This window comes from Zootoca vivipara, chromosome 3 (assembly GCF_965207765.1).
Source record: "Zootoca vivipara chromosome 3, rZooViv2.hap1.1, whole genome shotgun sequence".
NCBI classification, from domain to species: domain Eukaryota; kingdom Metazoa; phylum Chordata; class Lepidosauria; order Squamata; family Lacertidae; genus Zootoca; species Zootoca vivipara.
This window is the reverse complement of record NC_142586.1, coordinates 81988060-82130942: the sequence shown is the minus strand read 5'-3', so window position 1 is coordinate 82130942 and position 142883 is coordinate 81988060. Positions and strand designations below refer to the sequence as shown.

Below are 142883 nucleotides of genomic sequence, written 5' to 3'. Positions count from 1 at the left end.
GGACCTATTGATACAGGTGCAATGGCAAGGGTTTTTGTTTTCATACATTCCTTGAATAATTTGGGGCCAGATGGTGTGGAAGTGCCCCCCCACTGTTCTGGACAGATTACATTTGGATCCAGACAGTAAAGCAAACTTTTGGATAAATCTTTCAGTTTAGTGTTATTGAAGCAGATAATGATGCTTGGTATCTTGTGATGGTGGCCCAGCCTCTCCCTAGAATGGGAATTTGGCTGTCCATGCTGGCTGTTGTGAGGAATTTTTGGGGAAAGTGGCTTGGTTAAAATAGCCCCAGGGAATTGTGTGCAGTCTCTCAGAGAAAAGCAGCAATGGTTAAAGTTCAGGCCGGATTGCCTTGTTGGAAAGTCCCTGCTCCTGAGAGTTCTTATCTGCTACATACTTGTTAGGAAGCAAGAAAGATAAACTTCAAGCCACACAAAGTCAAAATGTAAAAGATCTGCAAGGATAAACTGACCGTGTGTATGTGTGTGTGTGCCTGTAACAATAGATCCTTGGAAACAAGAGCGAGTGAAACATTTGTAATCTGGCACCAAACAGGACACAGTTTGTGGAAGCAAGTTTGAATGGAGTCTTTTGCTGATTTCCAGTTTGAGATCACTCAGGCACAGGAACCATCTAGCAGAGTGTTTTGACTGATGTTTGATTGAGAAGATTCTATTGCAGTTGACTTTAGGTCCTGTCTGATTCCAAACCATCACTGTAAATTCTCTTGCTAATTTTTGCTGTCTCTTTATTGATAACACTCTCAAAACCTCTGAGCAGCATTTTCTGTACAAGTAATACTGAAATGAAATGCTGCATTTGTAGATTATTTAACCTTTCTTTAGTTCTCTCTGCTTCAAATTAGGTTCTTTTCTCTTCCAGTTCTCTCTGTACCACGTGATGGTGAGCGGAGGTTACTATCATTAGGTGTGGGTTTTTTTTTTAGGGGGGGTGGTAGGCTGTGTGCCTGGGTCCCCTTCTACAGACCAACTCAGCTAGCCCTTTGGAATTTGTTCTAAAAAGAATTGTAGAACCAAAACCAGAAGCTAGCTGAGTTGGTCTGTCCCAGCAAAAACAGTCTTGTGGAAACTTAAAGAATAGTTAGTATGGCATAAACTTTCACAGAGTACAGACCACTTCATCAGATGCATCTGAAGTGCACTGTTGTCCATGAAAGGTTATGCTATATTTCTTTGATTAGCCTTTTAAAGTGCTACAATACTTTTAGGGTTTTTTAGACTCAAAAATTGACTTTTAAAATGATACTCTCTTGCTCAGTGCACACATCTCACTTTTGTCTTTGGTAAGCCAGGTTTTGAAAGGTTTTTGTACTGTTCCAAAACCCTGCCAAACCTGTTTGGCCCAGAGGTAGGGGTGGGGCATCATGTACTGTATGGCATGGAAAGAGGCCTCTCTTCAATTCAGATTCCCCTATCAAAAACTATTGCCTGGCTTCAGCCTCTCAATCCCCCCCCCCACAACACTTCCTCTCCTTTTTACATTGATTTTAGCCATAAGAAAAATAAAATACAGGAACACTCAGATATTTAACACTATATTCCTAATTGTAATTAAGGTGCTTCATATCATCCTGCTTTAAGAATAAACAGTTTGGGGACTTCAGTTATTGCAGTGTTAAATCTAGGTGCCTACTTTGTTTCCACAAAAAGCAGCTGGTTAAGGTTGTAATTTGGAGTTTACTAAATCTGAGGGACTAGATAATTCAGATCCAACTGTCTTGCAAAGTCTGAATATGGAGGCCAGTTGCAAATTGTGCGGGGAAAGCTGAACTGTGGGTTGTTGTTTTTTGTGGGGTTTTTTTTTAATGCTTTGCTTTTGGGCAATTTGTTTTAGCCAGGCGAGTCAGGGAAGTTTATGTAAAACTTAAGAAACTCATTCTCCCCCACCTTTGTTTCATACTATCAAGTGACACTATGGGCATGTGTGGGCAGGTGGCCCATTTAAAAGGCTTTTGTGGTCTTATAATTACAAAGCTGATTTAAGTAAGGTCTTGGGCAATTATTGCCTTGCTTAGGAAGCCACAAGGAAGGTGCAACCTGTCAGAGGATCAGCCCAGAGAGTGAGATGTTTGAGGTCTATGCATACTCTGGTCAGCCACTTTTGCTAACATTAATGAAAAACAGTGTTACAAGACGTGGAAGAGCCTACAATAGAGGAGGTACATCTATGGAAATTTGGAGTGATATCCAGCTAAGTCATACTTGAAATGAACCCATGGAAATAAATGGAAATTGCATGCCCACAGATCTTACTGCATCTATTCTGGGTGTGACTAATATTAGGTATCTCCCTTTGTCCCATAGCATGCTACCCCTTTTCTACACAACTTCCCTGTTCTGTTGCTGTATTTCCAGAGAACCTCCCAGTACAATTTACCGGTGTACAGTGGTGCCTCGCTTAACGACTGCCCTGCTTAACGAAATTTCCGCTTAACGAAAGGTTTTTTCTAGTGGAGGTTGCCTCGGTAGACGAATTCGTTTTATGAAAAATTCGTCTAGCGAATCACGGTTTCCCATAGGAATGCATTGAAATTCAATTAATGCGTTCCTATGAGCAAAAAAAAATTTCAAAAAAAAATTCAATGCATTCCTATGGGATTCGCTAGACGAATTTTTCGTTATAAGAAAAGACCCATGGAACAAATAGAAATAAACTGGTACCAATGTAAACTTAACTTTGCATATGAATTAAAGAATTGTGAGGTGGCTTGTAGAACAGTTCTAACATCTTTTACTTAGAAACTATTTAGCTGCAACCTTTTTTACTTCCCCTGATTGTGTCTGAATTGCAGCCTTATAAAGCCAAAGTAACTGAATGCAAAGAGAAATCCACAGAAGGACCCAGCCTCTCTCTTCCCACAGTGTCTGCAGCCCTCTATGGACGACAGCAGCTGTGCACAGCCTCCTTCAACTCTCCCCTCCCCTTGTTGCTGAGGCAACTGTGGGTGGCCACATCTCCGGCAGGGCAGGGAAATTCCCCATGCCCATGTGATCTTGGGCTTCCCCTGGGGCCTTGCCTGTGCCTTAGCCACATACGGCAGACCGTCCGTTCTGTCTGCTTAAGCGTCCATTTGCCAGATGGAAGCCTCTTAAAATGGTGATTCCCCATGCCCATGTGATCTTGGGCTTCCCCTGGGGCCTTGCCTGTGCCTTAGCCACATACGGCAGACCGTCCGTTCTGTCTGCTTAAGCGTCCATTTGCCAGATGGAAGCCTCTTAAAATGGTGCTTGGGCAGTTTCCTCTAGGCAGCCCCAGCCACGGCTGCTGTGATGGCTTTTGGGTACCTTGGACGGGTGCCTGATTCCTTTCCTCCCCCCCCCTCCTCATTTCCTGATTTCTCTATGACCTTGTCACTACCACCTCCCATATCCCTTCTCTCTGCCTCTATGGAAATCCCCTTTGTTAAACGCTCTGGAAACGAGAAGGGCTGCACAACAATACAGTAAAAGCGATTCTCTAATTGCAGATTTGTTTTAAAGCGCATGGTAACTTTGAATAGGTTGGCTAGCTTACTGGAAATAAATACATTGTTAAGCTGAGCAGTTCCATGCTTATGCAAAAGCAGTGTCTTGTGACCCCTTTTAAAGATTAACAAACTTTATTACGGCATAAGCTAGACCGGGGAACCTGTGGCCCTCCAAATGTTGGACTGCAGCTTCCATCATCCCTGACCATTGGCAATGCTTGTTTCATAGAATCATAGAATTGTAGAGTTGGAAGGGACCCTGAGGATCATCTAGTCCAACCCCCTGCAATGCAGAAATGTGCATTTGTCCCATACAGGGATCAAATTTACATCTTTGGCATTATCAGCACCAGGCTCTAACTGACTGAGCTATCTACCTCCATCACCTGAACACCTGGACTTCAGCCCCAGCATCTGGAGGGGTTGCAGTTTCTCACCCCAGCATAAGCTTTTCTGGACTACAGTCCATCAGATGTTGTCTTGAGTTTCCACACACAAGGTTGAGGAGGAGGCATTCTGAAGAAGTAAAGTCCATGAAAGCTTGTGCAATAATAACGTTGTTAGTGTTTAGTGCCATTTGATGCTTTGCTGTGTTTGCTGCTGGAGACTATCCCTCTGGAGCACATTTATATATCTTTTTAAAAAACTGGTAGACTCTGATGCATTGTATTTGTTCTGGAATTATTTCTGAATGTGGGCAGGGCAATGCATGAGTACCCACTTTTTAAAAAGAGAAATCACTTGATATTTTTTTTTAAAAAAACTTTCATTTGGTGCCCGGAAGTGAGTGTTCCAGTTTTTGAACAATTTTCAGAAGCTGAATGTCCGGCGTGGCTTCCACAGCTTCCGATTGGCTGCATGCAGGACGCTCCTGCAGCCAATCAGAAGCCACACCCTGGTTTTTGAATGGTTCCGGGAGTCAAACACATTCTGTTCGAGAACACCTTTGCATGTGAAGCTTTAGTAGCTTCCAAGGATCTCTTGTTACATGCATGTGCTCTCTCTCTCTCTCTCGGTCAGTTTATCCTTGCAGATCTTTTACATTTTGACTTTGTGTGGCTTGAAGTTTATCTTTCTTGCTTCCTACAAGTATGTAGCAGATAAGAACTCTCAGGAGCAGGGACTTTCCAACAAGGCGATCCGGCCTGAACTTTAACCATTGCTGCTTTTCTCCGAGAGGCTGTACACAATTCTTTGGGGCTATTTTAACCAAGCCACTTTCCCCAAGAATTCCTCACAACAGCCTGCCCAGTCTGCCAGGTGATTCATGAACTTAGGTTCTGGTAGGAACATTCAACAGGCGGAGTTGCCTAAGAGCTGCTGCCGCGGAGAAATTATTTTGAGAATTTCCGTCAGACTCTTCTTTGGACTTGAGAGGAGTTGATGAGGCCTAGTGTGAAACTTCTGCCATGAATGCAGCCTGTCTGTGGTATAGCCATCTGAGCCGTGATCTCTGCACTGTAGGTAGAACTAGCTATATGGAAGCTTCTGAAAAAATGTGCTTTTAATGGAGTGGGTCTCTGCATGAGTCTGTTCTCACAGTCCTTGGATTGCTGACTTCAGTCATGGCCTGCCTCTCATTGGGCCATTTGTGTTAATGGTATGCTATTGTTGTCACAGATTAGCTTTTTCCACAAAATCACAGTTGCCACTTTTTGAGAAGTTAATCAGCATTCTAAAAACCACAGCTGTCATGTGCTTAGAGGGTTGTTAGAATTGACCCTTACTTCAAGAACATGGGTGCAGCTTGACTCTTGATTGATGCTCATCTGTTTCATATAACTACGGTAGTAGAAGAATTCAGTTGAGCCATCTCCATTTCCAGTCCTTGTTGCGCTGGGATTAGATGCCATGCAAAGGCTGTTGTGAGAGTTTGGCACATATCCCTAGTCAGGGCAGTCTCGAGCAGGTCGGGCGCCCTGGCGCTGAGGGGCGGAGATCGCTCCGGCGCCCCCGCCCTTGCAGGGTGCAGCATGGCTTCCGCGCGGCACCCCACCTACCAGCCCTGGCGTCCCGCGCCACCGGGACTCTACCTAGAGCCGGCCCTGTCCCTAGTACGGTACCTCTCATTGTATGTGACCTTGTTGCTGCTCTCTTTCCCTGGTTCAAGGGCAAAGTTGATTGTCTTCCTGGGTCCAGCTTTGTCTTGGATTCTAGAGTTGGTTCCTGGTAGGCTTGTATTTATCTTGTCAACGACTGACAATTTGAATTAAACTGGTGGGACCTTTGATGGGAATCCACAATGAGTTCTGCAGCCACCATGCTTCGATAGGCACATGTTTTGTCTTGAAATGACGGTGTTCACCAGGAAAATACGTGGTTGACAAATTGCAAGAAGTTGCTGTGGAAAAACTGTACATCGCCCTGTGAAAAGTTGTAAGCATGTAAAGTGGTTCAGGAAGAGTCATCACTTCTGTATATACATGGGAGGTCTAACTGACTCAGTTGTCCAGTAAACTCATGTGTGTGTTTTCTGTTCTAAGTGTGAAGAGCAAGCAAGTAACTTCCCAAATGTTTTACATGCTTAAAGGAGAGTGTGTTGTTCGTGATTCTAGGTTGGTATGACTTGGGCCCTGCACCACAAACTCATATCTCTTTTCTCTCTTTCAGGTTGCTACACCTGGCAGTCATTCACTGTGTACCTGCAATAGCACTCTGCTTCATTGCCCAATTGCCAGTGGAGGTTTTAGAGATCCAGAATGACTTATTCCAGGTTTGTGATATACTGTGGGGAATGGTCAGTATTTTTACCATTCTAGCTAGAGGAAAGAAAACAATTGGGAATCTGGGTCATTCTGTCTTGCTTGTGGCAATTTGTCTCTGGCTATAATATTTCCCCCCCTGTACTTACTCCTTGCCTCATTTTTCTAGATCTGGTGGACAGGCATATGCAGATTTGTTATAATAATAATAATAATAATAATAATAATAATAATAATAATAATAATATCCCGCCCTTCCCAGACCAGAAACTGGGCTCAGGGTGGCTAAGAACAAATATAAAACATTGATTAAAAATGACTTAAAAACAGCTTGAAAACAACATAAAGTACAACATAAATGTAGCTTTGCCAGGGCTAACTGGCCAAGTTAGTCCTGCTATGGCCAGCAAGGAGACCAGGGAAGTATTTAGATGTGGGGACCCAGAAAGGTTTCTTCATAGAAAAGGGAAAAAGGAATGGAGGATCAGGCTAAATTGAAGGCCAGGCGGAATAACTCTTACAGGTCCTGCAGAAGGAGAGCAAGTCCTGCAGGGCCCTAGTCTCATGGGACAGAGCATTCCATCAGGTCGGTGCCATCACTGAAAAGGCCCTGGCCCTGGTTATGATTCTTTTTCATAGACTCAGACTTATAGAGTTGGAAGGGACCCTGATGATCATCTAGTCCAACCCCCTGCAATGCAGGAATGTGCAGCTGTCCCATGTGGGGATTGAACCTGCAACCTTGGCATTATCGGCACCATGCTCTAACCAGCTAAGCTATTGTGACTGTCTTGGAAGTTTTCCTTGAGAATTTGTGACAGTTGCTTCTCAATGATAGATTTTTGTTATAACCTACCTTGGAAGGGTATGCACATTAAAAGTTGTTACAGAAATCCATTAAATGAGTAATACTAATTCTAGTTACTCTTCTTGTAAGTGGCCTCAGTCCAACTTGAGTTGCATGCAGCAACTTGTGTCCTGAGTAGGAATACATCCCTTCATCTGGATGAGTCATTTGACCCCATTAGTTATTGGGGGTAAATGATCTTTGGGGTGTGGACTTAGATGTAAATCTGCATTGCCAGAGTGCACAGAAGTCTGCTTCCCCAGTTGAATAAGAGCACTTTTTCTGAGGAAAAGAACATGTGAGTTTTAAAGTTAATTTAGCATCTACCTCTCATTTTTACCAAAGGCTGTGTGTTCTATCTGAGATTTTTATATAGAAATCTAAAGAACCAGAGAAATCCAAATTCTGTCCCATGAATGTTAACAATTCTATGAAGCTTACCCTTGAAGGATCACTAGGTGTTGCATATGGGTCCCCCCCCCAAATGAAGGCTGAGATTTCAGCTGAGATATTAAATTACCCATACATTCCTAAATCCTGTGTGTGTGTGTGTTTTGTGATGCAGTTGCAACATACAGCCAGTCTCGGTTTTGCCCTGCCTCTTGCACCTTTCTACTCTAGCCCCATTAAGCCTGTGTCACTCTCTTGCAATAACCTTCTCCGTTTCCCATGTACAGACCCCGCTTCACCTCTCCGTGTACCTGGAGCAGTCCAGAGTGGTGCAAGCACTAGTCCTGAGAGGAGTGAACACAGCGCTGCAAGACCGCAATGGGAACACACCACTGCATTTGGCCTGTGAGCAGCAGAGTCTGGAGTGTGTGCGGCTGCTGCTGCTGCAGGGGATAATCTCCAACAAGACCTTGGAGGCTAGAAAAAGCCGCCAAGATTTGCACCTCCAGAACTGGCAAGGTGAGGTAGTAAAGATTGATCAGGGTGGTGTGTGTGTCTGGTGACACACTGGGGCCGGTGTTTGGCTGCTTGCCTCATAGCAACTTCCTGGGGTGTCTTCTTCTCCAGGCTTGACTTGCCTACACATCAGCACCTTGAAAGGGAACCTGCATTTGATGGCATTGTTGGTGAAGAGTGGAGCTGACATCAATGTTCAGGTATGGCCACACATGCTCTGTAATTTTGTGATCAGGCCGAGCAAGAAGATCTGGCAATTAGATACAGAAAGCGAAAAAGTTTGTCCATTGTGGCAGGGGAGATTAATACTGAAAATGTGTAGGAAGTGCCTAGCGAAGTATCAAAAGGTGGGCAACAGGAGCTAACAAGCTGCAGCTTTGCAAAAACACAGGCTTGCAGAACTGCTTGATCTACATCACTTGTTACAAGTTGCAAAGTACATCTGTTATAGGGACATAATTTGGATTTATTCAGAGCAGATTTTTAACAGTCCTCCCAGTGAATAACCATTGGACAGTGTTGCAGCTGCAGAAACAGGACATAGATTAGGGGAAGTGCTAAGTTCCATACCTTTGTGATTCCCCACACAAGATCATCTGAATTTGTGCAGGTTCCTGGAATCCCACAAATGTTTAAAATCCCAGAAAGATTTTAAACTCCATGTTATGTTTTGAGCCTGTTCCTGTGTTCATTTGTGAGGTTTAGGAACAGTGTGTCTTCATGCTGCGGGGCCCAGTTTCCAATCCTGGCTACAGGATAGCTAATTTGGTTAGAGAGTAGTGCTGATAATGCCAAGGTTGCAGGTTTGATCCACGTATGGGACAGCTGCATATTCCTCCATTGCAGGGAGTTAGACTAGATGATCCTCAGCATCCCTTTCAACTCTACACTTCTATGAGTCTATGAAATGTTCTAGTGTAGGACAGGGTTGGCTGACCTGTGACCTTACAGATGTCCCTCTAGTTCCCATCATCCCAGACTATTGACCATGCTGGCTGAGGCTGATAGGAGTTGAGTCCAACAATATCTGGAGGACCACAAGTTTGCTGTCCCTGGTTTAGAGGGTGTTCCATCGCTTTAAGATTCTGTTTCAGAGGCTCACTGAAGTGACTGATCTGACACCCTGCTTTCATGGTCCCAGGATGGCACAAGCGGAAAGACACCCCTGCACATGGCAGTGGAGAACCATGACGAGATGGCTGTGAAGCACCTCCTTGAAATGGGGGCCCAGGTGGATGCCCAGATGTACAACGGTTGTACCCCTCTGCACCTAGCAGTAGGCAGGAAGGACGCTGCGATTGCTGCCATCCTCTGCCAATCGGGGGCAGACACCTTGCTGCGGAATATGGAGGATGAGACGGCCCAGGACCTGGCTGATGAAAACGATGATGTGAGAACCTTTCTGAGTCTGGCTGTTCTAGATCAGGGGCTTGTAGGAATAAGCTGAACAAGTCCCATCAAGCTCTTGAAGCAAGGCCACCAGTGCAGGCTGTATGGCATAGTTCTCAAGCTTTGACCCACCAGTAGAAGGTGCTTTATGAACAGGGTTTGGAGTTTCGCAACTGGCCATTGTCAGGTGCACCTCTCCTTCCATACCTGTGATTTGACTATTTCCAATTCAGATTAGTCTGGCATAATCTTCTTCTTAAGGCCATATAGCAAGGAGGAGCTGCTAAACTGGCAACCCTACCTCCCATGTCTCCAGTCCCATTGCACTGCTGAAGCTTCTTCAAAGGAAGGAGCTGCAGCAGCTGCATTGCAGTGGAGCCATTTTGGCAACTCCTTTCCTCAGGTAGGGAGGGATGTAAGCCAACACAGAACTACATGTAGGTCAGGATGAGGCAACAACTCTTTTCCTCATCTATTGGTGGTGCATTATTATTACTAACATTTGTATACCACCCTATACAGTACATGTAGATCTCAGGCTGGTTCATAGCATAAAATCACAATATAAAGAAAGAAAATACATAATAAAAACAAAAGCTTAAAAGAGAGGGATTCAATTATTTATTACTATTTATTAAATTTCTATACCACCTTCATCCAAGGATCACAGGGCAGTTTACAATATAAAACACAAAAATGCATAGCGTAGTAATAAAAATAATACCCCTCTCCCCAGTTTCAAAGGGCATAGATTGTTTAATTGACCGAAGGCCTGGAAGAAGAGGAATGTTTTTCCCTGGCGCCAAAGATACATGACAAAGGTTGGTTCATGTGGGGAGAGGCGGTCCTTGAAGTATTGCGGTTACCACTCAACCATGAATCTCATTGGGTGGCGTAAGACATTCCTTATCTTAGCCTAACATGTGTCACAGGATGACACTGAGGATAAAATGGGATAACCCTTATGCTCCACCCCAAGCTCCTTCAAGGAAGGACATGATACAAATGCATTACGCTGGGACTCCTCATAGCTAGGAATAAGATTCCTATTTTTCTTGTATAATGCTAATGTTACTGTTTCCTCTCCTTTTGCCTTGGCAGATTCTTACATTCTTGCCTTTTGATGACCTGAAGATCTCTGGCAAACCTGTTGTGTGCTCCAGTTGAGCATTGCAAAATGTGAATGAATACTTCATCATTGGGAGACGTATCCCGCTGTTGCAGGTTGATAGGAGCAGAGCTGGTCACCTGTAAATCATTCCCTTTCTTGCATAATTGGAGCCTTTTGTGCTTCTTCAGACACTTACAATAGTGCCCAGGACTTTGGGAGCTGGTGCAAGAGGGAAAAAAATCGTTCTTTGTGTATTTAATTTGATGGCGTCATGGAGCTGCCACCTACCTGAATGACAACAGTCCAATAGACAGATTCTATGTTTGCTTTGCCTGCTGTGTTGAAAATTGGACACCAGAAGTTCTAGGAGGATACTTATTTTTTCCAAGACTGCACAGTCAACAGAGTTGGTGTGTCAGCCCTCATTTTTCCTTCTTCCTCCTGCCTCCGCCATTCACCTCAAGTCTGTGATGGAACTATAATAGAGGTTTTTCTCTTTTCAGTCCGCCAGAGTCACTTCTGTTTTTAAAATGCTTCCTTCCTGCACACCAGCTAATTTCTGATCTAGCTACTACTGCTTAGGCCTTCTGCTTTTCCTTCAGTGGCCAGTTGAGGATTTACTCAGGCTTCTAATTCTGCAACATCCAGGACTGCAAATTGTTCCATTCTCTCCCTTTAGCCCACCTGTTGCCTCCCATGGAGGATAACCCTTGCAAGCAGAGTGGATAGACAACTCTTTAGTTCCTCCCTACTGCTTCTGTGATGTGCCAGAAGGAACTTGAAGGCTGATCTTATGGGGTCAAAATGAGTTTTTCTCTCATGCCTCAAGATAACTGGTGTTCTTGAGGCCAGACTCGAAGCAAAGGAGCCTTATTCTGTTTCAGTTCTCTTTCAGATTTACTAGCTAATACTGCTGTATAGGCAAGTGTCATATCTCTAAACTGCCATCCTAAAAATACCACACTTCCCTCACTGTCAACTTGAAATTCTGCCTGTGGAGCAAGGGAGAACAAGGAAATTCCAAGGTCTACCCCACTTCATAAAGTGTTTTGGAATCCCATATTGTATATTGCTTTTGTTCATCTTGAACATAAGCTTTATAACAGTTGCCAGGAACTGTTTTTTGTTGTCCCTGCTGGAAGAAGCTGCACATGGCTACATTTCCTGCATGCTGATTCTTAGCATTTGAACAGTACTCCTGCTTAGGAACAGATCTGTCCGTTTTAGCCAGTGGGTGGGCAGATTGTCTTTCTTCTCTCTGCATTCCAAGTGGTGAGTTTGGTGATCCTAAGCAGCCTGTCATGAGGAAATTGGTTTGGAAATCATGACCTGCGGAGTGAGAGGACTCAGGATTGTGGGGTATGTGTAACATGCGGTGGTATTTGCTCTGTTGATGATTGTTGCGTTCCACCCAGAGGTTATGCACTCTGTTTCTCACCAGCTGCGGCAAGTGTAGAGAAGCATTTGGGTCATCAAATGGCAGGTATAGGAGTTGCTTACATGCAAACTTTACTCTGAACTGGGGAAATTCCCAGTCCCCTCCCTCCCACTATTTGCTGCCTGGGAGCGGCTGTTTGTAACGTGGCAAGTCCTGGATGGCGCAATCAGCTGGGATGTTTTAAGGAGAGGTTTTCTTCTTCCCTGTTTTTTTAGAAGACCAACCTAGAAGCAGCAGCAACTTTTATGCGATATTTTCCAGGAAAGTCCTCCTTGATTTTTATATCTGGCTTGTTTGCTTGAGACTTTAGCTCTTCTTCCTCCTGGACTCCCCCATTGTGTTTTTATTAACTTTTTTTTTGTCTAAACAACACAATAAAGTTTTTAAAACTGGATTAATCTGCTGCTGTTGCAAGTTGCATGGTGTTCCTCTGCCTTCATACAAATAATGCGTTGCTTCATAGTAATACATTTCTCCAGTTAAAATCACTGTTCATTACATCTGGAATGGGAGAGTTTTTCAGCTGGATTAGCAAAGAGGGGTGCAGCAGCAGTTCATCCAGAGTGCATGGAGAGTCACAACATGAGAACTGCAGCAGGGTGCTAGACTGTCAAAGGGGAAGTGTGCAAGAAGAGCGAATGCTTAAAAAAAATCATGTTTCAAATGTGAAGACACTCAAAATGTGCTGTTACCTTGCGGCTTCTCTTAGCAGCTCCTCCTTGTGGCGCTTTTAAAGCCATGCTGCAAGTTGATACGTACCATGTTCTTAGTCCTGTGAGCAAACAGTGGAGAAGCAAAATTATGTCTCTGCTAATTTTCTGCACTATCCTCATGGCCACCTTGGTTTTTCTTTTTTTGGGAAACCAGGCTGGTGTATCCACTCTTGCAACATCAGATCAATGTTCCTTCTGACAAAGCCAGTTTTATTTGGATTCTTTAGAGGAAGTCTGAATTTGCAGACTGTACTAACAGCTGTGTAGGACAAGGGTAGTCTGTCTTTTTGCAACAGGATATTTCCATAGGGGATGGCCAGCACTAGTTTTTGAATAGCCAGCTCCAAGGAACAGGAACTCCAAATCCCTTGCTGATATACTAGGAATTAGGCAACTCCCCTTTATTGATCAAAAGCCAAGAGCACCACTATATTTTTGTGTATGGAAACATGTCCATTATACTCCTTGGTGTTTTAGAAAAATAGGCAGCATTTGTCAGAATCTGGAACAAATGGTAATCCACAGTTTACAATGGCATGACAGAGCAGCCCAATCAAAGCATAGCATTGACAGCCTTAACCCCAAAATTCTCTGTCAAGTTCTATTGCTTGTTGTTATTGGGGTAGAGGGGGAAAGTAAAATTCCCAAAATAAGTGGAGGTTATGCAGTTCACCTCCAAAGTTGGTGAATGGCATTTTAAAAATGCCAGTATTACCTCTGGTAGATCTTCAGTTTTACACCAGCTACTTCGAAATATAACAAAGGAAAATGCATCTGTAAACCTATGTGGGAGAAACACCACATTTCACACAAGAGAGCACATTGTGAATTTTAAAATGGTCAAGGTATTGTGGCAGAAATGTCCACAACTGTGGGAGCAAATTTTCCCTTGATGCATGATGCAGCAGGGGAAAAAAAGAAAAGCTATTCAAGACTGCATCAACAGAAGTATAGTGTCCAGATACCACTCTAGTCTGCCTTGGTCAGACCATATCAGGAACACTGTGTCCAATTCTGGGTGTCACGGTTTAAGGAGGACATTGACAAGGTGGAACGTGTGCAGAGGATGACGACCAATATTATCAAGGGTCTGGAAATTAAGCCTTAAGAGGAACGGTCGAAGGAGCTGGGTATGTTTAGCCTAGAAAAGAGGAGAGTGCCATCTACAACAGCCACCGTCAAATATCTGAAGGGCTGTCATGTGGAAAATGGAAAAAGCTTGTTTTCTCCTGCTCCAGAGAGTAGGAGTAGGACTCGAACCAATGGATTCAAGTTACAAGAAAGGAGATTCCGATTAAACCATCAGGAAGAACTTTCTGGCAGTAAGAGCTGTTCAACTCCCTTGGGAGGTTGTGGACTCTCCTTCTTTGGAGGTTTTAAAGCAGAGGTTGGATGGTCATCTGTCTTGGATGCTTTAGTTGAGATTCCTGCATTGTAGGGGGTTGGACTCGATTACACTTGGGGTCCCTTCCAACTCTACTATTCTATGATTCTATGAACTGTCGTGCTAGTAAAAATCATCCCAGATTTGCTTGTGACTCCCAAGAGTGCACCCATTTCTTTCAGATATAACGTCCCACACATTTTCACAGGTCTACACATCTGAATTATGGTGCTGGAGGAGACTCTTGAGAGTCCCATGGACTGCTAGAAGATCAAACCTATCCATTCTTAAGGAAATCAGCCCTGAGTGCTCCCTGGAAGGACAGATCGTGAAGCTGAGGCTCCAATACTTTGGCCACCTCATGAGAAGAGAAGAATCCTTGGAAAAGACCCTGATGTTGGGAAAGATGGAGGGCACTAGGAGAAGGGGACGACAGAGGACAAGATGGTTGGACAGTGTTCTCGAAGCTACGAACATGAGTTTGACCAAACTGCGGGAGGCAGTGCAAGACAGGAGTGCCTGGCGTGCTATGGTCCATGGGGTCACGAAGAGTCGGACACGACTAAACGACTAAACAACAACAACAACACACATCTGCTGCAGGAAGATACACATGTCACGCTTAGGCAGTGAGAGCAGCCAATCTGCCTGTTTTTCTGCCCCAGCTAGATAACCAAAAAGCAGCGGATGAAGATATCCTTTCACCCACAGCAGCAAATTGCTTGGGAAAGCACCAGTCAGCTGCTGAAGCAGAGAAAGGCTAAGATCACATGGGCTGTCTTCTGGCTTTAGGCCCAATGCAATAGTTTCTGCATCTGGTTATTACAGAATCGAAGCGAGAGGAAGCTTATATTGATAGTTGTGTATTCAAGAATTTGATTTGGTGTTTGTTTTTTTAAGTAAAGTTTTCCTGCCTTTCCTGAGATGCTTTAGTGGAACTTTAAGCCATTTGCGCCCTGCTGGCGATTGGCAGCTGTTAGCATGCAAGAGGAATATGTTGAAAGCGGATCACAAAGAGGAAGACACAGCTTCCAACATTAAATAGGAAAATTAGAGCTGTCTTTCTATATTGTATTTCCAATAGCAGTTAGCTTGATGCATCCTTGGAAGTCTACAAGCAGGCCTGCTTCTGCTTTCAGAAGTTGCTGTCTGACCCCAAAGGCTTAATGTAGCTATATTATGGCTATCCTTTCCTTCATGTACCTAAATCAGGGGTCCCCAGACTATGGCCCGCGGGCCAGATGCGGCCCAATTGGCCTCCCAATCCGGCCCGCGACGACCCCCGCCGCCCGCTCTTGCGGCGCACTGCGCGGCGGCGCCATTCCAGATCTGAAAAAAATCACCAAAAATCGTTTCTGAGCATGCGTATGGGCCTCTCCCGACCCAGAAGAGGTCATTTCCGGTGCACTTCCGGGTCGGGGAGGCCCATACGCATGCGCACAAACAATTTTTGGTGATTTTTTTCAGCCTGGAAGCGCGCCACCGCGCCAGTAAATGGGTGTGCGCATGCGCACTGGCGCACACTTCCCCACCCTCCGGCCCACTGCGCGCGCACTCCCCCGCCCTCCGGCCCGCCGCACGATCGGCGCGGCGGGCACCGGCCCAAAGGCGGGTAAGTCTGGGGACCCCTGACCTAAATGAATCATAGAGTTGGAAGGAACCCCATGGATCACCTAGTCCATAACCTTGCAATGCAGGAATATGCACCCATACAGGGATCAGCCCATGACCTTGGTGTTATCAGCATCACGCTCTAACCAGCTGAGCTAATAGGTATCCTAGTTTGATGTAACCCAGGTGAAATAAAAAAGTTAAGGTCTTATATAGTAAATGTTCATAAATGTATCAAGCAAACACGTACAGGAAGACAGTCCTGAAACCATTTTGACTCTCCCAAACTGACCAAATGTTTCTCTGAAAGGAGGGAGAAAAAAATAATAAAAACCTCCTCATTGTCTCTGTGCTCACAGATCCTGCCTTAAGGGCACATTTAAGGTGTGGATGGGGTGGACCTGTGACTTGTATTCCGGAATTGAGTACTTATACAGTAATAACTGCTCACTGGAAGGACAGATCCTGAAGCTGAGGCTCCAATACTTTGGCCACCTCATGAGAAGAGAAGACTCCCTGGAAAAGACCTTGATGTTGGGAAAGATGGAGGGCACTAGGAGAAGGGGACGACAGAGGACGAGATGGTTGGACAGTGTTCTCGAAGCTACGAACATGAGTTTGACCAAACTGTGGGAGGCAGGGGAAGACAGGAGTGCCTGGCGTGCTATGGTCCATGGGGTCACGAAGAGTCGGACATGACTAAACAACAACAACAACAACAGTAATAACAAAAGAGTGGCCAGGCCCCAGATAATGCAAGCAGGTAACCTGCCAGACAGGAGATAAACTCAGGATTCTGTTTTAGGCCGCCCCCTGTGATGTAGGTATCCTGTGATATATGTATGATGTATGGAGTCTTGAGCTCCAGGGCAGGGAGTTTAAATGTCTATAGGTATAAGAGCAGGCACACCTCCTTCTTTCTCCTGCCTGTGAGGGGGCATCCTGTTGCAACAGTTCAAAAAGATCAGGCTTACTAGCTGCTTTGCTTCTCAATATTTTCTGGTTGGCCTCTGTTATTCTCCCCTACCAATGGAAAACCTACAAAGGACTCTACAAGGGCTCTTGTGTACCCCATAAGGGAATAAGGGCAGATTTTGTTTATTGCACAGGGTATGTATGCAATGTGCTACTGCAAAAAGCTTCCCTCAATAGCCCAGCACGCATGCTATTGTAATTAGATACCACAAATCATACATCACCCCCCTCAAGATATTTTAAATACTTTTGGTATTTGGAAACTCTTGCTCTAAGCTTACCCTAAGGCAGACAGTTTTGTTACCTAGAATGGGTATATGGGGCAAATATGTATTGTATCTGTTTTTCCACATAGCTGGCAGGGAAGGTGACAGGTGAACTCTGAGAAGCAAATTGTTTCCTTCACTTCTGGGTTTGTGCCAGTGGGTAACTTGTTCTCTAGATGTAGTTCAACTCTCCAGGCAGCCCCAGGCAGCATAGCAAAATGTGCAGTCTCAGAAGGTCACAAGTTACCCACAACTGTCACCCCAAGTCTTCTTGTTGGACCTTGATACTGGTAAATGTAGCAGCTGAGAGTATGAAGGCATCTGAGTTTTCTCTGGTTGAAAAACGAGGAAAAAAGTAACTATTTGAAAAACATAGAAGTGTTATTTTTAAAAAATGGGGAAATAAGAGTGGAGGAATGCCATGCTTCATTGACTGTTAATCTAGAGATGAAGCACGCAGACTGCCTGAAGAACAGTGCTTCCGGCCATATACAGAGAGCAAATCCTCTCAAACCTGTGGCTTGGAGCATAGCTGCCAAGTTTTCCTTTTTCTCACGAGGAAGCCTATTCAGCATAAGGGAATTTCCCTTAAAAAATGGGATAACTTGGCAACTATGGCTTGGAGACGTGACTGAAAAGGATGGCTTCCACGTTCACTTGCCTTTTGCACAGGGCATTGTCCTGTCCGAAAGGGTATTTGCTAATGAAAAGAGAATAATTTCTGAAATTGAAGTTCTTCCTTTCACCTTACGTGGCTCCTCAGGGTGGAGGGGAAGCCCTTTGCACCTTTTTGCGAACTTCACGATCACTCTTCCAAGAAACGTTGCCCTCCAGATTCTAGGCCGGAGGCCTAGCTCTCAAACGGATTTAACAGTCCTTTTCGCCTGTCGCCGGCTTCCTTCCCTTAGCTTAGTCAAACATGGGCGGGAACTTGTATGCTTCTTCGGAAAGGAATCCATTGCCGCGCGGAGACGGGGCCTCCAGACCGGCAGGCGGCGCTGTGGGAGCCCCGGAGTCCCTGCTCGGCTGGGGCGAGCGGCCGGTTCCTGGCCCTGTGGCGCCGGGAGGGAGGCGCGGCCGGGCTCCGAGCAGCGAAGTGGCGGGGGAGCGGAGCGCACCGGCCCGGCCGGCATCATGGGTCGCAGGTGGGCGAACTCCGGGGCGCGGGGCGGGCGGAAGGGCTTCCGGGACGGCGGGCGGTTCTCTGCGCCGGGGATGAGGCGGCCGTCCCCTCCCGCGCTGGCGGGCCCGCGACGAGCGGGGGGAAGGCGGGAGGCGCCTACCGGCATCTTCGGGGGCTCCGGGCTGGGGCGGGGAGGATGCTGTGGGTCAGGCGGGAGAGAGATATCGAGGAGCGGGAAGACGAACCCCTCGCTAGGCTTGGGTGCCTCTAGAGGAAACGGGAATCAAAGATGGGGCTGGCTCTCGGGAAGAGCTCGGTTTCCCTTTCCAAGCTCTCGGGAAGGCGGATTTGTCTCGCTTGCCTCGTCCGGGTTCAGCCGGAGACTGAGGAGTCGGATAGAAATGAAATCTGGGGGGAGGGGGGCATCCAAGGAGACTCGATATACGATCTATTCCTGGGTTCGAAGCAGCTGTGGGAGGTTATAAATGCCTGGTATGTTTCCAGGTGGAAGTCTTTATCCCTTTACTAGGGGAGTTAGTCCCATTTATATCAGTGGGTTTTTTTAAACTTCTCAGTAGCAAAGTACCTTTTTTCCTGGACGGGCCTCAGGACAACCCTGCGAGGTAGGCCAGTGCTAGTGGCATCCCCCCCCCCCCGCTGATCAACTTGACTCTGAAATTATGATTTATCCAAGCCACCTAGTTGGTTTCATGTTGACATTGAATTGGTATCAAGGTTGCCTTAGTAGCCTAGTAGATTACATAGAGGCATTGGGCTTCAATTCTATACCTACTTAATTGGGTGTCTTTTAAAACTAAGGTTCCAGTCCAACCCTGCTTACTAGGAAATTCGATGCTTCATATCAGGCAAGGTTAGGATGCAGTAAGTGAAAATCATTGTGCAGACGATTTCATAGGTAAAATCTGAATGGATTAATCTGAAGTAACTCACTAGCTCTATATTTTAATGGCGTGTATGCAATTTTAATGTGAGTCAATAATTTCTTAATGCTTTTTTTTTAACCCTGCTATAATCACAGTAAATGGTAATGATCCTTTCCTCCTCCCTTTGCTTTCTTCATTCACACTTAACAGGTAGAATGGGAATTCTAACCTGCAGTGGCAGTTTTGTGTAAGGAATTTATGGTGGGAGTTGTTTGAGGATTATGACGCTAGAGGAGGCATCCCCAAACTGCGGCCCTCCAGATGTTTTGACCTACAACTCCCATGATTCCTAGCTAACAGGACCAGTGGTCAGGGATGATGGGAATTGTAGTCCAAAACATCTGGAGGGCCGAAGTTTGGGGATGCCTGTGCTAGAGTAATAGGATGTGATCATTTATGTGGGAATAGTAGTCAGTATAGTTAAGAATCCAGTTTTAAAGTGTAAGGGAAGTATTTTGCTCCGTTTGTATCAGTTTGAGTGTGCAAATGTTAAGTGCATCTGAAATAACTATAAAATTCAAAGCTTGAAGGTGACAATGTAAATTCTATATTTCATTAGTACTTATGACACATCTATGAAGTTATCCACTGCAGGGATGGGGAACCCATGGCCTTCAAGGTGGTGCTGGGCTATAACTCCCATCATCCATGACCATTGCCTGGAAGCTGGAGTCCAGTGATATCTAGGGGGCCACAGTTTCTCCAGTCAGTTCGTAAAGGGATTTGACAGACAAAATCTGTTGTCTCATCAATTGAAAAAGGAACCTACTTCAGCCACTGCCATGCTTGTTCACAAATCAAACTCTTTGTACCTTTGTTTAAGAGAGCAAGTTCAATGACTACGGAGCTGAGCCAGTGTAAACGAGGATGGAGCACAAAGAACAGTCTCGTATTGTGGATTTATGAGGATTTATATACTGAGACCCTTCACAGGCACCATAATAGGTATTGGCGGGCACACTGGCACCTGTGGGCACAGCGTTGCTGATTGATATTAAAGCTCAATATCAGCATCTTGAATTGGAAACTGAGATTAATAGTTTCCTTAATTTGCTGGCTGTGGGGTTCTTGCTGCAGTTTGTAAACACATGGAGCTTCCAGGTGGTTGGCTGTACAAATATGCAATAAAAAATTAAAAATATTCAGAATTGAAGTTGGAAAAAAATCTGCCAAAGCTTAGCTAAACAAAAATATAATTACCTTTTTTCCTTTAAAAAAATGTGGAGCTGTGCAGGCGTCTTTTAGGATAAATTACTTCAAGTGAATTTTCTTCCTAAGAACAATCTTGCTCCTAACCCCAAATAATTTCACTTCACAATTTTATGGAATATGGAGCAGAGCTACACCTAAAAATCTTGAGTAAAAAAGGCTTGTGGAAGACACAAGCTACATAGGACTTATTCAGTTATCACATGCAGTTTGAATTGTGCCCAGAACCTGATAATCAGTTTTGCAGGATGCAGCTGGTGTATGCTCTCAATCTTTTACTCCAATTAGATCACAGACTTTTGCATTTTGTACAAGCTGACATTTCCAAACAGTCTTAAAAGGCAGCCTCATTTGTAGTTTATTTGTAGTAGTCAAACTTCAGAGTTAAAAAAAATACACGAATGATGGTTGCTAGGGCCTTATTTTCCAGGAAGGGATACAGTTCACATACAGTATTGGTTATGATTAATGAAAAAAAGTCTCTGGCCAAAGCTTAGAGCAGCCATGTGCAAAAGAGAGAACAGCTGTTGTACTTTTAATAGTAGTGGAGTAGGGAATCTCAGCAGGAATAGCGTGACACCTGAAATTTCCTCTTCTTCACACTAGTAATGTTGCAGGAGTCCTGTCCTCTTTTTGAGCTGGACCACAAATGTGCACCTATCAGCAAAGCCAGGTCCAGGAATACTCCCAAGCTGAATATCTGTTCTTTGAGGGACGTTGAGACACCATCCAAAAACACCCCCCCCCCATTTGCTATAATCACCATGTCTGGAATCACCTTGTAATGGGTGAATCTATGCCAAAATAGCCTCGTCTAAGCACAGGTGTAAACACTAAGACCATTGCTATGAGATTAGATAGAAATGAAAGATAGCCCTGAGTGTTGTCAATTTAGAGATGACACTACACTCCAAATCTGCAGGTAATCCCAATGTTTCATTCGATATTAAATAGATTCCCACAAAAAAACTTAAAGTTGCAAATGAAAATCTCCCCATCGCCATTCTCTAATATTGTCAGATTGAAAGAGAAAGCCACCAAAGAGCAATAACAATTTGTATTTCTTCCACTCTGCTTAACTGGTCCAACAATACTTCATGGCCAGTAGTTTAAAACGCCCTGAAACTAGAGTGCCTTTTGTTGTTGTTTTTGTAAATTTCATTTTAGTGGGTAAATCAATAACAGTTTGATATGTTAAAGAAGTTTAGTTAGTTTTAGGCAAGCCTAGAAATCCAGTCTTCACTGTAATTCTGACATCCCTTCAGTTCCCAGAATTCTAAGCTGACAACTGCCCAAACAACCTCTCCCCTTTTGATCTTTTTGCACTAGGATCCTTACTCTGACTGATCTACGTAGCAAGTAGCCCTGTGAGTTTCTCTGAGGCTTGCAAATAGTGCCTTCTGAGCTCTGGATTTCTTGGGATCCAGTAGGAATATTTAGAATATGTTTAAACAATGAAAAGTGTCTATTATCTAAATCAGTCACTATTTGAGGGCATTTTACATTATAATATATGAAATAAGAATAATAAACTATTTTGAGGCATTTATATGTGGTTAAATTCCAGTTCATGGTTCATAAGCGAGCTTCAGTGTCTTGTGGTGACACTGCCCAGAAGTGTGCTTTTCTGCAAATTTAATGCTTGCTTGACAGGAAAGTGTGCCTTGTTTGATCTCCTAGTTAACACCGAAGACTAGCTGATCAGCAGCCTCTGCTATTTTTGGTTCTGTGTTCTGGGAAGCCCTTAGGCTAGAGATGCCAGTCATAGGAAGAGCTTCGTTTTTCATAACATTTTCTTGTAGCTATGGCTGAGATTTGCCTTTAGCTTTCCTTTGGTTTTCAAATTGTTTTTATTATTTGCTGGTTAAGAGAGCTAACAAATATCAGCTTGCAATTTTCTAACTGTTAGATCAGCAGTAGCAAGTAGTGATTGCCTCCTGGTAACTAGGATTGACTGATAAGTGTCAGAAATGTGATTCAGCATCATGTACTAGGCTCCTGGATGCTTTACTGCTGGCCCTTGAACGCAGAAGTGAGAGCAAGAATGGGATGCTGCACTGTATTTTTGTGTTGTCTGTATGCACGTCACTGTACCACCTGCAGAGACCAAATACTTAGAACTGGGAGCCCTCAAGCGAGACATAAGCTGTGGGTGGGAGCTGGTCCCTAAAGTTTCCTCTGCAGGGGAAAAAAACCATGCACAGTAAATGTCCCTCACCCTGGAATCTTCAGCTCCTGGGTCCAAGGCAAGCATTGCCAGTTATTATAAGGGAAGTGAATGCCTGCCTCCTCAAGCTTGATTTGAAAGCTGATTAATAGTGTAATGCAATATGTGCAATATTCCCCTGGTTCCACGCTTGCACTCACTAAAGCAAATTTCAACCCATGCACTTTATTTACTGTATTGGTCTGAATATAAGCTGCATCCGCAAATAAGCCACACCTTTAAAATTCAAGGCTTATTTGCGGATGCAGCCCGCCTCCCGGCACTACCGCTCTGAATGGGGGGGGGCGGGGGCTCGGTTCCAAGCACGCTGCGCGCCTGCCTCCCGGCATAGCTGTCAACTTTCGGATTTGAATATAAGGGATCAGCAGCAGCCTCACCTGTCCTGGGGACAGTCTACGGTATATCTAACAATCCAAGATACCCAACAATCCAGGATAGCAGCAGGAAACGGCACTGAAATAAGGTAATTTCCAGCAAAACAAGGGGAAGGCTGACAGCTGTGGCTTGGGAATAAGGGAGTTTCCCGCAAAAAAAGAGGGTTGACAGCTATGCCTCCCGGCACTACCATTTCCCAGCACGTCCTCCTCAAGCCACCACTGCCCGGTCCCCCATTCAGGGCAGTAGTGCTGGGAGGTGGGCGCACAGCACTCGGTTCCGAATACAGGACGCACTTTAACTTTTCAGTGTCAGAATTTGGAAGAAAAAAAAGTTTGGCTTATATCCGAGCCAATACGGTAAACATGTGGAACAAAAGAACATTTGGAGCTGCCCTATACCAAGTCGGATCATTCTCCTATCTAGCTCAGTATTGACTGCACTGACTGGCAGTGGCTCTCCAGAGTTTCAGATTGCGTACTTCTCCTGTCCTACCTGGAGATGCAGAGCAGCAGGTGCTCTGAGCTATGGCCTTTCCTCTAAATAGGGCATAAGTGTGCCCTTTTGCCACTCCCTAACCACCCTAATTGTGAGACAGTATGTCATAGAAGCCTAATATATGCAAATACTTGCCAAGTAATTCTGACTATGGATCCAAAGAAGGGAGGAATCTCTTAAGGCCCACAGAACTGTAGCTACAGGAGAAATGCAATTGAAGGGTGAAAGGCATTTGCTACCGTGATCTTTTTGTGCTCCACTTTCTTGTGACTTTCTTGTCACTAGCATCGAGAACGGAGGTCTATGGGGATTTGTACTCCTGCTTCAGAACCATCTTGCCTGAGGAACTGAAATGGAATGGTCTGCCAAAGAGGGCTTTGTATCAGACCGCTCTTGCCCTAGTAGAGAGCCGCCTATTCGTGGGGGTGGGGTGTGTGTCAAAAGCATGTCTGTCCAATGTGAAAGGGAACAGTAGAGGTATATATGAGCTCCGACTTCCTGGTTTCTTTGTGGGTTTGAAGCTATGAAAGCTTCTTTCATTCCTAGCACTGGTGCTGGTTTTGCTTGTCTGGCAGAAGTGAGAGCTTACCTGTAACACTAGTTGCCTTGTCTGAAGCTGGGAGGGAGAAACACAGGCTGAAAGTGCCTCACAGGCAGTGCCGGATTTATGTATAAGCTAAACAAGCTATAGCTTAGGGCCCCACTCTCTTGGCCCCCCAAAAAATTAAAGGGAAAAAACCTGGATGTACATTTCCAAAATATAAGATAAAGAACAAATAAAATAAAACCTACATACAATTAGAGCTTAATAATTATTTCACTATTAATATACAGTGGTACCTCTGGTTGCGGACACGATCTGTTCCGGAGTGCCATTTGCACCCCGAAAAGTCTGCAACCAGAGCAGCGCTTCTGCGCATGCGTGAAATGCAAGAGAGCGCTTCTGCGCATGCGCAGACTGCGCAGAATGTTTCTGCCCATGCGCGCGCGCCGAAACGTGGAAGTAAACACTTCCGGGGGTGCCGCGTTCGCAAGCTGAAAATACGCAACCTGAAGCGGATGCAATCTGAGGTATGACTGTACTTCTTCATAATCGTATTTCAGTTCAACAATTACTTATAAATACATAGATGCAATTACAATAAAATACATATTTTGTTATGTGCAAATGGCTTTAGATACCTATTAGGCCCATAAATTACCATATAGCATATATTCAACACAAAAAGCAGCAACAATTTGTTGTTGACAAAGGACAGCTGGACATATAAAGGGCCCCATTACCTTCAGTAGCTTAGGGCCTCATCAAACCTAAATCTGGCCCTGCTCACGGGCCAGGGAGCTGTGAACCCAAAGCAGGAGAGAGAACTGTTGCTTGGCTGGTTTATTCCCTTTTTTCTGGGAGCCGGTAATACCAGCACCCCTGCTCTGTCCAAAGCAGTTGAATTAAGCCAGGCTGAACTCGATTTAAACCAATTTCGCTCTAGTGGCTAATCACACATGGGGGTGCCCATGCAGTTGGGGATATCAGGAGCAATGATATATTTAGGGATTATGACTTACTTTGGAGTGAAATAGGCAAATCAAACATAAGCAGTCCTCTTGCCTCCTTGCTGAAAAGTCTACGGCCTGAGAGTCCTGACCACACAAGGGAATAGTATTTTTAAAAGCTAGTACTGTGTCATAAATTCTCCATAAAATTATTTAAAATGCCTGCTGATATTCTTCTTCTTCAGTGATCAGGTGTGTGAAGTTCAATAAAGAAGGGTATTGTCTGAGTTCAGCTGGGCGGGAGGGGAATCCACAGAATGCATGGCTCCTGGTGATGTGTCTGAGACATGAGGGATCACTAACAAAGACTCCCCTGAAGACCTCTGGGATGGGCGTCAAATGGTCCTTAAGTTAACTGGGACAAAAGTCCAGAATGTGCCCTAGTAGCATGTGGGCAGCTAGTGCAACCATTAAGCACTGGGGTGATGTGCTGGTAATATGACCCCACCGACCATCTAACTGCAACATTTTGTGCCAGCTGGAGCCTTCAGACAGGGGATATTGCAATAATTGAATCTTGTGGTTACCAATGAATGAATCATCATAGCCAGGCTGTCCTTGTCCAAAAATGGCTGTTGGTTTTTTCATTTATCTGGAAACCACCAGAGTATAATATATTGATGGCTTGGGGGGGAAAAGATATTTGAAATTCCTAGGTGCCTGGACTACAGTTTTATGCAACGAGGTGTGGAAATTTTTCTAACAATTATTTCTGTAATTTGGGTAGTGCTTGCCACAGCATGAACAAACCATGCAAGAGGACAATGCTTTGAAAGTGACCTCAGAGGGCTGTTTGAGAGCCTCTTTGAACTTACTCAAAACCGGTTTTCTGTGGTTTCATATCTTGCAAAAGATCTTGTGCTGGCACATGCCTGTCCAAGGCAGTTGGTGGGTAGAAAGAGAGAGGATGGGGAAACAGTTAACAGAATTATTCAAACTGGGCTCCTCAGCTGTTGTTGGACTATGACTCCCATCATCCCTAGCTAGCAGGACCAGTGGTCAGAGATGATGGGGGTTATAGTCCAACAACAGCTGAGGACCTCACTTTGAGAAACACTGAGTTAACGGTTGTCAGCAAGAGGGTATTAATTCTGCCTTGGAAGCTTTATTAGATTTGAGTAACGGCTCAACTTTTCATTAGGCTGGAATCCTATGGAAAGAAGCTCTGCACAACATATTATGAATAAGCATATTCTGAATAAGCATGCATAGGATCTATGATAGTTGCGATTCCATGGTGTCCAGAAAAACATGGCACAAGTGAAGAATTTACTATTCTGCCTTCAGCTGGAGATGGAAGGACTAGCCTTCAGGCAGTATGCTCCTCATACGGTGAAGGGAATAGGGATGTGTGTGCTAGCTGCATCACATCACAGTGCTGGTCCCTGTCACCCTTCACAAGTTGGAGCGCAAACATCTGTAGCAGGGAACCTGCTGCCTTTATGCAAGTTTCACGGCTCCTCGCTGCAGACATTTTGCCCTCCGAGAAATGTTGAGCTGTGGGGGTGGTGACTCAGCAGAGCTATTGTGTTTGACCCCACTCTCCCTCACAGGATTCTAACCATGTGAGGTAAATTAACATGCAGGGCTTTTGCCTTTCGCAGTTGCAGGGGGACAACTTAGAAATGTGTCAGCAGTGGCTTTTAGGCTTAGGAATCATGGTGGCAGTGCGGGGGGAGACTGCATAAGAACAGAAGAAGAGCCTGCTGGATCAGGCCAATGGCCCATCTAGTCCAGTTTCCTGTTCTCACAGTGGCCAGCCAGATGCCTGTGGGAAACCAGCAAGCAGGATTCGAGCAGAAGAGCACTCTCCCCTCCCGAGGATTCCAGCAACTAGTTCTGAGGAGCATTACTGCCTGCCTGCATGGAGGCAGAGCAGAGCCATCATGGCTTGCAACCACCGATAACCTTCATGCATTCTGATGGTTAAAGGGTGCTCTGCATAGCATAGCTTCTTGTTTCCAACAGATATTCTCCCTTGATCTCGCCACCTATTCTTCTGAGTTTCTCTGCCCACCTCTAGCTCGCCATCTTGTTTCTGAAAATAACGCTTGCTCCAAATGTGCATAACTTGAGTTTCACAGATTCAGGGTTGCTGGCTAAAATGCCAGTTGAGACCCTGTGGGTTTCTTTGCTGCTAATGGGATGAAAAGGCGCTTGACAGCACGGTCATTAATCTGCCTACTCTTTTGGAGTGTTACCTCTTTGTGGCGCAACTGCACAGTGGCTATTCCAGGGAGACATTGGCTCCTTCTCTCACATGTCTATGGTGAATTTCTGCACAACTACACAGCTGCTCATCGGCTCTCGCCCTGAAGTCTGAAAATATGTGTGATTCCTCTGTAATAGATTTTAGTGGGCAGCCCAGTTGTCTGCTTCCCATGCTGCGTAAGAATATAATTTTTAATGGGCTTTTTTCTGTGACATATCTGGGAGTTATGTGTTGCCATATTCCAAGGAAACTCCTACCCCATAGAATGTCTGGATGGTAAGTACCAATGGAGCCCTCAGCCGCTACTCTTGTTTGCTTTGTAGGAAGGTCACTCTGACTTTGTTGCTCAGGGGACACCAGAATCCACCTGTTCCAAGATCTGAGTTTGTGCATGTTAATGTGCACAGCTTGTCTGAGATACCAAAAGGAGGGTGTTTCTCTGTTTGCCTGTGTCTATTGCATCCCATCCCTACTGCTTTATTTCATTTCTTTTATCTCTCTCCCTGACTCCAAGGAAGGGTGTTTGAAAAGGCCAAAGGTCTGACAAATGGGAGATCTCACAGGCCTCTGTCCTTGGTGTTGTGCCAGATTAAGTGAAAGGCAATAGTTCCTCAGACAGGCATAGGGATTGCATGTGCAAGAATTTCTTCACTCAGCCTTGAAGCTGCAAGCATGTCTGCAGCATTTGCTGTGAGAATCCTGCACAAGACAGATGTAGCTGCTTTGTTTCTGGGGTTCTTGGTTTCGCCTGTTGCTAGAGGAAGGAGGTGGAGGGGGGGGGAATCTTAAATGCTTCCCATGTGTGAGGAGAGAGTTGCCTCTGTAAACTTTTCACCGGATCCAGGGGTTCCCTTTGGCTTACGGCCTGCTCTTTTTCTTGGCAGGTTCTGCCTGGCTCTTGCGCTGGCTGCTTTCCCCATAGTGACTGCAAATGAAGAGGTACCTGCTGTTCACCAGGACTCCTGGGGAGACTTCTGGCTGTTTCGCTTTTTGGTCAATGCTGCAGGCTATGCAAGTATTGTGGTGCCAGGCTTCTTGCTTATACAATACTTCAAGAAGAAAAATTACCTTGAAACAGGTAAGTAGTAGGAATGTGCACACAGAGAGGTTTCCTGATGTTGCTGCTGAAATAGCTCATTCTGAGCCCATCGTATCTTCTTCAGCCCCTCAGCTGTGCTATCCTGGATTTGAAACTCCCCCAGAGTGCATTCATTGTCGACTTTTAGTGTGCAATCAGTATGTTCATCCAGTATTAGAAACTTTGATATATAAGCTAGGTGTCAAATGGCTCCTTAAAGTAGGGTTGCAGTCGCCAAAACGGAATGCCTAGTTGCCATTTTGGGGCCAGATGGCTCAAAAGTTGTATTTACAGGTGAAACTCAGAAAATTAGAATATCGTCGAAAAGTGCATTTATTTCAGTAATGCAACTTAAAAGGTGAAACCAATATATGAGATAGATGCATGACATGCAAAGCAAGATATGTCAAGCCTTTATTTGTTGTAATTGTAATTATTTGTTGTTAGGCGGGTCAATTATAAATGGAATGGAATTAATGAAATGTAACAGCAATGTTTATTTTTATATTATTGTAACTATTTGTTTGATTACTGTGGAATTTCGAAAAGAAAGCATTTGTAAAAATTAAAATTAAAATAAAAAACAAGAAGTTGCATTACTGAAATAAATGCACTTTTCGACGATATTCTAATTTTCCGAGTTTCACCTGTATTTATAAATTTATTTAGTTTTTCAAATTTAGAAATTTACAAACAATTGTCAAACAACCCAAATAAAAAGAGAATTCCATAGATTCCCCTGGACTTCCCTCTTCCCCTTTGTGGGTCCTTTCTCCTGCATCTTCTCTATTAATCCAAATCTATTAAATCTCCATTGGAACTATAATTCAACGTTAAACTACACGTATTATTCCAATCCTACTAATAATTTTGTTTACAATGATTTTTAAGGTAAATTATATCTTTTCCCCTTATTAAAGTTTTGGTCTTCCTGGTCCTTCTGGTTATTTTTGCCATTTCAGCATAGTCCTTCAACTTAAACTAACATTCTTCTCTGGTCTAGTAACACCCGAGCAGCAGTGGTCGCGTACATTAATAGTCTTTTCTGATCCATTGGTATTTCGGTGCCTAGAATTCCTAGAAGAAAAGCTTTGTGTGTTTTTTAAATAAAAGGTTATTTTAAAGATTTTTTTTTCAGTTCATTATATATAATCTCCCAGAATTCTTTTACTACTTTACAAGTCCACCACATACGATAAAAGGTGCCTTCTTTTTATTTACATTTCAATGCAACTTTCTGGTTCCTGAAATTCATTCCGATTGTGCAGATAAAATATAATGGCTAGAATTCTACGGGGTATGTTGCTAGCGTGTGAAAACAGTCACGATACAAGGATCCCCAGGCAGGCACCTCCAGATGGTGGAAACGTCAGGTGCCATCCTGGTGCCCGGGCATCTTCACTTGGTCGCAAGTGGCCGATAGCCGGGTGCAAAATGTGCCTGATGCCTGGTGAATTTCAAACGCTGCGTCTACTCCATCAGTGTTACCATGCTAGCAACCGCAGAATCTGTAGCCATTACCTGTTGAGGAAATTGGGAGATTTGCAAGGAATAGCCATGGCAATGTGGGTATAAGATCTGCATCACTATCCCTCTGATTTTCTGCAGCTCAGTAAGTCTGTCTTCTCTTAGCTGGGACAAGCACTGTGAGCAGAGTAGAGTAGGAGTGGCCTAGAGAAGAAGCAAGTAAATCTGTTTGGAAGTGATCAAGAAACCACATATGGTGGCACTGTTGGAGGCCGTATGTCTCCGAAAACCAGTTTCTGGGAATCGCAAGTGAAAAGAATGCTGTTGCTCTCAAGTCCTGCTCGCAGCCTTTCCACAGGCACCTGGTTGGCCACTGTGAGAACAAGATGCGGGACTATGGCGGGCCTTTGGCCTAATCAAGCAGGGTTCTTCGTAGCTCTTCTGTGGTGGTGATTGTGGGGACAACATTGGCAGTTAGTTGTAATGTGTGTGGCTTCCCTCCCTCCCCCATGCCCCCAACTGGTGTGATTCAGTGTTGTGGCTAATGTGCTTTTGCTCCTTTCCCTCTTAGGTCGCGGTATTTGCTTTCCAGTTATCAAATCATGTGTCTTTGGCAACGAGGCCAAATCTGTACACCAGGACGATACCTTGCTAGCAGCTCGGAATGAGACTGTCGAGTCCTCCACGGCCCGGCAGTTCTTTAAGCTGCTGTTTTGTGCAACTGGCCTACAGGTAAAGAACTGAGAGCTAGTACTCCACTCTGATTTGGCTTGTCTGGGGTGGTGATTGGGAGCTTCTCGTTTAGAGGTAGCATTACACCGAGAGCATGATTGGATCAAATGTTAGTTCACAGCTGAGCAAAGTTTTCAACTAGGGTTCAAATACCCCACCCATTGCACTGGCTTTATGTGTACTGGGACATATGCAGCCTTCCTGACCTATAACTTCCATTAAGCAATGCTACAATCTCAGTTCTCGTGAGACCTGCCGGTGGTCATTAAATTGGAACCTGGGCTCATTTGGGAGGAAGGGTGTGATATAAATTTAATAAAATAATAAATATAACCTAGATGATGCTTTCAGAATTGCATGGTTTGTACCCTTCATGCAATAATCAGGTCAGAATATCACCCAGCTATTTTTGAACTGGAGTCAGACCACTGGGTTCAGTTAGGGGATTTCTGTTATTTTAGAAAGATAAAAACTTCTGCTCTGTTGGTATCACATGAATTAGAATTTTGTTTGTCTTATCTCTCTCATTCTGCGGAAGATAGATAAGAGGCATTTTGTAGTTAATTTGGCTTTTCAAGCAACTTTAAGTCCAAAATAACGATGAGCTGCAGGCCCTAGAGTGACATAGTTTAGCAAGTGCAGAACTTTATTTGGCATCCTTGGGTTATGCCCGTAGGTACCTATAAAGGAAATACATAGGAAATGCTGCATGTCCTTGAATGACATTGAAAGAGAGATAGAAGGAAATTTTCTAAATGCACTGAACTAATGTAGATTTAGTTATGTACCAAGCCTGCTGAATGACCATAGGCAAGTCATGTAATCTCTTTGATTCAGATCATTCCAAATTTACAGGACATAAGTAATGATACTTTTTGTATTACTGAGGTGAGGGTCTTGGGATTACTGTTTCTGCATTTACAAGGAACTGAGAAAACAAAGAAGGAAAATGGTTGATTCTGTAGGCCTGATGGTACATTATTCTGCCTATTTTGATTCTGCAGGCCTGGTGGTACACTAAAAGCTGCTGTAGTGTCTGCAGAAGCAGGTGCTCTGTGGCAGCTGCTGTCCAGCTATGTACTTTTTCAGTGCCTGAAATATGTAATCCTGTATGGCATCATGGTCATTTCATAAAACATAAACCACATGGTGTTCAGATTGTTGGGGCTGATAGGAAATGCCAAGGCAAACATTGCATCTTGTGGCACAGCTAGCATTTTATTGCTGTAATTTTTGTAGGTGGTGTCTTAACATAGCCGGCATAGAAAATAGTCTCTGTGGGAAGAAGTGCAATACCGATCTGGTTAGATCCTGCTTGGGAGTGGAAAAAGAATCTCAATCAGACCCGGTGCTTAGCTTCCTGTTGTGTAGGTTGACAGTATAGGAAAAGTGGATGTCTTTATGAGCTGCTTGGGTCAGTGGCATTCAAAGAGTGTCATGCTTCCTGCTTGCCGGATTCTCCAAGATGCTATTTTACTGTTTGTTGTGGCAGTTGCCTTCTTCATCTCCACCCCCTTCCTTTGCAGATCTCCTATCTGACATGGGGTGTCCTTCAGGAGAGGGTGATGACCCGAACGTATGGTGCAACTGAGTCCGACCCTGGTGAGAAGTTCAAGGATTCTCAGTTCCTGGTCTTCATGAACCGGATCCTAGCGTGCACCGTGGCTGGCCTCTACTGCGCCCTGATCAAGCAGCCCCGTCATGGCGCTCCCATGTACAAGTATTCCTTCGCCTCCCTCTCCAACATCCTCAGCAGCTGGTGCCAGTACGAGGCCCTCAAGTACATCAGCTTCCCCACGCAGGTGCTGGCCAAAGCCTCCAAGGTGATTCCGGTCATGCTGATGGGCAAGCTGGTGTCCCGCAAGAGCTACGAGTACTGGGAGTACCTGACAGCAGCCCTTATCTCGGTCGGAGTCAGTATGTTCCTGCTCTCGAGCTCCCACGACAAGCACCTCTCCACGGTCACCACCTTCTCCGGCGTGGTCCTCCTGGCAGGCTACATTGTCTTTGACAGCTTCACGTCCAACTGGCAGGATGCACTCTTCACCTACAAGATGTCCTCGGTGCAGATGATGTTTGGCGTCAACGTCTTCTCGTGCCTCTTCACGGTGGGCTCGCTGCTGGAGCAGGGCGCCTTGCTGGAGTCGGTGCGCTTCATGGCCCGCCACTCGGAGTTTGCCGCCCACGCTGTGCTATTGTCAGTCTGCTCGGCCTTCGGGCAGCTCTTCATCTTCTACACCATCAACCAGTTTGGAGCCGCTGTCTTCACCATCATCATGACTTTGCGGCAAGCCTTTGCCATCCTCCTGTCGTGTCTCATCTATGGCCACGCCGTCACGGTGGTGGGCGGGCTGGGAGTGGCGGTGGTCTTCACGGCGCTCTTTCTCCGCGTCTACGCCCGCAGCCGCATGAAGAAGCGGGCAAAGAAAGTGCCCGTTGAGGGCACTGTGCAGAAGGTTTAGGGGCCACCAGGCAAGTGACATGCCCTGAGCTCCTCCCCGCCCCCAAGCACTTGCTGAATCTCTCTTGTCTCATGAACCCAGCAAAGAGCTGGTCGATTTGGGAAACATCGATTCCCATCCTCTACACCTCCCACCGCAGCTGATTCTTAAACACTGCTGGGATTGGCCTGGAGGAAGCGAGGGGCAGCTTCCTCCTGCTGTCTTAACGTCTGAGCATTTCAAGTCTGCCGAGGCTTTCTGCTGAAGGAGACAAGGGGCTCTTGAGACCTTTTTCCAAGGAAAGGGTACAGGTGTCCCTAATGCCTGCCCTTACAGCTTGTGGGGGAGAGAAGGCTAATTTATGATCAAGTCAAATTGGAGCTTGTTTTTGTTTTTGTTTTGCTATGGTTCGCCTTCTGCTCACCACCCTGGAGCTGCGTATGAGGGAATAGCAAGGCCAAGACTTTTACAATTTCCATTAAAAGAAAAAGAAACGAGACCCACACCCTCAAAACTTCATGGTTGGAATGGAAAGCTGGCAGCTCCAGCAGCTTCTACAGAAAACCAGTCCTGACTGTGGAAGGTTTTGAACTTACCCTGCTGGGCAACGGCCTCTCTTAAATCACAGCCCCTTTGCTTTCTGGCTCAGTATACCCACCTGTACTTTTGCCCCACTGTCGGACCTTTCAGACAGTGCCCCTTTTGCCAGTGTCATTTGGGTTTTTGCTTTTTGCTTAGTTTTTCTTTGACCATCCCCTCCTCACACTCCCATGAACTACAGTCCCAGAACCCCTCGAGGCCACTCTTGGGGTGCTTTCTTTGGGTTTACTGTTGCTGCAAACTTAGAAAAGCACAAATATTGCCTTTTTGAAACACCACCCTTCGGAACAAAGTTTCTTTGCTGCTCTAGGCAAGGTGGTGAGGGAGAGGGTATCCTCATAGTAAAAGAATGTGCACCCCAGTCCTTTTCTCTCTCCCCCCCATACTCCCCAGTGATTTTTGCAAAGGTTGGTGGGAAATACGTGGTTGAAGCTGAGAGCCAGCCATACGGAAGCAGCCTGAGTCTGGGCTCGTGTGCTGCTTCCAGCAGGGCTGAGCTCTGGGCTCTGACCCTCTTGGGCCTTGCAGTGTCTTTTGTGCCATGTTCCCATTTTATTACATGGCATGTAGGCCATTCTGGAAGCTGCAAGGTGTGGTGGGGCACTGAACTACACTGTATTTTCTAGCTCGCTGTGCCATTTTCATTTTTGAGCCAGGAGATAGCAATTCTGAGATGTACGGTGCAGGATAGTTTGGTGCCCAGAGGCTGGATCTTTTCACCCTTTTCTCCACATGCAGCTGCTCTCAAAACTGGATGTGGGACTGGAGTTGTTGGCTCTGCCCCAAAAGTCTCGAGTTTTACCCATTAACCCTTTTGTTGCCAAGCTGACATTGGGCAGGGGAAACATTTTTTGGTACTCAACACACAACTGTTTTATTTTATTAAATTTAAACTATGCTGCAAATAAGTGGCCAGGACATGTTTTATAGCCTTTAAAGTGTGTCCAGGAGGGATAATCTAAAGGAGGAGTTGCTCCCTTGTGGGCCACCCCCCCTCCAGGTGCTGTTGGGATGAAAAAAAAACTAGTCTCTCAAATCTCATCCAGTTGATTTATCCAGTATGGTTTAATCACATTAGCAAGTGGGTCGCTTTACATCTGATGTGCCAAATATGGATCTAAGTGGCAAAAATGGGAGTTCTATTACATTAAGCAGAAAGAAGTTGCTGCATCTCTTGACTTTGAACCAGATGAACTTGATACTTTACCTTGTAGATGGGGAGCAATTTTGGAGGCTTGAGATCAATTATTTGTGCAAAGCTAGTTATCTTTCCTTCTACATCTCTGCTGCCACAAAGGTCGTATCTCACAGGTAGAAATACTGTCAAAGGTTGATTCCCGTGTCAGCTTAGTTTTAGTACTCTTTGCATGAGGATAGAGGTTTCCAGCAGGAAAAAACCACGTTATTTTAAAGAGAGCCAAAACGAGGTAGCTGAAGTGCCATTCAATCTCTGCAATGATGACTGGTGTTCGTTGAGGCTCAAGGCTAAGAGATCAACAGTAGGTGCAGCCAGAACCAATGACGGGCAGAGCCAGAGTCTGACTGGTTATAAGCTGCATTTGCCTTAATGGACCAGCCAGATTGAGTCTCTGGTAACAGGTAGGCAAGTATGTGAAAAGATTGATATAAATACAGGTAAGGGGGAGAGATGTCTTGTGACTGAAAAAGCCCCATTTGTTAATTTCCTCAAATGAGCACGTACAACAAGTAAATTGAAGGGCAAAGGTGCCAATGAGACACCAAAATCCTCATCTTTGGCTACAAAGTATGATGTGTAAATTCACAATTCAAAATGTTCCAGGTTTTCAGATTTAATTTTAGGAGTGGCATGGTATGAGGAAGTGATGATGGGCAAGAAGGGATGTGGATAGAAGTAGTAAGTAGGTATTCACACAGAAGTTCAGCTTTAGTAGCTCTTGTGCACCATGAGGCCTAGATTCTTGATTTCAAAGCAAAATTTAACTCCCCAAAAGACTTAAACATTTCTGCCACTATGGCAGTGGACTGCATAGGATTAAAAAAGGATTAAAAGGCTGCGTAGGACACAAAATGTTCCAGGTCAAAGGTTACACTTGACAGCCACGCTCCACATTAAGAGAAAATTCCAGTGGGTAGGAAATTCAGTGTATGGTGTCTTAGCCTTGTTCTGCCAATGTTGTTGCAGTCTAAAAATATCCCCACCCTTGGCTGATCAACCTGTGAAATCACTGTTATAAACTTGCACAAATGAGGACTGAAAAGAGTATTGTTAATTGTACCGGTAGAAAGGGAAGGTATAAGCAATTCAACCCATTTAAGTCCTATCTGAACTGCCTAAACTCTTGTTGGTTTCTGGTCACAGGGTTCAGTGTAACTTTCCACATTGTAGTTTGTCCTGGACATCACAGGTAGGTGCCTGTAATAAAGCATAAAATCTTGACAGCAAGAAGCACAAGGTACTTCCTTAATTAGCTGTCAGGAAGGCAAATTTGAGTAATTCTGTGCCTGTTTACTTACCCTGTTTCTCCTATTTTAAGACGTAGTCATAAAATAAGCCATAGCAGGATTTTTAAGCATTCAAGGAATATAAGCCATACCCTGAAAATAAGACATAGTGGTAGGCGCAGCAGCAATGCCGGCCGCAGCAGGAGGAGGAGGAGGAAAAAAAATAAGACATCCCCTGAAAATAAGCCATAGTGGGTTTTTTTGAGGAAAAATAAATATAAGACAGTGTCTTATTTTCGGAGAAACACTGTACCGGTACAAGTCCCTTTGTTCAATGAAGCTTATTAGCAGGGGTGGGGAACACACTATCCCATGGGCCAAATTGGGCAGTTAGGTGGGGGTTGTATGATGTTACAATGAAGGCAGGTGATGGCAAAACCTTGACAATAAGCTGGTTTTGAAGGGCTCTTTGAAGCAACTCTGCCCATGGATCGGTTGATCATTGTACAGGGTTTGGTCGGGGGAGGAAGATAGGTTCAGCAATCTTCTCTAGCCCACAAGGAATTGTACGTTAGAATAACAGCTTTATATACGGTAGATGGCTGCTACATCCCTGCTCTTGCAGCAGATGATGCCTTGTGTAATCTACCCTTTATAGCAGGACTGAGACAGAGAGCCATGGGCAACTTTCCAGAGACTATCTGCCAGTTAGTGGGCAGGGCTGGAGGCAAAAGTGGGCAAAGCAATTTAACTTTTGTACCCTTTGCTATATTCCAGCTATGCCAAAGTACATTTCTTAGAATCATAGAGTTGGAAGGGACCCTGAGGATCATCTAGTCCAACCCCTTGCAATGCATGCAGGAATCTGCAACTGTGATAGGTTTCTACAACCCCCACTTACATCCAGGCAAGCAAGATTCACAGTTCAGGAACACATTCTGGCTAGCATTCAAAGGGCCTGGAGCAAAGCCAGTGAAGGGAATGTTCTCTGGACTCTCCCTCCATGAGACTGAACCATCAGCACCCCCTGCTGGAAGCAGGCTTGGCAGCAGGATTGTATTGTATGCATATGTAACTATGCATGCCTGCAGGGTGTGCCTTGCCCACAATCCCAAAGCAGTTGACAAATCCTGCTGCAGAGCAGATGCCAGTAAAGAGACGCATGTAAGAAACTTGACTACTTAAGAGAGTCTCTGAACATGTCAAAATAGTCTTACCACCTTCAGGAGACGAAACTAAGCAGGTGGATTTTTCTACAAAAGAATTGACTTGAAAATAAGTCATCTTGTTCCACAATGACAATGGGGAGCAGGGATGGGTAAGTGTGTTTCCAAAAGCAACTATGACACCATTTCACTCAATGCACCCAAAGATGCTTCCCATAACAACCTACAGTTGGGATTCCCAAACATGGTGCCAATAAAACACATGCACTCACCAAGGCCAAGAGAGACCTAGAACCCATGAGAACCTGAACCCATTTAAACATTGAATGGCTGGAGGTTTGTTCTTGCTCAGAGCCGTTCCTCCACACTCTGTTATCTCAATATGCCCTCTAACCAGCATGAATGTGGCAATGGAAGAAGCAATGTGGGTTCCAGGGTGGGGGCTTGGGGGGCACCATGAGGAACATTATTACTCTGGCACCTATGTTTTTTAAAGGTATGCCCACAAGGAATCGCCTAAAAACAACCGATCACATTTGAGGTCTACAGTGATATTCCATGACATGTTTCTGCCATAGCTGCCAAGTTATCCCTTTTTTACAGGGATTTTCCCTTATGCTGAATAGGCTTCCTCACGAGAAAAGGGAAAACTTGGCAGCTATGGTTTCTGCCCAGTGTAAAAACCAATGCCATGCAGCTTTAATTCATTTATAATTTGCAGAAGAATCTTTGTAAAGATCATAAGGATTTGTTTTGAGAATCCAATGTTTGCACTGACAACTACTGGATCTAGGACTTTTAGATGTCAAGATTGTAGTTTGATATTGGCTTAGGGGAATACTCCATGTAAATATGCAAATGCAAGAGGAGCCACTTTGAGTCTGCCTGTGGCAGCCATTTTGAGGCTGGAGTGCCCCCAACACTTTATCAGAATTCCACATGTACACACAAGCTCAAGAAGGTTGGGGTGTTCTGGCACATGACACCTGAAGTAGGAACCAGTTTCCACTCTTGACTTGGAGGGGGGTATGGCTCTCCGCACCAGTTTGTGACAAGGTCCACGTGCTTCACAAGAAAAGAAATCCATCACAATACCACTTCATTGTAAACCACATTCTTTGTTATTTTAATTCCAGTAAAACAAAACCAAATACAAACAGCCAACAAGAGTACAAGTCCCTGCTCTCTGAGGACAAAGGGCAGCAGTGAGGAAGGGAGGCAAGGAGTCAACTCACTGCTCTATTAGTGGGGAGGACATTCACTGTGTTCACCTCAGCTATGGTAGGATGGATGCTTGGTGGCCCAGCAGAAAAAGGATAAAACCCGCATGGGGGGAGGGAAAACCTAAAACCAGTGGGCCGGTCCCTTTCCCCTAAAGCAGCATTTTTTCTAAACAAGCAGAAAGACAGATCAAATAGGTGTGGAGACCCCTTGTCACACTGGCTACCAATTATACAGGAAGGTAGTGAGAGACTGCTTACGAAGGCATGCCAGAGCACTGCCGGAGCCAGTCTTCCTGAGCAAGGCGATGGTGCAGGGAATGGATGGGGGCAAGACAGAGGGGGAGGTCAGCGCCCTCTTTTTAATCCACCTCCTCCATGCGTGAGGCATCCTCATCTCCTTCCAGAGGGGGAATATCTTCAGAGACAGCGGCACTAGGCTCTTCAGCAGCAACCTCATCTTCATCAATCCCTGAAATAGTTAAGTGTGCAATAGAAAATCATTTTTAGGCCGTTCTAGGCTAGAAAGGGTCTCTTTAAGAGCCAGACTTGCATTCCTTTCTCATTTGTAGGATGAGACTTGCATTCCTTTCTCATTTGTAGGCAATCATCCTGCCCCCTGTGGCACATTGGTTGTACTCAGTTTGGAGCCCTCCAAAAGCATGAGGCCTGAAGTGAGGAGCCTCCATAAAGAGAGAAGGGTCCTCACTTTAGGCCTTTGTCCTCAAGCATGTGGAGGGTTTAGAGTCATGACCTGCTGCTTCTCCCTGCAGGTTTGCTTACATACAAGTAGTTTCAGTGCCCAAACGGGGCTTTAATAAAGCCACATATGTAGCAGTAACAAAGCAAAGACTTGTCAGCCTTTCAATGGAAGCTCCTTAGGTATATATATCTACAATTTTTAGAAAAAGTGGGCAGACTTAAAGAACATTGCCAATATCCACTGTAATCTCAGTAATGCTTACAACAGCCTGGAAAGGTGCGACAAAGTTATGTAGATGCTGGGGGGCAGGTACTGAGAGAACAGACACTTCCATCAGTAGCAAAGTCATGGAAAAGGTCCAATCTTAGCTTGGGCTCTCAAACCTTCACATCCACCACCCTGTTACAGGCTGGAATCCTTTCTTGGTACTCCCAAAATTAATTGACATTTAGGTTCCAAGTCTGCTTTCCACACCAGCTGCAGGCAATTTCACATCCTTCAGCTCACCAGGCCCCACTTATAAAAACACTCCCCACTGCTATACCTCTCCTGCCCTTTGCACAACAATGTCACAATTCTATGTGACTAACCCACATTCACGTTCCCACCACCACTGCCACGACGTTTCCCCTGAGGCTAGAGAAGAATGAGTGTGCATTTGTGGGTAGAGTAACCAAGTAAATTGGACCTTCCTGAGGCCTAAAAACCCAAGTTTTTTTGACAAGCCCAGGATTGAATGCATCAGGGTCACAAAAAGGCTATAAACTTCTTAATTGGCCACATCCCATCCCCTCAATGGCAGAAGAAATAGGCTTTGCTGCTCCCCATCTCCCAGCAACTCACCGAGCCCTAGCTTGATCATCCTATAGATACGGTTGGAGTGAGTCTGTGGATCCTCCAAGGAGAAGCCAGAGGAAAGCAGTGCTGTCTCAAAGAGCAGCACCACGAGGTCCTTGACGGCTTTGTCGTTCTTGTCTGCCTCCGCCTTCTGACGCAGTGTCTCTACAATGGGGTGGTCAGGATTGATCTCCAGGTGCTTCTTGGCCATCATGTAGCCCATGGTGGAGTTGTCTCGCAAGGCCTGGGCCTTCATGATACGTTCCATGTTGGCTGTCCAGCCATAGGTGCTGGTGACAATACAGCAGGGAGAGGAGACCAGCCTGTTTGAGACCGTCACCTAGATAAAACACCAGATGCCAAATCATAAGCCTTCATCAAAAAACGTTTATTAACCCACCCATCTGGCTGAGTTTCCCCAGCCACTCTGGGTGGCTTACAGCACATCTAAAAATATAATAAAAACGTTAAAAACCTCCTGATACAGGGCTCCCTTCAGATGTCTTCTAAAAGTTGTGTAATTCTCCTTGACATCTGAAGGGAGGGCACCACTACCAAGAAGGCCCTCTGCCTTCTTGGCACATGTGTGTGGTCAGGCAGATAAAGGGACATAGCACACTCACCTTTTCAACTTTCTTCTCCAGGATTTCCTTCATGAGTTTGCAAAGGTTCTCAAACTTGGCTTTGCTCTCCTCCATCTTCTTCTTCTCGTCCTCATCCTCTGGCAGCTCCAGCCCTTCTTTTGTGACGGACACCAAGGTCTTGCCATCAAATTCCTTCAACTGCTGGACACTATACTCATCAATGGGCTCTGTCATGTACACCACTTCAAAACCACGTTTCCTCACTCGCTCCACAAAGGCAGAGTTAGCCACCTGTTCCTTGCTTTCACCTGCAGCACAAGAGATTAAAGGCACTAACATCAGGCTGCACATCATGGGCTCCAACAAAGATCCATTTTTTAAAAAGAGTAATGCTGCTCTCATAACAAGCATGTTTCAGCTAGTCTTGCATTTTGCTAAGCCTTATGGATGGGGCCCCCAAACCTGGCAAGACTAGGAAGGTATCAAAACAGGAGATTTTTGCACCCAACCGTCAAACAGAGGGCACCAAGTTTATCTTCTAATAGAGACCAATATTCCAGCACAGAGCAAATCAAGCTAGATTTGGGTCTACACTTGCAGAATCTAAGCTTCAATTCCTATTATAAATGTGCCTCCCTTTTACGAAATTTAATCAGCACACATGGGGATTGTGCAATTTAGAACCTTGAAAGGTATGTTTTCCCATTTTTTATCATGCACTGAGAAATTAGACTGGAACTCTTAAAATTTTGAAATGGGGGGGCAAATATGTGTAAAATAATTCACATTTAATTAAAAGTTGGAGGTTTTTGGCTCGTGTCTCTGGAGTCATGAAGATTAGACTTGGGTTTTCAATCACTCTTCAATTAAAGAGCCACCACCCCAAGAAGATCCAAGGAAGGTAATCTATTAAGGAGAATTGACTAGAGGCACAAATAGCTCATAAATTGATGCCAGAGCAGCCAAGGCAACTTCAGTGGAAATAAAATTCCCAGGTTCCTGCTAAAAGGAATCATCATTCCACTGTGAGGAGACAAGGTTTGATCAGCTTTGTCCTGACAGCAGGTATTCTTTACCTGTGATGTAATAGATGCTTTTCTGGTTGTCCTTCATACGGGACACATATTCGGAGAGGGAATTCATCTCGTCGCCAGAGTGGGAAGTGTGGTACCGCAACAGTTCTGACAGGCGTTTCCTGTTGGTAGAGTCCTCATGGATCCCCAGCTATGGGCAAAAGATGTTTTAGATGCATTTATGGATTCCAAATTGTGTGGGCAAAAAATGTCACTTGATCTGATTGACAGATGGGCAGCCCAACCCAGGTTGGTGGGGGAGAGAAGAACTGGACTCATTTATTAAATAAATAGGTACCCAACTGGCCAGGCTAATAAACGGACATGCAGGGCAACAGGTGTTCAGGTTAGAGTTAAGCTTTCTGATAATCTAAAATTACTGCTTCGCTTCACTCTCCTCTTTTCTGAGCAGATGCTTATGGCCTAAAGATTTCCCAGCCTTTTCACAATCATGAGGACTAGAACTGGTTTTTTTAAGTACACTTCCCATAATTAAAAACTAAACTAAACAGGGTAGAAGAAGTCAGGAGCAAGAAATTCTACTGCAACAGATTGTTTTGCTGCCAAGTTACTGTGCTCAATCCAGCCTGAGACAGTGGGTTGGTCAGCTCTCACCTTGAGATTTTTGGAGAAGGCCTCGTAGAACTTCTTGTAGTTTTCTTTGTCCTCCGCCAGCTCTGCAAAAAGCTCCAGGCATTTCTTGACAATGTTCTTGCGAATCACTTTGAGAATCTTGCTTTGTTGCAGCATCTCACGGGAGATGTTCAGGGGCAGGTCCTCGGAGTCCACTACACCCCGGATGAAGTCTGAAAAGGAAGAAATAAAATCAGAGACTAAACGAGCCATGACAAATGATAGGTAATCTGAGTAAGGGAGTACCACTTCTTCGTTCTATGTGAGTGATCCAGGAAGAAGGGACAGGAAAGTGTGTACACATACCATGCATGGCAATTCATTCTTCCCCCAAAGTGCCCTTTGCAGAACTCAGCAGAAGGGCTTTGCTCATCTTCAGAGTCTCTATCCTGCAGATTTTCATATGGTTTGGTTTTCCATAGAATTGCTGTATGGTTTGATTCTCTTTCTTGGACCACTGTTGTGCAGTATTATTATTTTTAAAGGAGGGGATGAACGGGTGGGTGGCAGGAGGTTAGGCCAGGTAGTATTTCATCCCAACCTATGAAAGCATTTTATAAGCGAAACAGTGCCCAATCGGAAATGCCTCAGGTGTTTGGGAAGAACAGCGCAAAGAGAACTTGCACAAAGGGAGCTAACCTATGTTTTGATCCCCTTGCACTACCCCCCCCCCAGCCACAGTTAGAATCATAAAATCATAGAGTTGGAAGAGACCACAAGGGCCATCCAGTCCAACCCCCTGCCAAGCAGGAAACACCATCAAAGCATTCTTGACATATGGCTGTCAAGCCTCTGCTTAAAGACCTCCAAAGAAGGAGAGGGATGAACGGGTGGGTGTTAATCAAATAGCAGAGGAAGATAAATGAGTACACTAAGCCAGGCTGGCTTGGGGGGGGGGAGATACAGCTTCGTTAGAGATCACTCCAATTCCCATCAGCTCCACCCAACATGACCAATGGTTGAGGATGATGGGAATTGTAGTCCACCAGCATCTAGAGCACAACTTCTCCACCCCTCCTAGCATAGCATAGCTAGCAAGAGGGCAAAAGGTCTTTGCTGGAGATCCTGGGGAACTGCCAATACCACAGTTAGATATGTGGCTAGATGACTCCCAGGCCTAACCCTGCACCATGTAGCTCACAACCTTACATGATCAGCGATGCTACCTTGTTTTGGGAGTTTGAAAAACCAAAATGAAATGATACTTCAATACTGGCATTGCAGAGATGGGTCAAACAAGGGCGATAAAAACAGCCCAATATTCTAAGTAAGGTAAGGCAGGAGCAGAGAGAGGGAGCTTACTCAGGTACTCTGGGATGAGTTCATCACAGCTGTCCATAATGAAGACGCGCCTCACATAGAGCTTGATGTTGTTCTTTTTCTTCTTGTTCTCAAAGAGGTCAAATGGGGCCCGGCGTGGGATGAAGAGAAGCGCCCGGAATTCCAACTGCCCCTCCACAGAGAAGTGCTGTGAAGTTTGGGAACATCAAATGAGCTAGTGAGCAGCCCTTTGGGGAAAGCACACACTGGCAGCAAAAGTACCATAGGAAGACTTCTGTGTGGACTGGACTTGTTAGATATTCCTGGCAAAACTTGCTAGGCAAGAGGAAGCTCCACCGTGCTAGAATTTATTGCTCCCCAATAGAGTTCAACAGGTGCCACTTATTCCATTAGTGCTATATGGACAAGAGAAGCTGCACCTGTTCATTTGCAACCCAGAACACAGCTGGAAATGGACAAAAACTTGCCCCAGCATGGAATCTGGCAGCCATACAGCAAGTTCCATTTATTTCATTCAAGAGACCCCTCTCCCCTCTAGCCTGAGGGTGTCTGTTTGTTTGTTTTTCAAACTTTTCAATGATACTTCAGTTAATATTTTAAAACATACTGCTATACTTCTACCCACTGGGCAGCTATGAATGGGTGCAGACAACTCCAATGAAACCTAGTGACACACGCTGTTAGAAAATATATCGCAGTGGAGAACTGCAAGCTGCTTCCTCCATGAAGCGGTCTCTTCTATCCCCTTCACATAATAATGCATTCATTCTTCAGTTAAGGTTGCCATACTTCAAAAATATGGACATAAAAGGTTACTTGGCAGTGGCAAAGTTGATGAGCTTTTCTTTAAATGGAAAAACAACACTGCCAGCATGGGCTGCTATACATCTGGATTTTTCCAGACATTTTGCCAATTTCTGCCTGGGCACTGCTGCCAACCACAGTATTCCGGATATGTCCAGGAAATTCCAGATGTATGGAAACCCTACTTAAGTGCTCAGCTTCTTAGTTAGCAGACGCTGCTGCCCTGTATTGCCATCTCGTCTGCTACTTTCTCTGGGCCTTTGCTCAATACAGAGAACCAAGTACTGTAGATATCAGGAGAGAGATATCTACCACTCTCACCTTAACAGCCAGGTGGTCTTCCCAATCATTAGTCAAGCTCTTGTAGAACTCGCCATACTCCTCCTGAGTGATGTCATCAGGGTTTCGGGTCCAGATGGGCTTGGTCTTGTTCAGTTCCTCCTGGTCAATGTACTTTTCCTTGATCTTCTTGGTCTTCTTCTTGCTCTTGCCACCTTCCTCCTCTTCATCTGAGCCCACATCTTCAATCTTGGGCTTCTCCTCCTCATCCTTGGGGGCTGCCTCTTCATCCTCCTTCTCCACTTTTTCCTCCTCCGCCTCATCGTCGCTGATTTCCTTCTCACGCTCCTTCTCCAGCTGCAAGAAGATAAGCTTGTTACTGTACTGCAGGTATCAAGAGGGTTAAAGTTAAAAAGGTCAAACCTGGGCATGGGCCATATTCAGAGAAGGGGGATTATTGTACCATGTATGAAGTTTGTGTGCATGCACACAGAGAGGCACCCTTTGTCTTGCCAACTTCACACCTATACTTCCACAAGGTAGAGTATGGCCGTTCTGCTTCTCACGCAAGTCAAGGGAGCAGAGTTTCAAAACACCACTACCATCTAGAATGTGGCCACTGCTTTCTCAGGCCTGTGACCAGGCCACAACCCAAGATGTGGCAGAACTTTTTAAAAAGCCCACTACAGGATGGAGGTGCTCTACGCTGTAACACATGACAATGCTTCCCAAGTGAAGCCACATTTGAAATTGCAATAGGCACTTACTTTAGCACCCTCAACACTTTAAAGCATGCAAGACTTCACCCATCAGCTGGTGTGTCGGGACCCAATATTGGGTCATGGCCTGTTTTAAGGTGGCTCATTAACAGCAGCACTACCGCAATACAAATATATAACAAAAATTAAGAAACGGATTCCCAAATCCATTTTTGTGTTTAAGGTGGGTCCTGGTCTGAAACGAAATTCAATAAATAACATCAGCAGCAGTCTAAGCCACAGGCCAGTACAATGCTCCTATAAAATCCGTTTCAAAAGCTGCAGGACTGCTCTACAAGTACAGGCAGTATATGAATAGTCCAGCTCTCCCTCCTTCACATACCATGCCTGGGCTCTCCTTCATGGAGAGACTTTAGCACTCCAACAGCAGCACAATGTGGAACAGTTTCCACCATAGACCTAAAGGGGGCTGTGGAAATGAAACTCCTTTGACCCCCCTGGAGCAGCTCCTCTCGTATACCTACATAGAGGGTGATAGGGTAGCCGATGAACTGAGAGTGCTTCTTCACCACTTCCTTGATGCGACGTTCCTCCAGGTATTCAGTCTGATCATCCTTCAGGTGCAAGATCACTTTGGTACCACGGCCAATGGGTTCACCTAAAACAAAGAACAAGAGGAACTAAGCCTGGGTTGCAGAGCTGCAGTCTTAAAACATCTGGGGAGCACTAGGTTGGTGAAGGCTGGTGGGAGACTCTAGGCGGCCATGTCAGCTCTGTGGTTCCTTAGAAAGTGTTTCTGGTCAGAGCCAATATTTCCAGGTGGAAGACTGGCCATTATCAGGGGAGGTGGTCCTTGTTTTGGAGAGGTTGATATTTTTATCTTCTAAGAGCAAGTCGTAGGTCTTATAATTGGCAAGAACTTTTTTTTAAGTGTACATATGCAGCCTAAGATTGTTCAGAGGAAACCTATGAGGCTACTAGAAAGAAGATAAGAGCCTGCTGGATCAAGCCAATGGCCTATCTAGTCCAGCATCCGGTTCACAGAGTGGCTAACTAGATGCCTGTGTCAAATTCACGAACAGGAGTGCTCTCCCTCAGCCACTGAGAGCCTTAGACTCCACAAACTTGCCCAATCCTCTTTTAAAGCCATCCACGTTGGTGGCTATCACTGCTTTGGTGGGAGCAAATTCCAAAGTTTATCTTTGTGCTATGTGAATGGATGCCTTTTTTCCTGTCCCCAGACCTCCAACATTCAGTTTCATTAGATGCCCAGGAGTTCTAGTGTTATGAGGGAGAAAAACATTTCTCTATCCACTTTCTCCATACCATGCTTAATTTTTCAAACTTCTATCATATCACCTCTTACTTGCCTTTTCTCTAAACTAAAAAGTCCCAAATGCCGCAACTTTCCCTCAGTGTTTCAGAGGCATTCCAGATGTTTATAACGACACTTGTGATATTGGCAGTTTCATTTTCAATTCATTTCCCAATGATCCTAGTATGGAATTTGTGTTTTTTACAGCTGTCGCACACTGGGTCAACATCTTGATTGACAACTAGCGTTGCCATTTCCTCCCTGTAAACTCGAGCTATGCATCTAATGACAATATGCAAGGACACCTATTTATAGCTGCCTCAGAAATATGAAAAGCATGAGGTGACACAGATAATGCATTTATTTTGTATCTCTTGCATCAACAGATAATTATGGTTTCTTTTTTTATTTCCTTATGGGAATGCTTTTGAGAATTCTGTGGTGGAGAAGAGATGCTATTAATACATTCTGAATAATAAAATATTATTTAAAAGTGAAAAATGTCACTTCACGCTCAATCTGCCCCACGGAACCAGAAAAACAGAGATCCCAAATGCACTGTAAATGATGTGGGAAGCCCCATCAACACAGCAGAGGGATTCTGGGACCAGCACACAATGTGCTGATGCACCATGATGTCCCAATCTCCGTGCTCTTTTGGAAGTGACCGAAAGGTCTCCTGGGTAACAAGTATTTTTTTGCAGTTACTTCTCAATCTCACCAGCAGAGGACAGAAAAGAAGAGAAGAGAAAGGATTACTATGGTTCCTACTTTTGGGTAATGTATGAGACTGCCACATTCCCCCTTCTACTTCTAATTCAAGACAGCATTTGAGAACCCCTTGATCACTTGCTATTGGGGGCATCTGCCATCACATACCATGGTCAGTTTTGACAGTGAAGGAGCCGCCTGCAGATGACTCCCAGGCGTACTGTTCATCATCGTTGTGCTTGGTGATAACCACAACCTTCTCAGCCACAAGGTAAGCAGAGTAAAAGCCCACACCAAACTGTCCAATCATGGAGATGTCTGCACCAGCCTGTAGATGGAAGAAGATAGACTAGATGCCTGGAAAGGAAAGCTAACTTATACATATGTGTACACAGTTTCTAAATGACCAGAAAGTCATGTTCTAGACATGAAGAACTGGCAGGAAATAAGGCAACATCCAGGTTAGATACACCTTTATAATGAATTAATTTTATTTTTTTAAAAAATAGGAATGGTGCAAAACAATGAAGCAGCTTATGAGCGAGGTGCTGGATTTGTGAAAAAATGAAAATTCATAGGCAAAGGATTAAACATCCTGAAAGCTTCAGTTTTGATTATATTAAAAGCAGGCTTCTACCTCTTAAATCAGGGAGAGGGACCTGTGACCCTAATTTACTGGAAACCAATTCTCATCAGCCCCAGAGAACATGGCCAATGGCCAGGGATTGTAGGAATTTAAATCAGGTGGCATCAGGAGGAGCACAGGTTCCCTACCATAAGACCAGAAGAGAGCACGAGATAATAATTTCCACATATCAAGAAGATTAGATACCCTGTACAGTTCTCTGTTCCTCTCCAGCAGAATGTTGTTTAAAAAGCACCAAATTGCTTACTTTGCATATAATTATTTTAATTTCAAATATAGATGTTAAGTAAGAGATTCAGGTTTTCCTGCTAAAGAATCCCAGTTTCTTTGAATGTGAAATTCAAGCATGCCTCTATATGCCAGATCCCTTGTCTCTCTGCTTATTTAAGTCAACTAAAGTTATTGTTCTCCATCCTCTCCAAAAATCTTATCCACCAGCCACCCACCTGCAGGGCTTCCATGAAGGCTTTGGTGCCAGACTTCGCAATGGTGCCCAGATTGTTGATAAGGTCTGCCTTTGTCATGCCAATACCAGTGTCCACCAAGGTGAGGGTGCGATCATGGGGATTGGGAATGATATCTATCTTCAGCTCTTTGCCACTTTCCAGCTTTGAGGGATCTGTCAGACTCTCATAGCGGATCTTGTCCAGTGCCTATGAGACAAGAAAAAATAAGTTAAGGATGGGATGATCTAATAGACAATCTCAATTTCAGAATCTGCTTCACTTCCACAGAACTGCATGTAAGCAAACAAAATGTTTCATGATGCTATCAGTTTTCAGATTTTACAGATCTACAAACCGTTGTGACCCTAAGTAGCTGTTTGAAATTTGTTATATAAAAATGCAAATCCCAGTCACTTTATATTCCACATATCCAATGATGATGGCAATCAGTTGTCCTGTGATGTTTAAGTCCCACCCCCCAACTTTCACTTTGTCTGCTGTTAAATTACATGTAATTTACAAAGCTTGGGGATCAGATTTGTCATTACTGAAATGAATAAGGAAGAGAAACTTCTGAAGACCAAAGCTAATAGAAATCCATTTAATTCTTAACAACTTCTCAAAATAGGGCAGAGAAAATGTTAGCATTTTACTTGTACCACCAATTCCATTTTTATGTTGTTATAAGACTTTAAAAACAATGGAGTATTTTTTTTCTGTAAAAAATAAATAGTACATTCCTTGCTGTTTTTTTAAAAAAACAATTCCTAGAACTACAGGGTAACCACTGGACCTCAGGAATAAATCTTATACGAAGAACTTCATTCTGCTCAAATATGACTTTATCATGACACAGAAGTTAACACTCTCATAGAGCAAACTTGCAACAGTGATTTCTTATTTCTACTTCTTTAAACCTACCGGTATTAGGCTACTGGAACATATTGGACCCCCTCCCCCCCCCTTTTTTTTACCACGGGTATTTCACTTAGGCATCTTTTTGTTTGTTTTGGATTCTCATCTGTTTGCATTAAAGAGTCCAATATATCAGACTATTTTGAAATGTGATGCCAACACTTGCCCACCCCCTTGAACTGGAGCCATGCTGAAATCTATTCCAATCATTGTTTCCAGGTAGGACTTTAAATAAAGGGGTCCACTAGAGCCAGCGATCACGTCAAAACAAAACTCTGCCAGAGGCTTAAGAAGGAACAAAGCCTGTTCAGAAAGGGATGAGTAAAATCTCAGAGCAGTATGAAGGACAGGTGAACCAGTTCCCCCAGCACTTGTTAGCACATGCCTACTGTAACGCTGCTTCTGTGGGTGAGAAGAAGAAATTGAGTCAATGTGATCCATCCATGTCAGAACGCTGCTTCTGCATAAGGTTCTGCTTAAACAAAATCCCAGAAGCAAACCTGGCACAGGGTTGTTGCTCTCGTGGAAGGAAGAGTATGAAGACCTCCCCCCCCCCTCTTATTCATAAACTACCAGTAAGGAAGGCAGGAGCGGCTCAACTGGTGAGGCACACCAACAGCAAGAGCCTCCCAGTGGTTGCCGTTGATGGGAAAGGAGAGGGGCTAGGCAGTGGTGAGGTTGGGGCTACACAGCAGAACCAATCCAGCACTCCTGCCATTGCACCCAGCCTTGCCCTTCCCAGGAAGTGGCAATCAACATTGCTGCTGGGCAAGCTACTCCTGAAGGGAGAATAGGAGGGAGATTTATAAAATTATTCATGATGCTAAAATATAGGTAACAGGAAATTGTGTGTGAGCTCTCTCTCTCTCTCTCATATATAACACTAGACCCAACAAAATTTGGGCAGCAGATTTAGGACCAAGTAAGTATTTCAGCACACAATGCAGAATTATAGAATTTGTCGTCATAAGGTGTGGCAATCGCCACTGGCTTAGGGGATTTAAAAGGGGAATATAACCAGCCATTATAACCACAAACAGCTGCTCTGTAGCAACCGGCAAACAATGGCGACATGTCTTCATGCCCTTCTTTTGGGCATCTTGAGAGCATCTGGCAATCCACTGACAAAAACAAATGCCAGACAAAATGCATCTTTGGTTTGTTCCAGCAGGGTTTTAAAGGTAGGAACCTGTCCACCTTCCTACCACTCTCAATAAATTGCATGCTATAATGCAGGCTTCTCCAACTTGTGGTCCTCCAATGTTATTAGACCACAGCTCCCATCCTCTCTGACCACTAGCCACACTGCTTGGGGCTGATGGGTGCTGGAGTCCAACAACATCTAAAGGGCAACAGGTTGGGAAGGCTGTCCCAATCTGAACTTCTAAGGTAACCAGTCCATGCTTTACCTAGTAAAATATGGGAAGTGGGTGCTCACTTCTAGTCAATACCAGCAGTTGGCTTGATCAAATCTGTTTGTCCCTAGTGCTAAGCCTTTTTTCAGTATTGCCAAGATGAGGGGAAATCATTTACCAGTAATCTGATTTGAAGAAGAAGAAAAAATCCCAACTTTATCTTTCTAAAAAGACAGGACAATTAAATCTGAATAAAATTATGTGAAAACTCAAATACACTGAGGGAAAGGCTCTATTTCTTCATAAAGAACCACTGTAAAAATAAATTTTTCAAGATCAATCATTACCAAATGGCACAAAATGTTATGTAGTTGTTACTATCGGTTTGGGACTGTGCAATAGATTCCATAATATACTGATGTTAGATTTGATACTGGGGGCTAGGCTCTAGCAAGTGATGAAATGCACAAGGATCTAGACTCTGGCGCCAGGAAATGCCATTCTGTGGATCACTGGGAGACCTATACCATTGTGCCCAGGGCTTGCCTTTGATGCAAAGTTTTAAAGACACCCATGGCAAGCCCCACTGGCAGAGAAACAACCAGGAACACATTACAAGGCACTCAATTATTCCTCTGAGTCTTTCTATGCCCCACACCTTATGCAGTGTTACGGCAGGTGGGCCTTGCAAAGCAAAGTAGGACCCCAGCAGGCTTCATTTTGTCCACAGATAATTATGAATATGAAAAAAAGAAAGTAAATGTTCTAATAGCTTGCTGTTTTGGGGACCAGGACAGAACAGGCAAGTTCTGCAACTAGAAGAAATGGCTGACAAAGTAGTGTAGCCTCCTAGACAGTATAAATGCTCTATTTAATTAATGTTTATGGATTGTTCAACTAATGAGTGTGTACCCCTGTTTGGGAAATATATGAAGTTCCAATGGGAAGCTCCATTTAAATTAATTATTTAAATTCTAGATTTAAGTATTATTCCTTCTTCCGCACAGCTCTTCTCTTTTCTCCCAACTCTAGGTCAACATACTCACATCAGAGGCGTTGGAAATGATCTCCCGCATAAAGATTTCCTTGTTGGAGTAAAAGGTGTTGATTATCAGGGACATAAGCTGGGCAATCTCTGCCTGGAAGGCAAAGGTTTCCACCTCCTCTTCGCCATGCTGGGTTTGGATTTCTTCAGGCATCTGGAATACAAACCAAGATGTCAGTATCATTGTCATACCTCAGACAGGGTTCATCATACAGGGATACTAACATTTACCACAGCTTCACCAGTTGCTAATTTGTTTTCAGGTATAATTTATGGAGCTCACGCTGCTGTTAAAAGCCCCAAACGCGACCCCAACTAACTGAAAGACCACCTCCTTGCCCTACAGATCCTCTTAGGTCCTCAGATAAGCAGAGGCTCTGGCACCCTCAGAAGTTCAAGTGGGGCAGCCCTTAAATTGTGGCATTCCCTCTCTACAGTGGTGCATCTGACACTATAGCTTTTGTCTTATGCTGAAAACACATCTCTTTATCCTAGCCCTTACGGTAAATATATTCTAGGACCCACTCTAGTTGTGATTGTAATTTGTTTTTTAAACTCTTTTTAGTGTTGTATTTTACACTGATGTGATCCACCCTGGAACCTTTGTGTTCAGTGAGGTTAGTATAAATTAACTCAGTAATTCTTGCAACCACCTTGAAAGGCATATCCCCATATTGTTGTCCTCCTACAAACACTGGGCAGTGATACCGTGTTTCTCATATTATAAGACACGTCTTATATTTATTTTTTCCTCAAAAAACACACACTATGGCTTATTTTCAAGGGATGTCTTATTTTTTTTCCTCCTCCTCCTGCCGCGGCCGGCATTGCTGCTGCGCCTATCACTATGTCTTATTTTCAGGGTATGGCTTATATTCCTTGAATGCTTAAAAATCCTGCTATGGCTTATTTTATGACTACGTCTTAAAATATGAGAAACAGGGTAGTGACCTCCTGAAAGCTAGCTAGTCAAGTTTGCAAGGGGAAAGATGTGAAGCAGAGACACTGTGTGTAGCTCAACTACACATGATAGTCTACAGCAAGAATGAGAAGCTGTGGTCCTCCAGTTTCTGTTGGACTGCAACTTCTATCATCCTTGATCAGTGGCTATGCTGGCAGGAGTAGGAGTCCTAATAGCATCTGGAGGCTGATAGGTTCCCCATCCCTGTTAGCCTGACACTGCATGATTTGAGTCCTGAACTTCAGCTCGCTAGAGTCAAAGAAAGATTCACTGAACATTCCCAGGGACCCCGCTATCTTTCTTCCTCGGCTCCTGCGAAGAAAAAGGACTTATCTCCTGCCAAGATTAGTGCAAGGCTGAACTAGATCAAGGCCACCAGCCGGCATCTTCTTGCATCACATGTTTTGCAGCAGAGCAGAGGGCCAGTAGACTTAGGTTCCCCGACGTTTTCATTCACTGGCCCGCCATTTGTAAAAACCCAATTAATAAGATTTAAACCTCTAAGTTGAAACAATGGGAATTCCTAGACCTAAGTCCCCTCCCGTCCAATTTCTGCTGTTTTCTTAGCTGCATCTGGGATAAAAGCCGGCTGCCCCGGGAAGCCGAGGCTAAACAGATTCCCTTCCGGCACAAGGCGATGTCCGAGAGCAGGCGAGCCATTGTTGAACCGGCCACTTAAGCCGTTAGAAGATGAGCGCCATTAGGGCGGCGGTGGCGGTAGCGGTAGCAGCAGCAACCACCATCATCCACCATGATCGGTGAGCGGGTGGTTTTGCTTCTCTTTCACACCTTCTCCCCCGCGAGGAACTACGCTCAGCCACGGCCGGTAAGAAGAAAAGCCGAGCGCGGGGAAGAGAAACCGCAAGGCCTCGAGGGAGGGAGGGAGGGAGGCAGGGGCTGCGGGAGGCGCCAGGGCTCCGGGCCCTGAGAATGACGCACTCGGGCATCGGGCCTGGCTAGGCCCACGAGCGCGCGCGCTTCTCCCCGGCCGGGTGGAGCTGGGTCCCCTCCCCCATCCGCACGCGTGTCTACGCGGCGGGTCCTGTCAGCGGCGCCTCTGAGGAAACCCTTCGGGGGGTCTAGGGCCCGGCCTAGCCGAGGAAGAGGCGGCGGCGGGCACATGGCCCCCCGGAGGAAGCAGGTGCGGCGCCGCTCCTCTGCCCTTCTACCCGCAGCATCCCTCGGGACACCGCCGTCGCCTCACGCGGCGCCCTTCTTTTGGGAATGGGGTGGGTGGGGGAAAATCAGCCCCCACTCCCCCGCTTACTTTGATCGACGGCGGGAGATAAGCCTGGAGCACGGCCTGGTCTTGACGACAGAGATCGCGGCACAGCCAGAAGAGGAGCGCGGACCGCCTCTTGCAGGCCTATATAGCGGCTGAGTTCGGAGCCTCGCGTCCCTTTGCTCCCTCCGCCTTAAAAGGGCCCGGTGCTCGGATCGCTCCAACAGCCTCGTCCTCCCTCCCCTTCGCACTTCGACAGCTCTTCCTTCTCGCTTGGCCCTTCTGAAGCTCGGGGAATCCCAGGTCCCCTCCAGTGCCGCTTCCTCTTCTTCCTATGCCGTTTCGGAAGGAATGGCTAGCAATAACGAACGACGTGCAGATTATAACTGCTGTGTGTTACCGTAAAGACGTCGATTAAGCTGTGTGAACGCTCGCCGGTTAACCCATCAAATGTGCATTCATCTGTATGGGAAATGTAGAGTTCAGAATCAAGTATTGTATACTGTAAAGTTACAGATATTTCGTTTTGTGATGATGGATGTGTGTACCCTCAGTCAACATTTTCAGAAGAGGAATTGCTTATGTGAGGAGGAAGAAGAACCTTTCTTTTAAGATAGCCCAGTTACCGTTTGTTTTTTTAAAATACTTTTATTTTCATTGGAATCCTGGAATATTAGAGTTGGAAGTTACCTTGGAGGTAGATCTATGCAGGTAGATCTCTATGCAGGATCTTCGATGCTGGATGCAAATACTGTATTTGGATGCCTTTAAAAATGGCAACCCAGTCTCCAGCAAAGGAGAGCCCAATGCCTCTCAAGGCAGCCTTTTTGCAGGTCAAATAGCTCTCACCCCAATATTTAACTGGAAATTGCTTCCCTGCAATTCCCACCCATAGGTCCTACTCCTGCCTTCTGTGGCAACCCTTTAGATATTGGGCTGCTATTATTCCTCCCCTTAATCTCTTCTCTAGGCCAAATATTGTACACCCAGCAATCTTATTGCCTCAAAAGCTTTTACAGCAAATGATTCCATCTTGGCTTTTTGGCTAAAATAAAAGGTAATGTGTGTAACTGGTTAATCTAACAGCACATGGGTAGGCAAACTAAGGCCTGGGGGCCGAAAGCGGCCCAATCGCCTTCTCAATCTGGCCCGTGGATGGTCTGGGAATCAGTGTGTTTTTACATGAGTAGAATGTGTCCTTTTATTTAAAATGCATCTCTGTTAGTCCAGCCACCCACAAGGTCTTAGGGACAGTGGACTGCTGAAAAGGTTTGCCGACCCCTGATCTAACAGATCAATCCATTGAAAGTTGCAGTTCTTCCAGATTTAGAACCTTGTTAACCTTAATTCAAAAAGCTAACTCTTGCAGCACAAACAGTAGTTGCTCTGGGACCGTTTATTGTGGGATCAGCTTCTACAGACTACCGAAAAGGTGGAGAATCTGTAACCTTTCAAACTGTTGTTGGACTCCAACTCCCAGTAGCACCAGTCACCATGACTAATGGCCAGTGGTGATGGGAGTTGTAGTTCAACATCTGGTTCCACATCCTTGGAAAATGGGTTTCAGTTGGGCAATGTGACAAAGTGAATTCCATTCAGTCTATGAAATCTTTGTGGTTTTAAGGTGCCACAAGAGTCTGGCGGGCCTAGTGGTTTTGAGTCCCCAACCAGAATGCATAGGTTTTTAGAAACTGTATTTACTTTATTGTAACCTGCCCCAAAGGCTGGGTAAACAACACAAAATTAGTATTTCATTAAATTGGTATTGGCTTTCCAGCATGTTGTGACCAACAGGCTTCAGGATAAAAGACCCTACATTCAGAGAGTTGCAGAAGAGCTTTTATTTCAGTGCCAGTTCAAAATCAGATGCATGTAAATATGTTACAATTACAGTGCAGACACAAAACCCAATTTAAGCATCAACTTAATAGGGCCAAAACTAGGCTTTTTCACCCGGTTAAAGACCTAATTGGCACACCCAGGGTGCACAATTGCATCCAGACATACAGAGGCTGGGAGCCTCAATGGCGCCTATCTGGAGGCTTAAAGGTAAAGGTAAAGGGACCCCTGACCATTAGGTCCAGTCGTGACCGACTCTGGTGTTGCACACTCATCTCGCATTATTGGCCGAGGGAGCCGGCGTATAGCTTCCAGGTCATGTGGCCAGCATGACAAAGCCGCTTCTGGCAAACCAGAGCAGCACATGGAAACGCCTATTTATCTACTTGCATTTTGACGTGCTTTCGAACTGCTAGGTTGGCAGGAGCTGGGACCAAGCAACGGGAGCTCACCCCGTCACAGGGATTCGAACCGCCGACCTTCTGATCAGCAAGCCCTAGGCTCAGTGGTTTAACCACAGCGCCACCTGGGTTAACCCAGGGCAAAAAATCTGGCTAGCCCCCTCCCCCCAGCTAAGGCCCTGCGTAGAAATGTTTCACCTATTACTTTCCATTTGGATCAGGGAAAAGAAATCCCGCCTCAAGATCCACTAGGTTCAACTGGCCTTTCAAATACTTTTCAGGGCTTGATGACCTGAATGCTGGAGGACACAAACTAAAACATTACCAGGATTACTGCTTTAAATGACCCAAGTATCATTGGTTTAGCTGGAAGACTAGAAATCTGCTGGAAAACTTTTAAAAACTAGTCATGTGAAATGACCCTATTAAATAGAAATGCACTTAGGTATACAAAACTATTCATGTGTCTACAATTTCTCTCTGCATGTTGTGGGGATTTGGCCTTGAAAAGCAGCTAATAAATAAATGGAATGCAGGAATGAAAAGAGATATATGTGCTCGATTGTGAGTTGCGCTCCTCTCCCCACACATGGGAGGAGGAACGTCCTTGCCTTACTACAGCTTCGTCTCTCAGGCTGGAGCTGAGATTGTGGGACCCACAAGATCTTTCCCTCTTAAGTGAAAGAGAAAGCTGTGGGAGGAAACGCAGAGGCTCTGGGGCCGATTCAGTTCTCCCGCTTCCCCCAGATCTTTTAATAGCCAGATTACTACAAATTTCCTGTAACCAAAGGAGACCCCTTGCGCTCGAAAGCCGAAGGTAGGGCAATGGGGCCCCGCACTCTTTTCGCTCCAAAGGCCTGACTCCGCTTCCCGCCCCCGCCTTGTGTCTGTGGACAAAGCACTCTGTACATGCCCAGAGGCGCTCTCTTGTCTATTGCTGTGTGCGTTCCTGTCCTTAACCCAGGCACCTGAGTGCTTCCTACGGGTCGGTTTGCTTATAAACCCCCGCGGAGAGCAAGGGCCAAATGGGCTCTATAGACAATCGCTGCTCCCGAACGGAATCACTGCTCCCGGGTGCAGATTTGCTTTCCGAGAACCCGCCCGGTGTACGCATGCGCAGTCGCGCTCCCTCGAGGTGCGAGGCGGAGCCGCGGCCGCCGGCTTTGATTGGATTGCGACGGCGAGGCTGTGCGGGGACTATTTTTCTTGAGGTATTCTGCATGGGTAGCGTAGGGAGACGGTTGGCTGTGCTGCGACCACCTTCCAGTAGTTTCTTCGCGAAGCTCCTCGCTCCCTCCCTCCCTGTTCGGCTTGTGGCTTTCTTTTACCTCGCGCCCGCTTTCCCGCCTTGCGGGAATGCTTCTGACGCAGCGGCGGGCTCATTGCGTGGCCACCAGGGGGAGCCTGAACTCAGGCCTCTGCCGCACAAGCAGTGCATTTAAACCACCCAGACCCCCAAGAATGCTGGGAACTGTGACTTAGCTCTACACAGAACTACAATTCCCAGCACCCTTAAACTACATTTCCCGGGATTCTTTTTTTGCTGTGATGTGCTTTAAATGCCTAGTGTGCTGACCCGTAAGATCTAGCAACCAGAGCACCATGCAAATGCCAATAAATATTTCTGAAATCTAGGATTATTATTTTTTTGTGAGGACCAGAATTGAACCCAGCCAGCATTCCCCCCCCCACAAAATTTTCTTGATTTCAACAAGTGTGGTGTGGGGGGGAGGGGCGCTTTTTGGCCATCTACTGAAAATCATCCAGAATATTTCCAATAAATCCTGGTCTGCTTTCTGCCTACCTCTGTATAGGACAGATAGTAATCGTTTTTATTTTGTTTGTGTAACTGGTGCTACAAAAGCAGGAGGGACTGCCTGCCAGGTGCCCAGCAAGCCATGACAGGGTTCAAAATCCTGGTGGCCCCAAAGTTCACTGTGGGTGACCTCTCAGCCTAGCCTGCTTCACAGGCCTGTTTGTGAGGAGGATAAAATGGGGTAACTTCATCCATGTTGCTCATAGCTGCCAAGTTTTCCCTTTTCTCGCGAGGAAGCCTATTCAGCATAAGGGAAAATCCCTTTAAAAAAGGGGTAACTTGGCAGCTATGATGTTGCTATCATGTGCCCACCACACTGGAATCCATGGAGGAAGAGGCCAGGGATATAAATATGAGAGGCAAAATAGCTACAAGGGAAAACTGTCACACTGTTGCTGCCCCCTAAGCTTTATATGGCTTAGTAGGAATTTGAACTGGCATCTCCTGCCCACTAACAATGGCCCCATCTGCACTTTACATTTAAAGTAGCATTGTACCACTTTAAATTCATGGCTCCCCCCCCAACGAATCCTGGGAAATGTAGCGCATTAAGGATGCTGAGAGTTCTTAGAAGGCGCCTAGTCCCATCAGAAAGCTACCATTCCCAGAGTTCCCTGGGAGGAGGGATTGAGTGTTAAACTGGTCTGCTCCAAAAGGATCTCTCTCTTCACACTGAGTGAATGGCTATTCACGTGAAAAATGCAATTCAGTGTAAGAAAGCGTAAAGTTGGGGCAAAAAATCCTAACTTTACCTAGATGCTTATTATGGGATTGGAAGAGACAGCGACTGCCCAGGATAAAGATCTTTGGGGCATAGTTGAGAGCTCCATGAAAATGCTGAACTGGTGAATTTCATGCTAGGATCTCTAAGAAAGGGAACGACAATAAAACTGTGAATATCATAACGCCAAAATACAAACATCTATAGTTCAGTCAAACTTTGAATACTGTGTCACTACATTTCAACAAGGGTATCGTAGAGCTGTCTTAAAATGGGACTCAAATGTTTGCTCGGATATAAAATTTCAGGGAAATATATTTTGAGAATGAGTACAGTACTGTATTTGTTGTTTAGTCGTTTAGTCGTGTCCGACTCTTCGTGACCCCATGGACCATAGCACGCCAGGCACTCCTGTCTTGCACTGCCTCCCGCAGTTTGGTCAAACTCATGTCCGTAGCTTCGAGAATCAACTTCTGCCTTGCAGTATAGAAGTATGGCCAACAGGTGGTGTTCTAGTTCTACCATTGCCTTCAGAAGCCAAAGCCAATGACAAGCAATGTTTGGAAAACTTTACCTCTTGTAGTTGACATTTGTCTACTTATACAGTACTTAACACTTCTCCCCCTCTTCCCTTGAATGTTGTACCACCTACACACACGCAGACACACACAGACACACACAAACCAGTGAAGTTTCCAGATACAAAAATTGCAGTAACTAATGGAAAATTTGTGAAAGCATTGTTTTCTGGAGTGGAGCTGAGCAGGAAAGACATTCTGCCTTGCACTTCTCTTCACCTGCCGCGCTTTGTAGTGGGAAATGGGTGGAGGGAGTTTCAAGATGCAAACTGCCTGCAGAACATCATAGCTGCCAAGTTTTCCCTTTACTCGCGAGGAAGCCTATTCAGCATAAGGGAATTTCCCTTAAAAAAAGGGAGAACTTGGCAGCTATGCAGAACATTTAACATAACTCAGTCCTTCTAGTTTGTTCAGTGCTAACACGCCATCAACCTTTTAACATGTCTGGTCATTTCTTCTAGTGGTGTTTGGCTGTGCTCTCATCCAAGTGCTTGTTGCAATCTCATCCAAGTGCGCTACCCCCAATTTCCCTCTTTATAATTAACAATTACTTTTAAGGCTGCAGTCTTATACACACTTACAACGGGACTTCTCTGCAGGCATATATGGAATGTACTGTTCATTGCGAACCTTTACCTCCCATACACTCCACTCCACACCTTTCACAAGACAAGGTTCCAGGCATTTTTATTATTATAAAAAAGCAGTCCTATTTTAATTCACCTCCTAATTTAATAATACAAATCTTTTCCACACACTAGAGGACTACGAGCTTCTCCCCCCCCCCCAAAAAAATAAAAAATATATACCACAAGCATTGCCTTTTAAAAAACAGAGTACAAACAAAACAACTACAATCCTGAGCTTTATAAATCCAAGGAGGGCAGGAGACAAGCTGAGAATAGATTGCAAGTGCCTTGGGCCTTTGCTCTAAACAACCAGGGCAGGGGAGGGTATGGGATGAGGTCTGCCGTCCACTATAGCATTTCCTGAATTCCATGCATTAAAATGCACTCCTTCGGTGCTGCCACCTGGTGACCATGTGAGTAGAAAGTTGTCAAAGACATGGAGGCAGTTTTAAAACCGGGCATGTTCTGTTTGTATACAAAATGGCAAATGCACACATATATTTACAAAGGCAAAGTAATAGGGAGTAATTCGAGGTTCCAGGACTATGGCTCTCCAAAGCAATACACTCCATCATTGGCTTGCTCAGTCATATATATATTATATATATATATATTCACACACTTCTGCCAGTTATGGGTCAGGAGTAGCCAAGGTCCTCCTCCTTGGTCTTGGCACTTTTACCATACTCTAGACAGAAACCATCTATGCCTTGGGGAAATGTGGCTTGGGAGTGCCAGAAGTCCACCTCAAGAGAAGGGTTGCCTTCCAGAGGCAGGACATGACACCTGATTGACAGAACTCTGGGTATAACCTGTAATTATTGCCAAAATCATTTGGATTTCCCCCATCAGATAGCAAAGCAGATGCCAGAGAAGCTTGGACACTTAGGAGCAAGTCCTTCCAACCAAAGCAGGGGGTGGGAGACTGAAGTGGCAGTGAGGTGCAGGGGAAGAATCCCTTTTACAGAGCAGCGGAGACTTCAATGGTGTTCAAAAAAAATAGAAGTAGGGCAGACAGTCTTAAGCCAGTCCCCGCATAAGGAAACACGGTAAATGGTCCTGGGTTTGGGAGGCAGGACAGACAAATATCCCGATGTCAACCGGACCGCGGAGGGTTGGCATAATCCTTGGAAGTGGAGGTCATTCACAGCTGGCAGTAGAAAAGATGGGAAGGCTGGGCGTATTGCACAGAAGAGGAGCCAGGCCGCTAGCACAGCCCCACTGCAGGCCAAGAAGTGCTTGAGTCAGCTAAGGCAGTGAATTCCCGGGCAGCAGGCAAAACATCTTCCCTGGCACTGTGGCCTCTCTGAGCTGATCCTCTGCCCGCAAAGCACTCAGAGTGTGTCTGTTAGATGGCTAGTCGGATTGGGAAGGAAAGGACAGCCCCCAAGGCCAGGCCCAACGAGAGGAAGAATGCCATGATGGTCCCAGCGGTCTCTGCTTCATGGGACAGGACTTTCCTAGTGGGAGAAGTAAGGAGAAAACCTGGTCAGTTCAGGGCCGACACCCTGTTACCCCAGCCACCAACTGCTTGCACACAGTTCATAGGTGAGCCCACAGCCTTTCAGTGAGCCCAACAAAGGGATTCAGGCAGCCCTATGTGCCCAGCTTTGCCTGGAGATGCCAGGGGCATGTAGCTGGGCTTCCTTATATTCTTTCCTTGGCCTCTCCCATTTAAGAGTGTAAGCACCTTGGGGCAGAGGCCTGCCTTTAAGGTTTCGTTTGTTTCCATCACTCTGTAGGCACCAGGGTTCCAAGTGCATGGGCAGCACTGTGCAGAAAACCCAGGCAATAAGTTGCTAATCCCAAACCAGAAATGCAGAGGTGGCCCAACATTATGCTGCTAAGGGAGCTCAAGGGAGGCAAGCACAAACTGCATGCAGCTCCCACCTTGGCATATCTGGTTGATGGACTGAAGCTGGGGACTCAAGCACTAGAAAGGAGCTGGCAATTATTATAGATGGTTGAGATTAACTAGAATCGTAGAATTGTAAAGTTGGAAGGGACCACGAGGGCCATCTAGTCCAACCCCCCGCAATGCAGGAATCTCAACACAGGGTTCCCCATCCAATTTTAAACCGGACCGGACCCTGCTAAGCTTTGCAAATGTGCTAGCAGTTTTATTGCTGCACCACTACCTCAGGGGTGAAGAATCTTAGGTCCAGGGGTCAAATGTGGCCCTTCAGTCCTCTCTATCTGGCCCTAGGGCCTCACACCAGGCCACACCCATCCCCAGCCATGCCACATTACTGTTCCTCTCCCACACCCTCATCAACTTTTTTTTTTGCATGACTGTAATGTGTCCTTGAACTCTGATAAAGCCTCTTGCTTGCCTGGATGGGGTTGTGTTTGACTGGCTAAATGACATGTGGCAGTGCCATGTGTAAAACAGCACCATCTAGTGGAAGACGGGAGGTATTGATTTTCATTTATGGTGGAGACTGAAAGCTTATTTCAGGGTGTGCTTATTTTAGGGTTGCCCAAAACAAAACAAAAGCATTTTGTACATATTTTGGCTATTTATTGAGATCATTAAATTATAATAAAATATCGTATTATTGTTATTTTTATGTAGGCTATGATTGAAGCACCCAAACAATAGCTCGTAAAGCCCAACAATCAGCTGGTGGTGCTTTGCAAGCTGTGCCTTTGCCTGCACGTTTTGATTTCCAACCCTGCAGGCAAAAGTACAGGTCACCTGGCAACAGTGACATCAGGTGTCTGGCAGGTGGGTGGATCAGCACTTTGCGCAGGGCTCTTCAGTGCCTACAAACGCACCCCCCCTTCAGCTCAGTAGGGTGGGTGGGTGGGTGTGGCCAGGGGCGTCACAATGTGGGGGGACATGGGGGTGGTACGCCCTAGGTTCCACTCTGGGGGGGTGCCACTTGGCGCCCCCACCCCCGCAACTCCCAAGTTGAGCCTCCAGCTTCCTGGCGTGGACTTTTTACTGGGAGGCTGGAGGCTCGGTTTGGGAGTCGCGGGGGTGGGGGTGCCAAGTGGCACCTCCCCGCCGCACTGCGCAGATTGGAGTCGCCGGGGGCGGCGGCGGCGATACCCCGCTACATAACACGCATGTGCGGGGTATCGCAGCCCCCCCGCGCCTCCAAAGCTGCGTGCCTCCAGCTACAAACTCTGGGTAGAAAGCCCACCGGGTAGAAAGCCTGGAGTTTTGTAGCTGGAGGTGTTGGGGCGGGGCGGCGGCGGCGATACCCTGCCACGTAATACGCATGCATTGTTACGTAGCGACACATGCGTCGTTACGTAGCGGCGACGCCCCGCCCAGAGTGCATGGCAATTTGCCGCCCCGGGTGTTGCGGCGCCTCGCTACGCCCCTGGGTGTGGCTTGGCTGCAATGGTCTCACAGACCAAACGAGAAGGCATGGAAGACCTAATTAGCCCCACATGACAGAAATTCCCCACCACTGATCTAGTGTTTTGCAGAGAGTGGAAAATGGGGGTGTACACAGGTTGACCGAAACATGGAGCAACCAAGGCAGATACAAATAGAATCCTTGTCTATCTACAATGCCCTAGATTTTGAAGTGGTTTCAGATGGAGGTAATGCTGTGCTCCGCCATGTGGTTGGAAGCAGTCTCCTGCTGCGAAAAATTCCCTGAACCCAAGGAAATTGCTGTGGACCAATGTGGTAGACAGTTTTCAACCAGTGAGCCGTGGCACCCTGCGGTGCTTTGAATGAAGGCAACACAGGCCTCTGTCCCTCTTTTGATCTCACATCTTGCCTCCCATAGGCTTGCACAGCTCTTTGTTGCAGCAGCCCTGGCTACAAGCTCCAGAGGCGGAAGGAGGAAGCAAGCAAGCAAGCAAGCAAGCAAGCAAGCAAGCAAGCAAACAAACAAACAAACAAACAAACAAACAAACAAACAGGTAAGGAAGCCCAGCCAGCCAGTCCACCAGCCCTTGCTGTTGGGAATGTACAGACTGGCCAAGCAGGCAGTGTACTGGCTTTTCTTGGGCTTGCTGTGTGCAAGACCTGCCTGGGAGCTGAGTGCCTAATGCTGAAGGGGGGAGCCTTTCTGCCATGCAGGCCCAGCAGTGCCTGCTGCTGTCTGCCAAGGCGAGAAAGGTGCTGGCCTCATATTCACCTTTGGCCAGTCTCCGTCAGGTTGTTAAGGCTGGGGGCATCCTCTTCCCAGGCCCTTGAGGCACCTCTCTTTGGGGCAGGGGGTGCAGCTCAGAGACCAGAAGACTCCCAAGGAGAGAAGGCTGAGGGAACCCTCCACAAGGGAGGGTGTTCAAAAAGGGGTGAGGGGTTGCCAGCTCTGCAGCCAAGGGGTGACACAACTGGGCTCCTGAGCCCCACAGGGGTGCCGCAGAAAGAATGTAGTTGGTCAAGGGAGCCGTGGACTCGAAAAGGTTGAAAACCTCTGTGGTAGACGACTACTTGTCATCAAGTGCAATTTGGGCTGCAATAATAGCCCCTTGGGCAAACCCCATGCCAGTTCCCATAGAGCAGGAGAAGCAGAGTCTGGCAAGAGTTCAAGTCTGGCCCTTTTGCTCAGGCCTGCCTTCCTCTCAGGTGATTACTCACTTGGGTCCAAAGCACATGCAGAGGCTGGCCAGGTAGCCATTGGAGATGGAGAAGAAGAACATGAAGACGATGTACCAGGCATCATGGGCAAAGAGGACAGGCAGGTGACTGCGTGGGTACACATTACACAGCATGAAGAGGGGGATGAAGACCACACGGGAAACCACCATGATGGGCAGCAGGCGGCTGTCCTTCCCAGGCTGTATAAAATGGGGGAGAAGAAAATTAGTTCATTCAATCATCACGGCGAGAGACAAAGGAATGCAGTCTGTATCCCGTTAATGGCATTGCTTCAACTATCTCCACCCCTCTCCCTTCCTAGCAACAGCACTTCCCCTTACGGTGGCTGGCAGGGGCTAATTGTCTCCGAGTCCTTTGCTCTTGCACTCTCAATGAATGCCAAGTTCTGGGAGAAGCGGGGTCAGAAATACTCTCCAGTGATAACGTGTCTCCTGGCTGCTCTGTCTCGGTCTCTTCCTTCTCGTCTCCCAACACCTCCCAACTCTTCTGTTCGCCTGTCTCTGAGCTGTGACCTTCCTCAAACCAGTGCTGTAATTCAATACTGCCTTCCTCTTCTCTGGAAGCGTAAGGAAGAGAAAGGGGGGTGGGAATTTCCACCATTCCTCATCAAGCTCATCCCCTTCAGTCCAGTCCCTGACAGTAGTAAGCTGCTGGTATTTCCTCCCAATGCAAGTAGCTTCAGAGGAGCAATTTTGGTCAGGATTGCAACTGGGTTGTAAGGGCTAAACTCCCCTTCCTTTCTATTGAAATCCTGGTATTTATCAGACGCATCTGCAGATAGATAGGTATATTTCAGAGTATGCATGTTACATTTAACATCAAGCACATTTTATGTCTCATCTTGTTTGGCCCCATGCTATAGAACCTCCCTGCTTAATCTCCCTGCTCGTTGGAAGACATATTGTTCTCTGGGTTAACTGAGAATATACAACAGCTCGGCCTTCAGTACAAACTGCAGCTCTGTGCTCTTAATTCTGCAATTGTTAAGTGGGGAGGTGGGCTCCCAATATTATTCTGTATTTAAAACAGCACTTGTTTTATTCATATAGCCATGATTTAGTTGACCAAAGCAACTGACAAAACTATTTCTTATTTTGAACATCTTTATCCTAGTTTGTACCTGTACTGGATTTGATTCTGTTTTTACATATAAAAGTGTCCTTGTTATAATTGTTGGTTTTTTTAATACATGAAATTGTGCAATTGTTTTTATTGCAAACATCAATAAGGAGATATTTTGTGGAAGATTATTACGTATAATAAATGGAGTTAAGAAAAACAAGAAGATCCTAAGGGAAAGAGAACAAAGTCGTGCCTGAGCCAAAAGCAACCACCAGAAAAACAACAACCCATACATACAAAATGAGTCCCTGCCCCATGGAGCCTTCAGTCTATTTGTTTCCACGAGGGTACAGATTTGCTCAGCTTCTTCTCATGTATGTTCAGTCTAGTCTACCAACATACCCTTGTGGGTTCTGTTTCGTGAACTGCTGTTATCTTCCCACTGAAATTACACACAGCACAGAGAACAGTCTGTTCCTCGCACGCATCCTTAGTCACAGTCTGTTGGCCAAATCACGGGGAGAAGCGACTCCACAGAGGTCACAAAGGACATCTGGAAGTTGAGGGTTTTCCCACTTTCCCCTCTCATTGGGCACTTCCTCCCACCAAAGTGGGAGAACTTGTGCAGAGCTCCACAGGCACACTCCTCTGTGCCCAAGCAAAGGGAGAGCAAAGGCAAATGATCGAAAGAGCCACTGGGCGCTTCTGCCCTAGATCACTTGGGTCGCTGGCAATGGCAAAGTGCTGCACTATAATTCCACAGATGCAATACGCATCTTGGCAAAGAAAGCAGTTGGAAAAGCCACTGACACAAACATTAACGCACTATGGAACAGCTCACCCTTCCCTCAGCTTTGGCAAGGGGACCTGGCAAAATCTTGATAAGTGCCTGCGTGCTGCTCACATTAGTCTCCAATACTTTCTAGATCCTTGTCCCATGCACAAAAGTTGGCTAGTTCAAAAGCCTCCCAAGAGAACGTCCTTAGTATTGGCTGACAACAGCAAATCCACAATCTAAACTTGAGATGTTTTGCAGCCTAGCTCTCTTAACTGAGCCTTTGGGGAAAGGCGATAGCTCAGCTGCAAAGCAAGACAACTGTGTGCTTAAACTTCTAGTACCAGGGCTGTGTAAAACCCCTGCCCAAAGCCTGTCAGAGTAGCTCACACTCAGCTAGATGGTCTGATTCAATATAAGGCGGCTTCCAATGACAACATGAGGCCTGTAATTTGCTGTCAACCCTCCCATTTTTTGCGGGAAACCCCCTTATTTCAATCCGTTTCCCGCTGGCAGCCCAGATTGTAAAATATCCCGTAAATCTCCCGGATTTTAAAGGAAGCAGCTCCTCTCTCTCCCTACCGGCCAGGGAGGCTCCACTCAGCGCTCCCCCCCCCCCGCGAGCGAGCAGCCAGCCACCACCTGGTAAAATGCCTCGCTCGGTGGCTGGCTGCTCGCTCACTTGCCAAGTGCTGCCGGAAATCGCCTCTGCGCATGTCCGGGCATGCGCAGAAGTGATTTTCGGTGCCCAGACATGCAGACACGGGCAGCCTGGCATGTCTGGACATGCACAGAGGCGATTTCCGGTGCCCCGGACATGGGCAGTGCTGGCATGCGCAGAGGCGATTTCTGGCAGCACTCTGCAAGTGATCCCTTATTTTTAAATCCTAAAGTTGACAGCTATGCATAGCTATAAGCATTGACTCCTGATTTAAATAGGTCAGGTGATCCTTTAATTCCCTTCTTCTTGTTATACAGATAAGAGTTCAGGACAGTACTTTCATCCAGGTTCTCCATAGCTCAGGACTGCTAGAGGATCTTCAAACTGCCGCCTTTTGCCATCATTTCTCTCTCCCTTCCCCTGCATAATCCCCACATTAAATGAATACAGCTAGCTGTAAGGCTGCATAATCCCCAAGAAAGCTTCACACACAGAGAGCTACTGGCAGTCACCCAAAACATTGTTGAACTGTTACACACATTTCTATATATATATATATATATATATATATAGAGAGAGAGAGAGAGAGAGAGAGAGAGAGAGAGAGAGAGAGTGTCCTTATGAACTATTTCCATTATTTTTCCATGTACAATACTAATAAGAGCCAGAAAATGCTGCCTATGTTGACAAAATGGCTTAGCGTGCACAACTGCTAAGGGGTCTTTTGGTATACGCTGTCCCCATCTAAAGGGTTTACCATAGTGGCTTGATTCAGTACAGCTTTCCTTATGACCTCAACAGAATGTACCAACTTTTCCAAAAAAGAAAAAGAAAAAGAATCACTCACAAGGGCAAACTTATATACCATAGCAGAGGTCAAATTCTTAGTCCTGATTTTCTGGAGAACTTTTCACCAAATGGGTCACGGCATTATAAAGACCAGAACTAGACTTCCTGGGGGTTTAACTAGTCTCCGTTTGCCAAATTAGCACTGGTCCCTTATTAAAACACGAGAAGCTGGATGGGCCTATATCCAGGCACTTCAATAACAGTGGGGCAAGCAGCCCACCATCTACCTCGGTGTTGACCATGCTGTGGCGAACGAACACAACTATTATTTCTGCCCAAAGAGGAGGCAGCAGGAAAATGGATCTGCCAGAGGAAACGAGGGGCCTGGATGGATCATGAGGCTCAAACCACCTGTGGCATCAGACTTTCCACGCTGCTGTTTTGCAAGCATTTTTTGTACATCTTTCTCTTTGCATGGGCTACTGTTCAGAGACCTGGCGAGCGGGAGAGCCGTCAACAGAAAGAGAGAAGCAAAAGGTGAAGCTGGGCTTGGACTTCCCACAGAGGTGTATTGACTCAGACCAGGATGGGGTCTCTTACTTGTGCGCACCGATATATTTATCTGAACTGCAGTGGCTTAGGCCAAAGTGGTGAGCTGTAGTGCAGGTGCTCATCTTGCAGAGGGGCCCAAGAGGAAACCTGTTTCTCACAACCCTCGAGAAGAAGGTGGTTGATCTTTGGGTTCTCTGTACCCTCCACCCACAGATCTTGGGCTGGGCTGCCAGAGCCCTTTCTCTGTTGAATGGCCCCCATCACGCCACCTCTGTGCTGTACCAGACAGCCTGCTCATTGAGAGGCTGCAAGCGTGGGCTTGTTTACTAGAGTCTGCAATTGGTGAGATTTTTCTCTCCAAGCCGCATACATGGGGGCGGGGGACACAGAGGTGTGCCTCTTTCATGTGCCAAGCAAAACCATGAGCTGTCTTTGACTCTTCCCTTCCCACCTCTGCATTTCTTATTCTTTCCATGGTTGCTCATGTCTCTGGTTAGCTCATGTCTCTGGTCAACTTTGCCTCCCACTTTTCCTCCTGTTTTTGAAGTCTCCACCTTTACACCCCTTTCCCCTTCTTTCACTATTCCCAGACACTTTATTCCTCTCCACAGCGACTGTGGCCTTCTGTGGTACATTAAAAATTACACAACACACACTGACTCGCCCCTCTGTCACTGCCTGGCATCTCCTGCTCTACGACAGTCAGGCAGCTCTGCTCAACTTGCCTCTCCTTAACTGTAAAACATACCGGTAAGAACTACAGGGCCAGAGTGAGACATAGCTGAACAATAAAGCTGGTTGTAATGATGGAGAGCGGCAAAACTGTGAATCCATCTGCCCTCATTCGGAGGCAAAAAACTGGAAGAAATAATACCCGCATATCTCAGATGGAAAGACAGGACGTTTCTAAAAAGCCAACGGAGCCTGACCCAGAAAATGAAATATAAAGGTAGGGGGGAATGGCCGTTTTTGTGTCTCTGTATCCAGCTTGGGTCCAGTATATGGACATCTTTTTCTAGCCCCATGCTTCAGGGGTCTGTAGAATTCAGGCTCTCTCAGATCTAATTTGCTTTTTCACTAGAACCCCACAAACTGGAGCCAAGTGCAAAAGACGCAGTTAAAATTAGAGAACGGGGTGCCTCAAAGCACACTTTAGGAATTTAGTTTTTCAGTTCCGGAACTGAACTGAGCACACAGTCCTTTCACCTAAAAGCCCATTCCTGGTTCGCTCATTTCGGCAGCTTAAATATACTTGCAAAAGTTAGGGTTGTTGTTTGCCATTGTTCAACAATTGCAAGCCGGAAATCTCTGGCCATCCAATCGCCCCCAAAATCAACAAGTATAGATCCCAATCAAGTTTCTACCCATCTCAGCTCGACTTCACATGAACATGCCTTTTCTTGATAAAAACATAAGAAGAGCCAGCTGGATCAGGCCAATGGCCCACCTAGTCCAGCAACCTGTTCTCTCAGTGGCCAACCAGATCCCTGTGGGGAACTCGCAAGCAGGATTCAAGCACAAGAGCTCCCTCCCCTCCTGTGGTTTCTAGCAACTGGTATTCATTACTGGCTGTTGTGCCAACTTGTTTAATGAGCTTTAGGAAGGGTAGGCTGTGTCTGGTTAAGCCAGTACCAATGGCCTTTCTTGTGGATACTCACCCACATGCAGACAGCTGTAAGGCTCCGACCTGCCCAGTCGAAGGCATTAAACATCAGGAAACAACAGACTGCTGTAAAGTAATCAGCTGAGGAGAGAGAGAAGTGGAGAGGAGGAATCAGTTCCAGGACCTCAGTCCCCTGCTATAGTCAAACAGAGCAATAGCTAGGCCCAGGGGCTAGGCCCAGGGAAATGGTGCAGAATGCTTGAGGTGCATGTATGCCACACACTTCCGCCTGCTTTGAACATGGAACATGCTGCTTGCTGAAAGGAACCCTGGAGCCCTGGGTCAGTCTGTTCCTGTACCCAGTCACTGAGGGAGCACTAGTGAGTGGTGTCAAACTGGTGAAGAAAACTCAGCCCTTTGAGATACATGGGGGGGAAACCCTCCCAAAATAGTATGTTAAGGACTGGGGGAAGAGCATCCCACCTGCAGGACTTGGTGGTTGGAGAAATTTCCTTCATTCTTTCCCTTTCGATACTGTTCTGTCTTATCAAAGCAGCAAAAGGTTTGCTCTATCTTCGAAGAGAGTTGAATTCAGGCAGCCGAGGAAGTGGGTACAGCTTCCTCCTACCCCAATAGACACCCCCTGAAATCTTCTCCGTTCTCCGCTGTGAAATCATACTCCCTTCTTTAGTATGCTTTTCATGGACGCTGCTCATGAGAACTTATCTATAGAATATGCATGGATTGTCACAGCCCTTTGCTATTCCTTTCCCAACAAATAATGCCGCTGATAATTGTACAGAGCATGAATGCATGGTGTAAATGCAGAAAGGTATGATAAGAAGAAATAAGAAAACGTGGATGTTTTGTCCAAGCAGGATGTATAAACTTAGACCAGAAAGGATGCATTTAATTTTCAGACCCGTTTCCACCCTAGCCATTGTTGGAGATCAAATATTCTTCTTCTAACAATAATCCTCCCTTCAAAGTCTTCCAGCTCTCCAGGCTAAACCTGCCCAGTCCACATTTAATGCCCTCCTGCTCTTACCCACAGTTGATGGCGGCCTTCTCAAACTTAATGCGCTTCACAAGTTTTGGACTACAACTCCCATCAGCCCTAGCCATGCTGGGTGATGGGAGTTGTAGTCCAAAACATCTGGTGAGAACAAGGTTGGCGAAGGCTGCTTTATGGGGTTACAGCTGATGATGGCATGATGATGGTGTAACTTTATTCAAGCTAAGCAGGCACCAGCCAAGTCAGTTCCTGGATAAAAGGCTGCCTAGGAGTCCCCATGTAAGGAGCTCTGAGCTCCCCAAATGAAGGGTGAGCTATTCATGTATTTATTTATCTTTTAGTCCGCCCAAATCTCCCAGGGTTTGGCCATCAATAGTCCTGACCCCAGCCACTTACAATGGAGTGCACTTTCACTTACCCCAAAGTGTCTTTCCTGCAATGGTTGGTTTTGTATCAGAAGTGACAGCTGGGAAGACCCCAATAGTGACAGTAAAGACAAAGCAGACACAAGCGGCCATGACCCAGATCTGGTGAAGAAAATGGAATAGGTACACATGGAGACAAATTCAGGGCAAAAGCCCCCAGAAACATGGGGGCCCAACCTCGGAAGAGCCAACTATTCCAAGGCCCATTTTAAGTTCCAATACCTTTTTGAAAATGCTCATTACTGAAGGGTTGTGGTCTAGCGCACGGGAGGCCCCATTTGCAGCATGTGGGGGTTCCATACCATTGAGGTCATCTGCAGAAAAAGACCATGTTTAGAATGATTTCCTCACACTTTTAAAAATAATAATAATTATTATGATCCTTTCTGATAAAGTACACTATGCCCAAGTATTTGCTGGACGCACCTGCGGACTTCCTTTAAACTTGTTTTTATTATGGGTTTTCATAGGAGGTTGTTAATAACTGGCCCACGAAAGTTAAAAATAATAATAATAAAAAAGAAAATCCTAACAGAGCACTAACAGATCTGGGGTGGGCACCCTGTGGCTCTCTAGATGACATTGTACTAAAACGCTCATCACCCCAACCATTGACCATGCTTCCCGGGAATCATGGGAGCTGGAGTCCAGCAACATCTGGAGGGCCACAAATTCCCCCCGCCCCATGCTAGGGATATTCAAATGTTTACATTATCGGCCAATGTTCAAGCGAGAAATGCTGGGTTGTTTGGTAGAAGAGGGGAGATTATAACAGTGCAAATCAATGAAGACCATGGTTCCAAAACAGGGAATAGGATGCAAGTTGAGCATAAGGGTTTCATGGCTTATGTAATTTATTTATTTATACAGATAAATCATACGGAGAATAACCATGCAGAGAATAAAAAAGTAACAATGTGCCGTAAATTCAAAACACTCCCCTACAATTCCTTCTGTAATAAGAAAGTCTTTGCCATGTGCCTGAAGTTCAGCAAGGAGAGTGCCTGTCTAAACACTCTCTCTCTCTCTCTCTCTCTCTCTCTCTCTCTCTCTCTCTCTCTCTCTCTCTCTCTCTCTCTCTCTGTGTGTGTGTGTGTGTGGAGTTCCATAGATAGAAGCTATGCATTCAGTGTTGTGGGTCCTAATAGTTACGAGCCGAGCATTTCAGCTGTGGGGAACCACCAACAGGGGCTCCACTCAAGATTTCAGTGTTTGAGCCAGGATATAAGAGATCCCCTTGTGATATCCTGGAGCCGAGTTGTTATGGGCCTGGTAAATTAATACAAGAACCTTGAACCTGGTCCTGCAACATATGGCCAGCCACTGCAACTGGAGTTATGGACTGGCAGTAGCCTCTCCCTCTTGGCGATGCAGCCACAGCATTTTGCGCCAGCTGTAAATTCCAGGCGATGTGCGAGGATAGCCCCACACTGAGCGCACTGCAATAATTGCATCTTGCGGTTACAGTGCATGAATCGTTGTAGCCGCGCTATTCCTGCACCATGGTGGCCATATATTTGGCAGACCTGCCATAGATGGCAAAAGGTACTCCTAATCTTACCTGGGGGAATTGCCCAAATAAAGCGGGCCACTGGTGTGTTAGGAGTTATCATTTGCTGCATATATTCTGTAACAGGGATGAGGAATATGTGGCTTTCCAGATGTTGGATAAAAGCTGCCATTATCCCTGACCATTCTGTTGCAGCCCAACAACAATTTGAGGGCCACAGCCCCGTACTAAAGCATGTTTTGACAATTACTAAGTGCTGGTGGTGACTCCCATAACTGAATTGGCAGCACACTTCCCAGCCATCTCTTTCTTCTTTTACCTTTCTTGATGAGGTCCATCTTGGTTTCCACCTCAGAGTAGGCCTCATGGGCCCGATATTCTGTCTTATCCTTCATGGAGTAGTAGCGGAAGAAGTCCTGTTGAGAAAACCAGGGCGTAGCATAGAACATGTGTTGGTGTGGAAGGTAAAAACAACTATAGCGTAGTGGTGGCAAAGGGAAAGATCTTGGGAACTCTTCTGAAGCAAAAAACTGAGACTCCTTGTGGCTCCGCAGACACAGAGCCTGCTCCCACCTCCCTGCAAAATGGTGCCCATTGGCCAGGAATACAAGGAACTCCCCAACTTGCCCACTATTTCAGGGCCACCTTAAGAGAAAAGAGAATCCTTACCAGACGAGGCAACACAATATAGGCGCCAATGGCCATCAGGATCACGACACAGGCGGTGATGAAGTAACCAAAGGCACTGTCTTCCAGTTTAGAGCCACCTGAAAGATTTGGAAGGAAATGGTGACTGGGGAAACCTCCCATATTTAACCTGAGGGTAAAGCAGAGGCAGCCACCTGCAAATTATGTTTCTATGAACCTTGGGATTCCTGCTTCAAACCAGGGAGTCATCTAAAGCAACCCTTTGCAGGGAGGTCCAGTCACAAACCAACACATTGTTAGGACGCCGCCAAGTTGGCGCGCTGAAGAGCAGCAGTCAGGGCCAGATGAAGCTGAGGTACACAGTCCAGATCAAGCCAGTAGTCAGGGTCAGATAAAGCCGAAGTCCGTTCAGTCAGGAAGCCGAGGTCAGGGTTATCCGGGATTCAGAATACAGGAATAAACACACGGTGAGCGTTTCAGCTATGCCTTCAGCACTGCAGTTGCAGACGCTGAATAATGGTTATCTGCCCTCCCCTTAAGTATCTGATTCACTCCCACGCTTTCTACGAGCTGCAGCTGTTTCTAATTGCAGTCTTCTTTTCTCCGCTCTGCGTTGTCGAGCTGTGAATGGGGGGGGGGGCGAGGGGGCCGGCTGATCCCCTCCCTGACTGGGGCCTGCTTCTGACCCAACTTCTTCCAGCTCTGATCTTTCTCCTGATCTTTCTCTGTCAGATTCCTCTTCTTCTGAGGAGTGCCTCCACCAGTCTTCCCCCGGCATGAATTCCTCACATTCCTCTGTGGGTGCCTCCTTGTCAGGGGGGCTGTGCCACCACTCCTCCTCATCTGTCTCGACCCTGACACACACACAATGCAGGTCACCAGTGATAGTGACCACAGAGCCAAGGCTTCTGAAGATACCCAAACCTCAAGGCTTGTCCTTCACAGGCATTTGCAAAGGACAAGCCTTGCGGTTTGTGACTGAGAAGGGACATGGAGATTAGGGATCACAGAAGCCAGTGAAGAGAAGGCCTTTTCAAGAACGTACACGAAAGGCCTTTTTCTGATCTGATATTTCATCCTCCCAAGTAGTCCAGGCTGTTAGGCTGAAAGGAGATGGGCGGTTGTGTATCAATACTCACTGGCGATAGCGCAGATCATGGCCAGAGCCGCAAATGTCCCTGCGAGGCCCTGCCCGCTCATAATAGGTGCTGTGTAACTGGCAGGCAGGAGTCCTGCCAGTCCAAAGAGGCTGCCCTGGAGAATGGCACCAAAGGCTGTAGGGAGAAAAGGCAGAGAGGTGAGTGGCAGAGAGGTCTGGTGCAGAGGAGATACTGTGACACCACCCAGTGCTGAGGAGCAGGAGGCAGCCTGAATATGCACTCTCAAGGGTAAACATGCCACACTCAGCCTTGCTGGAGAAGGACTACTCCTTCTACAACCTCCACTGCCAATTGCCAGGAGTGATGGAAGCCACAAGTCCAACAACACCTAGATGGCCTTAAGTTTCCATATGCAGGTTTTACAGAGATGAAGAAGCTACTTTCTCACTTCAACACCAAGTACCTCCATCTGTCTGTCTATTTGTCTGTCTATCTATCTATCTATCTATCTATCTATTGGTCTATTTTATAAAAGTTTGTAAATAAATAAATAAACAATCATTTACCCAAGTCCCTACAATATCTTTTGCTATGAGAGTCACAGCTGTGAATTCTGACATTTCCATTCCTCCAAAGGCAGCAGGATGGAAAATTTCCTAGAATAGAACACTCAGGATTTGCCTTCCTGCATTCAGACAATCCTACAAGCGCTCTCTCTCTCTCTCCGTTGGTGAAGGGTTGCATGTGAGAAATGCCTATATTCCCTTCTGTCAATGTCAAGGCCAGTCTACAAGTGACCCACACTTACAATTGATGAAGACTATCTTGACCATGGTGATAATGAAGAAGGGCAAAGGGTCCATGGAGACCTTGACTACGATGGCTGTTACCAGGAAGACCAACAGGATAGCCACCAGGCTGCATAGGATCCGAACTTGCTGGGGGATCCTAACAAGTTGACATTGACAGAGGGAGCGAGAGAAAATTGACTGATTGTTTGATATGCATTCAAATGAATCCCAAAAGTGCTTACAAACAATAAATAACAATGACATTAACAGAGCATCACAGTTACAGCATAAGGCATTTTAAATGATTGACAAATCATTGTCGAAAACTAAAAAGCCCAACAAAGATGCAAAAAGAACATAATCCACCAAGACTGTAACTCTATCAAAAAGAGGCGCCTTTCCACTGGAAATGTCAAGACTGTCTTGCCCTCGATGCAACTGCTGGGCCAAAAGGAGAAGAGGGACGAAGCAGGAAGTGTGGGACTTCCTTTGAGGGAGAAAACTACAAAGATCTCACCTCTGGTGGATGAAGGAGTTGAGGCAGGTAAAGATGAGTAGAGGCAACATGGCACAGAGTGTCATCACGTTGTTGAATATGGACTGCAAGTGTGTGGGAGGAGGTTTCTCAATCTCTGTGTCATTCATGTTCATATGGAGATCAATGAAGGACACATTGTTGTAAGTATCCTCCTTCAGGCGGCTAGTAAAGTACTGCAGAGAGTGGACAGAGGAGAGCATGAAGAAAATAAGCTTCCCTGCTAAGCAATTGCTAAGTTCTTCACTGAGCAGGGCTTTCTGTTGCCTGTTAAAATGTCAACTCTAAATCATGCTAAGCCATGTTTATGACGGCAAACTAAAGAGCTGTTTTGTGTGTTTTTGCAGGGGATGGATCCTCACAAATGCCTTGAAGAGATTCATCTTGGAAAGATAAAACATCTTTCCAATGGGAAGGTCCAGGCTGGCTTGCCTTGGATGCTACCCCTGGGATAGAAGGGGTTTGTGCAGAACAGTTGCCCTGTTATCGCTGCTCATATTCATCCAGCAATCCTCATCAAAAGGCAGCTCCTATGTATGGGTGCAAGCCAACAGGAAGTGACTGTAATGAAGTCCCACTGAAGTAAACATGACTACAGTGTCTTAGACACAGACTAACACAGAGCCACCATGCCTCTTAATCTGGTCTTGTGGAGCAATGTGCTGTGGTGGATGCATCCAAGAAACAATCTGATTACTCAAGGTGCCTTTCATTCCCTCTAGCAGCACACTAACCTGTGATGCGGGTGGCGCTGTGGGTTAAACCACTGAGCCTAGGGCTTGCCGATCAGAAGGTCGGCAGTTCGAATCCCCACGAGGGGGTGAGCTTCCATTGCTCAGTCCCAGCTCCTGCCAACCTAGCAGTTCGAAAGCACGTCAAAGTGCAAGTAGATAAATAGGTACTGCTCCGGCGGGAAGGTAAACAGAGTTTCCGTGCACTGCTCTGGTTCGCCAGAAGCGGCTTAGTCATGCTGGCCACATGACCTGTCTGAGCTGAGGACAAACGCCGGCTCCTTCGGCCAGTAAAGCGAGATGAGCACCGCAACCCCAGAGTCGTCTGCGACTGGACAACGGTCAGGGGTCCCTTGACCTTTACCTTTAGCAGCACACTAGGGTACCCTGACACATAGCTTGGGAAATCCCTGATCTAGGTCAGCCCTGGTGAAGGTGTCTAGTACCAAACACATCCACTATATAGCCTCTACCTCCCTTGAACTTACCATCGTAGCAGTCATGAAAAAATTCCATGGCAAAAGTGTCCCAAGGCCGAGAATGAAAAAGATCAGCCAGACAGCCTTATACCTGCAAGAAACAAGAACAACCAATGGGGATTAGAAGCGGACAAGGAGCAATGGATTCAAGCTACAAGAAAGAAGATTCCACCTAAACATTAGGAAGAACTTCCTGACAGTAAGAGCTGTTCGGCAGTGGAATTTGCTGCCAAGGAGTGTGGTGGAGTCTCCTTCTTTGGAAGTCTTTAAGCGGAGGCTTGACGGCCATCTGTCAGGAATGGTGTTTCCTGCTTGGCAGGGGGTTGGACTGGATGGCCCTTGTGGTCTCTCCCAACTATGATTCTATGACTAAGTGGGAGCTCCTGGACAAGGGACAGCCTAGCCATTTAAGACATTTCTATACTGCCATTCAAAATGTTGCAAACTGCTTGAGGATTAAATTGAGCAACCGTTTTCATAAACATGTCCTTCAGGCTATATATAGCCCCAGAGCCTGTAAGGAGCAACTTGTAGGTTTTTATTAGAATCCCTTGAGTACAATATAAATCAGCCTTTCCCAGCCTCCAGATGCTTAGGACTACAATTCCCATCAGCCCTGGCCACCATGGCCAATGGTCAGGGATCATGAGAGTCGAGTCCGAAACATCCAGAGGGCACAAGGCCAGGGAAGGTTCTATATAAATCCTTTCAAGATCCTTTGCTCTGCTAGTTCTCGCCCGACTCTGTGAGGTAACTTCAGTACTATTCTCATTCCATTTCCTCCACATCCTTCAAACTTAATATGTGAGCCTGTTGGGGACATGGATCCATCTCGTATACAAACAATTCTCATCTCAAGACTCGGGACGGACCATCTGTAGCTCTAAACAAACAAATGAGCGTACGATGCAGCTACAGTTAAGAGTCCTGTTGATTTTGGCGAGATAAATTTAAGCATGTGTTTGCCTGGGCTAATGAATGAGTAAGTGTGCTAGACCAATTTTTATTTTTTTAAATTGAGTAAATATGTGATCTTCCAAAGCACTCAGGCACCAAGCAGGGAAACACAGAGGAGGAAAAATAAATCCTCTTTGCTATCTTTTACGACACTCACAGAAGAGTTGAGTGGGAGAATACTTGCCCAGTCAGTCTCTTACGATCATTCATACAACAATGCTCACATGTTCAACATAGGACAAAGTACCAGATTTGTGGCAAAGGAGGTTTTGGGTGGTGGCGAAAATGAGGCAAGGTACGTATAGCAAGGGCAATGGTATAAAAATGTGATTTGCTTTTTGCATGGTCTCCTGGCAAGCAGCATTAGCATGGCTTCCATTTAGGAAGAAAGAGCACAGAGGCTTTGTTTTAAGCCCTGGAATTTCTTTCTGTGGCTCATTCTAAGCTTGTGCCAGGGGCGGTCAGTGCTAAGCATATTGCCTGCTTCTTATGTCAGAAAGTGAGAGGTTCGTGGTGAACAGAGCTAGGAAGAAGGAGATTCAGAAACAGGCAGAGAGACAGAGCTCATTTTTTTTAAGGGACTGTCACAGCTTTTTTTTACTGCCAATTGATTCTGTTTGTTGTTGCTCCTGCCTCGGAACAAGGAAGTCTCTTAAGAGACATCAGTGCAGTCATCAGAACATAAATCCAGTCATCCAAAACACTCACACTACGTTTCCCATACAATAAGTAAGACAAAAGGTCCTGGGTTCAATTCAGTTCCAAGTAGGGCTGAGAAAGGCTCTTGCCTGAAACTCTGGAGAACTGCTGCGATTCAGTGTTGACAATACGGAGATAGATGTCTCCTTGGCTTCAATCTATATAAAGGCAGCTTCCTATTTCCATATGGGGGGGAATGTGTCATGTGATATCAAAATCAAGGCATAGAAAAAGAAGGGGCTGTTTCGTACAGTGCTAGCAAAGCTGGCTCTGGGCTTTGGGGGGGGGGGTCTTTGTCTACCATGGTCACTAGGTGCTAGGTAAGTAGAAGACTTACCTAGTGACCATAATAGGCAGCAGCCATGCTCTGATGAGCAGGCAGCTCAGTCTATAAGTTTGCACCTTTAAAATTACCTACAATGCCCCTGAGATAGCATCAATCCAGGGCATTGTTGGGCATTAAAACCACAGGGGCTCCCAAACCAAGTTGCATGGGCACAAACTGGAACACCAAAAAGGTTATTTTTAAAGGTGGTCTAAAGTAGCTGTCAGCAGTAATCCCTGATAAGGTAGTAGGACTCCAGCAGCTGTGCGTTGTGTGTTAATGGTGGGCCTGGTGCTAAATAAACGTGTGTGTGTGTGTGTGTGTGTGTGTGTGTGTGTGTGTGTGTGTGTGTTTGCATTTGCCCATGTACACAGGCAGTTTCCTTTCTGTTTCATTGCGCCCCAACGGTACCTGTCCTGAGGGCTGTTGCCTGTCATTTTGGCACTTTGCAGGTGTTTGTTGCGTGTAGCAAATTCTCACTGCTTCACTTCACAGCTGGCTCCCTGGAGAGTCGAAAGAAAAGAAAAAGGTTAGTTACTGATTAATTTTGTTGCATTAGATTACTATGAACATATTATACATCTTGCACCATATATTGACAAGACCGCAGAGCTTCATTGAATATATTTGGTTGTTCGTTATGCTCAAATAAAAGCAACTGGGTTTTTTTAAGGAAAGAAAAAACAGTTAATGAGAAGCCAGAACAATGGAATCCAATGAAATTGTTCATAGACTCCAAATAAACTGAAAGGATCTAGAAACACTGGTGGTTCTAGACATCAGCACTGAAGCAGCTGAACAGAACAAGGATGCATGTGGATTTCTAGAATAGAATGTGCTGGCTTACAGAGAAGCTTGTCTCTGATTTTTATTTTTTTTAAAGTTTCTAGTCCTCAGGATCACAAATAGAAAATTTAATACACAATGCCCTTGTAGACTGCTCTAGAAAATACATGCAAACACACATTTAGCAGTGGCATTTTAAAAAGGAAATGTTGCTTGTGAATACTGAGGAAATGCTCTCAAGCAGGGATTTGTTTTGGATCCATCCCTTTAACTCACACACAGGTCCATCTCATTACAAGACCTGGATGTAATCCTTGTGCCCTTTCAGAAGTTGCACACAACAGGTTACTACTGGGCTGTTACTGATTTACCAAAATTATATATTCCCCACTTCGCTCCTAGCTCTCCCACCTTCCACACACAATGTTCTATTTACCAAAGGCTGAGAACTGAATCAGTAATGGAAAAATGGGGGTGAATACTGTCCAGAAATCTACACACAAATACAGCGATGGAAATCTGGGTAAGCAGAAACAACAGTGGAAAAGGACAGAGGTAGAGCAGCCAACATAAAAGATCTTACGTGCTCAAGTGATCAAAAGACAGAACAGACAACAAGTAGAAGTTGGGGGACAAAGTGGAGAGAAACCAACATCTGACATGATAAAGGACTAGGAGAGCAAACAAGACCATGTTGCTACACAGGCACAATCATAGCAATGTGCAATATTTCTTGGATAGAGAGCAGATACAGTGGTTCCAATCTGATCGACAAGTCTGAACTTGCCATTATTGTCCATAACTCCACAGCATCCACAGCCTGGGCACATCACAGCCTCCATCCAAAGCCTTCCATACACAAGCATAATAGGATGCAAAGGAAGAACATCACTCTGGTATAATTTAAAGTTTTTGCTCCATGCTCCTAACAAGATATGGCAATTTCCCATCGAACTTGATTTCCCCCTGGTTAAGTGCATTGGGGGCAGGAGGGGCTTATCATCTGCCTTATACCATAACATGGAGAAAGTGATCTTCAGATTAGATGCTACAAAATGAAACAACTTTTAATGGGAAGGTGCTACCCAAACATCATCTCTTGGAATTGAGATTCTGCTCCTGTGTGCATGTGTCATTTATTTATTTTAAAGCACTTCCGCATCACTTAATACTTCAAGAAACTTAAACTGTGTACAGTCTGAAAAAATGAACAACATATCATGAAATCGTTAAAACAACAAGTCTTCCGCATGGTTTGCCAACTTGTTCTTTTTTACGCAGATTGAAGAGACAGATTCCTGCCTTTACAACATTTCTCGCTTTCCCACCAAAGCTTAGCATCTTTCATACATGAAATGAAGAGGTCAAAACCACAGCTCCTATGGTGACTTAAGAACCGGCAAATATGCAAATTCCAGTTGCATAAGAATGGAGCTTAGCTGGTTATATCTAAAAGCTGTTTGACATCTATTTATGTCAGGTCCTGAGATTTCCCCCCAAAACTCTCTTACTTGTCTGCACTGCACGTACACTGAATCTCTGTGATTCTGCTAAAGCATGCACAATAAATACTTTTTACAGCATAATTAGTGTACAAATTGATTTACAGTCTTTATCCATCTCATTCTTATCACATTTATATGGCCCCATTTGACAAAGGGCACATAATAATCACTTCTCCCTTCTGCTGCAATACTTTCCCAGCCTTTCTTGGAATCAGAGGAGACCAGAGATTCCCCTTGGTCTTTTCTCCCCAAGGCTTGCAATAATGGCCTGTTATACCACTATGTATTTCAAGACTATTGTTTTATTGCACCGTGAACATAGAGCTGTTACTCACATTGTTCACGTAATCCAGATTTCCTCCCCACTGTAGCACTTAAGTTGATGGGGAAATGCAATTTATCTGCAAAAAGCAGCTGCAGTTTGGAATACAGTAAGTTCAGTTGCGCACGTGCCACAGGTACCTATTGGCTAGTGCCCACGACACCACTGGTTACAAAGATATACTTCTCTTTCTCTCCACAAAGCCCACAATATTTTTTTATATCTATCTGTAATGTTTTAACTACAGTTTTACACACAAAAAGAGCAAGTAACAATCAATAAGGAACCATAAGGATATAGGAGGGTACAAATCACAAATTGCATTCTGTTCCAAAACAGAACCATTCTCACAGGTGACACACACACCACTGGAGTGCAGAGATATAGTAGGATATCACCCCACTGGTGCCGAATTTGGGGCTGAAGCTGGACTTTCATTTTCAAGCGGAAGGAATCCCCTGGTCTCAGAATTGCAAAATGCTTTGAAAGTCCATAATCCTTAAGGGCATCATGCAAAAACACCAGGTTCCCCCGAAGCTGCAGGATTTTTTCTTCTTCATGCTTTTAACCAGGTGCAACAAAACGTGACCGGCTGACGAATAATAATGCCGATATCACATACTCTATAGACGACAAATATAGAAAGCATGTAAATATTTGTCATCTACAGAGTATGTGATATCGGCATTATTATTCATCAGCCGGTCACGTTTTGTTGTATGGTTTACGCATAGTTATACGCGACTTACTAGGTTTGTTGTTGGTTGTGTATTTAACCAGGTGCAAGCAACATACTGTACGTACCATGAATCACACCCAAGCCCTCAGGCACTTCTGTAACAGGCAGAGATTGCCGCTATGATCCAGAGCGTCACAACTTGCATTTCAAAATACATTTCTAACCATGGTGGTTTCAAAGAGAAGTTTGAAACAGCATTGCATTTCAGGGAAAAGTAAAAGGGTACACAGAGATGTTTCTCTTCTCTTTTCTGCTAAAAGCTCGCAATTATTTTTAATTTTATTTTTTTAAGACTCAAGTATTTTACACCTGGGTGTTAGCATTACAGGACAAGACAAGGCTCAGTACAAGTGTTTCTGTGTATGAACTGGCATGGAAAACCACGTTGTGAGAACCAAGTCCTCCAGACATCCAGCATCCCTGTGACATGTGCTGCCATGTTCATTACTGCCAGGAAATTTCAGCTGGATCTGTGATGGGTCAGGCTATACTTTTGCATGCAGAAGCAGCCCCAGACACCTTTGCTACTTGTAGGCCACTCTGCATCTTATGAACTATCTCTCATCTATATTCTTTCCTGAACATGGATGGCTTCAGCCTATACTTTTTTACCACTTTTTTAAAAAAGTTTCTAAACAATATAACAAACATACAATGTAAATAATGAAGTCAAAATAAAGTTTGTACGTAGTTTAGAACTGATTACACTAGTTAGGTGTCTTCTACTCTCTTCTCTTAACAGGTTGTTCTAAAGTGAGCCATGGGTGAAAAGGCAACACTGTCCTTTCTAATGTATTGGAAGCAGGCATGCACCATACAGTTTCAAAATCACCTTTGTGCTCCTCAGTGCTCTTAAGATTATTTACTACTCGATACTTCAACGGGGGATCAATCTGCCCTCATGGCAACCTGGCCAACTTGTGAACACAACACTCCATGACCCTCACCAGGGTACCATTTCTAACAAAGCTTCCCTTCTCTTCCGTCCTCTCTCTCTCTCCCTCTCCCTCTCCCTCTCCCTCTCTCTCTCTCTCCAACACGGCCCCTGCTTCCACTGCAGAAAGAGACTCCAAATACAAGCCCAAGACCGAGGAGAAGCACAGTTCTCCTGCATTGGAAACAAGAGAGAATTTAAGCCAGATGGAACGGAAACTGGCACTTACCGTGTCTCAAGTTTGCTGAGCCTAGTCCTGTGCTGGGAGCTGTGTATTTGAAAGGAGTGGATATGTGTTTTGCTTTTCACTTTTTTGAAACTGACATGAGGCAAAGACCATGTCAGAATCATGGGCTGGATCTGACTTGCGGTCAGATCAGTGTCTGGCACTACATCTGGTCCGTCGCTTGAGTCACGGCTTAAGTAAACACATAATGGGTAGCAGCAGCTGCGGCTGCCAACTCTGGGATTATGGTGGGGATGGAGGATGCTTGTCTCTGTCAGGAGGTCTGCAGTATCTTCTGGGTCGAACTAGTCACCCAACTCCCCTCTGCTCTCTTCATATCAGGAATGGCAGGAGTCGCATTTCATAGAATCATAGAATTGTAGAGTCGGAAGGGACACCAAGGGCCACCTAGTGCAACCCCCTGCAATGCAGAGTGGTGCTTTAGTTGAAAGCATTCATGACAGATGGCCATCCAATCTCCAATGAAGCAGAGTCCACCACCTCCCGAGGGAGTCCATTCCACTCACTGTTAAACAGCTTTGTCAGAAAGTTCTTCCTCATGTTTAGCCAAAATCTCCTTCCTTGTAATTTGAAGCCATTGGATTGGGTCTATCCTCCAGAGCAGGAGAAAACAAGATTTCTCCATCTTCCATGTGACAGCCCTTTAGATATTTGAAGATGGCTATCATATCTCTTCTCAGGCTCCTTTTTTCCAGGCTAAACACAACCAATTCCCTCAACCATTCCTCATAAGGCTTGGTTTCCAGCCCCTTGATCATCTTGGTCGCCCTCTTCTGCATACTCTCCAGCTTGGCAACATCCTTCTTAAATTGTGTTGCCTAGAACTGGACACAGTATTCCAGGTGGGGTCTGACCAAAACAGACTAGAGTGGTACTATTACTTCCCTTGATCTGGACACTTGATTTCTGTTGATGCAGCCTAGAACAGCATTAGTTTTTTTTTTGCTGCTACATCACACTGTTGACTCACGTTCAACTTGTGATCTACTAAGACCCTATATCATTTTCAAGGAAACTATGGGCAATCCAGGTGTCCCCCAACTTATATTTGTGCAGCTGGTTATTCCTGACTATGTGCAGAACATAGTCTAACTCTCATTTTGTTAGTTTTGGCCCAGTTCTCCAATCTGTTAAGGTCAAATTGATTCCTGATTCTGTCTCCTGCAGCACTCACTACTCATCTGGCTTACATTTTGCCAGCTTCTCTGTAATATTATGTGGGACTTTGTTAAAAAGCCTTACTTGAATCTCAATTCCCTACCACAGCATGTGTGTTGTTCAGACACAGCAAAGTCCAGCACCCTTTCAGGAAGGCTTCATTGCACACATCTACTCAGATTACCTCTTTTACTTTCGCAGGTGCCCACAAAGCTATGAATGGGAATTTAACTGATGGACTGGAAAACACAAACTGAAATAGTCATCCATGCTAGGGACACAGTTCTGTGGGCATAAATCCAGAACCCTTTGGAAAGGATGTGCATGGAAAAAAAGCCACAACGGACATGGCTCATCGTGGTCTTCCTGGTTGCTTTCGCCACATGCCTCCAAAAATCCTTTCCAAAGAAAGCTGTGTTTTGTTTCTGAGAAATGAGGCAGTGCTAAACAACAAGGGATGGAGTGGGTGGGAAGGTGCCCTGATGGTACAAACTTCCCTACCACAAGAGTAATTCAGCCATCACAGACTAATGCAATCTTCCCCAACCTGGTGCCCTCGATGTCTTACACTACAAACTCCAATCAGCTGTGGCCAGTGTGGTGTGGGGAACATGACCAGGGCAAAGTAAGTTAGGGCAACCCAAAATGTTTGGGCACTCCTACATGATAACCAAGTAATTTGATAAGGTTTATGCCAACAACGAGGAAGCCTCTTGGGAATGGTCAGTCAGCAAACATAGTTCAGGCCAGCTTTCTTGCACAATTCTGCAGCTGTTAAACTAGAGCCAGTTGCTGGTACATTCGGAGGTCATTACAAATGTTCACAGCGCTGTCACAGCATCATCCATGTGTAACATGTAGCAAAACTTCAGTAAGACAGTGGAGGTGGGGGAACCAGTAATTAGAAAAAAGATTAGCAGAGATGAAGAAATGGTTTAGCAGACATGGCTGGCAAAATTAGATTCAGTCAACAGGGAAAGGTTTGCAATAGAATGTGTTAAAAGGAGGGACTTAAAGGAAGAGGGGGGGGATGACTGCTCCAAGCAAGGGAAGGGGCCAAAGGAGTTAGAGGGAAATAAACAGAGGGTACTGAGAGCAGGTGAGCTTTTTCCTATACTAATCTGTGCTCAATGACTTATTTGTTCACTGCAGCATTGCTGGTAAGAGAAGAGTGCCTAAGTAATATTTTCCTTGTTTCAACATTGCTTTCTTTTGATTTTTGCCCCTGTTTTGACATCGCCTCCAAATCAACACAACACTGCTTTCTTTGGAATGAATTTAGGGATGTGGTAAAAGGAATCAGAATGGCAATATGAACTATATTCGTTTGCTGTGACCAGTTTCCATGGACGTGCTTTCTAAAGAAAACCAGCAAAACCCTGTAATTGTGCACAGCAGATAAGTTCTAAATTTTATTCTGCATTTTGAGAGTTAGAAATTGCTTTGTGGCAGTCTTTGTTACACCCCAAAAGAAACTTATTGTCTTCCCCTTTCCCCGAAGTCAACAAACCTGTGGCAGTTCCTGTGAATGTAGTGACTGAAAAACACTAAACAGGAATTACTGCCAGAAAACTGCAGGAACTCAGTAAATCTAAGAAGAATTTGATTCATATAGTATAGTATAGTATAGTATAGTATAGTATAGTATAGTATAGTATAGTATAGTATAGTTTTATCTTATTTACTTATTGAAGTGGTCATATACCACTATTACCATATCAAGGCAGTGCACATTGATAAAACATAAAACACCATTAAAATCAGTACAGCGTTTGGCTAAATGATGTGTTTTATGTAACTACATAGGCCTGTTGGCATAAAAAGCCTTCAAGAGATGCCTGGAAGTCCAAATCGATGCTGGAAGAGTGTTCCAGTGATGCTATATGCCCAACAAAGGACAACTAGCAGTGCTCCTTCTGAAGATCAAACTGTGATACAAGGGCTCAGGTGGTTCTTTAGGTATCATGGGCCAAAGTTGTTCAGGGCTCAGTATATCCACACAACAGCCTTATACCTGGTCTCGTAGCTTTAGGCTGCAATTCTATGCACACTTACATGGTAGTAAGCGCACATGAGACCAATGAGACTTACATCTGAGCAGACATGCCTAGGATTGTGCTGTTAAGGCCAATTCTGCAGTTAACCTACTAACAGGGAGGCCACATTTTGTAGGGGACCCAGTACTATGCACCCACCCACAACTGCTCTGTTATTTCACTGTCAGCTCAGAGCAGATCAAGCAGATATTTAACTTGGGTCAATTATTGTTGCTATTCAGCCTTCCTTTAAGTGACTACACAGTACTCAGAATGTTTCAGACATAAAGAGGGGCAAACACTTTGTTTGGAGTTCAAAAGGATGCCTACATCTCCTGGAAACTGTCTCTATCTTTCCCCCTTCCTTCCTTCCCCCTGTTTTTAAGCTGATAAGCTTTTCTCTGCTCCAGAGGTCAGGAACATCTTCCTCCTTTGATGTCCCTGTGTAAGCAGGGGACCATGAGATTGGAGTTTAACATCCTTAGAATAAACACAGTAGGAGTGAAAGGGGGATGGACTGGAAGAACTTTACTCCAGGTGCACTGTAGTTCGTAAACAAACATATATTTTTATTTATTTCACACTGAAGGCTGCCCACTCTCCCACATTTCATGAAAATCAGACTTGGTCTATGTGCACCACAAATTTCCCTAGTTTCCACGTGGTTGATCACTTCTCCCACAAATTTCCCTAATTTCCACGTGGTTGATCACTTCTACCTACCTAGGCAGTTACCTTTCCACAAGGGCCAACATTGATGCCAAAATCCAGCATCGCCTGAGCTCTGCGAGTGTGGCTTTCTCCCGATTGAAGTGCAGATTGCTCGAGGGCCCAGACATTCGCAGGGAAACCAAAATGCTTGTTTACAAAGCTATTGTACTACCAACCTTACTATATGCTTGTGAAACATGGACCACTTATAAACGCCATCTCCAACTGCTCAAAAGATCAACGGTGTCTCCGAAAAATTTTACACATCACTTGGGAAGACAGGCGAACTAATATCAGTGTACTGGAAGAAGCAAAGATCATCATTGTTGAAGCAATGATTCTTCAACTTCAACTTCGTTGGACTGGTCATGTTGTGAGGCTGCCTGATGATCGTCTTCCAAAGCAACTACTCTATTCCGAATTTAAAAATGGAAAGTGTAATGCTGGTGGTCAACAAAAGAGGTTTAAAGACTGTCTCAAGGCAAATCTTTAAAAATGTAGTATAAACACCGACAACTGGGAAACACTGGCCTGCAAGCGCTCCAGTTGGAGAACAGCCTTTACCAAAGGTGTCATGGGCTTTGAAGACACTCAAACTCAGAACGCAAGGGAGAAACGTGCTAAGAGGAAGGCACGCTTGGCAAATCCACACCGTGATCAACTCCCACCTGGAAACCTATGTCCCCACTGTGGAAGGACATGCGGATCCAGAATTGACCTCCACAGTCACTTACAGACTCATTGTTAAAACAGTGTTTATGGAAAACAATCTTACTCAGCTATGAGTGATCGCCAAAGAAGAAGAAGAAGCTGCTTTGCTCAAGATTCAAAGAGACATAAGCATTCATCACTCTACCAAATGGCTGTATCATTTGTTTCTCATAATCCCCTGATGAAGACTGCTCCAGTTCAAAAGGCACCTGGATTCACCTAACCACTATCTTATCTCACAGTTGCCACCTGGCCTTGTTGAAAAGCTATGGTGCAAGGTTCCCAAAGGTTCGGATGTACCTTGAGCTTTTCCTATCACCCCAAAAGAGTATTGAGGAAGTTTCCTTCTGTTTGTCATTGTTCACCAGAAAAGGTGGTGAAATGGGATCAAACTGTAAATGTCTTTAATAAACACTGTTGTGCTCATCTTCCACCCTTACCCTCCTGCGCCTGTAGATGTTGAGATTGCAATACAATGAGCTAAAGGCAAGAACAGAAGTGCTGTGAAGCCCCAGTTTTCATCCAATAGCACTGCATTTGCCGAATCCAGTCTGGCTTCGACATAAGAGAATGAACAAAAGGGCAATAAGGATCAGTTCTTGGAAATAAAATCCAGGATGGAGTATTACAACTAGATGGTCCCTACAACACTATCCAGGGTTAAATATGTTCATGTCAAAACCTGCACTGTACAAGAAAATGTGGAATAGTTAAGACCTATCTTAATTTAAACCCCAAAAATAATTTTTATTGCAAACTCAATAGGGAAAATATTTGCCTCTTTGGGTTATGCACACACATTGATGGCACTACATAAAAAATAATCATCACACCTGCTTTTTTATCTTTTGATGGCAGAACTGAGCTAGTTTGCATGACTAATTACCTCCAGGCCTATTTATAAGCACTACTTGAGGGTGCTGCCCTTGCTAGGTTGAACGTTTAGGAATCTAAATTTATTTCTCTATAATAATGTTATAAACCTAAGGCTCACTGGAGATTACACTCCTCTAAAAGACAGCAAATCCGAACTCTCAGTTATACACCCCCCCCCCCGGCAGTATTTGAAGAAAAGCCCAGCTAGGATTCTGCCCTGTAGATCCTCCAAAGGGCCCCATTGCAGCAAAATGCCAAGCTACCTTGGAACCGCACCAGCCAATGTGTTGCCAATATCCACAAGACTAATGGGCTGTTTGTGCCTTTCTCCCGAGCCTCTAGCATATATATACACGGACATCCATCTCAGGGAATATCTGCACAGACCAGCTCAGTGGCCGTAATTAATTACATCAGTAATGATACCTTCTCAGCATCCAAGCAAACCCTGGGGCCTCCACCCAGCAGAAGCAGCAGCCAAGTCCCCTGTCCTGCTTCTTTTCAGCATTATGGAAACGGACCAGTTGGCCGAATTGACACTTCAAGTTTCAGATCCTTCAGCTGGAAAGAATAGGCAGCTTTAGGCATACGTGCCCTTGCCCCCTACAAAACTTAAGGTAACATTGAAAAGAGACTTACTTAGAGCACAGGCTAGTTCATCTGTTCTATAAATCCTTTAACGCACATGTGCTAAGAGTTCCAGTAGACTATCAGTGGCCCAGGAGTGAGTCAAACACACGCACATGTGCCGTATCTAAGCCAAACCACCTGCTGATTAGCAGTTTGCCATCAGCAGAGGCCCCTTTCTAAGAATACCACCTAGTGAAAACAGTGATAAGGCTGGGAGTTGTTGCTTAGTCGTTTAGTCATGTCCGACTCTTCATGACCCCATGGACCAGAGCACGTCAAGCACTCCTGTCTTCCACTGCCTCCCACTCAAACTCATGTTGGTAGAAGAAGAAGAAGAGTTTGGATTTGATATCCCGCTTTATCACTACCCGAAGGAGACTCAAAGCTCCTTTCCCCTCCTCCCCCACAACAGACACCCTGTGAGGTGAGTGAGGCTGAGAGACTTCAGAGAAGTGTGACTAGCCCAAGGTCACCCAGCAGCTGCACGTGGAGGAGCAGAGACGCGAACCCAGTTCCCCAAATTACAAGTCTACCGCTCTTAACCACTACACCACACTGGTAGCTTTGAGAACACTGTCCAAGCATCTCGTCCTCTGTCGTCCCCTTCTCCTTGTGCCCTCAATCTTTCCCAACATCAGGGTCTTTTCCAGGGAGTCTTCTCTTCTCATGAGAGTTACATATTTTCTACTGAGTTGTCAAGAGGAATCACCATGAGACTGAACGTAAGGATATTCACTCAAGCTTACTTAATGCAGATCAAGCTTGCTTATCGCAGATTAGGCACTCTTTGTAAAATGGATGGAATTGGTGTGTATGGGATTCCAAGCATTGCTGGTGAATGTAAGTATGCTAACAGGTAAAGGCGGAAGTAGCTATTCTGGGTTGACTAAGCTGCCATACACTAAATCTGGCTACTAGAGTTAGTTGGTGTCTTCCCAACCTGGTTTTCCAGGTCAGGTGGCAGCTGTACTAACAGACATTCTTCTTTAAAACCGAGGAAGCCAGGGGAAGCTTTGTGCATGCAAATCTCATGTGTTCTACCAATGAGCTATGCCCCTATAGTGACTGCCCCCCCCAAATTTCAGAACTTTAGTGAGGTTGCATTAGAACTATAGCTGGCCAAAGGAGGTCCAACAGCCCTGAAACTACAAAGTAAGCTTTCTAATGAAATTTATCAATGCCCCTCTCTTTTATCTTTTTGCCCAGTGGCGGAGCAAGCCACTCGGGCACCCGGAGCGGCACCCAGGGGCGGGGCATCGCTACGTAGCGCGCATGTGCGGTGTCACTACGTACCATGCATGCGTGGTATGTAGCGACGGCACACATGCGCACTACATAGCAGCAGTGCTGACGCCGCTCCAGCGCCGTACAGGGATGGTGTTGCCAGGATCCTCTGCTCATGGCTGCAGCCACAAGCAGAGGATCCTGGCACCATCAGTACGGCACTGGAGCTGCACCACTCAGCTTGGGAGTTGGGGGGCGCACAGAGTGTCACCCCCTAGGGTGGCCCGCCCCCATCACACCCCCTTGCTACACCAGTGACTCCCCCCCATCTTGCTGACATTTAGGAGCTGGCAAAAGAAATAACTGTTCCCTTTTTCTCTTCTTTTATCAAGTGTTTCCCTTTCCATTGGCATGCTGGTTTTGTTTTGTTTCTAAAAAGATCTCAAAGTATCTGAGTAATGCTACTACAAAGGGGAAGGGGTGTTTAGGGCAGGGGTTAGGAACTTGCAGTCTAAGGGTGATATGAGGCCCCTGGCTAAATGTCATGTGGGTGGGGGAACCAAGAGGGAAGATAAGGGGAAAGCTGGAAACTGAAATGCAAAGCCGCTTGCTGGGAGGGTGGAGAGAACACAAAGAGAGAAAAGGGGCAGTGTTGCCCATTTTTGGCTCTGGCCCCACCTGCTACCAGTTCCACCAGCATGCAGCCCCCAAAGGAATGCAGGCTTTGACAGAAAAAAAGCTTTGCCCTCCCTCCCACATTAGGGAAAGGTTTCAGTTCAATGATACATACAGGCATCTCTGTTCCATCTGAGAGCCAGTGTGGTTCCATTCCTTCCATAAAACCATGGCAGAGCTTTAGTAAACTCTCTTTTTTAAAAAATGAAGGCTGCGCACACACTATACACTTAAAGCACATTGCTACCCCCGAGTAAATATTGGGAACAGTAGCCCACCCCCCACAGAGCTACCGGTAGCACCCTTAGCAAACTACAGTTCCCAAAATTCTTTGAGGAAGGGAGCCACATGTCTTAAATGTGTTAAGCAGGCACAGCACTTTGCAAATTAAAGCTGCAATCCTAAACACACACAATCTAGAAGCGAACTACACTGAAATCAATGTGTCTTAAATTCTCAAGCAAAAATGTGCTTAGGACCTGGCTACAAACATTTTATTAAAATGATAATGCAGAAGAAGCCATGACTCCTCCCAATTCCATTTCACCAACTACCCTGACCTAAGTTCCCCCTTCCTTGGCCTGAATTGCCCCAATTCCTGCCAAAATACTATTCCAAAATACTGCAAAAATATTTTGCTCAAGGAAAAAGAAGTTCAAAGTTCATTCTGAACACAGATACTGCTTTCCTTGGGGAGAATTTGATTCTTATTTAGGTACGTCATAGATACAGTCCAAGCCTACTGCTGAAATCCGAACATACAAAACACCCTCTTTCAACTCCGGGGAAAATAGGGAGTCTTATGTCTTGCTGTGTTGAAAAGCTAAGACAGACTTGCTGTGTGTTGTCAAACCAGTGCTTGGCTCCAAGGCAATGAAAAGTGCATTAAAAGTATGTTTTGCAGAGTTGTCTGCAAAATGGTAAAAGAGCATGTTAAACCACTGGGGTAAGCCAATGTGGTGCCTTCCAGGTGTTAGTCTACAACTCCCATCATCCCTGACAGAGGCAGGTAGGCATTGGACTCCAACAACACCTGGAGGGCACCACATTGGCTGCCCTTGTTATAACCAATATCATCAGGCTGGAAAGACGATGCCAACAGGGATGATTTTACCGTAACTAACTATCCTCCTACTAGTCCAAATTGCTGAAGACGGTCAACGATATTTTGAGAAGAGATTTCATTTTCATTCCTTCTTTAATCCACCCTGATGAGCTGGGTTAGTAAATTTTGAAAGGAGAAATCATGTTTACCGTGATAAAGAGTATGTATTCATAAACAAGGTGTTTGTTTCAGGAATTATTTCAGGAATAACTGGCACAGTTCATCATGATCTTACCAGCATGTGCAGAATTCAAGAAACACAATGTGAATAATGTGAATAAATGTGAATAAATAGGTGGTGGTGGGAATGTAATCATATTGTTTGCAGATGGAAGGCAGCACCAAATACCGATCTTAATCAAAGGGAAAGGACATAAAACAAGAGGCTTTGAAAGGAGGCAGGAGGAATAAGGAACTTGTTGAGGTGAAGAGGAAGGGAAACTAGGAAGAAAGAGAATGCTTGAGAGAGAGAAGAGAGGAGGGGCAAAGGCTGGCTAGTAACTGTATTAAGTTTCATTTTTTTCAATATGGCTCTTAGAACTCTGCTACTATTTGGATGGTGAAAAACATTGCTATTTAAATAAAATAATATGGACTGTAGATTTAGGATTTGCACTAGCTCCAGATTGCCTTCTGGACACAGTTTTGTCAATTTTGACCTACAAAGCTCTATAACAGGGGTGGGAACCATAGCTGCCAAGTTTTCCCTTTTCTCGCGAGGAAGCCTATTCAGCATAAGGGAATTTCCCTTTAAAAAGGGGATAACTTGGCAGCTATGCAGTGGGAACTCACCCCAAAAGTTGTCCAAGAAGGAAAGCTACCCGCCTGCATTTCAAGGAATGGTGTGCCAATAACATTCCCATCTCCCCCAGAGCAGTGAATTAAGTTTGCAAATGGAAGTTGTAAGGCTCCCTTGGCTCAGCTTAAGGACATTTTCCCAGGGTCAGTCTCAGGCTCTGATGGCTGTGTGCTAATCAAAGAATAAAAGCAAACAAGACCCCTTTTGTCCCAAGGGTGGAGGAGAGGAAGGAACTTGATGGGGTCCCAGGTTGGGGACTTGCCCCTAATTCACAGAGCTTCCCATTGCAGCAAAGGATGCTCCTTGAGGCAAAGTAAGGCCATGCGGTTGATCACACGGGAAAGTTATTCTGCACTCACAATGCAGTAGTGTAGGTAGCCAGGGCAGAGGCGTAGGGAGGTCAAGTGGTACCCAGTGCAAAAAAATTCTTGTCAACCCCCCACATTGATTTTTTAATTTTATTTTGCCTGCAAAAATGGTTTTACATTATTTCATATTTTCTTACAAAAGAATGTGGATTCTGGGCCTCTGATAACAAGTAGGCGACTATGGACAGATACTTAAATCTACAGGATGGATTGTGTTTTGGCTTGTGTTATTTTATTTATATTTATTGTTTATTTATTTAATAAAATTTATTTTAAAAAACCTGCAAAGTGGTTTACCAAAACAAAAACAAAAAACAAAAACACCACAGCAGTAAAATCAAGAAAAATTACCGATCCCACTTTAAAACATATAAAAGCTAAAATATTAAGATTAAAATTACTTCAACTTCCTAAGCATCTAGGTATGCTTGCCTAAAGAAGAATGCTTTTAGCAGGTGCCCGAAAAGAGTCTAGCAAAGGCACGTGCTTTGTTGCAATAGGTGGGGAGTCCCAAAGTGCAGGTGCTGTCACAGTAAACGATGCAGTACAGATATTATGTGGAACCTGTAGTTGTGCTTGAAACTACCGAAGGGGAGGTTTTATTTATTGTGATTTCACCATACTCTGTATTATCTGAAAAGGAAGACAGTGCACCAACCTCTAACCCGCAGCTGCATCTTAACCCTTGCATGTCAACAGCTGTTTAAAAAACTAGAAAGAAAACATAAGGAACTGCCTGACCACTGAGAAGCAAATTTAGACTGAGTGACTGTGGTTGCTCCTTGGCTGCTCCTCTGAAGGGATGATGGAATAATGGCCAAACAGCGATGAATCACACATAAATAACCATGAGTCACACATTAACAGTAACTAAGTTTGTAAACATTTTAAGAGAGTTGCAGAAGGTGAGCTAAGAGAGGCATTACTCCCCATAGTGCTCACACAGGGTTTTTTTTGTGGTTGGGTCCGATTATTGCTTCTGGACAAAGGGATTTTTGCAGGCTTTTGAAACAATACCCCAAAAATGCAGGACCTATTTGCCAGAAACCAAAGTTGGATGATAGTAAACAACACAGTGGTCCTTCTAGGAAACAGATTTCAGCTCTCAAAAATCCTATTGTCTGTCTCCAGCCCAACAGCATAATCCTACCCTTGTTTACTCGATGGGGCTTACTTCAAGGAATGTGGGCATGCAAGTGAAGCCTAAGCCTCCAACAATTTGTTATCCTTTTTCCTTTTATTTATAAGGCATATCTGCAAGTTCCATGGATCCCAAGCAAGCATTCAGCCCCTGTGAAATATAGTGTCATTGCAGATGGTCACATGTAAGGAATAATTGGCCATTTCAGTTTGTCATATGGAATGATCACCCCTGCCATGTTCGAGGGGGTGGGATCTCCCACCCCCCAGAGTCAATTCCATAGGCGGGGGGGGGGAGGGGGAAGCCCCATTGTTCAAGTGGAAGTCTATGTGTGGGCTTCTGTTGATGGTACTTATTAGTTGAATTCCACCCACAGGTAATCATTTCAGGTGCAACAAAGCAGCTTGGGCAATTCTCATTCTCTGAATCTGGATTTACTACAGCCACCATGTTGGCAGAGAAGAGTTCTTTGTACCATCCTGCGGCTCTCCTTCAAAGTCACCTATTATCTTACTCATTATCATTGCAATCAGAATGTGTAGCAATCATAGTGATGCAGGTACACTCTTGCAAAATTCTACAGTTTGCAGAGTATGAGATACTTGGTCTTGCTTGAGTGGAGTGATACATGCATTCTGCTCTTTTACTTCCAACACAACTGTGAAACTGGTTCACTCTCAGCCCACAAAAGCACAATTGGAGGACTTGTGTGTGCATGCAATATAGCACAAAATTATTCTGAATGTCTGATGCACAGAAACTTTGGTGGCAAGCGACCTGCCTCATATACACACAGCGTTCACCCATTTTTACAAAGGCACAGCTTCCCACTGAGCTATTTTCAGTTGCCATCTGCTCCCTTTCATCTATATTTCGGAGACATCTGTCCTTCTCTTATTTAGCCTGGGGGCCAATGCAAGACTTACAGCATTGCAGCTGGTCCCAATTTAGAGGGAGTGTGGTTGAAGCCAAAACACAGGACAAAACGTTCTATGTGCTAAAATACCATCACTTCCACCAATTAAAAGTAAAATACCAAGGCAGAACTGTTTATGGCTATGATTGACACTGAATTTGACCAATAATTATTCCTGGAGGAATGCCAGCCAACATAACGGCTGGGATTCATGGCTTTTCTCCCCACCCACCGTAGTTCACGACACACATGGGACTAAAATACCGGGTCTATTTCAGGCTGAGCAACCCACCATCCATTCACACGGCACTAAACTAGCAGCCAAAACCTTAAGAGGGGATGGAACAGATGCAAAACAGATGCAAAACTATTATTTATTATGGTAATAGAAACATTGTTAATAGCGTTAAGAAAAGATAAAGAGATAAAAGGTATTAACGTGGGGCCAATATGTTATAAGACGAAAGCTTTTGCAGATGATCTAATAATAGTTACAGAAGCGCCCCAAGAAAGTATTATGAAAGCGTTACTTAAGATGAAAGAATTCAGCAGGGTCTCGGGGTTCAAATTAAACAAAGAAAAATCTAAAATGTTAACAAAAAATATGAAGGAGAAAGACAACGAAGATTTAGTAAAGAAAACAGGAATCAAAATAGAGAAAAAAGTTAATTACTTGGGAATTTGGATCTCGAATAAAAACACCAACTTACTTAAAGACAATTATCTTAAAAAATGGAAAGAAATCAAAGATAGTATGGCCAAATGGAACAAATTAAGATTGTCAATCTGGGGACGAGTCTCAATGATAAAAATGGTGGTTCTACCAAAAATAATGTTCCTCTTTCAAAATATCCCAATAATTTTGGGACTTAGACATTTTAAAGACTGGCAGAAGGACCTAGCTGACTTCATCTGGCAGGGCAAGAAAGCCAGAATAAAAATGGAAAATCTAATAAAACCAAAGGATAAAGGAGGATTGGCGCTCCCAGACCTGAAGAGGTACTATGAAGCAGCCTGCTGGAGCTGGCTTAAAGAATGGATGCTTCTTAATAACACAGAAATTTTGAATATTGAGGGATGGGACAAGGTTTTCGGGTGGCATGGCTACCTATGGTATGGGAAGGCACAGGCACATAAAGGATTTAAAAACCACATCTTGAGGAAAGCTTTGCTCGAGGTGTGGGATAGAACTAAAGAAAAGATTACGAATAAATTACCCGGATGGGTATCCCCAGTAGAGGCTAATGCCATGCTGAGGTGTAACAAGAAAAAACTGTGGCCGACCTACAGAGAATTGATAGAAAAAAAAGAAGGGACCATTAACCTAAAAAAATACGAGGATCTAAAATTATTAGGGATAAGCTGGTTAGAATTTTTCCAATTGAAGGCTACATACGATAAAGATGTTAAATCACGGGGAATTAATACTCAAATAACTAAATTTGAAAAGGAAATATTACTTAATAACGATAAGATCATAGCAAAAGTTTACAAGCTGCTAGGTGAGAATGAGCAGGAAGAAGAAAAAAAAGGGACATGGCTAAGAAAATGGGAACAAGACCTAGGTTATGAAATACCACACGAAAACTGGAAAAAATTTTGGTCAAAAGATATAAATTTTACTGCTTGCTATACGTTGAGAGAGAATTATATAAAGATGCACTATAGGTGGTATATGGTCCCGGAAAAATTGGCTAAGATAAACAAATCTCTAAGTAACAAATGCTGGAGATGCAATGCAGCCTCCGGCAGTTTGTTTCACATATGGTGGACATGCCCGATGATTAAAAAATTTTGGGAAGCAATTCATGAGGAAATCAAAAAACTACTAAAAACCTCATTTGCAAAAAAAGCAGAAATGTATTTATTAGGCATTTTGAATAATAACATACCGAGTGAAAAAAAAAGTATTTTTTTGTACGCCTCAACGGCTGCAAGATTGCTAATAGCCAGCAATTGGAAGAGTACTAACATCCCATCTACCGTGTTTCCCCTTTTTTAAGACGTAGTCAGAAAGTAAGCCATGGCAGCATTTTTTATCATTAGTGAAATCTAAGACACCCCCCGAAAATAAGACATACCTCCATGCGAGACCGCCAAGCGCCCCAGCCAGCCAGAGGGGCCTGGAACCGGCTGCTGTTGCTGCAGTGAACGCATGGAGCGCCCTGCAGCACCTGGCCTCTTTTTTTCTTTTCTTTTTTTTGGGCTGCCCGAGGCCTGCCGCCCCGCCACCGGAACCGGCGGCTGCAGAGCGGAGCGCTCCGAAACAGCGAGCGCTCGGAGCGCCCTGCAGCACCTGGCTTCTTCTTTTGCGGGGGGGGGAGCTGCCCGAGGCCTGCCGCCCCGCCGCCGGAACCGGCGGCTGCAGAGCAGAGCGCTCCGAAGCGCCGAGCGCTCGGAGCGCCCTGCAGCGCCTGGCCTCTTCTTTTTTTGGGGGGGAGGAGCTGCCCGAGGCCTGCCGCCCCGCCGCCGAAACCGGCGGCTGCAGAGCAGAGCGCTCCGAAGCGCCGAGCGCTCGGAGCGCCCTGCAGCGCCTGGCCTCTTCTTTTTTTGGGGGGGAGGAGCTGCCCGAGGCCTGCCGCCCCGCCGCCGAAACCGGCGGCTGCAGAGCGGAGCACTCCGAAGCGCCGAGCGCTCGGAGCGCCCTGCAGCGCCTGGCCTCTTCTTTTTTTGGGGGGGGGGAGGAGCTGCCCAAGGCCTGCCGCCCCGCCGCCGGAACCGGCGGCTGCAGAGCGGAGCACTCCGAAGCGCCGAGCGCTCGGAGCGCCCTGCAGCGCCTGGCCTCTTCTCTTTTTGTTTGGCTGCCCGAGGCCGGCGGCTGCAGAGCGGAGCGCTCCGAAGCGCCGAGCGCTCGGAGCCCCCTGCAGCGCCTGGCCTCTTCTTTTGGGGGGAGAGCTGCCCGAGGCCTGCCCCCCGCCGCCGGAACCAGCGGTCTGCAGCGCCGAGCGCCCGGAGCGCCCAGCAGCGCTGGGCGGAGCGCCGAGCCAGCAGCCTGCCGCCTCGGTGCCGCGCAGAGCGCCCAGCAGCACCCCGAGCCAGTGGCCTGGCCCTTCCGAGGAGGCCTTAAGGTACAAGGCATCCCCTGAAAATAAGACACCGTCTGTTTTTTTGAGTAAAAAAAGTTATAAGACGGTGTCTTAAAAAGGGGGAAACACGGTAAAGGACAATGGGTTGACAAAGTGTGCGAGTACTTAGAGCTAGCAAAACTAACGGATATAATCCATCAAAAACCCAAAAACAAAGTTAGAAAACAATGGGAATGTTTAAATGAATACTTGGGGAAATATGGCAAGGGGACAAAAATTCGGTTGTGCCTCGAATGATCTTGTCGGACGCGAGAACTGGAATTAGAAGACATGTAAACTGACTACTGATATAACTACGATATTTACAAAAAGACAGACTACGCACTACGATTGTAACTGTACGAAGAAGCGGTGGAAGTAGTGACTTACCTGTTTGGACTTACCTTTTTTCTTCTTGTATTTCTTGGGACTCCTCTCTTTTTCTTTTTGAGTCTCAACGTTCTTGTTAACCCTTTTCTATTTCTTTTTATTCTACCTTATCTATATATCCATTTTCCTTTCTCCTTTTTTCTTTTCCTTTCCCTTTTCTCTTCCCTTTTTTATTTTTCCTGTTTTTTTTTTTTTAATTTTTGTTTTTTTCTCCCCTTTTCTTTTTTCTTTTCCCTTTTTTTTTGCAAACTCTATGAATTCTTGTGATGATTTGTGGTTAAGCTTATATAAATGCAATGATGATTGTTAAAAAAAAAAAATAAATAAAAAAAATAAACAGTGCTCTGAATCCAAAAAAAAAAAAACTAAAAGATTAGTGCTCTTAGCCAAGTCCATGGGATGAAGATATCAGTTATCAAAGTGAGGGGGAAAGGCATAGGATCAAGCATGGACACCCCTGAGAGTGGGATGCAAAACCACTGCCATAAATCTGGCAGAAACTCACATTGGCTCCCAGCACCATCATCAATCAGTACAAGTGGAACGGAAAAGGATGCAGCATGCCACAAGTCTGCAAAAAAGCCTTTCAAATTCAGGTTAGAAAACTGAAACAAGCCATTTGTTGCAAGGGTAGCAAACCTATAACCCTCCATTATCTCCATCTCCCATTACAGTCAGTATGGTTAATGGTCAAGAGGTTTCCCATTCTTGCCCTCTCCAGGTCTGAAAAAGACTTAAAGGCTTTTTAATCCAACTCCCACCCCACTAGTACCCCAGATATCAACCTATGCAACTGGGTGAAGCAAATAGTGGAAGTGACTCAAGCAAGTGAGCCAGGCTACATATTGCACAGAAACATTCTTTTCTTCTGCCTATTGTCTTGGGCACCAGAAAATTATTCCAAACTTTCCTCAAAGCAGGCCACCCACCCTCCAGTTCAAGAAGATGTTTGAATGTTTATGCATTAGGTGGGGGGGGGCGGGGCTGAAGAAGAGCCTGCTGTGTCCTGTCTAATTTATAGCTCCCTGGAACAGACAAAGCATTCTGCTTTGTTTAGGCAACAGATAAATTTAGTGGACTGGATACTATCTTGGCAAAAGCTTATTTCAGCAACAGAGGAGAGACCTCCAGGAAAGGCTGATTTACAGTTAGGTTTATGGACTAGCGCCACTGCTGCAAGTCAGACAAAAATATCATTACTGTCATCCTGAGACCTGAAAACTATCATCTTTCTTACTCCTCCCAAACTAAGTTCTGTTATTTGCACATAACACAAAATACAAACTGAGGGTCCAGATCCTGCCACAAGCCAAGATATCAACCCCACTCAACCAGTACTGCTATAGAGCCTAATAATGTCAGCCACAACATCAAAATTAATCGAACCTGATCATCTTCCTTATCATCTGCCAGTAATACCTATCTATATTCTATGTATAAGACAAACAATTCAGTCACACAACACAAAAGAGTAAGTGGGTACCAATATGACATGAAAAGCAGGTGTATTTCAGAATCACTATGAGACCATCAACTGAACTGCTGACCTTTCAGTGGAAAGAAGGAAGTTCATAGAGAAATTAGCATGAAACTGCTAAATGAACACTTATAAAGTTACATTCTATCTATCACATGTGCCCTGAATCAAAACAATGGGTTTCCCTATATGGGAGTCAAGTAGCTGAACAATGCCAGAAAGTTTGTTATCATTAATACTGCTTTGTAAGTTGTCACCGGAATTATTTAACAGACATTTAAGTTTTAACACAATTATCAGAGTCTATATTTCTTGCATTTCCTTTTCCTGGCCTCGGTCTAGTATGCCTGAAGTAGCGTCTCCACCTCCATCGTTCAGCCCGGACACTGAGGTCCAGCGCCAAGGGCCTTCTGGCAGTTCCCTCGCTGTGAGAAGTGAGGTTACAGGGAACCAGGCAGAGGGCCTTCTCAGTAGTGGCGCCCGCCCTGTGGAATGCCCTCCCACCAGATGTCAAGGAAATAAACAACTATCTGACTTTTAGAAGACATCTAAAGGCAGCCCTGTTTATAGCAGTTTTTAATGTTCGAAGTTTTATTGTTTTGAGTGTTCTGCTGGGAGCTGCCTAGAGTAGCTGGGAAAACCCAGTCAGATGTGTGGGGTATAAATAATAAAATTGTTGTTGTTGTTGTTGTTGTTGTTGTCGTTGTCAAACAGGACATCTGACCAGAACAGGGAGGGAGGCGAGGAGCTAGGAAGAGATAGCCTAAGGTCAGGAAGTAATGTGTTAGGCTTCTGGCTTATCATTCCTTTGTTATGCAGATTATGGGCTAAATGGTCACCTGATGGTTAGGAGATGGTTGGGAATTTCACTATTATTTGAAAGATAATTGCACCAGCAAGAATATCCCAGATAACAGGAACTCTTATTCAGTGTGGAGGCTCAACTTCTAAGTGGCATGGAATATCACTATCACGTTATACTCATAGGCATCCGTCTGTCTTGGGAGACAATGGAGGAGTGAGCCTTTGGGGGTTTGGAAGGTTGCAGTACCTGCTGTGGCTGTAGAGACCAATACAGGAGAGACATGTTTTGTTGCAGCTGGGGCAGATGAAGGCATCCGGTTGTACTGCTGCAGATGCACCAGGGTGTTTCTTCTCTCTGCACTGCTACTGAAAAATCGCACCAACTGCCAGTTAGCTACTGAGCTACGTTCAAGGTATTGGTGTGCAAAGCCCTACACAGCTTGGGGCCAGGATACCTAGAAGGCTGCCTCATAACCTACATCCCCAACTGATCACTGCATTCTGCAGGAGAGGGCATCCTGCAGGTACCACGAAGTCCTTTCTTTACAGTGTCAGAATCAGGCCTTTAGTGTGGCAGCACCAAAGCTTAGGAACTCCTTCCCACTGCATGTCAGGCAGGCGCCATCTGTTGAATTTTCAGCACTTGCTAAAGACATTTGTCTTTCAATGAGCCTTCTAAAATCTTTATCCCAGTTGGAATGTGTCTTGGATTTGAATTGATTCCATGTATGTGCTTTTGTTGTTTTAGACTGTTTTTATGTTTTTGTTTTATATGTGTTATTATATTGCAAATCGCTTTGGGAAAGGATTCCTAAACAAAACAATTAAATAAATAATTCAGTCCTCGGTGCATGCATGTCTTGTTTCACACTGCCGGAATGAGTGACTTAGAAGGATATCATCATACGAAACGTACAATTCCACAGAATAATTAAAATGGGGGGAAAGGTAGGAAGATTATAGTGTCTCTTGGCCCCCACGCTCCTCAGTGGACCTTCTTGCAGCATCAACAGCTTCCTTGTGTGACAACACAGAGAAAGGCTGGTTGACCACAGTAGATCATAGCTAAGTGTAATACATACCATGGAGTCACACGGGGTCAGAGAATAAATTGTGCAAGCATGTTTTCCCCATGAACAAAGGATGGGGAACCATCGTTCTAGTGATGCTGCTCATGCACCCGTGAGAAACAAGCCACTGCACAAAATGGAAAAGTGGTGCAATTATTGCCCAGAGGCACATTGTATACAAGAGGCAGGCAAGACAGGGTTGTGGGAGAGGCTATCGAATGGGAACTCAAACAGGGTGGAGTAGCCCTGTTGTGATGGTGATGATTGGGGTGGAATAGCAGGTACAGTGAGGTTGGGGGTGGTGTGGTCAGGAAAGCCATTTCTCAAGTGGGTCACAGAGGCTCTTAAAAGAGAGAAGGGAAGCTCTTCCAAGCATGGAAGTAGGAGTGAGAGAGAAGGAAGCATAGGCTTCGTGAGCAGCTATTATGGGAACCGGCCTCAGTTGGGGACCTATCTGTACTGTAAGAGACTCTGAGTATCACCCAGAGAGAAGGGCCGTGGCTACTAAAATAAAACAAACCCTCATGTTTTTAAAGCAGCAGTTAGAAAATCAGTACAGTATGTCCAGGCTTTCTCTTTGGGGAAAAGTTGCCTTTTATGGCAGCCCCCTTCTGAAGCCACAAGGAAATATCTTGTTTTTCCTGTATCCTCCTCCCTCTCTTGAGGAAGCTTCTTCTCATTCACTCTTACACAATTACGGAGATACAAGCTTGGAGGCCCTACTACAGATACAACCACCGTCGGAAATTAACTACTAGAAATGCTGCCTTTGCTGTTATACCTCTGTATGTAGAATTTGAACCCAAGATGAAGGCAAGTCATGACATGTGTTTGGCCCATGCTGGTGGTTTATTCCAAACACAGACACACGTCCGCCACTGGTGGGCTGTATTATGATAGATGACCTTTTGCAAACAACCTTAAACTGCTGCGCAGAAGATTTTCTTCTGCATCACTGGATGCTTTGAAGACCATCTGGTCCAAAAGTGTCACATAAAATGGGATGAATAGCACAGCTTGTTGGTGGAACATATGCCCTGCCTGAAAAGGCCTACGGTTGTATTCCTAGCATCTTCAAAGTGTCTCATGAAGCAGGGCTGGGAAAGGCGCTTGCTTTGGACCTTAGAGAGCCACCATCATACCGTAGGCAAAAACACTGGGCTGTTTAGACAATTCTTATCCCACCTCTCCAGATGGTCAAAGTGATTTGCAGTCCAACTGCTGGCAGACCAATGACTTGACATGGGCTAGCTACATTCACATTTAAAGCACAAAAATATCACTTTAAATAGTCATTAAAAAGGTAAAGGGACCCCTGACCGTTAGGTCCAGTCACGGACGACTCTGGGGTTGCGGCGCTCATCTTGCTTTACTGGCCGAGGGAGCCAGTCATGTGGCCAGCATGACTAAGCCACTTCTGGTGAACCACATGGAAACGCTGTTTACCTTCCCACTGTAGCGGTACCTATTTATCTACTTGCACTGTGTGCTTTCGAACTGCTAGGTGGGCAGGACCTGGGAGCAAGCAACGGGAGCTCACCCCGTCACGGGGATTCGAACCGCCGACCTTCTGATCGGCAAGCCCTAGGCTCTGTGGTTTAACCAACAGCGCCACCCGCATCCCCTTTAAATAGTCATAGCTTCCACCAAAGAACTCTGGACACTGTAGTTTGTTAAGGGTGCTGAGAGTCGCTAGGAGACTCCTATTCCCCTCACATAACTATGATTCCCACAATCAAATCCCTTTCCCCAGGGAACTGAATTGACAGCAAAAACCCCTCTGGACATCCACTTGCTTCATTCAAGGTGTACAATCCCTTTGCCCTTCCCAAACTGGCTATTTAGCACTGATTGCTGCATATGTGTACCACTTCCAGCTTTATCAGCCATTTATAAATATTGGCTGCTTTCCAACACATTTGGCACGCCCTCCATTCAGGTCAACAAGGCTGGCTCACTACATGTTCCTAAAAGGTTGTAATCACCAGAAGACTTAGCAAGTTGGGCAGCTGCAAACAGACTGAGTTTTAACTTCAATAGCATTTGGAGCTATGCATGACATCAGCAGAAAATTGATTATTCTTTTAACCTGAACATATCTGGCTGAAATGTGTTTTGTGACACCCCACACCCTTTTGATTAGAGCATGGTACTGATAAAGCCAAGGTTGCATGTTCGATCCCCTTATGGGACATCTGCATATTCCTGCTTTGCAGGGGGTTGGACTAGATGATCCTCAGGTATACTTCCTGTTGGTATAGAGTGAGTAGAATGTGAGGTTAGGACTCGTGGAGATTAAAACCCTGCTCAACACTGAAATCCTCCCCCTCCCCCCATTATTTTCTTTGGAAAGGTAAAGAAGGAAATACAAAATCACACACACTCCCAATCTCTATTTTTAGGCTGTAAAAGGTATAGACCTAAACATTTACTCATCAAAAATGAATCGCTGGTTACCACACATCCTCTTGCTGTTTGTTAATTTACTCCCTTCCTGCCAGAGAGAACTGGAAAGTAGGACTTCTGGTTTTGGGGAAGGAGGCAACGTAATGTCTTGGCGAAAGGTGACTAAGGGAGTTATGTAAAATTGCACATTGTGTTGATTGAGGTTTTCCTCTTCCCTCATTAATACTAGATCTCAGGCTCATCAAATCAAGATCTGGGACAGAGAAAAGGAAGTACTTCATAGAATCTTGGGGCTCATCCACCCTTTTACTTGACCCATATTTTGATCGTTTTGTGTCCTGGTTAAGTCCCCCTGCTCCAAGAGCTCTTATCGTTGTTCCACAACTCTTGCCTTGTGAAAATCCAATCTTACCTGCTGAAGTGAAGCTCAGCTAAGTAAAATCTCTCTTCAGATTTTCTGCACATCTGATAAGATCGAATTCAGCCAGTAAGAACGGATTTTCGCAAAGCACAGCCGCATAACCACGAGAAAGGCTCTTGGACCCAGGGAAATAAATTGGTACACAATGAAAATCCAGGTCAGTTGAAAATGCTGATGAGCCCATAGACTTTGAAGGGGGCTTTATAGAGGCAGTCTAGCTTAATTAACCGTAGGAAATAGAGTAGAGCAGTGCCCAACTTGGTAATAACACAACAAATGATGCAAGGAGGAAGCTCAAGAAAAGAGGTGGTAAAGGAGCACCTAGCTACTTTAAATGAGTTCAAATCTCCAGGGCCTGATGAGCTGTACCCAAGGGTACTAAAGAATTTGCAGGTGTAATTTCAGAGCCTCTGTCTATAATCTTTCAGAATTCTTGGAGAATGGGTGAAGTCCCTGCAGACTGGAGGTGAGCAAATGTTGTCCCCTTCTTCAAAATGAAGGGGAAAGAAGACCAAGGTAACTACTGACTGGTCAGCTTGATGTCAATACCAGGAAAGGTCCTAAAACAAATACGGTTATTAAACAGTTGGTTTGTGAGCACATAAAAGAGGATGCTGTGATTACTAAGACCAAGCATGGCTTTCTCCAAAACTAGTGATGCCAGATAAATCTCATTTCTTTCTTTGATGGAGTTACAAGCTTGGTGGATCAGGGAAATGCTGTGGGCATAGTATATCTTGACTACAGTAAAGCTTTTGACAAAGTATCCCATGATATTCTTGCAGAGAAGCTGGCAAAATGTATGCCAGAGGAGGAGTAGCAAATTCTGCAGAAGACAGAATCAGGATTCAAGATGACCATAACAGATTGGAGAACTGGGCCCACACTAACAGAATGAATTTCAATAGGGCCAAATGTAGGGTTCTACCCACAGTCAGGAATGACTCAGAGTTGCACTGAACTTTGAGAATTTCATTTAACACAACAGGCCCATCCATTGCATTAAGACACCAATATTGATTTTTAATTGTATATTTATTGCTTCTTTTTCTCATTGTATTAACATTTGAATTTTTTAAAAAATTACATATTAGTTCCTAGCACAGAATATTGCAGTTGCTAAAAAAACAGACAGAAAAATCATTAAGTAGTGCACCAGGAACCTCAGCAATTTTCAAATGCTCTTGGGGGTGGGGTTGAGAGCATAGCTGTCAAGTTTTCCCTTTTCTCGCGAGGAAGCCTATTCAGCATAAGGGAAAATCCCTTAAAAAAAGGGATAACTTGGCAGCTATGGTTGAGAGTACTGTACAGCATCCGTTACAGGTAGCTTCTCAGCCTCTGTCTGAATATACCGTACCTCCCCATGTCAAACGAGAGCCCCGCCACTCCAACAAAGTAATTAGTTCTTTGGGTTGGATGTTCTTACCACTAAGCAGTTTCTCCTAATGTTCAACTGAAATCTGTGCTCCTGTATTTTAACCCCATTAGATGTAGTTCTGCCCTCTGAAGAAGCAGAGAACAATTTGTTGCTCTCTTCTATATGACAACCCTTTTGAGTATTTGAAGAGTGCTCTCATGGCCCCCAGCTGTCTTCTGTTCTCCTATTTGTTTATTTTACAATATTTATAAACCACTTGACTAAAAAAAAATCCTCTTAAGTGGTTTACAAATTTTTTTAAAAGTTTTAAAAAGGCATTTGAAAGCACTCAAAAGATGACTAAAATCACAGCTAAAAAGACATAAAAGATGGACCATTGGATCTGATCCAACAGGGCTTATCTTACATTCTTTGGATATTTTGCTTCCATGATGGTTTTAGTCTCATGACATCTAATTTCAGTTCATTGCCTTAATTTTTAAAAAGAACCAGAAATATTTCACGTGCACAGCTTGTTTATGATGCAACCCCTATTTTACCTTTATTTACACCGATCATCTGTGGTTGGGAAAGCAAGCATTGAGGCCAAAATGCCAGCAATCCTCTCAGCATGTGACCCAGCAGGCAAATCCTACTCATACCAATTTCTGTGCCAAGTTCCTGAAGGTGTGGTCAGTTTGAACGTGACAAGAGGCAGGGAGAGCCAAGTGTTGAATTAGGGTGTATTCTATAATCATATGGTTGGATAAACAGAAATGTTAATTCTTTTGACACTTAGCAGTGAAATCTGGGGGACCCAGCCCAAGATGTTGGCTATGCAGCATCAGGGTCGTGCTGGTGAAATCAACTTTGCTGGAACTCAGACAAGGTGGTGGTGGGGAATTGTTATTCTCACCTCATTATGAAAGCTGCTTTCAATTCTCTTAGTGAATATAAAATCCCTTTAGTTATTCCATAGGTTTAGGGTAGACCGCAGGAAGGGCATCTCTCAAAGTTAAGCTACCGTACATATCCACTTCCCAGGGAACTGCAGGAATAGAGGTAATTTGTAGTGCCACGGATCAGTTGGAAGGATCCAGGAGAGCTAAACTGGTTTATATTTCATGGTTCAGGTATGGCCTAAAGGCACCGTGATGAACTCCTGCCCGGAAACCAAAGTCCCCACTGTGGAACCATGTGGGTCCAAAATTGGCCTCCACAGTCACTTACGGACTAGTTGTTAAAACCGTGTTTATGGAAGACAATCTTACTCGGCTACGAGTGATCGCCAAAGAAGAAGAAGAAAGGCGCTCCTGCACCACAAACAATTCCCTTTAATAGCAAACTCAAGTGGTCGAGTGCTGACAGGGTTGGAGCCAAAACGAAACAACAGGAAGGTATCAACACGCTCAGCTGAATTCCAAGGTTTCCAGTGGTACAAGGAAAAACCAAATGGGGCACCCTCCCCACAACCTCCCCTCACAAATGCATATGCTCAGCCAGGGAATGTTGACTTTCAGCTTGGGGAAAAACCTGAAAAAGAGAGAATTAAATGAAGTATAGTGGAGAAGGGCTAACAGGCACTATGAAGAATAAAACTGCCCCTCAGAGCTTAGGCTATGCTGCAACACTTTGCTGCAAGTCACAATTGTTCCATCTAAAGCTCCAAAGGAAGCAAAATCCTTCCTTCCCAACTATGATGTTCAGGGTAGGAGGGACAGAGCAAGAGAACATGACACGTCTTGCAATTAAACTAGTTTACATTTGTGCTGCATATGTACTTTAAGGGCGCAGTAGCATATGTCAGCAAAACGACAATATGTCAGCACATAACAACCACAACTAATAAAACCTTGCTGAGGGGTATTGTAGTCTATAATAACCAAAATACTTTCCTCTCTCTTGTGACCAAGTCTACCTTTTACCAGTTTCATGTGGTATGCCAGGTACAGCTGTATCTGGATCAGGATAATCTGTCCAGAGTAGTCCATACATGGGTAACCTTGAGACTAGATTACTACAATGTACTCCTTGTGGGGCTGCCCTCGGGCCTGGTCCGGAAACTCGAGTTAGTGCAGAAAGCAGTGTGGGGCAGACGAATGACAGGATGTAAACCTTAGGTGAAACACCTGTATTGGCTGCCCACATACTACCGGGGCAGGTTCAAGGGTGTTGTGTTGATATACAAAGCCCTGAGCAACTTGGGCCCAGGATACCTTAAGGACCACCTGAACCTAACTCAATCACTGAAATTATCTGGAGCACTGTAGTACAACAAGCAGCCCTGGCGGCCTCTGCTAAGTTCCAAGGGGTGTTACTAACAGCCACCCCTGTGATACATTTATATACAGAGGTATATAAATGATTTTATAAACAAACTATAAACTAGATTCTGCGGAAAACATTACTGGTTAAGGGACTTTCCATCAAGTACCACCATGGGAAAGGAATGGAGCAAGCCAACCATCTGGTATCCTGTTCCAGAAATATTTGCACAATAGTTGAAAGCCCATTGGGGCTATAAACTAAGGTTCCAGAAAGACTGGAAGGCTTTACGTAAACACATACTTTGCACTACAGAACTGGCACTATCTCTTGATTTGCTGACACCTCTTGAAAATGTTCCTGGCTGCCCTTTAAACAGTGTGCAAGCAATGGACCAAACAGCAGACTAAAAAGCATAATTCAGTTTCCACTGCCAACAGCAAAAGGGACTTTTCAGATAAGCAAAGCAGAATTTTCAGATTAGCTAGAATACCCTGGCATTCTCCACGAGCGTTAAGTAGCCATGCTTCTTGCCCCAGCAATCTTTATCTGAGAAGCATTTCCATTATCACTGCAGCATGGTCTTCCCAAAGTAATATGTTGCAAAACATTCCTTACCATCTTAGTCAGGCACCCTCAACCTTCGGCCCTCCAGATGTTTTGAACTACAATTCCCATCATCCCTGACCACTGGTCCTGTTAGCTAGGGATCATGGGAGCTGTAGGCCAAAACATCTGGAGGGCTGCAGGTTGGGGATGCCTCATCTTAGTAGTTCAATCCTATGTCTACTCAGAAGCACACCCAACTGAGGTCAATGGGACTTACTCTCAGGTCAGTGAGGGCAGAACTGCAACCTTAACAAGTTTCTCAACCCAACTCCAGAAACAACCAGACATTCTTGTACTGTACATCCACTGCTTCTTTTCCCCATGTGTCTGCTCAGATGACAAACCTCAGGAAAACAATTACAGATGCTTAACAGGAAATGAAGAGTCAGCAGCAGTAACTTTCCAAAGAAAATTTCCATATAATTTACAAGGAAAAGTGGCTACTTTGGTTGGTTGCAAGAACAAGCGTGCCAAGCCTAGACTTAATATATGTTGCAAGAGAGAGAAACACAACGAGTTTCTGTCACTTCTTATGTCAGCCCGTTCCAGAGTGCTAATCTCTTGCAGCAAAACAACAACGGATAGTCTTGCAGCACCTTAAAGATCAACAAATGTATTATGGCATAAGTTTTTATGGACTGTAGCATAGTACATGAGAGCTAGATCAGGTGGTTTGGAAGGCAACCAAGTCAGCACAGTCTTCGAATGATGTTTTCCAGAAACTAATCTCAGATATCTGTTAAAAGGAGTAGACCCACACAATTGTCAACATTTCCTGTGTGATAGATGGGCTTCCCCTCTTTATTGAGTCATCCAAGATTAAAGAACAGCTCTCCATTCAAAGAATACAAAAGGATAGAAAGTCTTGCTGAATCAGGAGTTTACTGCTCCATCTTTAAAAACCAGCCCCTCCCTGAAACATCTGTGCAACCTGTGTTCTAGGTGTGATCTTAATGCTGGTTTAGGTGTGATTAACTTGAGTGTCTGCAATAACAGAAGTCTCTTGTTACTGGGCTTGTATTTACAGTACCAGTGCTTGATGGTTTGCCCAATAATGAGGGGTGCGTGGAGGGGAAGGACAAAGGAGAGGGGAAGGACCACCAGCCCCACTGATGCAAAGGAGGAAGTATACAGTATTTGGTTTCCACCCAACCTTCCATCAGAAGGTGGGAACCTCTGCCTTGGTTAAGGTACAGGGTGCAACCTTTGAATTTAAGAGGTAAACAGGGGGAGGCAACAGTACGTGCCCCAGCTGACACATTCACATAGCTTTTTTATCCCTAAAACCAAAGCTTTCTGCTGACACACCAAGTCCCAAAGAGCACAGGAGAGGATCTGTACATTAAAAACCAAAGAAAACCCTTCCTTTCCTGACAGCCCATCCTTTTCTGTCTCTCTGGCCCCAGGGCCAAGCTCTATCTCCAGTCCCCACCCTGTTATAAGAAGGCATTGTGGGGCAGCCACACCCAAGAGAACCAACTTTCTGTAGCACCTGGAAAAGAAGAAGCTTTTGCCCCTTTTCTCCTGGACCCTGTAAAGAGGTCAGTGAGTACTTAGTAGGGGTCCATTCAGGTTAAGGAAGAGGACCCAGCACTTTGCTTCTGGGCACATCTGGAAAAATGGAGATCTCCATTGCTACTAAAAATGAAGTTAAGAGGATGCAGCTGTTAAGGCTTAAATAGAACTTTTGAAGGTATAAAGTATCAGGTCCCCAACTGAAATAGTATCTAGATCAGCAACCAACAACCTTTTTGGCAAGCATACAACCAAGTGGAAGACTGAGTTCCTCTGGTGTACACCACAGTGTCAATTAATAATAATAATAATAATAATAATAATAATAATAATAATAATAAATACTGTGCCATAATGTGGTTGTTCCACAAATTATGGAATGGAGAGCTGTGCAACACCAGGCTTTATCCAAGTGCAGGAGTGCAACAAACTCCTACCGTCTGTGCCACTTGCAGCACATGTAGCATGAATGAGCAGATAATCTCAGCAACAAAGAAAGGGTCAGGGTGGAAACAAATAAACAGAGTGCATTGTCAGCTAGACTATGACAGAGCATGCCTAGAGTGCCTTGGTTTCTATTATGACTGTATTAACACAACTTGCTCACACCGACCTGAAATTAGAGATCAATGCATCAAGGTTAGTGGGGTGGGACTTTGAGGCAGAGCTGAACTTTGGCACCTTTCATTTAAGAAATAAGCATGGGCAAGGGATCAATGTACGAATTCTGCACTGGCTTAAAGAAGCAAGGCATACTGGAGATAATGCATGGCAAAAGCGAAAAAACAACAACCATTTTTTGGGGTCTTTTTTATTATAAAAAAGCTTTTAAAAAAGTAATTGACTGCTCCTGTAGGTCCCCTACTGTGATGGCAAAATGGTGTGTGTGTGTGTGTGTGTGTGCGTGTGTGTCCCTCCATAGCTCTCTGTAAAATGTTATTTTTAAAATACTTTTTAGTTACATAATTTAATAATGAATGATTTAAAATTGATTAAAAATAGTAGTACCGGTAGCTGACGGGTCTTATGTAGTCTTATGTAAGGCGGCTTTGAGAATTACAGTTCTTAATGCAGCTACTTTTCCAATTTTGCCACACCCATTCTGACATGCACCCCTGCACCCTTTGATAACTAACCACGAGCCAATGCTCTGCCGAAAGGTTAGCCACCCCTGTTGTAGAGCGTAAGATTCCCATTATCGCATGTAAGGGGTTGGTTTCCTTTTAATTTGCACCAAGTATGCACTTAGCAAAGGCTAAGTGAGAGAGCTTGAGCTGTATACAGAAAACTATGAGGTTAAATGTCCTGTCTTCCTATATCAGATACAGTATGAAGGCTGGCCAGTACAGTACAGATCCGAACAAAGGCTGAGAATGCACCATATATTTAAAGCACATGGTTTCCCCCCAAGAATCCAGGTTTTTGTGTGGAAGCCATGTGCTTACAGTTCCCAGGATTCTTTGGGGGAAGCCATGTGCTTTAAATGTATTGGGGTTTGGGGGGGTGCATGCTTACAGATCTGGGAACATTTTTTTCCATTTGCACATTACTAATCCATAGTAAGTCATGTTTTATGATCCAGCTTGTCATCCAAATATGGCCTACACCTAACCTAATGTGTGCATGCATGAGAACAGTGGTGCAAATCCAGGGCTATTTCAGTGTGGGGCTGGAACTAAGAAATGAAAAAGAATGGATGAAAGATTTCAAACGTGCTGGTGTTGACACAGCCCAGGCATAGGCAACCTTGGCCCTCCAGATGTTTTGGAACTACAACTCCCATGATCTCTAGCTAACAGGACCAGTGGTCAGGGATGATGGGAATTGTAGTCCCAAAACATCTGGAGGACCGAGGTTGCCTATGCCTGACAAAGCCTAAGCCTTGTGCGCAGCAAATATGTTGCTTTCTTTGGTAAAGGTTAAAAAAAACCCACCCCTATTTATCTACTTGCACTGGCGTGCTTTCGAACTGCTAGGTTGGCAGGAGTTGCTTTCTTTGCACCTTCTGTTGCTTAGCATCATTTTTTTTAGAGCGACTAGAGGAGTGGAAACCCCACCTATGGCCTTTGGTCCTTTTATGTGTAAAATGAACACAAGGATCCTCTTTCCCTGTTGTTTAAGAGTCAACTTGCAGGTTGTAAGTCTATCAGAGAGCTCAGCATTGAAACGCTTGTTCCAGGAGTGTTATGACTCATGGAGGCATTAATCTCAATCTTTTTATAACATCTTGTTCTTTCTCAACTCTCAGGCCCCACAGTTTCAGTGCTTGTTGTTCCCAAGTGTGGCTAAGGGTTTGCTTGGCATGCTGGTGGCACAAGTCTTGCAGGGCAAACAGCCAGGAGGTGATCAGAATGATGCAGAACTGGGAGGTGTGTGTATGTGGGGGGGGGGGAATTCCTACTAGTGCCTGGCATGAAGGCTTCCCTCAACAGACATAAATGAACAATTTTTACCCCTGCCTGTGATCATATACACCTGCCTGAGCTCAAGTGTTCGAAACTCCCATTGAGCAGTTTCTGAGCTCTGTAGGTGCAGTACTGCGCCTAAAGTTTCAGATTAAAACTGCAGTGGAAGGAAAGGAGCACCTTTTTTCTGCCTCTCCACTTCCAGCTACTGTACTCTCTGAAGACTGGAGAAGAGACCCTCTTCAGAATATCAGGGGGGTGAGCAGGGGAAGGACTAGACCATGTGAAAAATGAACTTAATATTTTAGCTGCAGTTCATTCCTTTTCAGCTTTGTATTCTTGTTATATAAAAGTGTGCCTAAACATTCAATTGTTGTACCCATAACCTAGGTTTAAGGTGCCATTTAGCTCCTAGCTTTAATATCCAATTTCTAATACTGCCTGAGCTGTAGTCAGTATGAGGAGGGCCCCTGCTAGTAAGAGCAGTTAGATTGGTGGGTACCTGAGACAAGGGCTTTTCATTGGTGGACTGGCACCTTTGGAAATCCCTTCCTAAGAAGGAGCCCCCATGGCCCCATCATTGTCAATTTTCAAAAAGATCTTAAAGACATTCTAACCAGCCCAGGTTTGGTTCATTTTATTGTGTGTTTTTTTATTTTTATTGCTGCTGGCCTGTAAATTAGCAAGTTTGATGGGGTGCTTTGCTGATATGACGTTCTGTGTTTTAAGTCTCTCTACAACTTTTGTGAGCAGGGGTGCCCCTTGAAAAGAGGGCTAGGAATCATTTTAACTGTAAAAGTGGATAACAGGTGCTTGGGTTTTGTTTTGTTTTTTTAAAGATCCACCCATCAGACCCTGGGTGCAAACCCAAAAGCTGAGAGGGTGGGTGTGTCAGAAGGAAAATGAATTGATATTGATTGATATATATTTGTATACTTTGTATTAATGTAATATTTTTATATGTATCTGTGCATATTTGTAATATTTTGTTTAAGTTGTTGCTTCAATTTTTATACAGTTTAGATATCTTTTAAATGTATTAAATGGTATAGAAATTAAATAATCAATCAATCAGATCTCCCTACCCCCCCTCATTTATGAGAGTTTGGAAATCTGCTATCCATGAAAGTACACACTACTGCTGCACATGTGCATTTTGCTCTGGCTCCGCAAAAGGCAGCCTCATCTATACTTTGATGGATGGTTACAAGGAGGTACGGTACTTCTGTTGCTGAAGGATGTGGCTCTTTATCTGGAGTGAATCAATTTTTGCAGCCGCTGGAAAATTTAGCAATAATTCTGCACACCACAGAAAAACAATGGATGGAATTTAGCTTCATTTTGTCTGTAAATGCCTATAACATTCAGTATATTTTTATTACTTTATTACATTCTGCCCTGTGCAACCACCCCTAATTGTGCAACATTTTGCCTGCTGAATAATTCTGGAGAATTCAAAAGTTTGCCACATCTTTGTAATCTTTCAGTCTGTCCAAATAAAGGTATTACCCAACTGTGGAAATTGGAGTTGTTTTCATACAGAGTAACAAGGCTACTCTTGTTTTCTTAAAGTGCTCAGTATTATAATAGCTGAACTCCACAGTATGATCATCATGCCTGATAAATACTGAGTGCAATACATTGTCATTATATTCAATAAAACTGTACTTTTATTGGCAGCCTAACTTACACAAATTGTTTCTAATTAAGACCCCACATTTATCATATAATCCAATACCACTCACAACAGCATAAAGTCTATGCCAATCCCAAATATCCGTTAAAAATCTATGAAATATTCATTTATTTATTTCCTTCTTCTTCCAAAACTGTCTTATCTCCAGTTACAGGTAGGTAGCTGTGTTGGTCCGTTGTAGTCAAAACAAAATAAAAAAATCATTCCAGTAGCACCTTAGAGACCAATTAAGTTTGTTACTGGTATGAGCTTCGTGTGTATGCACACTTCTTCAGATACACTGAAACAGAAGTCACCAGACCCTAATATTTTGTGAGAGGGTGGGGAGGGATATTATTCAGAAGGGTGGTGGGAATGGGTGATTTTGAAGTCTCCATAGGAGACTTTGGTTATACCACTCACACAATCCTGTGCACAGGCAACCATCCGCAGGTGTGCCAAAAATAAATAAAATGGTGTGCCCAAGACCAGCTCACAGGACTCTCTCGCACCATCTCTAATCACCGCCATGCAGTATGGAATAGCTCAATAAATGTAAGGGGATACACAGCTTACACGATCGGCATCTGGAAAGATAAGCAATTCCTTTTAAGACGAACGGCGGCGCTGCGATACGTCAGAAACAATAGAGGGATTCCAGTGGGGGCGGTGCCTGTTACCACGAGGTAGGAAGAAATCGTTAAGACTCTTTTATTCAAAGAAAGGGGAATGGCTCACAAGCTCTTAAATGTCGAAAAAGAGCAGAGTAGGACTCGTAAGAGGTGGACGAAGATGGGGAAGAGCCCCCCCCAGCCCCGACCGCGGGCATCCCAACACCCTTCCCGCCAACTTCTCTTCCCGCCAACTTCAAAAAATGCCACCGCCGCCGCTGCTTGGGCGCCTCTTCTCAGATAAATAAGCGTTAAATAACCTACGTTTCAGGGCAGCGGGTGGGGAAAGGGATGAATGGACGGACAGAGAGATATAGATACAGAGTACAGACACTAAGTTGCTCGCGCCGCCTCCGTGAAACTGGAGCGACTCCTCGAGCAGCCTGCTGGAAAGGAAGCAGAGGTGAGCCCCCTAGAGCCGAGTGCCAGGCTGGCATCGCTCGCCTCGTGGTCGCGTAGCGAGCAAGGCAGGAAGCCCATCTCCGCCCTCCCCTCCGCCAGGCAGCACCTCCGAGCAGCAACAGGCACCTGCCACTGCGCTCCCCGCGTTCGTCGCTCCGGGGAGAGTTGGCTGCCGATGGCAGGCACACGCGCCACCACCCCGGCCCATCCATCATCGGCTTGGCTGGCATCGGCTTGCGGAGCCACGTCGCTCCTCCCGGCTCGTGTGTGTGTGTGTGGGGTCCTCTCCGTTCCCGCCTAGCGCCTGGGGGCCCCCGGGCAGGCCGAGGGAAGCGGTTCCTTATGCACGTCCGGCGAAACTCACCTGCGCAGCCTCAGCCGCTCCGGCCCCGCGCTCTCGGGTCTCGGCGTGCAGCGTCCTGGCGGCGGCAATTCAATGCGAAGGGGGCCGGCTCACTCCGAGGCAGCCCCGCCTCGTCCCAAAGACAGGCTCTCCCGCGGCCCGCCTCCTCTCTTCGCGCGCCGCTTCGCCACTGCAGGGACCCGGTCGGCTTGCAGCAGCCGCCTCCTTTCCCGCCTTTGCTGGGCACCGTGCCTGGTGACTGTGCCCTGGGCCTGGACCAGTTGGCAGGGCGCTTTCCAAACGAGGGAGGCGGCCGGAAGCCTTTCGTTCGAGATTCGCCATGAGGTATGAGTGCAAAGCCGGGCGTGAGGAAAGGGCCTGCCCATCTTCCGAGTTTCACGCATTCAGAACAGCTGTGCCGGATCAAGCCAGTGTGGCCCATCTAGGCCAGCATCCTCCTGTTCTCGCAATGGCCAACCAGCTGCCTGCGAAATACCAGCAAGCAGCAGGAACACTCTGCCTCCCCTCCTGTCGTTTCCAGCAACGTTTTTCAGAAGCCTGGCTGCCTCCCAACTGTGGAGGCAGAGCATAGCCATCAGTAGCACTCTCCTCCATAAAGCTGTCTAATTTTCTTTTAAACGCAGCTAGGTCGGTGGCCATCACCGTCTCCTGTGGAGGCAAGTTCCATAGTTTTAACTGTATGTACCGCATGAAGAAGTGTCTGAGGCCTGGGGGAAAGTGGGGACATAGTTCTCCTATGTGCGTTAATTTTGAGGGTAGGAGAGAGCCCCAGTGATAAAGAGCATTGGACTAGGAGCAGGGAGGTGTGGGTTTGAAATCCCCACTGGGCCATAGATCTCACTTGGTGACTTTGGGACAGTCACTCTTCTTAGCTGTTCCCCCTTTACAAGATTGTTGTGAGGGATAAAAGATCAGAACTCATAGACAGCGGGTTATAAATGCAAGACAGGCACTTGGGGTAAATTACTGCCTTCAAGTAAACATGTCTAGTACCATGCCTGGACTATGGCCCAGATCCTAAGCATGTTTTCTTGGAATTTACGGTAACTCCCATTCATTTCAGTGCACTGTAAGTTTCTGAATAGGGCAGCCTTAGTTGAAATTGATTGCCTCTCTGCACACCCCTCCCTAACACACTTCTCTTGCCATGGCACTGCCTCCAGCCAGCTCTTCTCCAACCATCATTTGGCTGGCACTGGGTCTTTGTGACCTCCCCTTCCTTTCCGCTAATTGGCACACATTTCACTCTGGCTGGCAGCTGTGCCACCCCTCACCCACTGCCCTTGCCCCTAATGTTCTGCTTCCTCCCACCCACCCTCAATGCGCTCCATGTCTTTTGCTCTCTTCAAGCCTCTCCATTCAGGAGCCCAGACGACAAAGTGGGTCATTGCTATTTCTAAACACCTAGGACAGGGTCTGAATGTGAATCAGTTTCCAGAGCCTTATGCCACACACGGAAAGCCTCTTCCCTGCTTAAGGAACCACTTTCTGCCTTGCATCCTTGGTAGGAGGAGATGCCAGGGTTTACGTGCTTTTCCAGATATTTTCAGGGCATCAGTATTGTTTTGAGTTCGGGGGAGGGGGGTGCCAGGCACATATAATTCCTGGATCTAGTAAGTGTTAGAATTTAATCAAGGCTTGGAGTGTTAAACTGGGTGCCAGACACTGAACACCTGCATTCAGCAAGTGTTAAAATATAACCCAGGCTAGTTTCCTGTTGAGGTAATCACCTGGGGTGATGAGCCATTAAGAAAACAAAGGAAGAGCGATATCCCATTATGAAAGTTGAGAGGGGCTCTGTACCAGATGGCAAATGAGTGGGGCCCCTCCTCCAGCTCTGTACCAGATGGTTGAAACCTAGCTGGAAGGGGGGGTTTGCAGACTGGAAAAGGAAGGGAGAGAGCACAATGTTTGCTGTGTATTTGAATACAAGGCTGTGGCTATGAGAGAAACAAGAGCTTTTGGGGGTGTTAATGGTGTGAACCCCTCCAACATAGGGTCAGGTCGCATATAAGTGTAAATAAACCATATACCACAAAGACACCACAGTCTCTGCTGTGCCTCATTTGCAAAAGGACCCTGGGTGACCACCTGGAACCCCTGAAATCTTGCACTGCTCAGAGATTGGGGTGGTGTTCAACAGTATATTTCAGAGGATAGCCTGGACATACTCTTTTCTATAATGAGCAACCCAGATGCAGAACAGACTGTTTTCTCCCCTTTCAGGGTTCACCTTTGCTATCAGGGTTTACTCTGAGCTAGGCTCAGAAAGGCAGCCCCAAAGACACTGGCCTCAGCAATCCTGTTCACAGGGTGAAGGGTTGCATCTGTGCAAAATGCGCATCCCATATATGAATCTGGGTTTCCACAGAAAATAAAATAAAATAGGGGAGCAGTCTGGGGTTTGAGTCAACCTCTTCTTTGAATGGGAAAACAAGGCCCACCAGGAAGCTGGTAAAATAGATAACTACTGCAACCAGGACTTCCATGAATGCCAAGAACCAGTTTAATTTACTGTTGTTTTAATAATATCTGGCAATCCCATGGTAGCAAGGCAATATAGTCTGTTAGCAGACTGGAATTCACAAAGAGGCTTGATGTCGCTTAGCATTCTCTGATGAGGCCTCATGAGAAGAGGAATACGTACAGGAAAGGGCTAAGCAATACAGAACTTCCTCAAAATGTCATCACACAGGTTGCGTTGTCAAAACAGAGGTCATGACACCAAATGGAGTCAGAGAGTCATTAATGATCAATAGTGAGTGATTTCCAGAGGAATACTGGTAGTTGTGTTAGTAGACTCTTTGCTGTTTTTACACTGAATGTAGTTAGCATACAAATCAAGGTCCTATGAGTCCTCCTTTCAACCTTGGTTGTGGATGGAAATGAGAGTGAGACCTATTTAAATTTTATTATTTTTATTTTTTAAGTGATACCCCACCTTTTTGCTTGACAGGGACTCTGGGCAGCTCACAGATAGGCTTGCAAATGTCATCTTCGTCTCGGTCATCCATGGATTCCAATCTATACTCACTGGCAGCAGCTCTCCAGGGTTTCAGACAGAAATATGCCAGTCCTAACTGGATATAATGGGAATTGAACATGGGACATTCTGCATGCAAAGCAGATGTTTTACCATTGAACTGGGATGCCTTTAGTACTAGGGACCACAAAACTTGTTTTTACTTTAAAAGTTGTTGTTGTTGTTGTTGCAGCATTTATATCTAACCTTTCCTCCAAGGAGTTCAAGGTGACTACATAGTTATTTATTTATTATTTCATAAAATTTACATACTGCTTGAATGTAGCAGGGGAACCCTCAAAGCGGAGATCGTTCTCCCCACCCCTGTTTTATCCTCACATCAACCCTGTGGGTAGATTGGGCTCATAGGCAGTGAGTGGCCTGAGATCACTCTGCGAGCTTCCTGGCTTAGGGATTTGAACCCTGGTCTCTGCAGGATTTGAACTCTGACGACTATACCACACTGGCTTTTATTTAGCCTTTATATCAGGAATGCAAAGGGAAGGAAACACAGTATTTGCTCAAAAAGGTTATGAAGATTATGACAGTTTTAGGCATACGTAAAAGATCTTTTAATCCTCATAAGCATGATAAATCGTCATTTCACTTGCAAGAGAAAAGAAGTTCCAAGAAAAGAAACTACTGTACTCTGGAGAGTTTTGCCTCCATTAGTGCCAGCTCACAGTGAAAGCTGAGGATTGGGGGTTAAATGCAGTTCTGCATATATAGAAAATTTGGAAATAATTCATTTTCTCTATAGAGATACATCAGAGTTCTTGTAGCAACACTCTGTAAAATGAAGACCCAAAGCAGCAATATTGTCCACAGCTGCAGTTCTAAATCACTCATTTTCTAAGTTAATCCTGTTGAAAGTCAACAGGACTTATTTCAAGGACAGTGGATTTAGGAAAGAAGTGCAAAATGCTCTATAAACATCTTCCTGCAAACGACGACTTTAAAGCAGTATCCAAATATAGAAATAAAATGAAAATTAACATAAATGGATTATAAGCTTAACTGCTGAAAATTATTTCAGGACTTCACTCAGCCTTTGTTGTCTGCAAACATCTACCGTAATTAAAGAGAGGGAGCAGTGGTCATAGTGTTTAGCGGCCTGTCTCACACACCATTTCCCAGACCTATATGCCATCTGCCAAAGCATTTATTAGTAGTGCTAGGAGGGTGGAAATATACACATATACTAAGCAAAATTCAAGCTCACACAAACAAACTGCTCCTATTGCAGAGATCAATTAGCAGTGTTAAACCCAAATTCATCCAGGGCTATTTGCCCCCATTTCTTTGCTGCGCCCGTAACATCCTCAATCCTAGATTGCTGCCAAGGGTTCATTCTGCCATGGCTGCTAAACAACTATGAGAACAGGTTGTTGTTGTTTAGTCGTTTAGTCGTGTCCGACTCTTCGTGACCCCATGGACCATAGCACGCCAGGCACTCCTGTCTTCCACAGCCTCCCGCAGTTTGGTCAAACTCATGTTCGTAGCTTCAAGAACACTGTCCAACCATCTCGTCCTCTGTCGTCCCCTTCTCCTAGTGCCCTCCATCTTTCCCAACATCAAGGTCTTTTCCAAAGATTCTTCTCTTCTCATGAGGTGGCCAAAGTATTGGAGCCTCAGCTTCACGATCTGTCCTTCCAGTGAGCACTCAGGGCTGATTTCCTTCAGAATGGATAGGTTTGATCTTCTTGCAGTCCATGGGACTCTCAAGAGTCTCCTCCAGCACCATAATTCAAAAGCATCAATTCTTCGGCGATCAGCCTTCTTTATGGTCCAGCTATGAGAACAGGTAAAGAGGTACAAACCCTCTGGTCATTAGGGTCCTATTATCCAGGAAGCAAGGTCATAAAAACCAGCCAAGCTAAACTTTTTGGCACAAATGGCTGCCGGGTGCATTATCAGGACACTAGTCGATTGCTGTCATGGCTCGTCTGAATCCATGGCCCAAATGATTGGAGGCCCAATCATGTATCCTTAAATTTCAACAAAGAGCCTGGGGAGGGTTAGGTACATGGTGCAGCGAAGGGGCAGGGGCAAGATGATTAACTCTTTCCCCACACATACTTATAAATTTATCTATATATTGTTGCATGCCACCCCAATCTCTGAGGTGGTAGGGAGTGAAAAGGAGGGAGCAGGAAAAGAGGAGCTTGCAGAAAGAAGAGAGTGCATGCTCTGGGGTGGAAAGGGAAAAGGGTTAAATGGAAAGAAAAATTATTCCGTAGATAATGTAGCTGCAACAACATTTGACAATATTGTCAGCATTGTGCCTGCAACTTTGAGGACTTGGAACCTAGGGCTTGAGCAGCATGTTTTTTAAAAATTAAATTTGAAATTGTAGCAAATCCTTATATTCCTTCTCTTTTCCGAGGGAAATGAAGGGGGAGGGGAGAACAAGGGATGCACCATGATTTGGGGTTTATTCAAGGGTGCAGGAAAAAAGCACTGCTGTGGTGGTAACTATAGAAACTAACTATCTGCTGCTCTTTAAGGGCAAATACTCTACCCTCCCCCACCCCAAAACTCCAGCAAATTCTCTTGCTTTGACTTATATGAGGGCCAATTTGGTGCATGGTTTGCAAAAGTATTCACTTAACAATTGGCCAGTGCTGGGGAGAGAAGACACAGAGGTTAGGCATGTTATTTTATTGTTGTTTTTGCAAAAGTGAAGCAGAAGGAGAGTGTTTTAATATTCATCCAACACTGCTTTTAAGAAGCTCCTTATGAGCCAATATATTCACAAAGGGGCAGGGGAGCATCAAGAAAAGCCTGAAGAAACATTAGGCCATGACCTCCTGTTGATGACTCATTTGTCTACAAAAATAGAGAGAAGCAGCAGTGTCAGCATAAAACATACCAACAGTGAACTGGGCTATACCGAGAAGGCCTATAGGAGACAGGCCAGTAGATCTGCTGCAATGGTTGCACACTACCCCAATCTCCATGAATGGTTACAGATTCTAGGGATTCTAGATGCTACCCAGGTTTGGAGAGATTGAGGCACAGTGGAGGCTAGTATCTTTAAGATACAGTGGTACCTCGGGTTAAGAACTTAATTTGTTCTGGTGGTCCGTTCTTAACCTGAAACTGTTCTTAACCTGAGGTACCATTTTAGCTAATGGGGCCTCCCACTGCCGCCGTACAATTTCTGTTCTCATCCTGAAGCAAAGTTCTTAACCCGAGGTACTATTCCTGGGTTAGCGGAGTTTGTAACCTCTGAAGCGTCTGTAACCCAAGGTACCACTGTATATGGTTTATTACCATATTTTTACACCTGCAGCGGAGGAGGTACAGAACATTGCACCTCGATAATGTATCTTGTTGCCCCTCTCTTATCTTCAGCAAGCTTGGCTACAAAAGCCTGGGAGGTTATGTACAGTGGTACCTCGCAAGACGAATGCCCTGCAAGAATAATTTTTCGCAAGATGAATGTGTCTTGCGATCTGATGATGACTCGCAAGACGAATTCGTTTTGCGAAAAATTCGTCTTGCGAATCGCGGTTTCCCATAGGAATGCATTGAAATTTAATTAATGCGTTCCTATGGGCAAAAAAAGAAATTTCAATGGGATTCGCAAGATGAATTTTTCGCAAAACGAGTTGACTCGCGGAACGAATTAAATTCGTCTTGCAAGGCACCACTGTATTTATCAAAATAACACAATAATAGGTGCCAGGTTATTAAAGCCAAAGTACCACCATTGTGGGAAGCGGGTGGCGCTGTGGGTTAAACCACAGAGCCTAGGGCTTGCCGATCAGAAGGTCAGCGGTTCGAATCCCCGTGACGGGGTGAGCTCCCATTGCTTGATCCCAGCTCCTGCCAACCTAGCAGTTTGAAAGCACGTCAAAGTCCAAGTAGATAAATAGGTACCGCTCCAAGCGGGAAGGTAAACGGCGTTTCCGTGTGCTGCTCTGGTTCGCCAGAAGCGGCTTTGTCATGCTGGCCACATGACCTGAAAGCTGTATGCCGGCTCCCTCGGCCAATAACGTGAGATGAGCGCCGCAACCCCAGAGTCGGTCACGACTGGACCTAATGGTCAGGGGTCCCTTTACCTTTACCTTTACCACCATTGTACAAAGATGCAATTGGCTGCAGTCCTCTACCCACAGCTGGGAGTAAGCTCAACTGAGAACCATGAGACTTACATAAACTTGTATAGGATTGTACTACTATATACACACACACTTCAACTCTAATCCACAATCATTGCAGGCAAGCTAAGCTCTGTGATACACATGTGATACCAAAAAACATAAGTGAGATATTGTACAAGGATAAGGGAGTACTGATATAATTTGCAATTACAAAAGATGTGTTATACAACATATCTCACATGCATGATGGGTGGGTCGTTTTGCTCATTGTGACCTGTAAGTGATTGTAAAATGGAAATGGCATTAGGTGGTCTGTCACCATATTATGTATTTATACTTTGAATCAAGTTGCTACCCATCCCTAATTTTATATATCGGAGCCTGGCTCTTAATAAATGGTACAGTTCTTATGGACACAATTTATCCATTTATTTTATTTTATTCCTATGGACTATTTCTTATAGGAAATAAAATCGCAGTGACTAATCCTAATTTTGGCTCCTTGAGAGACTGAATTTGTTCTTTGCCAATGCAGTGCAATCTGCACTGAAATAACACAAAAGATGATAGTAATGAATGCTACTAAATAATGCTACTAAATACTGTTCTTCAATAGTTAATAATGAAGCTAATTATAGTTAACGATGCCCATTATTATATTGCAGTTGCAATAATTTCGTATTCATTTTGTGTTTCTAAAATGTTGAATGGGTCATTAGTTTTCCATGTTACTGGGTGGCAAATTAATTTTGAGTGGTCCCTGTGCTTTATGTATATGCATAAGTAAAATTAAGAAAGCTACAGGCTGAAATTGTATAGTGGATAGTGAGACTATACAGTATCACAAAGTTCCACTTAATCCTGGGTGTTACGGTATCAGAATGCCAAACCAATACAGTACATAGATGAAATGACTGCCCTCTGTTGGAGAAAACAGGTTCCCTACTCAACAGATAAGGCAGTCCAGGAGACATTATGTCAATTGTATCCTGTGGCACCATCACGAAATGAGTCTTTCTGGCTGAGTAAATGCATGCCCGTCATTTGGGGTGACAATAGCAGCTCACACTCAACCCTCCCTAAGCTACTGGTATTTTCATCCTTTGACCTGATAGAATCTTGAGATTGTTGTCTGTGGAGGCCCTATGGGGTCTTGCAGGCTTCCAGTGGGAGCTGTCATTTCTCTGTATTGGAACAAGCAGGAATTTGAGCATTCCCTTTCTGGCTCAATAAGCAGAAACAAACCTACATTGTCTGTAGCTCAGGCTTCAACTCTGCCGGGGGCACCACCATCACGCATGCAGACTCTCAGCTGTGCACATTCCACACAATTACATTGCAAGATTCTGACTCGCCAGAATCTCATAAACCATGGATATGGGGTGTGGTGTATATTCAGACATGAGGTAAACATTAAGCCAAAATGGATCTCATGGCAGCTCCTTCTCACGGCTGACGTTATTTCCCAGAGCCTGGGAGCTCAAAATACCAAGATGATTGACACTTAAAACAGTTTCAGTTCACCTACTAGGATTAATAAATAGCTTGTATGGATTCAAAAGTTTTTTTCCACACTTTCCCAATACAGTGAGGTTGTGTCTCTACTGATATTTGGCTGCCAGCTGACCTTCCACAGAATCTTACTCATATTCACTGTCTGCTTGTAGGAAGTGTGATACTGGAGTCTCAATCTGACACGAGATCGTGGTTCTAGTTCTATCCAATTGAAAACTCACAAGTTATCACAACTAAAATATTATCCTCGTCTTTAGTAGGGATGGCGGTCCTACCAGTAGGCAGAACAAGGTGGCAAAGGATGCTGGGGTGGGGTGTTGGAGGAGAGAGCTCTGGGTACTATGTCACCTGCCCCATAAGCTCACCTGCTGCCTTTAGCTACAATAGGGGACAATGTCCCATCATTAGTGCTGAAATAAGATTCAGCTGCCAGACCAGCTGGCTTTTGCATATGGGGTGGGGAACACTTTTGAGGAAGGGCCATAGCTTTGTAGTAGAGCATCTGCTATGCAAGAAGGAAGTCCCAGGTACAATCCTCAGCATCTTCGAAGTAGGGCTGGGAAAGACTCATTGCCTGAAATTCTGAAGAGCCACAGTCAGTCAGGATGGGCAATTCTGAGCTTGACGGACCAATGGTCTGACTCAGTAAGCTTGAGTGAATATCCTTACGTTCAGTCTCATGGTGATTCTTCTTGGCAACTCAGTAGAAAATATGTAACTCTCATGAGAAGAGAACACTCCCTGGAAAAGACCCTGATGTTGGGAAAGATTGAGGGCACTAGGAGAAGGGGACGACAGAGGACGAGATGGTTGGACAGTGTTCCCGAAGCTACCAACGTAAGTTTGCCCAAACTGCAGGAGGCAGTGGAAGACGGGAGTGCCTGGTGTGCTCTAGTCCATGGGGTCACGAAGAGTCGGACACGGCTAAACGACTAAACCACAAATCGAAAGGGATCCCAAGGATTGTCTTGTTCAACCCCCTGAAATGCAGGAAACTCAACTATGGAATGTAGGATGACCTCTGGGGTGAAGAATGGGAAGCCTTGCATGTAGAGGGTTCCCGGTTCAATCCCCAGCAACTTCAAGTAGGGCTGGGAAAGACCCTCTGCCGGAAGTCCTGGAGAGCTGTTGCCAGTCAGTGTGATCAGTACTGAGCTAGACGGACTCTGCAAAAGGCAGCTTTCTATATCTTTGTGGTCCTAAGAAAAGAGGGAGTAACAGAGATAGCAGGGGATAACATGGGATACGGCTGCAGACTCTGGCAGTGCAAGAAGACACACAGACACCCATGGCCTGCAAAGAGAGAGGAGAGAGGGCCTGCTAAGGAGTGGGGAAAGAGTGACATCTAACAGAGAGAGAAGTCAAGGATGGTACAGAGGGAGCATTGCTGCGAGTCATAGAGAGTTTCACATAGTAAACGGAGTTAAAGCAAAGTAATGCAAACATCACTAAGAGAGCAAACAGAGAGGGCTTGAAGATTGCAAATTCTATTATATATTAACAAAAGCTATATTACTATTCCTCTTATTTATAGTGTGTGTGTGTGTGTGTAACCTTTGTCTTATGAATGTAGATTGAGAGATTTATGGAAGAGTAGATATCTGTAAGTTGGAACATAAATGATAAGATAATGTATTTTTTTCTTCTCTGTTTTTTCTTGTATTATGATTTTAAAACATTTTTCAATAATAATAATAATAATAATAATAATAATAATAATAATAATAATAATAATGGCTTGAAATTGTAAAGAGAGCGATAGCAATGTGATTCTCTCGAGGTAGCAAAAATAGAAGTGTGGCCTTCTGAACAATTTGAGTTTGACACCCCAACCTAGATCACCTTGAGCCCATCAAAGACTTGGCCGGTTACATTACTGCCCCCTGCCCTGGGGTGTTGGCAAAGCAGGGAGCCGACAGACCGGCTCAACAAGGAAAACGGTATGTCCTGGTTCCAAGGTCACCAGGTCTATTAAGCTGTTGTACAGAAGCAGCAGCTCCTTGGGCTGGCAACTGGAGCCAGACTCCAGCGAAGGAGCACCCACGGTTGGACTTTAACCAAGCTCTTAGGCCATAAATAAAGTGGAGGCCAAAGACCAGCAGGGAGCAAAAGAGCCAGTGTAGAGTCCTGAGCTTAGGGTAAAGGTCTTGTGCCACAGAGCCACCCTCACCAGTAGAGGATGAATGGGCATTCCCCCACAACCTCAGCCAGACCCCAGCTGCCTGTGTTCTAGACCAAGGGGCAGCACTGGCTGTCAGCTTCCTCCCTCCTGTGTCACAGTTTTGTCTGTATAGAGCTCAGAATGGAGGGGTGGGGGTGAAGACTAGTATTCACTGGCTCTGCCTGCCAATGGCTCTGGCTCCCCCTAGTGTTGACCTCCCTGCCTTCACTCACCCTCACCTCTAGTTGTGCATTAAGCCAGATCTCTCACTTCAAAGACTGACCTCTCCTGAGGCCAGCCATCAATATATTAAAGTCAAACATAAAGCAGCCTGCTCACTTTCAATTAAGGTGCAATTAAAAACAGCTGAAAATAGATTAGTAGCTTTCCAGAAACGGGGGAGGGGGGACAGGACTCCCACCACATGCTCCTATTACAGGGTAGTCCAATTTTCTTGTGGGAGATTTCAGGAGCAGGTATGCAGTCTGTACTATATATCCTTAGACCAGATGATCCACGGAAGGATACGATGGTGGAGATTCAGGGATTTGTCCTCCTGCTCTATAAACTCTCCTCAGCTGCCAGGATTTTGCAGGACCAGCTGGCAGGTGTCAGTGACAGCTGTGTGAGATGGTATGAAAGGACAAGCTGTGCCCACAGCAGGCCTCTGCAGAGCGCTTCTTAGCACAAGAGAAAAGTATTACTATAGCACAACCTAGTACCTGGCTCACTGCAAGGCTTGTCTTAATTGCTGAGGCCCACCAAGGTCATGACCTCCTCCCCATTGCCATGACCACACTCCTCTTTTCCAGGCAGAGAGCCAGTGAGCAAGCAGGCAGCTCCTTCTTCCCACCTCCTCTGTTGTCTGGGTCAGCTCGAGAGGCAGTAAACCAGAGCTAGCCAGCCCATGAGACAAGGTGAAGCAGTTGCCTTAGGTGGCAGATCTGGTCTCCAAGGAGCTCGGCTCCTCCTCTCCCATGTCCACCCACCTGTCATGGACTGGCTGGTTGCAGAGAAGTGGTGGGAGACACCAGCCGGGGAACCCCCTAGCGAACCCCCAGGGGAAGAAGACTCAGAGCCAGGGGATTGGTGGTGGATGCTTTATCTGAGATTCCAGCATCTTAGGGGGTTGGACTACATGACCCTTGGGTCTTTTCCAACTCTTAAGATTCTATGATTCTATGACAGTGAGTGGTCAGAGGGAGAAAAGATAGGGAAGTGTTGCCAGCTGGCGTGGCAACAGGGTTTCATGAGCAGGAAGAGTCTCTGGCAGAGTGCAGTCCAGACTCTGAGGCAGAAGCAGAGGCTGGAGATGGTGGGGGTCAAGAGGATGCTGAAGAATCCAGGGAGTCTCCCCCTCCTGCTGCAACCAGCTCCCCTGCCCCCTGGTGTCTGAGAATGGGAAGAGAAATGAAATGAGCAGAACACAGATTAGTTGTCTGCAGACGCAGTTTGAGACTTGGGGGGAATCCAGGAAAGGAGGAGCCTTAAGGAGGGGTGGGAAGGCTCCTTCAGTCCTCACAACTGTGTCCTCGGGGCAAGACCTCCAAGTAGAGTTGCCGAGACCCCTAGGCCTGAGTTGTGGATTTGTTTCCTTGATTAAAGATTTAACTTCACAGGCCTCGGGTGATTTATCAATTTTTTGTTGCTGACCTACACCTGACACAAGCCCTGACACCACCTCCTCTGTACCTGCCTGCTACCCATTCCTCTTCACCTTCCTTTTGCTTCTCAGTCACCTTCGGCATAGGGGAGAGGTGCCTGCGGGCAGCATTTTTCATATTGCCTGCAGTGGCAAAACGTCCTGGGCCAGCCCTGGAGGGAACAAACTGGAAGAGGTCCGGGGGGGAGGGGCTCTTACCAGTGGGTCCCCTGCTGGGCTGTGGACCAATGGCAGAAGCCCAGTGGTGCTAAAACTAGTTAACCCTCCCACACATTGCTGTGGGTTATCCCTATGGCTGCCCCCCACCCTGTGACGATCCATGACGCGTTGCTGTGCCTGACTCAGCGTCATAGCTGTCAAGTTCTCCCTTTTTTTAAGGGAAATTCCCTTATGCTGAATAGGCTTCCTCACGAGAAAAGGGAAAACTTGACAGCTATGCTCAGGGTCAATGTTTCCTAGGAAAGGGGGAGGATGTGTCCGTTTCCCCCTGGACTATGTGTTTTTTCCTCCTCCCCCCCCCCCCCCGGTGGTTGTGTCTTATCCCTGTGTTTACTCCCATCCTGTAGTGACACATGAAGTATCCCCTCCCCCCACCCTACGTCAGCCCATGACCTATTTGGGCCCCTCCTCCCCTCACCCCCCCCCCCATCCAGGGCTCCATTTGGGATAGTATTTAAAGGGCTGTAGAGCTGAGATCTAGTCTGTGAAGTAGAGCCGAGGCCTAGTCTATAAAGTAGAGCCGAGGCCTAGTCTGTAAAGTAGAGCTGAGGCCTAGTCTGTGGGCTTTAAAGTAGAGGCGAGGCATAGTCTGTCGGCCTTAGCTTGGGCTAGTATTTAAATGCGAGCCGAGGCCTCCGCCCTGTATCTCCATTCCTTGGCCCTGGCCTGACTCTGTGGGTTGTCTGGCAATGACCGCCTTGGTCATCATTATTTGTCAGCGCTTTTGCTGGTGACAGTGTGCGATCTGCCTTTCTATTGGATGCTGCTGGAGTCTTCAGAGCTTCTGCTGGTGATGTGTAATTTGCGCGCCACCTTTTTTGTGTTGAATCATTATTTTAGGTGTGAAAGGTGTGCTTTTTTTGGGAAAAAAATTATGCCAGATCCCTCCCTGATGGGCAAGGTACGCTTTGCCCTAATTTGATGCAATTCGGTTCAGCGGTTACGGAGGAAGGGTGTTACTTTTGTGCACGCAGTGGGAACATTTTTATATATACTGTATAGATGTAGCTAGCCACGTAACTAATAAATAAATAAAGACACTGGCTCTGCTTTTCTTCATAGGATGTGCAAGGAGCCAAGCAGCAAAGTCCAGGCCTCTAAGAAATGGCACTGTTTCATTTTTCTTCATCTTATCCAAGTTAGAAACCAATTAGCTTCTCTTATGTCAAGTGGTCCTTAAGAATATGTACTTTGCATTTCATCAGATTGCCTAACACAAAATGTTCCGTTTCTTCAGGAAGGGGAAGAAATGTGGTGCAATAAGCGAATCTTTGGCTGTTAAGCCTCAGGTTTGGGCAGGCCTGGTAATTTTCCAGGCTTCCTCAACCTCGGCCCTCCAGATGTTTTTTGCCTACAACTCCCATGATCCCTAGCTAGCAGGACCAGGGGTCAAGGATGATGGTGAACTGTAGTCTCAAAACATCTGGAGGGCTGAGGTTGAGGAATCCTGGCATAGTCCTTCACATAAGATGCAATTCCTTCTTTAGCAGTCAGTGGTATGCACAGGCCCAAGATGCATCTTCCTAGTAGAGTAGCATAATATAATTACGATATCCTTTTCCACATTGTTGTTTGCAGCACAGTAGATCAATGCATAGTAATCTATCAAAAATGTAATTTACTGGTGCATTTTCACCCCCATTGTTGGTATCATTTGGATCTTCTGCCACAAGCACCAAAACATCTTGGATCTTCTGCCACAAGCACCAAAACATCTTGAGTCTCTCTGCCTTCCCTGATTGGTCTGGTTTAATCTCTTGCAGTGTCACTGTTCCCAGCCCACCAACCAAAACTTCAGCATTCATTAATTGTAAAATGGCTTGCGGCAAACTTATCATCTAGATGGAGATCTTGAGGTTTTTCAGAACTCTGACCTACACATCCTCCCCTCTGCTCATTTCCCACCCTCTGATTTGATCATATTACATGAGAGCTAGCAATGGGTGCATGAGTGAAGTCTACACAGTATTTGATCAAGTGCAAGTTAAAAACCAGTACTCACAGAAAATCGGAACTTAAGGTTCTCTGTAAGCTCTTAGTAAAATAGAAAGCATTTGATGAAATGATTTTGTGCACAAATTCAATAGTTTATTTTTAGTATGCTGGCACTTGACTCCAATTAGGATTAAATGTAAGGCATCTGCTAGTCGATGCTGGACAGATTATAGCAAAAATTGTATTTTGCATCACATGTGGAGTAATGGGGAAAACAAAATCCAACCATTTTTTTAATTAAGGGTAATCTTTTACCAGAAAACAGAAGTACATGGCGTGCTCTGATCCATGGGGTCACGAAGAGTCGGACACGACTAAATGACTAAACAAGAACAACAACAATCCTTTACCATCTTCTTTTAAAATGGATATGAAAAGGAGAGTCATGGAATTACTGCTGGAAAAACTGATGCAGTAATTGAGACATTCAGAGTGCCAAAACAAGGTGGAAGACCAGTAATGGGGAACCTTTGGCTCTCATGCAATCTGACTCCCAACTCCCGTCAAACCCAGCCAGCATGGCTAATGGTCAGAGGTGGTGGGAACTGTAGCCCCCCAACATACAGAGGGCTACAGGTGCACCATCCTCAGTGTAATAGTAAAGTGGTTTCCCTTCTTAAAAATATATATAATCTGGAGAGGAGATGATTTTAAAAACATCATATAAGTCTGCCATTCTGAAGATTTTCATTCATTTCTCTGAGTAGTGCCCTTTGATTTCCAACTATTGATTGCTGCATTTTATTTAGTAGTTGAAATTAAGTGCTGTGAAATTAATTAGATACTTCTTTGGATTGGGTTATGTCTCTATGTTTTAGCGGTGCATAATTTTTGCTCTGAATTAAAACAAAAACAAGAAGGCAGAAACATGTCTTTCGTTGGAGAGCCTGTGTGGTGCAATGGTCAGAATGCAACTAGACCAGGACCAGCATGGCCCAGGTTCAAATCCCCACTCAGCCACTGGGTGACCTTGGGCCAGTCCCTGTCTCTCAAGTGAAGCTGCCTCCCGGAGTCATTGAACCTATGCCAAGGAATCAAAGACATGCATGCACATCAGTGTCTGTCCCACCCCCTGCCATTAAAGAAACCAGGTCCATCTTAATTCTTTACTGCTGGGAGGAGAGAACTGGTCATTCATTTCACTGTCTCAGGAGCTACTCATGCTTTCCACAGGAGAAGCGTTTTGCTCTAGCGCTCTCTGCCTGCTTTGCATGCATCCTAAATGTGCTGTGCCACAGCGCTTAAGTAAACTGATAAGATATGTGAAACTTTAAACTGTGGTGCATTGTTGCTTCACATTTCCACAAAAAAAACAACCCAAAACAGGCAGTGGGTATAATAGCTTTATGGAGGGCAGTGCAATGTTTATACATCTGATCCATAGGGAAAGCAGAGAGGCGGTTTTAAAGAGACAAAGTACTTTTTGACCTTAGCTGCAGCAGCCTGGGAAGCTCTGCCACCCTTTAAAATGGGAGAACAGGACTCTCTGTTGCTAAGGGGTGTCGCAGGCAGATGGAGGAGAAGGAAAGGAACTGCGCTATTTCCCCAGCAAGGATCAAGGCGTCACATGAGGCACATGAGGAGCTGGATTAAATGGCTTATAGAATTAAGCGCTTCCGATAGCCTGACGAAAGAATGGAGAAACTTTTAAAACACCGAGGTAAACCTTCCAAGATCTGCTCGTGACAACGGCATCCACGTTACAGCACAGTCCTGTTGTCCCTGTTCTCTTTGGCTCCCATTTAGGGTGGCTCATCTGGACACGCCGCACGTAAAGAGAAGCATTCCCTATGCCAAATGTCCAAGCTGCTTCTGCTGGCCACACACTTGTCACGTATGTGTGCTGCTGCTGCCCGCAGGATCCAACTTCTGGCATGCACCGACATGCCAGTGCCCCCCCCCCGAGTCTGCCACGATGTGCCCAAAGCCAAATCCTGGCATGGCCCCGGGAGCAGCACGTGACAGCATTGTGTTTCCCTTTTGCATGACTTAGCAGATTTGCCCTCCCACACAAGGAGAAACTGTGAGCAAAGCCTGTCAGGGGAAATATGCAGGGAAGTGCCCGTACGCCTGTACTTTCCACGTTGGCGTCAACTGTGTCATCATTCTAGTTACAGGTAGGCAGCTGTGTTGGTCTGTCGTAGTCGCAACAAATTAAACAAATTTCTTCCAGTAGCACCTTAGAGACCAACTAAGTTTGTCATTGGTATGAGCTTTCGTGTGCATGCACGATATCTGAAGAAGTGTGCATGCATACAAAAGCTCATACCAATGACAAACTTAGTTGGTCTCTAAGGTGCTACTGGAAGGAATTTTTTTATTGTGTCATTGTTATTTATTACATTTATCTGTTTACTACAAAAAAAAAGTTTGCCTCAGAGTAACTTACTTTTGGGTGGGGTGTGTGGAAACCATACACTACCAAATTAAAAACATATCAGAAAATGGAAGAAATTTGTTAACTAAAAGTGTCCATTCTGGAATAGCATAAAAAGGATACACCCTACCCCAACTCCAGTGGCTTTATTAAAACCAGGACCTTGAATTAAGCCTGGAAACTAATTGGCAGCCAATGCAGTTGGGCCAGTATTTGGAAACTAGCTGTAGTTTCCAAACCGCCGTCAAAGGTAGCCCCACATATAATGCATCAAGGTTATTCAGCCTAGAGGTTACCAGAATGTAGATATAACCAAAGCTAGGCTATCTCTGTCCATATGGGGTCACAGCTCTAGGATTTTAAAGCGCAGGTCCAGGGAGAGCGAATGAGGGCATGCGATTTTGCTACTGGTTGGTAATTTTAGTTCCTGGCAAGCATTTTAAGAAAGAAATTATGAATCAAGTTTATCTCCCAAGTAGTCCCATTGACTGAAGCATACCTTCTGCAGCAGACATAACTTGAGGAGGACTAGACCCTTAAAAGAGTAAAGAAAAAGCAACCACTTTTAGAGAAATGTGACTGGGACAAACATTTTTATAACTGCTTTTATGCCAGCTTTGGGCACTGCACTTTCCATTTCTGCTGCTGTTCTATGTATCATTGCCAAAATGTTTCCTTGGATGGATTTCCTTTTCTTTAGACACTGTTTTCAAAAATACAAAAGCTAAATAATCAGCCATACAGCAATAAAAGAAACAGATATTGCAGAAGTTGATTTAAATGTTATTCACACCAGTGTAGACAATATGATAAATAAGGTACTGTGCCTGTTCCCTGGGAACTTTGTGTTTTTGAATTGTTTTTACATCTCTCTCTCTTTTCTATTTACCTTGCATTGACATTTGTTGCTGAATTTCAGTTGAATAGAAATAAACCCCTTTTAAAAATAGCGCAAGTTAACAACTGAACTTTAAAAGGCAGAAAGAATGTATTTTAAAATGTCTTGCCCTTGGCACTGAAAAGAAAACAATATAAGCCCCTGAAAAATCTTTGGTGGGAGGGATTTCTAGAGATGGCATTTTCTTTCCAAAGAGCATGGGGTGAGAGCTATAGACCCTTTTGACATAACTGCAGGCCCATGGCAATAATTCTTTGTGGCCTTGTGAATAAATTCTTTGAATTCTGATCCCAGTCCAGGCATGTGTTCACTAGATGATTCCTCAGTCAGAGTTCTGCAAAATGGGAACAGCAGAAATCTCTCTCACAACTCGCAAAACAGCAAAACTTTTTCCAGTGTTAGGTTATAATTATTTGTCATGCTCCTTGGGAGAGTTTTAAATTCAGAAGAGATTTTAATTGCCGTGTTGTGTTCTCCCCAGGCAGGAATTGTTCACCCTCAGCTGTAGGGATCTCCCCTCAAGGAAGGATCACTTGACCAGTTCAAATAGCAGCTGATTGAGCAGCCAAAAATCACGCTGAGTCACATGCCTGAAGGCAGTTCTCAGAGTTATGGAAGCACTGATGTGGTCTGAACGTTAGAGCAGAAAGCTACTAGGATAGTGAAATTACACTGAAAGATGCATGGGGAGAATTAAACAGAAGAACTTCAGGGACAGATTAGCAAAGCAAAAAGGGGATAAGGCTGATAAGAAACATCCCTGCTATTGGACGTGTTAAGAAAGGCAAGAGCTGAAAGAAAAGGTAAAAGGTAGGCAGTGTGTAGTAGTAAATTTGGAAGTGCAGGCGCTTCCCCTAGTCGGGTTCCCATACCTCTTTTAAGACTATACATACAACAAAAACAAACTTTTGTCTAATGCAGGCATTATGGCTTCAATGCCAAGTCAGCTTCTCTCTCTCTCCCTCTCTCAATCACACATACACACTTGGCTTAACATTCAGCCTGATGAAGCATTCTGGTGGACTCGAAAGCTTGCTCACGATTCTGTGCCATTTTGGTTGGTCAAAAGTTTTCAAAACAGAAGCCACAGCTTAATCCTTAGCCCTGCATGCCAATGTAACCTGTGCCTTTCTCTTACTTAGCTCATGTAATGGATCCTCTCTCAGGAATAACTTACAGGTTTGATTGGCAAATAGTGCTCCAGCATATGACATCAACACCTCTGCTTTGATATAAGTGGTGGTACTTCATCCCTTTTCCAGTATGCCACTGGTACCAGCAGAGAAGCCATGATGGGGAGGCCTCAAAGCCCTGCCTAAATTTCCACCAGCATGTCTTTATCTTTGGATATAATTGAGATTCCCCTAAGAGGTTTGTTTGGCCTTAGAATTTACCACCTATTTTGGGAAGGAAGGTGACAGCTAGCCTGCAGTATCCAATCACATCCACCTCTCTGGCCAAACCTAATTAGGATCTGGTGACTTAAGAATTTGAGCCATCAGCAAGAAGTCCTCCATTCACCTCTTAACTGTGCACTCACTGGGCAGCCTTTGACAATCCACCCTCTCAGCCAGAGTCAGCTGGGAATCTGCAATATGGAAACAATAATACTGGCCTACCGAAGAAGAAGGAGGGACGTGGGTGGCGCTGTGGGTTAAACCACAGAGCCTAGGACTTGCTGATCAGGAGGTTGGCGGTTCGAATCCCCGCAACGGGGTGAGCTCCCATTGCTCGGTCCCAGCTCCTGCCCACCTAGCAGTTGGAAAGCACGTCAAAGTGCAAGTAGATAAATAGGTACCGCTACAGCGGGAAAGTAAACTGCGTTTCTGTGTGCTGCTCTGGTTCGCCAGAAGCGACTTTGTCATGCTGGCCACATGACCTGGAAGCTGTACACTGGCTCCCTCGGCCAATAACGCGAGATGAGCGCCGCAGCCCCAGATTCGGTCACAACTGGACCTAATGGTCAGGGGTCCCTTTACCTTTACCGAAGAAGAAGAAGAGGAGGAGGAGGAGTTTGGACTTTATATCCTGCCTTTCACTCCCCTTAAGGAGTCTCAAAGCGGCTAACAATCTCCTTTCCCTTCCTCCCCCACAACAAACACTCTAAGGTGAGTGAGGTTGAGAGACTTCAGAGAAGTGTGACTAGCCCAAGGTCACCCAGCAGCTGCATGTGGAGGAGCAGGGAAGCAAACCAGGTGCACCAGATTATAGTCCACTGCTCTTAACCTCTACACCAGGCTCTTGCAAAGTGGTTTGATTAGTCAAAAGCATGTATTGTTGCTGCACCCCTTTGGAGAAAATATCAGTGGGATGGATATTGGAAAAGCTGTGCAAGAAATTACCTGTAGCTAAATGAGTGAGGATTAAGACAGCTTGATCTTTCCACAACTACCAAAGCGACAGCATTTGAAGTATTGGGTATTTGGCTTTAGACAATAAACAAACATAACTTCTCCACAGGTGTCTGGTGCTGTCCAGCACAATCACCAGCAAATCAGGGCTGGAAGCACAAGGAACTGCTTTGCTGCAGTATTCATGCAAAAAGCTATTTTATCCAGGCTAGAATAAGCTCATAGAGGAAGGACTTGCAGAGGGAGGGGGGCAAATTACAACTGTATGTTACCATGACGATTGCATGAGCACAGCAACTGTGCCTGAGCCCCAGTGCATGAGAGGCTCTGAAGGGCTGCCTACCCTTGTACAAATTCACCCGTTCAGTGATGCCTTGCTCCAAAAGCCACCCATAAAATGGAATTTCCTGCTTGTGCATTGACCGCAGGATTCAAGACTAGTCCCTTGGAATCTGCTTGAAATAAAGGAGCCTTCATATTTTAGCAGGAATCTGGCTTTCCACACTTGAGCAAATCATCACAACCTACCAAAATGCAGCAAAACCACCTAGCATGCAACAGAAATGGCCATGTGTTTCACAGATTTGTATTCAAAGCTGTGACCTTGAAAACCTGGAGTTCTGTACACGTAGCCAGCCCTGGAGACCAAGTACCAAGGACACAGCAAAACGATGACCGATCTGCACCTGCTTGATGGAATATTCCAACACTCTTAACCTTGTTTAGACTAAGATAAAGCAAACATTAGGCATGCCTCCAGGCTTGAAAAAGAAAAAGCAGCCTAGACATTAGTGGCAAAGTCCCTCTACTTAGTCAGCGTTAAAGCCTGCAGGGAGGAAGCAGAGTCAACAACTTACATGCAACTTCCAGGCAAGCTCTCTAGTTCCCTGCCACAGACATGCTACGCCTAACACCACAATTGTATCCGGAGCTCCGTTTTATTCCACTCCCCCCAACCCATGGGTTAAAATCAAGCACTGTTGCTGCTGCATCAAACGGGCAAGCAAACTGCATCGGGTCAACTGGTAGCTTCCTGAGCATCAGCTAGTTTATCTTTGGGAAGCTTCAAAGGGCAATTTCTAAGCTTCAGCCAAATCCAGTTAAGAATTTAGCAGGCGCTTTTTATGCCCTCTGGGCGATTTCGCACCATTACACTTTGGAGGACACCCGCACCTTGCACCGGTTAACATAAGAGATTTATTTCTCCCAGGATGAGCACATCCAACAATGAACGGGGATCGTTGAGTTCCCGAAGCAGTGACAAGGGTAGGAAATCCACCACGATCGAGAACACAGCAGGGCGTGCGTAAAGGGCGAGCTAATCTCTGAAGCTGAGGCTCCAATACTTTGGCCACCTAATGAGAAGAGAAGACTCCCTGGAAAAGACCCTGATGTTGGGAAAGATGGAGGGCACTAGGAGAAGGGGACGACAGAGGACGAGATGGTTGGACAGTGTTCTCGAAGCTACTAACATGAGTTTGACCAAACTGCGGGAGGCAGTGCAAGACAGGAGTGCCTGGCGTGCTCTGGTCCATGGGGTCGCGAAGAGTCGGACACGACTAAACGACTAAACAACACAAAAAAAAATCTCTCCATGCTGTTGAGGAACTGTGCCTCCGGGGCACACCCGCCAAAGCACACTCAGCCCGACTTGCTTTTCAGAAGAACGACATGTGCCGGGACAGACGCGGCCAAGCAGGCGTGCGCCCAAGGCTCCCGAGCGGGCTCCACTTTGGAAGCAGCAGCTGTGCGCCAACGAGACCCGTCCTTGCGCGCCGGAGCCGGAAAAAGGGCGCCCCCCACCCCAGACGCAGTTCAGAAACAAGTCCCTCGAGGAGAAGCGGGTGGCCCTGCGGACGACTCCTTCTTACCCCCGCCCCGGACTAAGGGCGCCCGCCTCTGCTTCTTTCTCTCCGCCCACCCCCCAGGTGTTTACAACCTGTAGGTTCCCTCTGCGGGGAACTCGGCTCAGCCAAACCCAAGCAGGAAGGAAGCTGGAGCCCCGAGGCACCACCGCGCACGCTTACATGTTGCCCAGGGCTAGGCCGTCTCGCCGCCGGCTCCAGCGCTTTCTCCGCCTCTCCCGCGGAAAACTCGCCTCTTCCACCAGACTGCTCGCTCGCTTGCTCGTCGCGGCGAGACTTTTCTACTCGGGCGCCTGCTGAGCATCCCCAGGTCCTAGCGCGCCCGGCGCTTGCTTTTATCCTCTGGCGCCCTTGGCGAACCCTTCTTAAATGAGGCTTTCATTAGAAAGCAGGACTCTGCTCTGGCACATGTGAATCAGTAATCAAAGCAGGTGCAGAGTGCCTCCCCCACCCTAGGGCAGGGCATCCTACGCGTTGACGACAGCTCTGCATTGCAGGCAGAAATGTAATAGGTGAAGCGTCCCTCTCCTGCACCTCCTTATAGATAAATGTTGCCACATACTTTTCAAAATGGTTTCCCTTCCACGCAGAATAAACACAGCAGTTGTAGTTCAGCAACATCAGGATGATTAGAGGATATCCATACCTGGAGTGGATGATATCAGGCTAGAGGTGGACCAAGGGCCTGTTTTAGTTGAAGCCAGCTCTGTACATTGGAACCGCAGTAGCTTCAACAGAGACTCCGATGTTGAATGGGGAGCAGCATAGGCTGAACCAGCCTGAGTCAATGGAGCAGGATAAACCCTAGCAGCAAAGTGTTAACAAAGTGCAGTCTCCTCTTGCCATCTCATGACCTTCATTTCCTGTTTGGGTGCAGATAGCTTGTAGCCTCTTGCCCTCTCTTACACTCTGGAAATCCTGACGCAGGAGGCCCTGCTTCTGAAGGGAAGAGGTGTGTGCACAATTGAAGTTCAAAAGAGAGGTGCCAGAATCTCACCTGGAAGCTCCTATATCCTTAATGCAAAAATTAGGAGGGCTGCCAGCAGAGAAGGAAAGGTATAGGGCCTGTTTGTTCATCCTTGGACCAATGGCAGCTCTCTAGGGTATAAGGCTCCAGTTCCTTCACCTCACCTGCTCCCTAATTTTTTATTGGAGATGTGAGACAGGAGGAGGGCTTGGTACCTTCTGCATGTGAAACGTGCTTGAGCACTGAGCCAGGCTCCCTTTGTTTCCAAGGTTAATCAATACTATGGACAGCCAGGCAGACTTGGTTCAGAGGCTTTACATTAGGCGTTGTCAGTATGGTACCTGCCTTTTCTTGGTGTCCATCAGTTCCCTTCCACCTTCTGAAATTAGGCTTGAAAGAAGCATTCTGTTGTAGCCAAGGAAACAGGGTGTGATGGGTGTGTGGTGCCTGCAAATTTGCCATCAGGCTCCTAAGGTTTGGTGACTCCTAGCCTATATGCACCATCACTTGCTAAGCAGGCCCTGGGCCTAAATTAAACTGTAAGAACATAAGAAGTGGCTTGTGGTGTTACTATGACATCTTCGTACCTCTAGCGGCACTGCCAGAATGCGCACACCTTTTGGACCAGTGCATAGCTGCCAAGTTTTCCCTTTTCTCGCGAGGAAGCCTATTCAGCATAAGGGAAAATCCCTTTAAAAAAGGGATAACTTGGCAGCTATGCCAGTGTCTTTGCGGAAATTGAATTAATGTAAAACACAAAACATGACCACGTCAACTTCATTAGTGCTGTTAGGGATAATAGAAGCCAACCAGCTTTTATGTTATAAAGGATTGCTGATAGCTCTGATAGTGGTGGTGCATTTAGAATTTGCCAGGTGTTTGCGTTCTGCAGATGGACAATCTGTTGACTCTTGGTATACTTATGTTTGGACAGTGGCGCTAACAGAGGAAAATGACATGTCAAATACATGCTAAGGGGTAATCAGACCCATTATCCCTCTGTGCAGCTTGTCCCTCTGTGCACCATTCACCTCACATAGAAGCATTGGGATGGCCAGATATGGAGACCACCTCAATCAAATAGAGGACTTTGGCAAGACTTACAAGCCATGGTCTGCGCTTTTGCACAAACTTCCATACCCCTTTTGATGCACTTTGTTCTCTCTTAGTGGGACAACCACCAAGTTACGTGTCACTGTATTCGCTTGTTAAGGTTTGGAAAATTAACCCCCAAAAAACCTATTTTTAAAAGAAAGAAAGAAGTGCCTGCTGGATCGGGTCAATGGCCAATCCAGGCCAGCATTCTGTTCTCACACCGGCTAACCACATGCTGAAGGGAAAACCTGCAAGCAGGACCAGAGTGCACCAGACCAGAGAGCATAGCTAGCATGCTTAGTAGTCACCAAGAAGCCTTATACTCCATGAATTTGTATAATCCTTTAAAAAGCCGCCCCAAATCTCCCAAAGCAGCATGGATAGCAATCCAATGGTAACAAGAGAGCTGGGAAGTTAGTATTCTATAACACAAGCCACTGACTGGCCACACAATGACTCTGCAAAACTATAATATGGAACTAGGGTCTTGCCCATGATGATGCAGCCACCACCCTAGAGTTTTCACCCATGACTAGAAGCAGCACTCTGGAGTCTCAAGAAGAGATCTGTCTTTGCTCTGGTAAACAGAAAGGCTTTTTAACTAGTGATACTAGCAGCGAATCCCAGACTTTATATATGTGATGCATCATGTATGTTCTCTACTTCTAGACTGATGCATTCCTGGAGTGCACAACTTGGGGGGGGGGCAAACATGTGCCGCGTAAATGTGTAGTCCTGAGACTGCTTTTGCTACAACAGTCTCACACACCTAATCCCTCTGGAATTTTTCATGCCGGCATGTATAGCTGCAGCCAATTGATATTGTTTGCAACAGGCTGGCCCTAAGAGTGAGGTGGGTGTCTCAGGCAAGTGGTGCTGGAGGACAGAGCCTGCCCTGCACCCTCTAAGCTGGCCTACTGCCACCAAGGGCAGTCAAGGACACAGACTCACTGCTAACGCTGAAATCAGTATTAAATTGCCAGGCTGGTTGGCTTATATGGACAGATCTTGTCCTTCACCTCTTGCAACAAACTGCCTTTTGCTAACCGTGGCAAACTGGGTTTTCAAACATAGATTTGAACCTCCCATCTCTCTCTCTCTCTCTCTCTCTCTCTCTCTCTCTCTCTCTCTCTCTCTCTCTCACACACACACACACACACACACACACACACAGAGCCATGGTGTGATTTGGAGAAAAATAATGAACAGGCAAAAAATTAACTGCATCATTTCCAACTACTTCCCTGTTCTTAACTGCTCTCCTGAACAAAGCAGCTTTTCAACCCTTAAGAGGGTGTTCAATACAATTACATGCATCTTTCTGTAACATCTAGCGAGGCATAGGTGCTCCAAATCAGAACTGCACCAGACCAGAATAAAGCCAATAAATCTGCAGTGCAGACGTGCTCCATGTTTTCATGCTGCACTCCTAGGTTCACAATTCTGCATATTCAGATTTGTATATTGTCTCTCTCACTACTTCATCTTTTCAGGCAGAAGAAAACATTTCCGTCTTCAGATCTTAAGAGGCTGAACTGCCTTCATTAGATGGTTTCAGATAATTAAAAGCCCCTTCCTTTTAGAGCAGAGCTGCTTCCAGCTCTCCGGGAAACCAGTGCCAATTTCAGCTTAAACAGCAGCTCTGATTGCCATTCAACACTTTGCTTTTATGAGTGGGCTGAACAAGTTGTCACTGACAGCATGAGACGATTAAACAGGTGTGGCCCACTTCTGGTTGCTTAAAGGCTTCTCACATTGGATATTATTATTATTATTATTATTATTATTATTATTATTATTATTATTATTAGTAGTAGTAGTATTTCTACCCTGCCCATCTGGCTGGGTTTCCCCAGCCACTCTGGGTGGCTCACAGCATATATCAGAACATACTAAAATGTCAAGCATTAAAAACTTCCCGATGCAGGGCTGCCTTCAGATTTCTTCTAAAAGTCAGATAGTTGTTTACAGGTGAAACTCGGAAAATTAGAATATCGTCAAAAAGTGCATTTATTTCAGTAACGCAAC

The 142883-nt window shown here is 45.3% G+C and overlaps 4 protein-coding genes across 12 annotated transcripts in view; 2 read left to right on the top strand and 2 right to left on the bottom strand.

Annotated features, from left to right (window-relative positions):
- Nucleotides 1-12277, top strand: part of NFKBIE (NFKB inhibitor epsilon) — a 29069-nt gene extending 16792 nt beyond the window's left edge. Inside the window, exons 2-6 of the mRNA XM_035108161.3 lie at nucleotides 6101-6203; nucleotides 7717-7948; nucleotides 8057-8145; nucleotides 9087-9335; nucleotides 10436-12277. Of these exons, the coding sequence (XP_034964052.2) occupies nucleotides 6101-6203; nucleotides 7717-7948; nucleotides 8057-8145; nucleotides 9087-9335; nucleotides 10436-10501 (739 nt within the window). The 3' untranslated portion in view covers nucleotides 10502-12277. The remainder of the gene's footprint in view (nucleotides 1-6100; nucleotides 6204-7716; nucleotides 7949-8056; nucleotides 8146-9086; nucleotides 9336-10435) is intronic.
- A 5541-nt stretch (nucleotides 12278-17818) lies between these two features.
- SLC35B2 (solute carrier family 35 member B2) lies at nucleotides 17819-34194 on the top strand. 3 transcript variants are annotated; one of them, XM_035108164.3, is made up of 4 exons: nucleotides 17819-17977; nucleotides 27856-28049; nucleotides 30088-30248; nucleotides 31775-34194. In XM_035108164.3, exons 1-4 carry the CDS (start codon nucleotides 17967-17969, stop codon nucleotides 32708-32710), a joined length of 1302 nt encoding a protein of 433 aa, XP_034964055.1. In that variant the 5' UTR covers nucleotides 17819-17966; the 3' UTR covers nucleotides 32711-34194. The 3 variants fall into 3 exon arrangements, with proteins under 3 accessions (XP_034964055.1, XP_088523480.1, XP_034964053.1); XM_088667354.1 differs by lacking the exon at nucleotides 17819-17977 and adding an exon at nucleotides 18020-18578; XM_035108162.3 differs by lacking the exon at nucleotides 17819-17977 and adding an exon at nucleotides 19720-19844.
- Nucleotides 34195-37977: 3783 nt separating this feature from the next.
- HSP90AB1 (heat shock protein 90 alpha family class B member 1) lies at nucleotides 37978-53733 on the bottom strand. The gene is made up of 12 exons (XM_035108165.3): nucleotides 53674-53733; nucleotides 51447-51599; nucleotides 48131-48337; nucleotides 47207-47366; nucleotides 45537-45670; nucleotides 44336-44650; nucleotides 43232-43397; nucleotides 41912-42102; nucleotides 41300-41447; nucleotides 40263-40531; nucleotides 39646-39979; nucleotides 37978-38571 (listed from the first exon to the last, which is right to left on the bottom strand). The coding sequence occupies exons 2-12, from the start codon at nucleotides 51597-51599 to the stop codon at nucleotides 38462-38464; spliced, it is 2187 nt and encodes a 728-aa protein (XP_034964056.1). The 5' UTR covers nucleotides 53674-53733; the 3' UTR covers nucleotides 37978-38461.
- A 5920-nt stretch (nucleotides 53734-59653) lies between these two features.
- On the bottom strand, nucleotides 59654-139666 carry SLC29A1 (solute carrier family 29 member 1 (Augustine blood group)). 7 transcript variants are annotated; one of them, XM_088667355.1, is made up of 14 exons: nucleotides 138956-139040; nucleotides 116619-117266; nucleotides 79251-79342; nucleotides 76868-76949; nucleotides 75631-75824; nucleotides 75131-75270; nucleotides 74362-74496; nucleotides 73244-73341; nucleotides 72894-72990; nucleotides 71287-71378; nucleotides 71058-71166; nucleotides 69680-69765; nucleotides 64162-64361; nucleotides 59654-61072 (listed from the first exon to the last, which is right to left on the bottom strand). In XM_088667355.1, exons 3-14 carry the CDS (start codon nucleotides 79274-79276, stop codon nucleotides 60961-60963), a joined length of 1371 nt encoding a protein of 456 aa, XP_088523481.1. In that variant the 5' UTR covers nucleotides 79277-79342; nucleotides 116619-117266; nucleotides 138956-139040; the 3' UTR covers nucleotides 59654-60960. The 7 variants fall into 7 exon arrangements, with proteins under 7 accessions (XP_088523481.1, XP_060128918.1, XP_034964059.2 ...); XM_060272935.2 differs by lacking the exon at nucleotides 138956-139040 and adding an exon at nucleotides 115758-115854 and having other exon boundaries at nucleotides 116619-116655; XM_035108168.3 differs by lacking the exons at nucleotides 116619-117266; nucleotides 138956-139040 and adding exons at nucleotides 89291-89425; nucleotides 89504-89544.
- Between the last annotated feature and the right edge of the window lie 3217 nt (nucleotides 139667-142883).

Excerpts from the sequence above, each read along its gene's own strand:
- SLC35B2 (XM_035108162.3), top strand. The coding sequence starts at position 19,735 with ATGACTACGGAGCTGAGCCAGTGTAAACGAGGATGGAGCACAAAGAAC. Across the intron at positions 19,845-27,855 it reads CTTCACAGGCACCATAATAG|GTTCTGCCTGGCTCTTGCGC; the intron begins GTATTGGCGGGC and ends TTTTCTTGGCAG. Across the intron at positions 28,050-30,087 it reads GAAAAATTACCTTGAAACAG|GTCGCGGTATTTGCTTTCCA; the intron begins GTAAGTAGTAGG and ends TTTCCCTCTTAG.
- HSP90AB1 (XM_035108165.3), bottom strand. The coding sequence starts at position 51,599 with ATGCCTGAAGAAATCCAAACCCAGCATGGCGAAGAGGAGGTGGAAACC. Across the intron at positions 48,338-51,446 it reads TCATTTCCAACGCCTCTGAT|GCACTGGACAAGATCCGCTA; the intron begins GTGAGTATGTTG and ends CTTGTCTCATAG. Across the intron at positions 47,367-48,130 it reads CCTTCATGGAAGCCCTGCAG|GCTGGTGCAGACATCTCCAT; the intron begins GTGGGTGGCTGG and ends TTCCATCTACAG.
- SLC29A1 (XM_035108170.3), bottom strand. The coding sequence starts at position 79,276 with ATGACAGGCAACAGCCCTCAGGACAG. Across the intron at positions 75,825-76,867 it reads TTTTCATGACTGCTACGATG|TACTTTACTAGCCGCCTGAA; the intron begins GTAAGTTCAAGG and ends CACTCTCTGCAG. Across the intron at positions 71,379-72,893 it reads GATGGACCTCATCAAGAAAG|ATGACCTCAATGGTATGGAA; the intron begins GTAAAAGAAGAA and ends CTTTTTCTGCAG.